Below are 144,179 nucleotides of genomic sequence, written 5' to 3' on the forward strand. Positions count from 1 at the left end.
TTTGATCTCCTGGTACTGCGTTAAGTATTGTAGGAAGAGAATCAATATACCACCTTCTCCTCTACTTTGGGATCAGGTGGGGGTAATTTTATTCCACTTTCTGCAAAATTTCCTGGGGCCTTGGTAGGGGCTGGAGAATATGAAGGTCTACCAGCCCGCAGAAAGACTTTCCTTTCCTGTTTACCCTCGGAGGCCATCACCGGGTACAGCGCCCGGCACAGAGCCGAGCGCGTCCGCTAGGAGCAGCCGGGACGCAGGTGACAGCAAAGCTCCAGCCGGGGGCTCCCAGGTCGCCTCGCCCCTCCCCGCGCATCACGTGCGCGAGGATGCTAACTTCCCCCCTCCTCCTCTTGCTTCCCCCGGCCTCCCGGCCTCCTCCTCCTGCTGGTGAGAGAGTGTGAGAGGCAGACGGCGAGAGGGAGCAGCTAGCGGGCACTGCCGGAGCCCGCAGCCCTGGCGCCCGCCGCCGACCGGATCCCCGCAATATGCCGCCGCAGCCCTCTGGCTCTCGGCCATGGCGAGGCTCAGCCGGCGCGTCCCTTGCACCCTGCTCCTTGGCCTGGCCGCGGTGCTGCTGAAGGCGCGGCTGGTCCCCGCGGCCGCCAGAGCAGAGCTCAGCCGCTCGGATCTCAGCCTCATCCAGCAGCAACAGCAGCAACAGCAGCAAAGGCAGCGGGAGGAGGCTGAGGAGCAGAAGCCAGAGGTGCCTGGGGCATCCTCCACCGTCACTGTTCCAGGTAGGTCACGACAGCCGGGCCCTGCATTTCCATCTCCGCTGGCGATCTCATCTGGAGTCGCTGGCTTCCTCGCCCCTTCCCTAGCCAAATTGCTTCCCATGGCCTATCCCACCCATCCCCATCTTCCCAATCTCTCAGTCCAGGACTCGGGCTCTGTTTTGATTTCGGGGTATCTGCCCTATGGGTGGGAAGGTTTCTGAGAAGCACAGAGCACTGCAGTAGGATGGGGAGGGGGCGGGAGGGTTAGGGGTGAGTGACTGCCTCGACTGATATTTTTCTTGTTCCTTCTTCCTGAATTCTTCTTCCCTCTGCCCGACCACACACACACACACACACACACACACACACACACACACTTCTCAAATCCCTCTAGTATTCTGTTTTTTATCCTTTTCTAAAGACTGAAAAATCTTGCAATATACACCCACACACCCTTTTCACCATCTCACCCCGCCTGCCTGCTATATTTAAAATTAGATGTGGAGAAAGAAATCTTGATTTGTTATTTATTTTTACCTCTTCTTATCCCGGGAAAGGTTTAAGGCAGTTTGCAAGAATGCCTTCAGTATAATAAGATGTAACAATACAAAATGAAAAAGGAGTTTGTAATTGAAGGAAAAGGAGAGGGATAAAGATGAAGTCAGAGCAGTGATGTTAGTACAGCAAAGCCTGCCCCCCAGAGACGGGAATCTCCCTACTTGTTAGTGGAACTTAATGAGGCAGATTCTTGACACTGTTCTGTGAGGGTGAGGAAGTACGCTATAGTATATGTGGCTGTTATGGTCGCTCAATCCATGCCACATTCTACCCCCATTAAAAGCTCACGAGTAAGCAAAAAGCAAAAAAGCCAGATTATCCATTTTAATAGCCTCTTCCCACCCCTCATCCCAGTTCCCTTCCCTAATGTCTACGCTGGCCTGCTATTGGGGAGGGAGGGTGGGGAGGTAGAAGCCATCAATTTGCTGGCGAATGGGCTTAGGTTTCTGCAAAACCAACGTGAATTATAACATTTGTTTTCGTTCTGAAATCCCGCCTAGAGGATTTTACAAGATGCTGAAAATGAGATTTTAAAGAGTGGAATCAGCATCTTATTTTGTATTGCTTGCTCATCATCAAAGAGCAATACTCAGGCATGCCAGCTGCGATTCATGACACAGCCAGGATGATTTAATTTATCAGAGTGCTCTGAGCAAAGAATGAAGTCACTAAAGTGTGCAGGAAAGCATGTGTTTCTGCCGCTCTTTTAAAATAATTAACAACACTCATGTATGGATACAAATCCTAAAAGGTACGTGGTATGTGGTGGTTTTCCTACCTTGGTTTTTATAACCGAAAGTGCTAACAATGTGGTTTAGGCAAGGCTGCTTTTAGACATATGCTGCTGCTGCTAAACTTAAGGAAATTAGAGATGGCAGAGTGATTGAGAACCTGTCTTCGTTATGGCAGGGATTTCATAAATTAACTAAAAAACAGAAGTTGGTGTTGATGGATTTTATGGTTTGCAATATATTTTTATTTTGATTTATCGTCTTTCAAGAATATTAGTTAAATGGTTTTCACTACACTATAGACAACATTGTAATGAGGGTTGTGAATAACTGCAATAATATGAAATCTTGTATATAGTGTGCACATATAGTGTGCAAAAATATTTGCTGATATTTGTCAGGGGATATTTTTTAAAGGGATGGTTTTTGGGAAACTAAGGTTTTTTTCTTATTTACCTATTAGATTAATTGAGATAAAGGAACCACTATCTAATAGATCAGCTTAACAGCCTGAAAAGAAACATATAATGACTCTTTCTCTCAAAATCTCTAGCTCCTCAAGCCAGTGGCAATTAAAAGAATAATCAGTTGATTGCTGTTTAAGTTATTGGAAAATCTTGTTTAGATATTGGAAAATCTAATTGTATAATGAAACATAACCTATAAACAAATGAAGTTAAAATAATCCTTTGACTGCATTGTGATTTCTAGATTGAACTAGTCTTCCTGCTTTAACCTTGTTCCTCTATTGTCTATTCTCCTTATATAGCAAGTGATCTATTCAAAAACATTAAATAGAATCATTTCTGCTCACAGTCCTCCAATGGCTTCCCATCCTTCTCACACTAGATGCCCAGATCCTGAAAATGGCTTGTCTGCCCCTCCCTTTCCCATCTCTCACAGCTCTGATCCTCATTCTATGGTAGCCACACTGGCTCTCTGTTTCCTCAGTTTGCAAGTAGGCTCTAGTATGGAGCCTTTGCACTTGTCATTTTCTCTGCCTAGAATTCTAGAACTTCACATCCTTTAGGTTTACTCACTAGAACTGGGAAGCCTTTCCTGACCAGCTACATGAAATTAGTCATTTGCAATGCCCTTCCATAGTGATTCTTCTCCATGGCACTTAGTATTCTCAGCCCTTCCTATAAGCCTGTCTCCCCTTACTAGAATGTAAGCTCTATGAGGGCATAAATTTTGTTTTGTCCACTATTATATTAAATTATATAGTTCTAATATCTAGAAGATCACCTGTTATGCATAGGCACCCATAGGTTTGTTGAAGGAATGAATGAACAAAAATGCTAGCATCAAGGATCACTTTCGCTTTCTGAGTATTTGTTCTATAACATCTTGTGAAATTCTTTATTGAAATTTAGCAGGGGAACAATACAAAATAAAAAAAATTGTTAGGTAGAACTATTTGTAAGTAGAGGTTATAAAGTATATAAATTTTGGATCTTTAATATTAGCTAATTTCAGTGTTTATTTTATACTGACTATGGAGAACTGATTGATACCAACACCAGAGTCCAACTATTAGGTTCTGTCAAGAAGATTCTCTACCCAAGTGTACTTGTAATCCTCTTACGACCTAGGAAGGTATTAACATATCTTTAAATAGCTGTGATTGAGCCTGAGTTCATTCTTTGCCTCTGTATAGTGTTCTGATTCTTTGGACATATTATATGAAAAACTATAGGACTTTTCTCAGGCAAAATCTAGAAAACTAATAAATGCATTTAGTGACTAGTATGTGCAAAGAATATCAGTACACAGTAGAGAAATTGACCATTGACTTTTGTTAATATTCTCTGCCTTTTATGCTGAACATTTATGTCTCTTTGTATTACTGAGATATAACACGAGGGTAAAGTTGAATATGAGATTTTAAAAATCAGGATTTATAAACAGTAAATTTACATTTTCTTATTAACTTATAAAACACCATCTTCAGAGAGTAATGAGAATAAAGACTAAGGTTCAGATCTGTCAAATCAGTTGTTTTTCTCCAGTGTATGCAGCAGCTCTGATTTCTCCATCTGTCCCAGTGTTTGTTAGAAATAAATATTTGAGGGGCCAGGGAAGAATTAATTTGGGGGCTGGTGGTAGCTGAGACAAGCATATCAATATTCATTCGGATGGGGCATTAGATGGGAGGCATGCTGGGGGTGGGGAGCTGGAGAAAATAATGAGCTCCATTTCAAATTCTCCACATGAAGGGTAGACACAGGGGATCTCCATGGATTTTAATAAATGTCTCCTGCACACAGAAAAAGCTTTTTAGAGGCATATTGTCATGGTATAAAATTTTTGATAGTATATTTCACCGATATATATTTTTAAACTTTTTATTTTGGAAAATGTCAAATATGTAGAAAGTAAATAGAGTAGTATTTGAAAAGTCCATACCCATCACCCAGCTTTAACAATGATCAAATTCTGCTGTAATTGTTTCATCCACACCTCTACCCATTTCCACTATGCAGGCTTTTATTTCTTTGATGTAAACTGTACGTACATTGAAATGTGCATGCCTTAACTGTACTGTTTTGACAAATGGATATGCCCATGTAAACATCATCCCTATCAAGATATAGAACATTTATATCACCCTAGAAAGTGCCCTCATGCCTCTTTCCCAAGCAATTCCTGCCCCTTACCCAGACAACTACTATTCTGATTGTTTTCATCATAGATTAATTTTGAATTTTCTAGATCTTCATGAAATCATATAGCATGTACTCTCTTTGTCTAGCTTCTTTAGCTTAGTCTAATTTCCATAGGGTTTCTTCTATGTTGTTACATGTTCAGTAGTTTACTCCTTTTTACTGCTGAGTAGTGTTTTATTGTATGAATTCCCACTGTCTGGTTTATCACTTCTGTTGATGAATATTTGGATTGCTTCCAGTTTTAGGTATTGTATATGGAGCAGCTATATTTTCGTACAAATTTTTGTGTGGACATGTCTTCATATCTCTTGAGTGGAACTAGAGTTTCTTTTTGGAGGAGTGGAATTGCTGGGTCAAGTGGTATACTTTTGAAGTTAAAAAAAATATTTTTTCATATTCTATGTAACTGGAACCTACCTCACTTAATAAAATTTAACCTAATGAACTTTGATATATATTATTACTGCATGCTTTTTATTAAATTCAAATAACTTGATTTAAACAAACCTGATTGAAATCTTCCATCTATGAAAGCATTTTTTATTTGCTTTTTTGGTTCAAGAAATTTGAAAATCAATAAGAGAAGTGGGATTGGAAATCTCATCTATCTAAAGTACTCATGCTTAAAAGGCCATATTCCCAGATGGGATAATTATGATTTCTTTCCAAAGATTTTAATAACTAAAGGGAGCTGTTTCTTGGTGTTGATTACAGGTTGAAAAACACATGCTATTGTGTTGAATTTGAGTCCAGTTTGTTTTAGTTGTAATTTTTCAGTGTTCTTAATGTGACTGAACAGAACCTACCAAATATTTTTCTGAAACAAAACTCTTTCCCCAAAGTATATAAATATTGAATTTGATTATCTTTCAACATTCTGTCTAAGTTAACTGCAGCATTGTTGTCATTCATTCACTTGGCTTAGTGTAATGTGTCTTAAAACTTCCTTTCGTCCAAATTGCCTTAGCTAGGAAATGGATATAACATTTTCCATCTGTTATTGGTAAAAAGTGTGCTTTGGAGTATTTACCTGGAAAATTCTACAACTATGAAAACTATGCATTGTAGTGAAATATATCATAAACTTAAGAAAACAGCTTCTGTTTGCTTTGAAAATAATCTTTTTGGAGATATCTCTTTAATTGGCCTTTTGTGTAAGCACAATCCATATGTCTAAGACTTATCAGATTTTGTGCCTAAGTTCTTTTATGACAGTCTGTGTCATCGGGACTAGGCAGTATTCTTAAATACTTGTCGATGATGTCTGTGAGTATAAAGGCCAGTTCATTTAGGCCTGAAATAAGTGAGTGATTCTGAGTGTCATTCCATGTAGTATGGAGGGTGTTAAGAAAATCTTTTTTTTTTTTTTTTTTTTGAAATGGTAATCTTTACTAACATGTCAAATCTGCCTCAGTGACCTAGTGAACCAAGACTCTAAAATGCCTGAGAAATGTATTACACATTTCTGAACCTTTGAATTGATGCCTGTTAAGCTCTCTGTATTAAGGTTCTATATTCCTCACAGAATTAAGATTTAAAGTTAATTTCATGGGTGAGATTTCAGTTTCTATTTAATATGCTTCTGCTTTCAAATATGGTTCTATATCATAACAATTTAGAAAATAATTTAAGATTTAAACATTCATCAGTATTATTAGTTATTGTACTTAGTTTATTTTTGTTCCTATTCAGTAAAGAAATATTATTTATAAACTATATAGTTTTAATTCACTTGTTAGCTTTGCTGAAATTTAAAACATTTAAATAGCTAAGCCAATAGCAGTTCATTTCTGTGGACCTATGTGCTGGTTGGGCTTTAGGTGACCAGTTAATTGGAAGGACGGAGAGATGCCCAGCCTCAACCTTGGTCTTATGCTGTGCGCCCCCTGGCTTATTTCTGGGGTAAGTACTCCAGGGAGGTTATAGAATTCCATATCCTTTGGCCTTCCTAAAATAAAACTAGTGCCCATGGTTTTATTCTTACCTATTTATTCCTTTGCTTTTTTGGTAATAAGAATGAGACAAATAGAAACAGGATGGGTAGATGGATGATTTGTTTTTCTTAATTGGGTTAACTGTAACGAGGAATTAAATTTCAGCTTCAAACATCCTGGATTTTGTGACTTACTGGATTTTACTACCCATTCTGCCATTGTTTGCTCCCTGTGTATAGAAATTAAGCTGCAAAATGTGGCTCTATGTAATTAAGTGGATTATGTTTTTTAAAAACTTTAAGCATGTCATTCATGTTCTTTCATATTTTCATGAGTAGTGTTTGTTTATAAATATTTGGATTACCAAAAGAATGGACAAGATTCTTTTGACAAAAGAGACAAGATTACCAAAAGATTACCCATTTACTATAAAATCCAAGTGAGACCACACTTTTTGTCAAGGGAGAAAATGTTACCAAGAACAATGATATAGTAGTAGGATTTATTTAACAATTTTACTAAGTAAAATGAACCATGCATGGATCAATGAGTGTGTCATGAAATATGGATTATGATTAATTCAGCTAGTGTACACGAAGTTACAAAATATATCTACTCATTTATATTTAAATTGGTGTATTCTAGATATTTGCATTTAAAACAACCTATCTTCATAAAATAAGAATTTCCCAAAGTGTATTTTACAGTATAGTTGTGCTATTAGATTCCGGACTTTTAGCAGAAAAATTATTACCTAATACTTGTCCAAAATTTCAATGTTTCTTTATATTAATCAGAGTTTAACTCTCATTCATAATCATATGCAAGAAAAATATTTTATAGTAATGTATGAAACAACATATCCAATCTTCTAATACTATTTATAATGAAGCAATGTCTAATATCAATTAAAATACGTAATAATTAAAAAGTTTTCACTTCACAGAGTATAATAATAAGCCTTTTTGAATCATAGGTTTATGAAAAATTAGGTAGAAATGACCTCCTAAGTGCTTTGCTCTGGCAGTGTTTAAAAAGTATACGACATAAGCTAGAACACATCGACATCATAAAAATAAGTAGTACCACCTCGCAGTTACAACATCTGATGAAACTGTTATTTAAGTATTATTTGATGATTTCCTTCATAGCACAGTTAACTATAATGAGAGACCTTTTTTATAGTCTAAATTTTCTGTACAAAGTGATTCAAGTTTGTCAATCAGGAGAGTTAAAAGAAGGTGTATTTTAAAATTGCTTCCGTATCATAGTATTTCTAATAGGGAAGGAGTCTTATGAAGCAATAAAGCTTAATAAATGTAGGATGTAAAGATGTAGGAGGTGAAAATTTTGGAGGCTCACAAAAAAAGAAGAGAGAGTTATAATAACTTGCTATGACAAGTATCAGAGAGGGTCAAATAGGTTCATGGAGGAGCAAAGAACTCACAGGTAATAAATCTTTTTCTCTACCTGGACGTGTAAGGAACTCATCATCCCTTCCTTATACAGCCGAGGTTCTAGAGAGCCAATGGAAGGATGTACAGGGTTCATGGGCATCCTGAAATTAATTATACAATCTCCAATTATCTAGTGTTCAGAGCATTTGTAAGATTCTCAAAGGAAGCCTTGCCCCCCAAATGGTTAATAAAACCTACTTTGGTTAATTAGGACTTTGTAAGTGGACTCAATAAGAAAAGAACAAAGGGAACATTCAGACTCAAATAACATTTTTGTATTTTCTTAACATGTGAAGTTTTTCTGTTATTGTGCACATGTGATGGGGAAGAATGATAGTAGCATAAGCAATCCTGCTAGCAGGCAACCCTTCAAAGAATTCATTGCTTAGTGTGCCCCTTGGTCAATTCTTTCATTCTTTGGCTTTTTTATTCTGTTTATAAAATGGCAATCAATACACAACCAATATCTTTTGATAAATTTCATGACTTCAAATTGTTTTATATCCAGGTTTCATTATATAATAAACTGGAGAGATACCTTATACCTGAAAAAACTCTCTGTTCAGAAATCTTTGGCAGTCAACTCAGAAACTCTGCATCTTGGCTCTTAGCTATTTCATTGAAGGATAGTGTCACTGAGATTAAGTTAATAATCTTAGTAAAGGCTCTGATGACTTTGTGAGTCATCTAATCCCTCCAGGTCTGATTAGAAACCTCAGTCAATCTTAGCGGATAAGGGCCTACCCTGGTTGTTATTAATTCTCAAAGAAGGCATATATGAAAACCTAAGCCTTCACCCACCTGCTGAAACAAGTCTTAATCTTTGGTCTTTAAACAGTTTTGGGAGCAAAATAGTAATTTCAGCCTACAGCAACTTAAATCTACCTTTGAACTTACTATTTTCATCGCCAGTGCTGTTCCAGACTTTCAGAATTAATATCTCCAAACTCAGTGAAACCCATTTTTTCCTTTTTGAGTCACACCTCTCCTGGTTCACTAATAACTGATTACACTGAAAAAGCAAATAGCAAAGTGAAGAATTCCTTCATTTTGAGAAATAGCTTTATCTTGCATAATTTTTCTCTTGTTTGAAAATCCTAATGGAGAAATTTGTATTTCAACACAACTGATGTTCCAAAGATAAATAATAGCATGCGTTGAGACTTGGAAAGCTGCAGCTTCAGAGAACAGCATGGGGCACAGACATGGAGGTTAAAAAATGTAGGCACGCTTGACAAATCCAAGTCTTACTGTGACCTTTGTGCTTCCTATATATAAGGACTGGCTCACAGACTGAAACTCTGTGAGCCAGTAACTGTATGTGGGGCCCATCATGGATACAGCAGCTTAAGATAAAGATGACAAAGGCAGATGAAAATATGGCAACCCAATTTACTGCCCTTTCTTTCCTATCAATATTTCTTATCAGCAATACAGTATCAAGTCTATAATTTTGAACAATTTGCTTTTCAATAATTATATTTAAAACTTGTTACAACCATGAAATGTTTGATAGTGTAATATATAGGCCATTAAAATCTCAATATTATAAAACTTAAAAGTAGGAAAAGTAGTTTATTTTTCTGTTTAATGTAACATTCTCTGGCTCTTCTCACTCTCACCTCTTGCGAGGTGAACTCATCTATTCTGATGGCTTTAAATATCATCTGTATGCTAAGATTCCCCAGAGCTCACTCCTGAGTAAGTTAACCAATTATTTTGACATCTTTATGATGGCTATATCACAGGTACCTCAGTTTAAGCATGTCTGAAACTGGATTCTTGATTTCTCAGCATCCTTTCCAGCATAAAAACTCCTTCCTTATTGCTAATAAAAACCAGTAAAGTTCCCCACTTGCCAACAAAGGAGAGTAGAAAGTGCTGTCTTTGCCACTTGTTCTACCTTCCTCACCATCTGTTTAATCACCAAACCACATCAAGTCTATCTCATAAGTTGTCCTCATCTGTTATTTTTTCTCCATCTTCAGTGCCCTTGCTCACGTTACTCTTATGCTCTAGTTCAGGTTATCAATATTAACTCTAAAATCCATACTCCCCAGAGCAACTATGGGGATTATCCACCTCCCCTAACAGTGATTATTTGTCAGCACAAATCTAATCAGGCTTCCCATGACATTGAGAACCAAGTTGAAGGTCTTAACATGAGCTATGTATGATTGTATGATTCATCACTCCAGTCTCAGCTCCAGTTTCTGTCTGTCTTCATGTCTGTCTTTATGCTTTAAGTTCTCTTACTTTGAATGTGACAGGTTTTGTACCTCAGGGTCTTTACATAGATTTCTCTGCTTGCAACACTTCCATGATCCAACACACACACACACCATCCACCTGGTTAATTGCATTCAAACTTCAGATATTAGCTTACGTGAAACTTCTTTTATAAAGGTGTCTTTGACTTTCTAGTATGAGCTAGGTTCCTCTATTACGTATTCTCATAAGTACCTCCTGCTTGCTCAAAGTATGTAATTGATCTATAGGTAGGCACCTCTTCCATATTTCCATATTTATCTTCTGTAGATAGAAAGCCAATAAGCCAGGTACAATAATCGTTTTTGCTTGAGGCTGAATTTCTATATAAAAAATTACTGAACATATAAATGAATGGCTTCATATAGATAAATATTTGTGCAATTGAATATTTTCTGCTGGCTTCTCTAGAGAGTATACAAATAAAAAGGATATTATGTAGGGAAAATGCTGTAGGACTTTTTGAGTGAAATGGCTAAAGTATACAGGTTTGGGATCAAGAATAATGCCTGCTTTAGGCAGGAAAGAGAAACTGGTATTCAAATTCAACACAACATATGGTGGGTTATATATGGGACTGGAGATAACACATAAAAGTCCCACAGTGACTGATTTCATTCATTTTTTTTTCTTTTTTTAAACAAAATTAATTGAGTATCTATAATTTGCCAGGCACTTCAACACCACTCATTGCAGAGAATGCCACTGTAGACGTAGATAAAGAGATTGCAGATGATAACAGTGTGATAAGTACTATATTAGAGGTGTGTACAAGATACTGCGGAAACACGGGTTTAGAGGAAAGTAATCTGGCCCGTTTTCTGGAAGAAAGCACATTTAAAATGAGTTTCAAAGTGATGTAGAAAAGTAGAAGGAAATAATTTTTTTTTATTTAGATCTATTTTTTTCATTTCTTTCTGTGATAACAATATAATATTCTTTTCCCCTTTAGCTTAAGTATTCTCTACAGTTCTTTGTATTTTTTACTTCTATGGCTCATTGTTCCATATTGTTAGAAAAGAAAAAAATGTAGCCTCTTCCAAAATGCCCACATTTCTTGGAGACACCAAACTGATGATACACCCTCCTTTCTTAAATAAAGGAATTGAAGTCAGTATGCAAATGTAAGCCCCATTTTTTATCAGTTTAGAAATACTCTGAGCTAGCAATTGGTACTTTTTACCTTTACATCGAATGTAGCAGAAATATTTTCCTTTTCCTGTGCCATTAAAATAGTGTGATACACCACCTTGACCAAATTGTGCTGTTTCCTTAACATATTAGTCCTCGACACGAAGACAACATAGACCAGGGGTGTCTTGATGTCTCTTGTAACCTTCCTCCTCCGCCCCTCATCCGTGCCAGCCTGCTGGGTATTTTCCCAGTCTATCATAGAAACAACCTGGCTTCTCTTCTTTCTCCTTCAGTGACCCCAGATTTCATTTCCACATCCCAACACATGACAGCGAGTGATTTAAAATATATTTTGTTAATGACTGTGGTTGCACCATCTGAATTGAGACTTCTAAAATATGTAATTACAGTGGTTGCCTGGTCTGCTAAATCAGAAAGTTTGTGAAAACGAATAGAAATGTTATATATTTTATGAAGTTTTTCTCCATTAAGGTTAATCTCGAGATGTACTCATAGCAAGTGGCCAGTTAGCTGAAAATTATCAGAGCATGAGAAAAGTGTATTACCTTTACTTTAAGCTGTATACATTGATGTAGTTTTGTGAATAGAGTTGAAGTTTGCTCTTTCCACTTAAAGTACCCTGTCATGTAGTTTTTGCACTTTTCTAAAAAATCTCTGAAATTCTGTAAATCTTCCAGGCTAGAGGAACTGAGACACTGAAACAGGTGGCTTAACCGGGGAAGCATATGGGCTGACTGGCTTTTCTCCCTCGGGCTCTAGCCCCAGTGTGTTTGCCTCTCAGGGTACTTGTGTGCTATGTCATCTTTTGGGCTCTCAGAGACTAAGGAGATTAAACTGCATACACCACCACTGAGAATGTGAACTGTGTTTGCATGGCAGAGGCAATATGTAAATCTATTTAATGAAAGGTATTGTCTTAACCCAACAGGTCTGTTTCCATTTTAGACTTTATTTCTATCCTTTCTCTAATCATCTGACCTGGAGAACCTGCAATCATCATTGATTCTGTCTTCTCCCTCTCCCACATTCACCTGTCACTCACTGGGTTCTTTTAAGTATCCATCACAGTGTCGTTAGTGTTCATTCCTTCTGTTTTATTTTCACAGCCCCTTTCTCTATCCAGGCCCCCACTCCATCTGTTTGGATTGTTACACTAATCTATTAGATCTCCCTGTTCTTTCCTTCCTCTAACTCAAACCACACCCTTACTGCATTCATCTTCCTGAAACACTGCTTTTCTTAAGCTTTCATTATTGTCATTAAAATTTGAAATCTTCTGTCAGGCTTATACTTCTTTCCAACATTTTATAATAAATACTTTGAAATATATTGAAAAATTATAGTATAATGAGTATTCATATATTCTTCACCGAGATGCAACAGTATTAAAATTTTGTCACATTTGCTTTATCTCTATCATTATCTTTCTGTACATATGCATGCTCTCGTGCACACACACACACACACACACACACACACACACACAGTATTGCAGAACAGTTTAAATGTAGTTCTTTGCATCTTGACTTTTCATCCCTACAAGCTTCCGCATACCTCTCTTATGATCTAGGTAACTTTCAGTGGGCAAGTAATTTTTTTGAAATAGTGAACAATTACAACTTATTAATGAACTATATAAAAATGAAGAAAGAGTATAGAACTTCAAGTAATGAATGAGTAAATGAATTTTATAGATTGTATGTGGCAAATTCTTAAGGTTTCTTTTTGACTGGCTTGTTATGTTTGTGCAAATCACATTTTATTTATGTACTTGTCCACCAGGTTGTGGTAGGACTGAGTTTTGTATAAAGGTAGCATTTTAGGTACAATGCTCTCCATAATGGGAGGTTTTTCCAGGCTTTCAATTTATTTTGTTCTTTGGTCATTTCCTACCAATCTTGAGTCATTTCCCATTGGTTATCTCTTAACATGTAACGTTTATGGTAAATGTGTATAGAATGATCTGTCTGGTACCTCCTTTGTCCTTTCTTTTGCTTATGCCACCCTCATCCATCCATAGCTGATGGTGGAAATGGTAAGGTATAAAACACGAGGGTTGTCTTCGACCTTGTTCCCCACCATATGGGAAGAGCCAGTAGCCTTTGAGCAGAAAGGATGAAGCCAGTACAGAGATGGAGTTCCTGATTCCAGTCATTCCCAAGACCCATTGTCATCCCTGTGGTTTGCTTGTACAACCTTCCCTTGTATTTCATGAGTTGATAAATTTCCATTTTTGCCTCAGAAAATTCTGGATGGATTTCTGTTAAAAGCTTTAACTTGCTCGGTATGTTATTTACCAAACTAAGTCCTAACTCCAAGCACATTTTAAATCTGTAGACACTTTTCTCTCCCCATTAGAACTGTCCTACCTCTGTCTGTCCCTAAGTCCAGCAGACACCAGCTTAGCTCTACTTTCTCCATGAAGCTTTTCCAGTCCACAATTATTTTTTTCTTACTAGATCACTTATAATCTCTATTTCAGTACTTGATAGTGTTATTTTAAATTAGTCTCTAATTGTTTTGGTGCATTTATTTTGTGTGTCTCATGAGTGTCTGAATTCTTTCAGAGCATGGGCATATTCATTCACCATTTTACATTCCAGAATGCCTAACTCTCAGGAAGCCCTCAGTAAAAGTATGTTGATTCATTATACTTTATAATTGTATGTATTGAGAGAAATATCTAAGGAACTAAGTATCTTGTGTTATTTATATATTTAATCCTCATGCTTATCACTGTACTGGGCACATAGTAGATACTCCACAATTCATAGTAATTAAAAATTGTTCTTAAATTTATGAATTTAGGGGCAAAAGCTGACAGCATTAAAATGAATTAGAAGATATTGAATTGAATAATGCCATAAAATGCTTTAAAATTGAGAACTGTTAGTCAGTCATGATATTAATATACCAAAGGGTAATTCTTAAACCTGGAGCACTTTTTAGAGTCATTTTCTTTCCCTTTTCTATTTTTTTGTTTCTTTCCATTTCTCTCTTTTTTTTCTTTTTTGTCTCTTATTAGCACTTAGTTTTATCACTTTTTGGTCCATGATGATAATCTCATGCCTCTCACTCGTGCTTCCCTCCTTTTCTCACCTTTAATATTCCTTTCACTTCACAGTACTAATTTAGATGTCCTCAAGATTTCAAACAGGAATCTTTTTTCTGCTCAAAATACTGCCTTAGGGCTTCTGACTAATAAAAATAAATTTCTAAATCTGCATTGCAAACCATTAATCAGTCCTCAATAATTATCAAATAAAAGTTCCCTGCCACAAAATTCATAATAAATGAAGGTAGTCATTAATCTATTTTCCTGGCACTTTAAAAAAACTGAGTGACTAGCTGAATATTAGTTCATGATTATAATATTGGAGAGGACAGGACTTGGTGACTTAGACATGTAAGAAGGCCATCGTAGTGGTCCCAGAGTGTGGTGAGGAGACCGTGGGATGGGGTTGTAAAGGGAAGGGGAGCTCAGGTATGGTTGGTCAGGTCAGAAGCCAGGCTTCGGTTTTTGTGCATTCACATGTGCTTCTGTGGTTGATGTCTTTTCCAGGGAGGAATCATTCTAGGGCAGCAAGATTGGTGGCTCAAGCACGGGGCTTTGCAGTTTGGACAACTGGAGTTCAAATTCTGCTCTGCCTCTTTTTAGGAGTGTTCTTGGGCACACTAATTACACTTACTCTGAGATACAGAAAATGAGACTTGTAGAATTGTTAAGTTGATGTATGTGAAATACTAGAACTTAATCAATTACTGTTATTGTTAGAGGTGCTTTTTGGTAAATTAAATATTTCAGAAGTATGAATATTTTGTCTTGATTGATAGTCTTGATTTATATTCTATTAGATTAGCAAAGGTCGAATAGGTAGACAGAAAAGGTAACACACCAGATTAACAATTTTCTAGTAAATTAGGATGGATTTGTTTTCATTGTTTTGTTGTATTTTCTGTAAATGGACTCTAAGAGTACATAAAAGTTTCTGTCGTAAGAAGTGTTAAGGCATCTTTTGGAATAAAATTACTGTTTTTCTTTTAAAACAACCTAGAAACAACATTGTCTTTGGAACATTATCTAAAACAAGCAAGCAAAATATAGTTGAAAGCCAAAAATCAGAGCATGGTATTCATCTGTGAGCTCCAACTTTTCCCTATTATATTGATTCCTTTTGTTTTGCTGAGAAGACAAATTGGCTCTTAAGAAAGGTTGAATTCAAACATTAGTTTTTACTATTTTTTTTTTTTTGGTCCAGAAATTCTTAACATGAGCTAGAATATCCTCAGCATACAAATAAGCCAACAAACATTGGCTGTGGTCCTTTTGGAAAATTTTGTATTGAAAAGATAGTGTTTCTTCTTAATGGAAAAAACAAGAATGTTTTGCAGCTCTCCTTTCTCTTTGGTAGTTTTGGCCTTGTTATTGTGCTGTTGAGTATTATTTGTCCATTAAAATGCTTTGTCTTGAAACTCTTTAGGAATGATTCTGCTACAAAGCAGATGAAATTCTTTTTTTTAATATATACCTCAGAAGAGTGGTAAATTATGTTTCTCTCTAGTATTGCGGTTACTACTCTACAGCAGAAAAAGGCATTCACATTTTAATGGAGGAAGCTGATTGCTTAACATATTGATTGGATCTAGGAGATTGTGTTCTGTGAAATTCGAGGCCATTTTAATTCTCAAATTGTTATGGCGGTTGCATCTAACCACTTTAAAAATTTCTAATGTTAACAATATTTACAAGTAAAACAGCATGTTAGGAGTTTTCATTAAAAGATGGGATAAAAAATGGAAAAGAATTATAAACTACACATTAAGAAAGTTCGGAAATTATTTGCCACTCTTATTACTTTAAGTAGGAAGCAGGAGAAAGTTATGAATTAGGTCAAAGAATTTATCAGGAGTTTACTAAAATTACTAGTCATGTTATAGATTGTTTCCAAATTAAAGTAAAAAAAAAAGAAACAGATGAAAGTGTAGAAAGTTGGTAGGACAAAAGTAAATAAGAACAAGTAGTTTAGGAATTATTTTTATTCCACTTTGAATGTAACTGAAAACAAAGGATTCAGCCATGTCAAACTGATCCTTTTTGCTCTCTGTACTTCTAGAGCCTGACAAATGGCAGGAAGGCAGTCTCAACCCTGGACTTAGGTTGAGTTCACAGTAATAGCTTACTGAATGGTTGGATTGATGGATAAATGTTTGCTTCTCGATTGGTTAGGCAGAATTGATTGACAGGTGTGGCAAAGGCTAATAAGACAGCTGTGTCTAAATTGAAGGCCAACTGAATATAAGATTTGACCTCTATCACTCAGTGCTTAATCTAAAGCAGCTTATGCTATTATCTTAGTTTTTGCCATACGAGAAAGAATTAGAAAAATTTACTTTTGAGGTGGTAATTTCTTAGTCTACAACATCTCATAATTAAAAATTAAATATGATATAGTGAAATTCAAAGATGGAAAATTATTCAAACAGTCTGGAGAGATAGGCGTATAGTATAACAGTCAAATTCAGTACAGCAAGTATAGGTGAACATTGACCATGCGGAGCCTCTGACTTTTTGAATGGACTTTGAAGAGCAAGTTTTTTGCTCTTAAGATACCCAGCATTTATGGGAGGAGAGAGCATAAACATATAAATATAATATAAGGCAAGATATCATAATATGCCCATTAGAGTTTCAAAGTGCTGTGAGAACACAAGAGAAGGAAAGAGAAACCTTCAATTATTAAGGTGCCGATTTCCTGACTGCTTATGACTTAATTACCTGCTTTTTGATCACCACCGTGTAGGTTTTAGAACCTACATAAAAGAAGGTGGCAGGAAAGAAATAAGGAGAATGTTTTTTCCAATGTCTTTAAATGGAAGGCTAGCTGGTAGAACTTTAGGCGGGAAATAGAAACTAAGATTTTGGTTTGTATTTTTATATTTACTCACATATTCACTGTAGGAATAAAGTCCTCCACTTCTATTCTGTTTTTATTTTTAAAATTTAATTTTGAAAATTTCCGAACATATAGAAATACAGTCTAAATGTAATGGATACCCATGTACTCATCACTGAAATTAATCAAATATTAGCTTTTTGCTTTATTTGCTTCAGATTTCTCTCCCTCTTTTTTAAGAAATAAAAATTAAAGGTAGAATCAAGCCCTACTCTCATCCCTTTCCCTCATAATTAATCACTATTGTGAAATTGGTGTCAATCTTTCTGTTTAAAAAACTGTAACAGATGTACATACATATTATACATGCCCTTTTGCAGTTTGATTTTTTTTTTTTTCATTCAACATCATGTTTGGGGGACTTCTCTTGATTTTCTCTTATTAGTCTGCCTTTCCTAATTTTATTAGTCCATCCATAAGGACTTTATATTAAAAAATTTATTTTTCAATTACAGTTGATATTCAGTATTATATTAGTTTCACGTGTACAACATAGTGATTAGACATCTATATAACATCTATATAACCTATGACGGAATCACCCCACTATGTCTAGTACCTGCCTGGCACCATACATAGCTACTATAATATTATTACTATATTCTCTATCCTGTATACTATAACCCTGTGACTGTTTTTATAACTGGCAATTTGTACATCTTAATCCCTTCCCCTTTTAAAAATTTTTTTTATTTTATATTAGTTTCAGGTATAATGGTTAGACATTTAGATTGAGGAAGGATTCCGACCGACCGACTGAGACCTATCTGTTTTATATGGAGGAAGAGAGACCGAGCCCCCCGAGAAAGATCGAGATACCTAGGATTAGCGGATATGACTAGGGAGCGACGAATTAGGTTCCCTGACCCCTTTCTCTCGATCTGGTAATCCATTACCTTTTTCTAGTCGAGAAAGCGGATGATTATGATGAGTGAGATTCCATATTGGATTATATTGGCTATCTTTCCTTATCTTGATCGATGACCTTAGTCGGACATTTCGAGTCCATATTGTTAGAATGCTCTTCCTTCCTTTCCCTTCCTTCCCTTCCTCCCTCCCTTCCTTTCCTTCCTTCCTTCTTCTCCTTCCTTCCTTCCTTCCTTCCTTCTTTCCTTCCCAGCTGAGTAATATATCATGCATTATATGTACCACATCTTCTTTCTTCATGGGCACCTGTTGATGGGCACTTAGATGGCTTCTATATCTTGGCTATTGTAATAATGCTGCAGCGAACATAGGGATGCATATGTCTTTGAATTAGTGTTTTGGATTTATTTGGAAAAAGACCCAGAAGAACCTAGAAATACCCAGAAAAAAAATATCCAGAAAAGTAAAAAATTATTTTTTCTCCTCTACAGTGCCCAACATTTTTTCATATTTTTTTCTATTCTGCTTTCCTTTTCTGTGAATTGTCATTTTATATGCAATGTCTGTTTTTCTCTTGGGTGTTTTTTTTTTCTTATTAATGTTTCTAGTTTTTTATATTTTCTAAACAGTAATCTCTATAGTTTATATGTTTTGCAGATTCCTTTTTCCAGTGTCTGGCTTGTCCTTTAACATTGATTTTTGGAATCTTTTGTGGAAAAATATTTTATATTCGAATGTAGCAAGATTTATTAATCATCACATTTATAAATCTGGTTTAAGAATTCCTTCCCAGATCTGATGTAATTTGTAAAAACCTATTTAATTCTAAAGTTTTTCTATTCATACGTGTTTAATTGATATGGAATTTATTCTGGTGTAAGGTGTGAGAGATGAGAAATAAAATAACTTACATGTTGAAAAAAAATCCTTCAAAGCCTGTATATTTTCATCCTTTTTTTCATTCTCAATAAGCTTTAAGAAATATTAGAAAATGTAAAAAGCACCTATACTTTTTATTCAATATTTACCATTATTTGTATTTGGTACATCATAATTTTTATTTAAATATGTATTCTATTATGTTCTTAATGAAGTAATATTGCTTTCAAAGCATTCAAAATGAAAACCACCCATATGGAAAATGATGTCATGTCATACTTAGTATTGGTGTGAAGAATGCAGTAATAGGCTTGGAAGAATGTAGGGAAAATTATTAATGTAGAAAATATTGTGTTCAGTATCTGCTAAGGTTTGAAACACATGCTTTGTGTCATGGATGAGACCACCATTCGGTATCTGAAAAACCAAAATGCTGAATATATTGCTTACTTGACAGGGAGAGCTATGCTAGTAAGGCACAGTTTTCTCAGCAGAGCAAGAAACTGACCGTACAAAGAGTTTTGAGGAAGTGTTACGTTCAGGGATTAGAGGACTTTCAGAGGTGGTGGTGAGATGTAGCGGTAGAAGCTGGCTTCTTATGTGAGACTTGGCTGCTTGGTTGACACAGAAGCACCATTATTGGAGTGAGTCCATTTACGATTGGCTGATGCTTGAGAGTGTTGGTCACTGATTGGTTGCCTTACAGAGGAGAGTTCGCTGAGGCAAGTAGCCAATGATTGATTAGTTAAAGAAGTTTCAAATCAGTTCTGCAGTTCTAAGTCTATAGAACTGTCACATATTAATTAAGCATGTTTAAAGTCTGTTCCTGTGGCCACTTATTACTATGGTTACAGAACAGTCTGTCTTAGGAGTGTGAAAATTTATTTTATTCTTACATGTACAGTTTGTTTTCAGAGTTGACTACTTCAGAAATTGGGTTATTATATACCTTCTTCAGAGAAACTTGCATCCACATTTGTGGATGGAAAAAAGCAATGTTTCTGGTTCTGCAATAAATTTGCCTCAATGCATCTTTTGGCATTGTTTGATATAGGGAAAAGAATTACATATAAATCCATCTGATGTTCTAGAATCCTCCGTAATGGCTAATGTCACATCATTGGATGCCTCAGTTATTCTACTTGAAAAAGATTAATATTTTCAGTTGAGCAACACACTAACTTCACTATTTTCTAGCAGTGAGACCTTGAGGAAATTCATCTTTGAATCCTGTTCCTTCATTTTCAATTGGGAAGAGTAAAATGGGTTTATGAGACTTGAGATGAGTTAATATATACAAGACACTTAGAACACTGTAACTCAGTAGGCAAAAGTGTTGTTATCCATCCCAATGTGATTTTTTTGCTTAATATCTGTTGAACATAGAAAATTTCTTATTTGAACCAGACTTCCTTTTCTAGTCAGTTCATTTCAGATAAATTAAATGAAGGTTAAAATGTATGATTAATATCTTTGCCTAACAGAAACACTAAAACAAATCAAAATTTTTTTCTAATTGGTAACTCTCAAATGTGGATCACTTATCAAAATTTGCTCTAAGACTTTAGTAAATATTAATTATCGCATGTATATATATAACTTTTGTTTCATTCAAAAGTATTGTTGAGATTTAGTTTCATAGAAATACAGGCTTCTTATAAATTATTAGAGTGAAAAAAGTTTCAGAAAGTCCAAATTATATGAACTGTGTATAAAATATGTGCTCATTTTTCTGAAGGAGATCTTGGTAAATTAAAAAATATCAGAGGAAACTTGTTTAGAAGCTAAAGAAATATTTACAAATATGGAGTTATAAAACCAAACGCTACTAGTACTTGGGGCCAGGAGCTATTCTAAGCATTCTATTTATTATTACATTTAATCCCACAGTAACCTTTTGAGGTATTTCTATTAGATGCTATTATTGTTCTCATTTCACAGGTGAATTTCAGGCATAAATTGGCTGTGTAACTTGCCACAATCACCTAAGTAGTAAGAGATAGAACTAGGATTGTAACCCTGGCTGTTTGGCTCTTAAAATATGTGGTACAGCCTCTGGAAAAATGACCCGTTTTTACCCATAACGTTACAACACATTTTTGAAATTAGCAGTGATAAACAGTCATTTACATTAAAAACAAAAAAATGGAAAACAAAAACGTGAAGCAGCAAACATGCTGATGTCTTCAGCAATATTTAGAAACACTCATTTATGGAAATCTCTAACCTCAATGAAATTACGTGGAATATTTACGTGTATTTGTGGTTACATGCAATTTTGGAGGGGGGGAATGGAGGTGAAGAGAGATCATAGATTCATCAGATTCTCAAAGGGATTACAAATTAAAGAATTTCTGCCATAAAGAGAGGAGATCTTTTCACCTGAGTTACATCATACCAGGACGGACTAACTTTGACAGTTTGTTTCTCTCCAGAAGGAGGGTAGGTGAGTCTACTACAGTGGGTGCCTCTGTTCATATGCCACTGTTTTCTTCTCAGTCTCCTTTCTCCATTCCGTGCTCTTATCAGGCTCTCCTGTCTGCAGTTCCTGCTCTCTGCGGTCTTAGGCCTCTGCACTTTTGTTCACTCTGCCTAGAATTCTCTCCTGTCTAGTTAGCTTCTGCTTGTTAAGGTGAGAGGAGCTTGCTGGTGTCAGCTTAACTTTCACCTCTATCAGGAATTCTGGACCCTACAGGTCTGGCTTGGTGTTCCTGCTCTGGGTTTCTATAAACTTTATAACTGGATATACGAAAGCACTCTTGCTTTCAACTCTCAGTTGAAATAGCCTGTTGATTTGTCTGCGGCCTAGTCTTTGCAGTCCGCAGAGTAGGGATTATGCGATCTTGTTCTGTTTGGCTGACTGTTAGTGCCTATCATCTTGGTCAGGCGTTATCTGGTACTCGAAATAATGTTAAATGAAAGAACATTATTTCTGTTCTCCTAGTTGTTGAAGCTCAAATATCTCACATAATTTTAAATTTCGCTCAATGTCAGTATCATGTCAGTGGCCAGATCTTCAATGTTTCTGTTTCTGATCTTTCTTTGGCATTGCCTCTGTTCTAATTTTGACTTTCTTTCCTTGATCCTAAACTATTTCAATAGATGCCTCCAGTTTCTCACTATCCAAGTACACTTTACAAATTGCTCCCAGAGAGGTCTTTTTATACCTCTCTTAAAAGGTCTTGTCATGTGCCGTTCAACCTTTCATTACGCAGACAGTGGAGTCAAATTTAGTCATCTCCCATTGTTCCTAGATTCTTTTTCTTTCTTGCTACAATCGTCCTATGGCATTTATTTACTTTTCTTAAAAAAACCATGGTGCCCTTCCTCATGCACTTACTTCTTCCTGAAGTATCCTGCCTCAACTCTGTATTTTAAAATTTACCTATTCTTTCTACCTCAGCTTCAATTAATTCCTACTTGAAAATATCCTATAATATTACATTTATACCTATAATGCTTTGTTCATATTATTTTTGTATGCCTTTCCCACTAGATTTTGAACTACTTCAGACTTCAAACTGGGTAATATTAATATAATAACATACATAAGAATTTATCATCAGATAGTTTCCGATACAAAGAAGGTGTCAAATAAATAGAATTTATGTATATGCTTCCACTGGACCTGGTACTTTACCTAATGCCTGGTCAGTATTCGATAAACATTTACTCACATGAATTTAATGGATATCTGAATTTTTTTAAATAATGCAATATGAACCTTTCTATCATACAAAATGTGTACTGCATATACATTGTCATATCTGCTTTTGTCCTTTAAGCTCTTTCAATTTCATGTAATTTTTTCACTGAAAAAATAAATTAATGAATGATTCATTTTACTTAAAGCTCCCAGGCCGGGCAATATGTTAGCTACCTGCTAATACTAGACTGCATCCAATTCATGCTATGGTATTGACACTGTGCTAATTAATGCTTTAGGCATTTGATGTTCTCATAACACCTGAATTTTCTATTTACTGGTCAGTATTCCTTTCAAATGTCTAATTACAGGGAAAAATGCTACATTTTATTAAGGAGAAAATGCTGGGACTCATTCTGTTTAAATCTAATTACTCTCCAAGTGGGGTGGGTTTTATCTGCTTAAACAAAATGCTGACAGTAGGTTTCAAACCCTCTCTAAAAAACATGCTGAAGCATGTGTCTGACAGATTCTAAATAAATTCCATTTTCTCTTCATTGATTTAAACATTCTTTGCATGTAGAAAAAAACAAGGAGAGAAAGCCTTCTGTAAAAGGGAAAATGGATGTTTTGTAAGCTCTTTCCATTTTTTCTTTGAATAAAGTCTATGAATTTACCAGTGCAATCCCAAAACAACAAAATAGTATGTATTGTGCTCTTTGTCAGGATATTGTTTGTGTATTTAGTTTTCTTCAGAAGAGGCTCTCTCAACCAATCAAGAGAGTGAGAAAAAAAAACCCAAACACCTAACAAAGATGGGAATGAAAAGTAAAGTTAAAGGGAAATAGAATGATTTCAAAACTTTACTGAATATTCTTTTTCATAATAACTCCCTGGGGAGAGTTAATAACGTGTTGCTATATCGACTACAGTAAAATAAAATATGAATATTCTCCTGTTTATAGTATAAATCGGTGTCACATTGTGGAAAGCATTTTAATGTAATACATATCAAGAAGCTTTAAACAGTTTATACCTTTGACCTATTATTTGTCCTCCCATGTAAAATAGTAATTGAAAGTGCAGATGAAGATATATGTACATGGATTTTTAATTAAAGCATTGTTTGCAAATGTGAAAAATTGGAAAGGACTAAACATACACTAATAGAATAGTTAAATGAATAACAAACCATAGAATGTTTTTCAATAATAAAATATGGTAATTTTAAAAAATAATTAATACCATAGATATATGGTCACAATATAATCTTAACTGAAAAACACAGCATATAACATTTTTTATTGGCTTATTTTTTCCTTCCTACCTATAACACATGTTCACTCTACACATTATAGCAAGTCACATGATAGACCCCTCCCCCATGACCCAATCGATAGAGTCAATATTAACAATCTGGTGAGTTTCTTTCACACCTTACTTCATGTTTATATAAACATTTACACAGTTATACACATATACACAATATGATCTTAATTTTATAAATCTGTTTTTTTCAATATGCTTTTAAAAGTACTGGATGGAATTCAAATTACTTCTGAGAAATTGGATTAGGAAATATTTACTTTCCTCTGGTTTTTGCATTTTCCAAATTTTCTATATAGAAACTTAAAAAAACTGATGAAAAATGTTGAGTGAAGCCAAACCCTGAGTTAATTAGGTATTTTAAACCTGAGGAGGACACAGAAATAAATGACCAGAAAATGGCAGAGATCAGTGACTTAAAAAAAAATAAAAAAAGACTAACTGATAATAACTATCAATAGTGATAGCCCCCAAAGTCAACTTTCTTTCTTGTCAGTATCCTGTATCTTTGATTCTCTGGTGCTTGTGTCTCTGAGGAAGTGCAAAAGAGGAACCAGAGCAAGCCATGCAATAAATGTATGTGCCCATTTCAATCAAAGATAAGTATTTTAAATTCTTTTGTATCAAAAGGAACAGAACAATTAAACTGAAGAGGATGGCTTTAGGTCATATTCCTATTTCCTTTGGGATATATATATATATATAATTTTTTTTTTTTTTTAAATCATAGATCAGTGATTCTCAACCTTGGTTGTGCATTAGAACCACCTAGGACTTTTTAAAAATGCAATTCCCTGGACCCCATCTGTAGTGATTCTGACTTAATTGGGCTGGAGTGGGGCCTGGGAATATAACAAAAGTTTCCTAGGTGATTTTAATGTCTACACAAGGTTGAGAACTGTTGTTCTAGGTCAAGAGAGTTGAGCATACTGGAAAAGTTAACACATTAAGAAATCGATAATCTTGAGGTTTTGTATGATTTTCATTTAATATTTAAATTCTTTGTTCATTCATTTAATATTTAAATTATTTGGTCATACATTCAAAAACATTGTTGTTTATAATACTAAATATATATATTTTTTAAAGAAAAATTGTTTTCTGAAATATTCTTACAGGGACAATAAAGTGATTAGGCACTTTTTAGAAAGATGTACACTCAGAATTCAGATATTACTCATTTGTTGCTTAACATTGTTAACCAGAATAATTTAATTATATAGTTCCCTGAATCTCATATACTTTATATGCACTTTTCTTGGTACTGTCACTCTTTCTATTTGACTCTTCTATGTACGTATTTGAAGGCAACTAATTTCTTTGTGTATCTGAGTGACTAGTGCAGCTCTTGCATATAGAAGGTTCTTAATAAAAATGTGCAGCATAAATAACTGCCCAAATGCAGAGGTTCCTAAACTCTCTCAGTTCACAGTCCTTTAGTGTCTCAGTAATTTTTTTTGTGGCCAAAGAATTTAATAATTTCTAACAACTTACTAGTCACTAAAAGAATAATAATACATATTTGCTAATTACCTAATGGGATATATTTGTCTATTAGACACTGTGTAAGTTCTCAGACCTTGAAAGGAAAATGAATACTGCCATCCTCATTTCCTGTCCAACATTCATTTTTATGCAGTGTTTGCTTTTTATCAGAGCAATCACTGAACACCCAAGTTCAGAAGATGTAATGTCACTGATTTGAGTGTAGTACATTGAATTATGGACTCTCTCGAGTTTGTGTGGTATCCAACAGATGTCAGTAGTTGTGTGCCTGCATCAAAATTTAAAATATCTTCTGGCATCCCTGCTAGTTTGTTGTATCGTTTTTGATGGCTTCTAGCACAGTTTGAGAACTGTGACCCCAAATATTGGGCTTTTGATGTTTTTCTGTTTTAGGTATTTTAAAGGATTTGTTTATGTAGTGTTTGTTGATTATGTCATTGGTTTTAGATATTCAATTGCTAAGCCTATGCATACATTCTAACAGAAGACTAGTCACACTATTCTTGGCAGCATTAAGATGTAGAACCACTAAAAATAGTTGCTTAGAAAAGGCAGTTAACTAGATTCAAGGCAATATTACTAAAAGTACTTTATAGTACCATAATCTTCCATTCTGAGATGTTTTTGAAATTTGAATTCATTGTACAAACAATGTTGAAGAAAACTTCTCTGCTGCAGGATAGAGAGGACTAGGCTTAAAGATGACGATGGTCTTTGGGCAGTGCTGGGCAGGTCTCTTGGTGGGAGGTGGAGGCCGTTGGCCACCCCAGTTGGTAGAGTATTGACCCTACCTTAAAGCCCATTCTGGAGAACTGTGCTAACATGGACTCCAGCAATGAGTTCTCTCTTAGTCAGGTACCCTAAGTTAGAGTTGTGCAACTCAAAATATTCATCACACTTGCAATTATTTGGGGATATAGCCTTTCTAGAAACTTGGTGGAAAATGTTTTTGGGAGATAATTTTTGGGGGACATTTTTCAGTTTAGTATGCTAAATCCTTTTCAGGGTATTATATAAGAAGCAATAGCTTGATTCTCCTTTTGGCCTGGATGATAGTGTTCTCTAGACTCATCCACCAATTATGCTAAATTGGTAATACTTAAGGACAGTGTGTCATTAAGTTGCAAAGGAGTCTAGAGTGCTCTGTGTCCAATTCAAGTAATTTATACCCAAGGGGGTATTGTACCCTGACTAACACCTAAAGTAATTTTGATCATTACATTCATGAAAGGGAACATTCAGTGAGAACATTCAGTGACAGTTCTCCAAAGGTCGTCTTGCCTTATATACCATCATCGATACATTTGAACATCTAGGGGGAAAACACGTACGGCTCAAAGATTCCTAATGGATTGCTCCCTTTAAATAGCAATTTAATAAGAATTCTAAGTCTGTGTGCAATATATTTTGTAACAAGTTTGTATTTTAAAATTTATTTTCCAACATGGAGCTTTTTCTCTTACAGCAGTCTGTGTCATGTCATAGCCTGTATTACTTATTTCCATTTTTATTGGAACTGGAACTCCAATTTTGGTTCCTTGGTGATATATCCCAGAGTATTTTTCCAGTTATTTAAAGTTGAGTAATTTTTGGAAGAACTTAGTCTTCATAGATATAATTGCTTTTTTAAAGAAAAGCAACTGTGGTTGCCCTAATCTTGTTTTTGGAAGTTCTTTCTCAATATCACAAAAAATGTAGAAGAAACTGAAGGAAGAAGTGATAGTCAAAGAATTTGTACTTTTCTTAAAGTACATAAGTTATAAATATTCTCTGCACAGAAATGGTTGCTTACACATCTTTTCCTTGTCCCACTCTCCCCTTGAAGGCTTAACTACCTCATTCTTTATATTACTGATGAATAATATTTTATATGCCCTAACAATGGGGCATGCTGTTTCAGCTTGTCAAGAGTATTTTCACAAGTTCATGATTTATACCTTGGGTATCCTTGGTAGGGTTCTAGTTTATCTACGGTGGGGTTCTGTGCTTTGGCTACCATGGCTGGTAACCCAACAGGAATGTGTCTTTGTGACCAGTACCCTCATGCCAGCTTTAGACCGTAGGACTCCATTGGCTTTCCCTGAGAAGAGACACCTTACATGCATCTCTGCAGTTCACAACTAAGAGAGAATTTTCGTCCTATGTAGTTCCAGCAGAGAAAGGACTTGGAAGCCCATGCCTGACCTCTCTGGATTTGGCTGATGCATTTATTTTTCCTGTTGTTTTTACTCTTCATCCTTTGCCATAATAAATCTTAGTTGTGAGTGTGACCTGTTATTGAGTGGCGTGAGTCCTTCTGATGAGTCACTGAATTTAAAAGTGGTCTTGGGACCCCTGAAACAGGGTAAGCGGGAATGGTTGGGTCAGAGTTACCAGAAGTGTAATTTTGACAAAGACTTTAAGGAGGTGAGGGAGTAAGCTATGGATACCTGGGGGAAGAGAATTCTAGGCACAGGAAACAGCCTGTGCAAAGACCCTGGAGGTGGGAACATGCCTGGCATGCTCAAGAAAGTATAAGGGGCCAATGTGGATCAGAGGGAGTGAGGATAGAAGAGGGAGTGAGCTCAGAGATGCAGTGGGACACATCATCAGACAAGGACATTCTTGAGGGTACAAGGTGGTATCCATCAGCACATGCTCCCTGGACAGATTGCTAAATTCCCATGTCTCCTCCAAGGAGAAATATGTTGCTCACATTTTCTCAGATAACTTCTATTTTGGGCAGAGTCCTGGCATATTCTTCTTAACCTCATTCTTTTTCTTTCCTCAGTCTTTTAAAAAATTTTCAGAGTTCCCTCAGGGAAAATCTTTCAGATATTTTTTTGTCTGTGTTGCCAGACATGACCCTGATAACATAGAATTGAGTTGTGATGTATCAGTACAAAGGAAGAGGAAAACCAGTCCCTTTTATTCTCCAACATATCCCTGTGTCCTGGAACTAGATGTGGTGACCAGAGAAGGCCTCAATGTGGACGTGATATCTGAGCTGAATCTTAAAGATGAGTGTCAGTGATTGAATTCTTGGTATTAGGGGATGTATTATTCACCCTAGCCCCCCAGCCCTTTTTCAAAACCCAATTCTGGTTTTGCCTCCACAGAAGAGCCTCTTCTTCTAATTTAGTCTGAGTCAGGTGCCCAGTATGCCCATGGCAGCCAGGACCAATGCTATTTCAAACTCATAAGTAAAAAAGGGATCTCTAACTTTTCCTCACTGGGCTGTATGCTCTTATGTCTCCACATTTAATGCCTACACGTATAGAGTGCTCAGTACATGCATGTTGAATGAATTCGTGAGTGAGTGAATGAATAATTCTAAGTGATTCCAAGGCAGTATAAAAAAATTGGGAAGAAATGATAAAAGTCAGCACAATAAATGTCTGTGGAGTGAGCTTGAACAATATGTTTTAGGAGCTCAAGTCTCATTTATTCTCATTGAGGAAAAGGACCCTTCGGGTAGGCAAGAAGGAACTGAGCGCAAATACTAATGGCTCAGCTCTCTCATTTGTTCCCTATTCAGTCTGCAATGTGCTCATTCTTACGTTACAAGGACTCTTTGTGTTATTCATTTCATTAGTTTTGGTGAATCACACTCATTTAAGCCTTTAGTCCTAATGGAGAAAATGGGTATTATATTTGCCCCATAACATTTTTCACTTTTGGAGATCATGTCCTTATTTTATCTCTTTAATGTCTTCTTAGATTTGATGTTTTCTTTGTGATGAATATTAATGTACTACAAATTTGTTGTTGTTTCAAACAGGCACAGATATTTTTTTCTTTTAAACTCCAAAGCTTAAGCAATGAAAAGGAGGCTTTTCTACTTTACTAAGTTTTTTTTTTTTCTTTACTTCAGCACCCTTTTGTTCCTTTAAAAGAAGGAGCCTATGTGTCCATGTTTGAAATGCTGTAAAGATTAAACTATTGAAGCCCTTTCCATTCTGCTTTACAGAATGCAGAATAATATGTCCCTTTCTCTTTACAAGCTCCTTTGTTGTCCTCACCCTTTTCTAAACTTTCCACCTTCCTTCCAATTAAATTGGGAAATTGTGCTGCTACCCTGGGAGAAAGAATTGTAAAACGGCTTTGTTGGTATTGTTTTGTAATAGTAAAAGTAAATTTTTAAAATTTAACATTTGCTGTAATACAGTTGCATTACATTTATTTAGCAAGTTTTGCTATTTATGTATTTTCTAGTGAAAATTTCCAAGTTAAATATTCTTATGAAGAAGAAGGAAAAGTCATATTAATTTCCAAAAGGAAAAGAAATCTTAATACTTATTTGTTGTTGTGATTGTTGTAATAATATAAAAATATTTCTCACTGGCAACTGTGGGATTAAGCTCAAAATTTCATTGACTATTGGGGCTAGAAAGCTGGCTGCAATTTTCAGTAGCTTCTGTGTATATCCTATAGTTATCATTCTTTCCAGGAATCCTTAGCCACTTCTGATCTCTATCCTCCTTTCACTAACTTTCTTTATTTCTCTCTCCTATACTCATCTTTTTCTCCCCACTACTCTTTCATCTAGTATCCACATGCTAACCCTCTTATTAAGCTCTGACAAAACACAAGGCTGAGTTTGAAGCAATACTGGCTATCAAAAAGCTGACTCTTGTAGAGAGAGGAGACAAATACATAGAAGAGTAAAACACGCACCAGAATATATCATGTGCCATTAGACCAGTCAGTACAGAAGAGAAGATCCCATCTGACTGGGATAAGAGCATATTTATTTGAAGAGGAAGCTTTTGACTTAAGCTTTGAAGGATGGATTAGGATTTTGACAGGGATGAAAAAAGAGCTTTCTATACAGATGAAAGAAGTGAATACTATAGCAGGAAAGTGGGTTGGTTTTAGATCATGACCAGTGACCCATTTATGTGTGGTATAGAACAGAGGTCAGCAAACTTTTTCTTTGAATTGCCAGGTAGTAAATATTTGTCTTCGAAGGCCACATGGCCTCTAATGCAACTATCAACTCTGCCGTTACAGCAAAAGCAGCATGGGCAATACTTAAATGAATAATGTGGCAATGTTCCAATAAAACTTTATTTACAAAAATAGACAGTGGGTCAGAATTGGCCAGCAGGCTATAGTTTGCCAATCTCTGATAAAAGAGTATGATTAGATAAGGCTGGAAACGGAGGTGGTGGCCAGATCTCAGATTTTGAATCCTAGGCTAAAGAGTTGGGAATTAATTGATATTCTCTTTAGTGAAACCACGATTGTTATGACATTGATAAAGGTTTTAAATAGCCATTTAAATTTAGAACTAGTTGTTTTCTGTATACATCTTAAGATATTTATATAGTTAGCTTTACGATTTCTGTGACTGAATATCATATGAAAATGATGGGTAAAGGGCAAACTAGGCCTCTGAATGCCCATAGTAAAGCCTGATTTGGGTCATAGCTAGAAGTTTGACATCTTTGGAATTCTCACCATAAAGTCTCTATTATAATGGACCAAAAAGTCAGATCATGAAAAATAGGAGAAAATGAAAAATAGGAGAGAATGGGCAGGAACTTTGGAGATCTGAGCTCAGAACAATAATAATGTTTTCAAAAACCGATAGTGTGAACTGATTCCAATGTAGATATTAGATCCACATTTTCTATACTTATTTTTTAACAACTGACTTTATTGACATATGATTGACATGTAAAAAGCTGTACATACTTAATGTATATAACTTGATGAGTTTGGAAATAAGTATATACCTGTGACATCACCACCATCAAGGCCATAGATATATCCATCACCTCCCAAAGTTTCCTCCTGTCCCTATTATTTTTATTATTATTTTGTAGTAAGAACACTTAAAGATCTACCCTCTTAGGAAATTTTAAGTAGGTAGTACCGTGTCGTTAGCAATAGGCAGTATGCCACATAGATCGCCAGTACTTACTCATGTTGCATAACAAACTTTATTCTCTTTGACCATCGTCTCCCCATTTCCCTTATCCCAACTCTACTGTCTGCTTCCATGAGTTTGACTGTTTTAAATTTCACGTGTGAGTGAGATCATATATTATTTGTCTTTCTACGTATGGCTTATTGCACTTAGCATAATGTCCTCCAGGTACATCCATGTTGTTTCAAATGTCAGGATTTCCTTCTTTTTTAAGGCTGAAAAATAGTCCATTGTATGTATATATCGCATTTTCTTTATTCATCCACTGATGGACATTTAGGTTGTTTCCCTATCTTCTTGCAAAAAAAAAAAAAAATACTACAGTGAACATGGGAGTGCAGATATCTCTCTTTGAGATTGATACTTATAGAAATTATTATACATTTGATTCTGAATTTTTACATAATTTCATGGAAGACTATATTTGGTACTATAGAAAGTTCTCTTGTTTGTGTTTCCATATTGCTTTTTTAAAACTTCTTTTGTGGTAGTATCAGATAGTTCTGCAGTACTATTTTTTTTACATGTTTCCTCAGAATAAACTTTCTCAAGGCGAGAATGTGTCTTATTAATGTTTGTATCCCCAATATCTAGTTAGAGCAGATCTGGCCAAAAGTAAGCAGTCAATAAACATTTGTTAGGTGAATTAATGTAGGTGAACATTTCTAATTGTTCCCAACCAATTATTTCATTCCACTATATTTTTGTGCTCTTCATTTTTTTCTAGTTCTCATTAGAATGCATAAATTTCAGTAAAGTCTTTAAAAATTTATTTTATTTTTAAAATATTTTCTTTTTTAAAAATTGGATCTGTGACCTATTTATAAGAGCTTTGTTTAGTATATTTCTGTATTTTTTTGTTTTTGTTCTTTTTCCCTTTGTTTAGTTTTCGCCGAGTATATTTTTAACATTATATTCCTAGAGAAGAAAAAATTTATTGTATATAAAATGAAATAATTATAGGTGCTTGAAACACAATGGGAAAGAAGGCTAGTTTCTGTACTGGAGAACTCTTAAAATAAGGTGGTTTTTCCATGGCACCATTGAAACCTACATAATTGTAGCTACATAATAAGATGATGTCAAATTATCTTGAAAAGAAGTGAGATTGTAATTTATCAGCCCACCTAACTTTAAGCTCTAGATGTCACCCAAATAAATAGGTAGCAGTATTTTTTTTAACTCTTTCTGGACTTTGAGTTACCTATCCGGATCCTGTGGTAAAACCATAATATAGTGTTGGTTCTGATAAGCTTTTTCAAGAACATTTTTTATACCTATTTATTATTACCTTTTGATTTTAGTAATTCACACTGCTTAACAGCACTTCTAATTAGGCACTAAACAGTTAAATCTTTTTTCAGCAACCTTGCTCACTGATGTATATTTTATTTTTACTTATTTCTCTCAACATTTAGATTATATGTTTTCTAAAGGTGAAGTTGAAATCATTTGATACTGAACCATTTTTAAACCAATAGTGACATATTGAAAAGAAGATTATATGGGCAACATATAATGATTGTAATTATGTGACAGAGAAAATAATATGTGCATGGAAAGCTGAAAATACAATGGAGAACAGTAGGTAGACTAATGGAGACAAAGCACTTCTGGTTGAAAACTCATATATTTAATCATAGAATCCACTTAATCTAAATGCTAACATGTTTTTGTTGGAGGAGAAAACCAGTAAGGGGGACTGTTATGGATATATATTGCTTCTGGCTGCCAGACTTGTTTGCCTCTTCAAACTATTGCCATCACAGAAGTCAGAAACATCCTATTTTAACTCATGGACAAGTAATTATAACTTTTCCTCTTATTTGGAGGAAAAAGAGTTATTTGTCCTCTTTAATTATTTTGGTGAGGCTTTTAGCCAAGTTCTTTGCTTTTGTTTTGTTTTTAACGCTGTTTTTGCTGCTGCTTGTGCTAGGGATGAGGATGAGAAGCTCAGCAGGTCAGTGAAAAGCACTTCTCAGCACTGGTTGGAAGGAAATAAGTAAGCTAGTAAATAATGACAAAACCCAGATTCCTAAGGCTTTTCAATGAGAAATGTGTGGACTAAAATTCTTGGGTCTTGGAGTCAGATGACACCGTCTCTTAATCTTGCCGATATCCTTCTTAACTAAAATTTTAGCCTCTATTTCCCTGCCTTAAAATGGGAGAAATGTCTACAGGTTTGTATTAGGATGAAACTAGACAGCTTCATTGTTGTATTGTGTAAAGTTTCCAGCCCTAGACCTGGGTGTTGTGTCTGTTGGGGGTGGGGGCGTGTATCACACAAATATCAATAGTTTTTTCTAATTTGAGCTAGAGAGGACAGTCCTGGTCAGGCCTTCATTATGTCCTAAGTCTATAAGGCTATCTAGGGTCCTTAGATATAGGGGATCTCATCAGAAAGGGAGACTGATTTTGGCAGCCAAGATTTGACTTTTGCAAATCTTTTATTCTGAATTCGATATTCATTTCCTCATCAAATTTGTTATATTAACATTATTACATGTGAAAAAAATAAAATCATCCATTCTGGATTAGAAAATGTTTTAAAAAAACATTTTACGAATCAAATCCAGCTTTAGAATGTCAGGAGGTTTTAGTGTGTCTTATTTTGGCAACTGTGCTTTTACAAGGATGAAACAGATGGGATATGCAGAGTTTTTTAAAAAACGAATTTAGCTTAAGATCTTACTACACATTAGAATTCGTCCAGAAATCCAAAGGCCAGAGAAAATTTCTGAAATTAATCTTTGCAGCAAATGAATTAATAAAAATTCCCTATTGAGTCCCATATGCTTTTAAAGGAGCCATTTAAGTACACTTAGTTTGAATAAGACCAGTTACTAGATTTTAACAGGGAATCCTATTTTTCTTATCTTTTAGTTATGCATAGCCTTCATCTATATGGTTTATCATATTTCTGGTATATAACATTATCCTTCATTTGCCTTCTCTTATAAAAGAGCAGCTCTGGCTATAAGAAATAAAGGATCTTTAGAGGGATTATAATATAGGTCACACGGATCAGCAGGTGGGCTGCACAACCCAGCTTCTGGAAGGAGAGGGACCAGGGAAATGCTGGAAAGCCCAGTGAGTCGGTCTTCATGGACATTCTAAGGTGGTTCAGCTCCAGCAGCCATTAGCCTCTGTGTATCTGTATTATTATTATTTTTGTTGTGCTTTTTTGGTTTGTTTTCATTTTCTATTATTAGCCTCTGTGTATCTTTTTGAGGTCCTGGCAAAATTTATCTGTCCCACATTGATGCTTTATGCCAGTGACTCAGTGAATTTTATCTAGGAAATTAGGGGCAAGTAGCTGCAGAAACTATTTTGAATTAAGCAGCAGCTACTTATCCAATATACATAAATTATTTTCTGCCCTGAGTAGACCTACTCAAATACATTTGGTTTAGGAGCCCATCATTTCATATATATTACAACTTTTTATTTTTTTACTCAAGTTGTTATTTCCCATTTGAGTTTGAACCCATGGTTTGGCATCAGCATGTGTATATGGGAACATTTTTTTCATCCTTTTTAATTATTATGTAAGAATTTAAGTTCTCAGTGATGATTATAATCATATATTCCTTGAATTAATTTTAGTGGTATAACCACAAGACTCACTGTAACATGGTGTAAAAATGGCTTTGGGATCATTCACAGGGACACTTGAAGGCTGACACAGCCTCTTGATATCTGTGAGATTTGGGGCAGTTTGTGTCACGTGTCTGAATTCTCATTTCTTTACTGGTAAATGGACTTGATATTCCATATTATACAAAGGTGGATTGAAATTTTTTTGGTGATAATATACATACTAGGCTTGGCACCAGAAACATATATTTATTCCTAGTCCTTTTTCATTTTAAATGGTTACAAGCATGCTTTTATTTTAGAGTGAAATCTTAGGAATGAGCTGAACTGATGACCTGATGAGTAAATAGTTAAATAATGTGAGAAACAGTGGACTTAAGGCCAAAGCTTAGTTGACCTTTTAGTGTCTGATGCTCTGGAATTTATCTATTAAAAGTAATGATAGTAATGACTACTCACAGATAAATTAATCTTTCACAAGGCTGGCTGTTGTTAAAATGCTGAGAAAGCAGAGGTGGGGATAAACTTCAGTTATCTATATTTTGCCTTGTAATCTATTCTCCATATTTACATTTGAATATATATGAGATTGTCCTGGAAATTAACAGTTTCAGACAGACTAATAGAATCTCATTTTAAGATATGACTGTCCAGGATACAATCTTCCCCTTTCCTTCCTTTTCCCAGTTAATTCTTCCCACACTCTAAAATGGGACTAGAGTTGCTTTTAAGAGTATAAACAGAATCTTATAGTACAACAGTTTAAGAGCACAAGCTTTGTGGAGAGATAGTCCCAAGTTTGTGTCCTGTTTCCTCTATCTTTTGTGGGTTGGCCATGGCTGATTTATAAACCTCTCTAACCTGCACTTATTAATATATAAAATGAAGAAAGGAATAATATCTCCGTAATGATGGTTTTGAAGAGTAAATGGAATGACGCACTTAAAAATTAACAGAATGCTACAATACGTTTTAGTTCTTATTGTGGTTTTAATTGTTATCACATATAAAATACATTAAAAATATATTTGTGTCTGAATGTATAATGAATCATGTTTGGGTAACATTTAACCTCATTTTTAGATTCTTAAAAGGATCAGAGCTCTGTTCTAACTTGCTAAATTGTTCCTTCCCAGGGTTGGGCAATTATAACAGTGGTTCTATTTGTATTTAAAATATTTTTGTTACATTCCAAATGCAATTTAAAGCCTAGCTTAGTTTAACAAAGTTAAACTAGATAAGGCATAACAACAATTTGGAAGTTGGTATGTTCTGACATGTTCTGACTAAAAAAATTGAGTAAAATTGTTTTTATGCAAATGCATAGCACTATAATCTTTATGAGGCATTTCTTATTGTTGTACTCTAATGTTTATGAAGTTGTCTTTAATTGTGAAATAATTTTTCTTATTAATAATAAATGACAAGCAAATACTGTACTTAGCACATTATTTGCATTATTTCACTTACTTTGAAAGGGAGTCACTATGCTCTCAATTTTACAGATGAGCAAATGGACTTAGAGAAGTAACTTAACAGGGTCACACATCTAGAAGATGGCAAAGAAATGGACCTTGACTGACTGACTCCAAAGCCCATTTTTAGTGGAAGAGAAGTTATCTTTGGCAAAGGTTTTGTGAAACGGGTTTTGCAAAGGCATTTCCATGGTGATATAAGTTCTTTATTAAAGCTAGACATTATCATTGGTAAACCCATGAACACTCTGTCAAGATTTGTACTCAAAGAGTCAGGCTGGAGGTTTAAGTAGAAAGAAGCTTTAACTTCTCATTTTTCATAAATTAACATAAATTTATTATGTTAATATGTTTTCTCATATATTTAATGGATAATGCTTTTTAACATTTTTGTTTTATATTTTGTATATTTGGAACTGATAAGCACCCCATGCTTTCCAGACAACAGAACAAAATAAAGAAGCTAGCCATGCACTAATAGATTTGTTTGGATGACATTTTATTCTAAGTTCGACTGAATTCCGATTTAGTGTTAAATCTATGTAACTTGATAGCATTAGAATTATGAGACAAAATAACAATGTATTTTCCTGAAAGGAGAACCTGTCTTTCCATTTTCACTCCTTTCCTTTATTCTTTTAATTGGCAGGAACAAATGGAGTAGTAATACCACAGCTTATTAATAGACGCAATTGTATTCAGTTTTAGGAAGAATAATGAATGTGGAATGTTTTTACACCTCTTTCTATCAATCTATACATATGCGTTTCCTTATTTATCAACAAAATTTTATGCTTTTATTCAGGTGTCTGAATGGCATTATAAAGTATAGTGACATGTATTCTAGGATCTAACATACTGCCATTTCTGGCTTTTTTCTCTTCCAGTGTCTGTATTTATGCTGAAAGTCCAGGTGAATGACATCATCAGTCGTCAGTACCTGAGTCAAGCAGTTGTAGAAGTATTTGTAAACTACACAAAAACAAATTCCACAGTAACTAAAAACAATGGAGCAGTGTTGATAAAAGTACCGTATAAATTAGGACTCAGCCTAACCATTATTGCTTACAAAGATGGCTATGTGTTGACACCTCTGCCTTGGAGGACCGGAAGAATGCCAAGTAAGCACTTAAGTAATGATTCGCCTTCACTGAGTGTAAATGATTTTTTCCTCTACTTTGGGAATCTCTTATTCTGGTAAACCTGGAAATGAGAATATCTATGTGAAGTCAATATGAGGTTTCCTTCTACAGAGGCTTGAAAGAATCGAGTAAGAGCTCTGTTGTGGTAAAATCTTATCTGCAGGTGGCATTGAGGGGCTTGGCACACCCAAAGGTTTGAGAATGATGCAGGGTGGGCCAGGTAAAGTGGGGCCAGATGATGAAAGGATGTTCTCAAAAGGTGAGACAAACAGTTTAGGTTTATGTGCTGAATAATAAGGTGGTTACTATAGATTCTTGAGCACAATAAAAGTTGTTTGGAAACTGAATTTACTTAACAGCATATATAATGAATAGGCCAACAGCAGGGCTAAAATGGATTCGGGGAGCCTGGCTGTGAAGCTGTGGTTGTGCTCCTAGTGGACAGTAATAATGGAAATTCAAGTTACTGATTGTAAAAAATTAACATTGGTACAATAAATACATGTTCTAATATACCAGAAGTAATGACCAGTTAGGAAAATAATGAAAAGTGATCCCTCTCAGAACAACAAGAACAAAAACTATGCAAGGAAACCTAAAACAATATGTGAAATAACTATGTGGGAAAAATAGAACTACCAAACGTTACTGATAAACCTAAAAATAAATAAATGAATTAATGAAATAAAACCCTGGATAACTGGAAAAACATTATATTTCTTCTTAGCAAACCTGAATGTTGTAAAGATTTTGGTTCTTCCCAAATTAATTTATAGATTTAATGTATTAAAAAAAATAACTTGGCAAGATAATTTATGAATGTGAATAGGTCCAAATTAAAAAATGTTTTTGAAGAATAAATGTAAAAATACCTGGGAATCTTGTTTTAAAGAAAATTTACTAGAGGTAATTTGCCATTCCAGATAACTAAAATATTATATACCTACAAATTTAAAACTAAAATATAGCTACAACATTAAAACTATATGATATTGTACTGTGGTAAAAATCAGATACTAGTACATATAAAAAATATAATCTATAAAGTACCATTATAACTCATTGAGTAAAGGCTGAGTATTCAGTAGATAATATTAGGATATTTTGGATAACTATTTGAAGTAAATTAATTTTGGATTCATATTCTGAAATATATTGTTTAAAGTTTAAATGTAAAAAAACAAATCATAGTAAATATAAGAAAATAATAAATGATCTGATTTGTATTATGATGATCTGTTTTAACTTAAAAGCAATGAAAGATGTTATAAAAGGTAGATTTGACCATATTTAAAAAAAACACTGTACATCAAAAACATGAAAGAAAACAAGAAGACAGGAAAAATATGTGAAACAATAAGGAGTAATATCCTTAATATGCAAAGAACTCACACAAACCAGTAAGAAAACACCAAGGCTCTGCCTAAATAAGGAAATGGACAAAATCAGGACCTAGCAATTTTCAAAACAGGAAATACCAATGATTAGTAAATGTGACAGAATGCTTTGTCTCCTAATAGTCGAAGATTTATACACCAAAGAAATACACATTCCTTAGATTTTTCATCTTAGAAAAGTTTTTAAAAAGTGAATATATTCAATATTAACAGAATGAGGTATGATCAGAATTCTCAAACCCTTTTGGTAGGAGTACAAATCAGCAAAATTATCTGGATAACAATTTTGAAATATGTGTATCGATGTTTTCAAAATCTTTATAACCTCTGACCCAGTATTCCACTGTTAAGAATCTTTCCTAAAAACAGACATACAAATAAAGTTGAAGGATGATGATTCAAATATTATTTCTGTGGTAATAGTGAAAATGGAAACAATCTAAATATATGGTATTAGTGTAGTGGTTAAGTAAATCTTGATACTTCAAGAAATGAAATACGTGACTTGAAAATGTTATGAAAAGTTTCTATTGAGGGACAGAAATGCTTATATTTGGTGAAAAAGCAGGGTAAAAATATTCTGTATACAATATCATACTCTCATTTTGAAAAATCACAGGAAAATCTAGGAAGAGCTATGTTAAATTAATAGTGGTTGTCTTAGTCCTGGTATAATGACCATCATTTTCTTCTTACCCTTCTCTGTATTTCTCAGCCTTTCCACAGTGAATAGACATCCCCTTAATAATCAGAAACATCCCTTTTATAATCAGAAACATTTTCAGTAAAGAAATCTGAGTGTAAGTTATAGTACGGTTCAGAAAGATTCCCCTCAGGTTTAATAGCCTTAAAAAAGCTGTCCCTTTTAAGCTGCCTGTGACCAAGAAAGTATCAAATATGGGATAGTGCCCTAATGAGAATCATCTCCAGGTCCTAGCTACAACCTATTACCTCCTTTCCAATCTAATGAAATCGTTAATCAGTCTAAACGTTAATGTATTCTGAACTGAAATTACACTTTTATTTAGTTGGTAGTTCTCCTTTCCTATTGTAGAAGAAAAGTGTATTTCATTTTAAGTCCGCCCATACATCATCACTGTATACTTTTTGTATTTTATCCTGTCTTTTCCATTATAGCTCTTGGAAATATCTCAAATTATTAAAAATATTTCCATGCAATTAAGTGATTTAAGTGATCTCAAGTGATTTAGGGATATTATGTTATTTCTATTAATTTTAAATACTTAGTCTACGGGAGTGATATCAAATGAGAACTCATGCTTTAGGTAACTCCTCAGGACTTATTTTTCTTTTGCAGGATTGGTAAGCTTATTTGATTTGTTCTTGCTTATAAAACAATGGTCTATTGTTCCAGCTTCTTGCTTCTGTTCTTGAAATAATTATCTCCTGGTGCTCTGCACTTACTCTAGTTATTTCAGGCAGCTACTCTTGTAGGCTGATACAGCCCCATCCTGAGTTACTACTGATGGTCACCTATGAATCATTTTGTGTGTTAAACTGTTTCCTCATTTACCAACTCAGAGTCTGTGTGGCAGACTATATTGTGTGAAGAAGAGCACTGCAACTTTACATGGGAAGTTAAAAAAAGAAGAGTGGATGAATCTCTATTTTAGAGAACCTTAAATCATGAGCCAAGAAAAAAGTTTTAAAAAATTATAAGGAAGTAACAGTTATATGGAGAAAATAGCAGAAGGTTGTTCAAGTATTTAACTTGACCATATATATCTTGGGTTGTTAGAGAACATCATTAATCACCTTGGTACGAACTACTGTATGAAATAGAAAAGATTAGTAAAATAAAATGGGGATGCCCAATCTCTTCATTTTATTGTGATCCTTCTTTTTTTCTCCATCATATTTTACATTCATCCTTCCTTTGTTTTAAGTTGCTTTTTCCGTTAGCCTTTTCCCACTTTTTAGGGCCTACTGGCACAGAACTATATTTGTCTGTTTTTCCCCACGTTTAATAAAATATTTTAATTGTGCTATATTTCACAGTATATTCATCAGTTACACTTTCACTGTTTCCGCAAAGCCAAGCAAATATATGGCTATTTGAAGACACTGTTTTAATTACTGGAAAATTAGCTGGTAAGTACAACACTTTTTACTCAGCTGATAAGTAAACACTTAAAGTGGTTATTATGTAAGTGCACTTCTTCTAATGAATTAATGTTGATTATATGTGGGAAAAATCTAAATTGATCAAAGATGATTAGTACTAACTATAAGTTGATTTGAACTGATTCTTATTTCACTATCAAACTATAATATGGTTCTTTAGTGTCTGTGTAGTGGGAATTATTCTCTCTTTTACTATTTTAGCCTCCCAGATGAGAACATTGGACTTTTGGAAATACTGGAAAGAGCTTCTGAACTTCATTCCAAATCATATCTCTCACTGAACTTTAGTGGTTGGTTAAAGTGGAAAAAGGGCTCAGCCCTGTGGGGCTAATTTGTACGTCACTTCCATTCCTGCCTCTGGCATTAATCTTGCTGCCTGTGTGGGAAAGGCCTGCACTGGGTAGTTATCTACCCAGCAGACATGATTGGCCCACTCGCATATCCCAAGGGGAAGGACAGGAGAAGCCTGATTTGGGGTCTTTTTCAAGCTGTCATCCAGTTCGGCTTTACGAACCAGCTGGATGATGGTTCCATTCTTACCTCGCTTCCTCATCTCCTCTAACTAGTCCCTAGGGGAAACCCCAGCATTTTGTGATTCTTACTGTATATTATAAAAAACCTTTATAAATCACAATAATTTACTTTTCTATCTAATTCTTTCATATTAGGGAATTCATATTTAAGACTAAGGCATAATGGGAATTGGTAAAGGCAGAGAATTCTCAAAGTAAAATTTATGAGAGTCTTGGTAAAAAGAATTGTTTTTGAAAGTTCTCTTCATTCTCAGAAGCTATCTTATTTATTCCTAAAGAATTACAAAATCTAATACTATTATTGGGAAAAATTAAATGAGGGTTTGGTTAATCTTGGAGTAATTTACTGAATGAGGTGGAAGAATCTCTTACTTTAGAAATACTAAGGAATTTGGAGAATTTTGATTCACTGACTTTGCTGATATATGGCAGAATGGGTGGATGTGGAGTTTTGTATAGAAGGATGAAAAGTAAATAGGAACTAGATACATGCAGAAAGAAGCTACATTTTATGCTGCTGGGGCTTTTGTGAAAAACAGATTCTCCAGTTCTTCTTCAATGTTTTGGTTTTGTTTTGACACATTCCTGTTCCTTACTGGCCTCTTCAAACCCCATTACAATTTTAATTTCTGCTGGAACACGTGAAATGGATTTGCGTGAACACATCCATGTGCCACTCCTTTGCCACTATACCAAGCAGTGGTGAGCTCTCATTTGTCTGGATAGGACTGCTCATGCCTTGGAACACATCCATGAGAGCACCGTGAGCCCTTTCAAATTCTCAGAGCACTGCCTTTTACTTCCTTATTTCCCTGAGAGTTGACCCTTTCGGTGAGGCCAAACAGGAGAGGATGGATGTTTCTGACATATCCTCACTTGTTAACTTCTGTAAAATGTTTCTGTTTTTTCCTTCCAAGATTTGATCAGGAAGGTGTTCAGTGTGTATAGTGAAAGTGTGTGAATATATTTGCGGTAAAAGGAGCAGAAGATGTTGGAAACTTCAGGAATGTACAAAACCTTAGAGAAGCTCAGCTAGATACTTCCTTAGTATACATGTTTTCAATTGTACGTGGACTCTAAAGAAAGTTGTAGGTAGTATCTAAGTTATCAGAAGGTATCAGATTGTACCCTCGAACAACTTAACAAACAAGAATAATATATTATAAATGTGTTGTTTTTCTTTATATCCCTTAACTATTTACTTTCCAGATATTATTTTTCTACCTTCATATATAAAAAGTAAACTCTACAGTGATTTCGAGAATTATCTTACATTCTTTTATCATTTATTGTCATATAACTCTTTAAAACTGATACTTCTTTTTTTATCCAAATAATTTTAACTGATTGCCTCTGTCTTTATCAACGATCTTTAAAAACTCCAAAGCAAAAGCTAAAGTCTGATAATTTTTAGTTTTAATGACTTAAAAGTTGCCCCTTGAATTGTTAAATAAGATGTTGATTATAAAAATATCAATATTGCCACTGAGTTCTTACTCCACATATTATATTAGAGGATAGTCACTTCAAAGTGATTAATGTGAGATAATATTTATAAATTGAGTGCATGGCATTTGGAAGTCTTAATGCATGTTTCGTTATCTGATAGAGAACCTGCCCACTTAAATATATGGCTGAATATTAGCAAAGGCACTTTCTGTTGCAAGTTGCTGAAAACCCAAAGGAGACATTTATTTATTGCTCAAATAACTGATAAGTATAGGAGCTGACCCACTTAAACACGGCGTGATCGGGGCTTTTGTTGAGATAATTAACTGGTTTTTCTCTCTCCATTTCTCAATTCTCTACTTTTTAAATATTGTCTCAAATTTCAAACCAGCTCTCATTTTTGGTCACAAAATGGTGTTTACAACTCCTGGACATATACCCGACCATATAAAATCTAGTGAGGAAGAAGCAAGTCTTTTTTCCCTAGAAAGCCAAGCAAAATTCACATTGCATCTCGTTAACTGGTTATTATAGGCCATCATTGAACAAATCAATGTCACCAAGAGAATAATGAAATGCTTTTGATTGGTTTTAGCCCATCCTGGCACACACCATTAACTCCTGTTACAGAAATGAAATCCCAGGTGAACTGTATGGGCTAAAAATGGTCAGTATGTGGTTCCCTAGTGAGAAACTCAAAAAAGGGTGAAGAAATCCTGGGCAACAGAATCAAATAGTCTAGGATAAAGGTGCTGTGATCTAAAAAAAGGAAAATTTCTTATTCAGTTCCAAATTTAAAATAATTATATGAGGAAATGTTAGTAATGTTTAGAAATAATTACAACTGCTTCCTTTAAGTACAGTGTATTGTGCTTAATGTTACTGTGTTTAATATGGATTTATTTTGTCTGTTTGTAATGAGGTTTCCTTTTTCCAGATGCCAAATCTCAACCAAGTGTTCAGTTTTCAAAAGCCTTAATTAAACTACCCGACAACCATCACATTAGCAACGTTACAGGTTATCTTACAGTTCTGCAACAGTTTTTGAAAGTGGACAATTTTCTGTATACATCTGGAATTACTCTTGATAAGTCAGGTATTGTCTAATTTTTACATAATGTATATATAAGAAATAGTACATAAATCTAATCAAATACTGTTATTTAGATATTTGATATTCAAATTTTTGAGGATACATGTCACTGTTGAAGCAAACCTAGTTATTAAAATGTTTATAAGCAATTAATTCCCTTTTATCTAATGAAAGAAAGATTATAACAGAGTCCTCTACATACATTATTTCAAATTCATGGAAATTTCATTTGCAGGATACTTTTATCCAAAAGAATTAAAAAAGATATTGAAAATAGTAATGATTATTGTGTAACTTTGCAAATTAAATATATTTAAAAATGGAAATTTGATTTAAAGAAGTTTACACATAACTTTTTATAATTTAACCTTTTATTCATTCTTACAAAATTGATCAGAAGTGTCAATACTGATTATACATAAAATGGTTTAATATAAAACCAATATAAATATAAAATGGTTATATATAATGGTTAAATATAAAAAAGTTAATAGATTAGAGTAAGCAATTGTCAATTTTTCTTTTTGTATGTATTTAGTATTCTCTATAAGTAAAATATATCTATCCCAGATTCAACAGCACCAATCCATTTATATAAGGCTGTCATGATCTCAAGGTTAAGGGAATGATGGAATTTTACATTTAACAATACATCTATGAATAACCCCCATAAGAACTCTATATTCCTTCTGTACCACTACGGTTGTTCCACCATGACTACCACTTGTTGCAATGTAACTGAAACTCCACTGTTTAGTATCACCTCACACAATCTGTAATTTTGATGGTTTCAGTTGTATCAAATTTTTGGTTTGTTTCTTTTAGAAAACAGCCATAAATTAGAGTAATAAGGGTAATTGGATGTTTTGTTAGATGTTTATTGTTGTTTTTAACCTGTTGTAGCTTGTGCTATCAATGCCCTAGCCAGATGAGCCTCACTCTACTGTTACAGGCCTATGTTTCCTACTACACACAACTGTGACTGGCTAAGGGCATTCCCTGGTTCGGGAAGCAGGCTTGGCCTTCACGTGGGGCAAGCTCTCAACCAATGACAAATAAGAGTACATAAAAAAAAATTTCTTTGCCTTGGCTGGGACAACTCTGAGCCAGATTCTGTCCAGTGAGAATGAGCTGGAGTTGTCACAGGGATAACCTCATTAACACATCCTTTGCTGGCTTTCTGCTTTCTTTCTTCGTTATTCCTCTACTCCCTCAGCAGTGCTTATCTCAGGGTCTGCTTCTTGAAGAAACCTTCCAGGATTTTCCAGATGTCAATTATAGGATGCTCAAAACAAAAACATGGATCAGAATAGTGCAAATATACTTCCATCACCAATGAAGCTCATGTTGCACTAGAGGGTTTTTGTGGACAATACTCATTAGATTCAGTGGGAAGGGATCATAATGCTGTGCCCTCTAATATTCACTATCACCTGCTTTTGAGATTATTCAGTGTTTCAGGTATTCTGAGAATGCTAACATTTTTAAAGTTCTAGAGCAATGCTATCAAAAGGAATGTTCTTTTGCTCTAATATGGTAGTCACTAGCTACTTGTGGCTATTGAGCTCTTAAAATTTGACTAGTGCACTGAGGAACTACCCTGCTAATGTCACTTAAATTTAAATTGTGACACACTGTGGGTGGCTACTCTTTTGGACTGCACAATTCTAGAGTTCTGTGAGTATGAAAGTATTTTTTTAAATAAATTTGCTCCTCCTCATGTCTTTCAGTCTCTTTTTTCTCCCTTGTACCATTCTTCCTTCTTTTTGTTCTTTGAATTGGCCTTATCTCAAGTAGTGGCATATTGATCTCAGCAGTTTCAGCTGCCTTCAGTATCTGCAGCCACTGACTCTATAGAGCTGGAGGGGGGCGGGGCAGGGGTTAAGAGCCGTCACTTCAGAAAACCAGCTGGCTTTACTAAATAGTTGATAAAAGAGATTATACTTATTTACAAATTACATACTACTTTCCTTGTGCTTATATTGGAATACTTACCACTATACTAGTCTAACACCATTCATATGACATTACTTTACTCATCTATGATCTGTGTTTCAGGCAGTTTTTAAGAGGTAAATCTTTTATTTCACTGAAATTTTTCAGTAAACCAGTATTTGCCCTGTCTGATAACTGATAACACCAGATGATGTAGTAGCAATGATGAGAATTCCTTTCCATAGCCTCCAAGTTCCCACCTCTCTCTGCCCTCCAGCTTCATGGCCTGCTTTCTCTCTCTCTCCTGCCTGGAAAGCTCTTCTCTGAGGTGTTTGCATGGACGGCAACTTCTCATTTGGCCACAACTGCAACATCCCTTCTTCAGTGAAGTGTCTTTTCTAACTACCCAATTACATACACTGCCTTTCTAGATTTTCCTTAAAATACTGATAAGGTACCTTCTATTGTGCATGGAGAAAATATTGACAATAAGTAAAGAAAGGAAAAAAGGATTTTCGATAGTAATGAGGATTGTGGGAAAAAATATTGCAGGCAATGTAAGATATCGTGTACTCACTGTATCTTTGGGGCCTAGACAACTGCATGGTACCAGTAGGAGATGTAAATATTTGTTAAAATGTTTGTTAAATGAATGAACAAATCTTTAGCTTTTAAATCAAAGATTCAGGAGATGTAAATATTTGTTAAATGATCAAAACTCTAGCTTTTAACCAAAGATTTAAAAGTTAGCCACGAAGAGTAAATAATATGTAATAAGTATACTTTATTCACTATTTCTAATGTGTTGGTAAATTACTTGGAAAATCTAAAATTATCAAATTATTTGTAGAAAATTTACAATTTTAACATTATCTATATCCACATTATTTTATTCACTGTAAATATTCTGGTGAATATTATAACTTTGGCATTGGTGATATTTCAAAAACAAAACAAAGACCTTTTTTGCTTTTCCCACTGAGTAATAGAAAAATATAGGTAGCTCCTGATATTTAAGGTATAAGTTATATAATCAAATTTTTAAAACCGTAGGCAAAACAGCATAATGAATTCTTCTATTAAACTCCTTTCCCCTAGTTTTCAAGCTTTGAAGTCTAAATAATATTGTAATACTAATTTGAAGGCTAAGTTTATATTCTTTTAAATACAGTATTATTAATCAAATATATGTCAAGGCCTATTAATTCTATCAGCTAACAATATTACATCATGATTTTGTTTGCTGAAGCTATATATTAAAAATTGCATTTTGAATCAGAATGCTTTTTATATAAGGTAACTTTAAGGAGTACAGCTGAATCTATTGGTTCTAGTACTTGAAACAGATGGTCCTGGAAAAGGAGAAAGATGTTTTAGACCCATGTCTGCATTGATGATGTGGTATGGCAGAACCTTTACTTGGGTACAATACTGGTAAGATGTGTTTTTTTTGGTTGTTGGTTTTGTAGGTTTTTAAAGACACTGAATTGGATTCCAGTGACCTTAAATCAGATGACTCTGAGTGAATCGATTTGTCGATGTTACATATGTATAGCCTATACTGGTGTATAACATAAATTTTTAAATTATATTTTAAAAATCTTTAATGAAGATTCAGTATCTATTTGATATTAAAATGGATAGCCCTGGGTGAAGTAGAAGAACTAGTTATTTTAGGCCCATATTAATTTGCTATTAATATGTAACCACAACCTCTGTCTTATGTAAGATTTTAATAAACTATCTTCTCTTTTAGGTTTTGAAAGCATTGAATTGATTCCTCTTGCTGCAATATGTGTGAAAATATATTCTGGAGGAAAAGAATTAAAGGTGGATGGCTCTATTCAAGTTTCTCTCCCACTTCTACATACAAATGATATAAGTGCAGGGGATCACATACCTGCCTGGACATTTGATATGAACACAGGTATGTGAGTTATGTAAAAAATATTCTGAATATTTTTCTTTTGAATGTTTGTTTGTTTGTTTTAGGTTTATGGAGGGACAATTGACAACATTTCTATATTTTTAATAGAATAAAATTTAATATGCCTTATTTAAAACATTAAAATGTATCATTTATATTTGAATGTTTTATCTTTAGTAGAGCACTAAATCAATGTTATAGCTTTAAGCACTTTGTCAATCACCAAAATTGGACCCACTTTGATTAATATAATACAACTGTGGGGGAAAGCGATGCCAATACATTACATTAAAAATAGTATTATTTACTCATATTCCCATGGTTTAATATACCCTAACATTTTAAGCAGAAATATTTTTAAAGTATTCCTGCTTTTATGGGTTTTTGTTGTGATAGGAAATATGAACTTTTATCTAAAAGCTTGGTTTAAGCAATTGAGAAATGTAAAATGAAAATCAATAACTGTATTATTAAGGGATAGAGTGATTATTTTCTAAAAAGTATTGGGTATCAATTTTGTTCCCTGAGTTTAGCCTCCTAAATGGCTGCTGGAATTACTTTTTCCTCCTCTGCTTCCCTTGGTGGTTTTTGTGTTCCAACATAAATAAGGTGGGAGTCTTAAAGTGAACCCCCCGCCCTCGAGAAAAAAGGAAAAGGCCAGGGGTAGAATTATCTTGGGTGAGTCACGGTGCAGAGCTAGATAGTTACACGGGACTTGATTTCTGTCCTCTTCTTTTTCTAAAGTGTTACTTCTTTTCTGGGATAGAATTTCCTTTAGCAAGAAGGTTGTAGGTGATCTAATTTTATACCTGCCCAGGCTGAAATCCAGTGGAAAGAGATTCTTTTTCTAGTAGTTATTAACAAGTCCTAGGATTAACTGCAGTTATAGAACTGAGTTTGCATCCCCACCTCAGGAATCAGAGGTCTTTGCGGCCAGCAAGTGAAATGTATGGATTTATTAGGTTGTATGTTGGAGGAGGGGATGGAGCCCAAGGTTACTTGTGTAGATTGAGATTAGGAAGCAGTCAATCTTCAAAGGAGATTTGGAATGAGATTTCACTGTAATTGGAAAGGTAGGTAGTGTAGACGAAAAAGGAGTTCTATGGAAAGTAACCTCACAGGGTGATGTGATTATAAATCTCAAATTGGGCAGATCATGGTGAGTAGTCACTGCCCAGGCATTTTACCATAGTAAAGGTTTATCTTTGCCTTGAACAAGCCCTGTCCATTCTTTCTGTGCATCTAGGTTAACACATCTTCAAAATGCCCCCTTTTGGACACCCTTCGTAAAGCATGACCATCTTCAAGAGAGCACATAATTTTAACTATCTTTTATTGTGAGTCACTCCTTACTTTCTTCTACCTCCATGTAATCTTCCTTACATTCTCTCTTAATTTCAAATGCATAAAAGAAGTTGCAAAATTGTTATCTTCCAGACTATGATGCATGAAGGAATACAAAAACAACAAAAAAAGGGAGGGTGGTTTTGCCAAGGAGCAGGGAAAGAACTAAATGTCTGGCTTGGATTTCCCACAGCCCTGACTATTTAATTTACAACCATTGTTTACTTCTATGATACACCCTAAAAGGTTTTCTATCACTTATTTTACAATGTTCCCCATTCTATTTAAGATAAAAGATAAATCCTTTGAGATGTTTCAGGGGCCCTTCTGAAACAGCACAGAGTTATTTCTACACATGTTGAGATTTTAACCCTTACAACCTCAATTTCTAACAAAAACTAAGAAGTAAGCAATTAGCATTCTTTAGCTTGGCAGATTCATAGACATCAAAGTCAATTATTAACATGGACTTATCAAACTTAAACTAGGTTTATTTACTAAGGATTAGTCTCAGATCACGTGAACTTGAAAACATTTTGAGTTAGTTTCTATATTTCTGAGAATTTTAGACCACTCAATCCTTACAAGTGCTTGCCTTTAAATTAATTTTAATATTGTCCAGAGGTAGAATAATATAGACATACAGACATACACAGAGAACAGCTGGATCCAAATTTTGTTTTGGAGGCATTTACAATTTATGTCTGTCAAGTTCCAAATGGCTTACCTTCCCCTTTTAAAATGAGGACGGCCATTTTTAATACCTCAAAGAAGTGGGTTGACACCTAAACGACATCATAGGTTGATCTATTTATCTAAATCCTTTTTTGAAGCTTCAGGAGACTAATTGAATGTTTTCCATTCAGTCTGCCTAATTTTATAGCAGGACTTTCCTAATTGTGCACACAAAAGATTAATTTAGAAGTATCAAAGATTCATCATCTCGGCCCTCTCAGTTATAAATGGGAGACTGTCATGGGGCCTGGCGGCCTCAGAGACATGATTTCCCATGTTAACTTTTAGATCTGTAGAGTCTGGACAAACTTTAGAGAAAGGCAGCCTTCACGTGCACATGTGCACATCTCCAGATGTGCCAAATGCAGTGAATATACTCATAGGACTGCTTCACGCCTTAGAGGAAGTTCTCCTCAGCCAACCCCCTGCCTCAAATTCTTAGTCACCTAAGAATACCCAAGCAAGGCACAGCAAGAGCTTACCAGATGCCACCAGAACTATGATGCTTTCAAAGGCATGGGCCCCTCTCTTGGAGTGAATCCATTCCAAGGTGCCCTGCTCCTCATCCTGGGGCTCCCACCGGCTTCTTGGGGGTCAGCTATGTTACCGCACTGGACGCCTCATGTCGCCCATCTCCACTATCCCAGATCTGGGGAATTTGAAGAGATTTGGGAATCTGAACAACTATTGTCACCCCGTTGGCTATTTGGGTTAGGGAAACAAGTGTCCTTTCTCTTTCATTGCTAGAGAGAGTTCAGTCTCTTAATCAGCAAAGGTTTTGACTCAGACTCCTACTAAGCAATCCAATTAAAAGCAGCCACCCATTTTTATTCTTTCCCTATTTAGCTCAACCCTTGTCCACCTTGAGTATTTTCTAAGAACAGCTCACATAAAGTCATGGCCTGCTACTTAAAGCAAAGAGGCCCCGAATGCTGAGAAGACTCTCCAAAGTTCACCCGATGAGAAGCAGGAAGTGATGGTGCACAACGGGCTGTTGCTTGTACCAGGTCTCCAGGGTGGTCCTGATGTCTTTCTTTGGAATCCTGCACTAAGGAAGTGTCAAGGAGGGCAAATAAGGTTAAATGAGAGTGGGAGAAAGCAAAGTAGTGATTGGATTATAAGATTACATCCTTTCTTGAGGGTGGTTAGGCATTCCAGTGGTAACTGGCATTGCAAAGGCGTATTAATCTAGATGTACAAGAACAATGGACAGGGCTGACTTAAAAACTTTTCACTAAAGAAGTTGTAGACCTAAGGAGTGGTTACCCACCATGACGTGTCCAGTTACAAATTTATGATTTATTACAGCATCCCCTTTTCGTCTATAGGGAAAACCTTTTTTATTCTCAACATTCCATTCTGTGCTCAGTACTTCACTTCTGATCAGATGTGGGGGTGTCTGTCCCTGCTACACCAAGCAGTTTTCTTACAGCAGCTGGGTGCTCTACAATTCAGACACTATCTGGAGTTAGCATCAGATCCCACAGGTTAAGGGCTTAGTACCCCAAGACTACCCTTCCTCCCAAGAGTCCACTTTGTCACCTGTGCTTCTCACCAACTGGCTATAAATTGGAAGTTCCCATGACCCTTTCCTTAACTTTGATACTTTGCTAGGACAGCTTACAGAAAAAGAGTTTATTTGCCAGAATACTAGTTTATTATAAGAGGATATAACTTTTATAATAAATAAGGATATAAGGAACAGCCAGACAGAAAAGATGCATAGGGTAAGGTATGGGAGAAGGGGCCTGGAGCTTCCTTGCTCTCTCCTAAGTACTCTGCCTTCCAGCACCTCCATGTGTTCACCAGCTCTGTTCTCTGAACCCTGTACTTCAGGGATTTTTGTGAATTATGTAGGTATGATGGAGAACCTCTAGTCCTTATTCCCTCTCTGGAGGTATGTGGTAGGTGTGGCTGAAGGTGCCAATCTCTCTAATCATTTGGTTGGTTTTCCTGGAAATCAAACCCTTAGCCTTAAGGCCTTTTTACTATTTATGATTATGTATGCCGTAGGTGCCGTAGGTACCTGATCTTCCTAGGTGTCCTCCCATCAAAGTACTAACCAGGCCTGACCCTGCTTAGCTTCCGAGATCAGACATCGGGCTTGTTCAGGGTGGCATGGCTGTAGACCATGCACAGTGCCTCCACTGGGGTGCAAACCCAGGACCTTCTGCGTGTAAGGCAGAGTCCTAACCACTACACTATGGAACCACAGTTTAGGACCTTTTCAAAAACCACCTCATTAACATAAAAGCAAGTGGGGTTGAAAGCTGCTTATTTTGAATAACAAAAGGCACTCTTTTCATCTTTATGGATCTTATTACTTAGAGAATTCCAAAGGTTTTAGGAGATCTGTGTCAGGACTGAAATCAAATATATATTTCTTATAAATCACAATATCACAGTAATATGTTATTCTAAATCATTGGATTAAGAGCTCTGATCCCTGGATTCTAGTCCATTTACCAGTAGTACGATTTTAAACAAATCTCTTATTTCGGCCTGTTTCCTAATACATTGAATGAGTGAGCTGATTTAAAACACTTTAAAAAGGAATATCTACTTTAAGCCTTTATTTCTGATTGTTCCTTCTTGCAAAGGTCTTTGTCTCTAATGTACCTTCCAATGAATGACAAAATTACTGAATTGATTTATTGCATATGCAACACGTATACACTGTGTACACTATCATATGTTTAATTAGAATCCTAGAACAGGTGACAAATAACAACCTATTGATAAACTTAGATTTCACTACTCACATCCTTAAGGTATAGCTCAATATGCACAATTTAAACATTATTTAGAGACTCATGATTTCCTTAAATATACCTACATCTTTCTTTATAATGATTTTATCTCTTGTAGACATACCAAATCAAATTATTTATTTTACATATTATATGTACTCTATTACCATGTAATATATATCTGTATATATACATAATCCTATATATATTGCTACAGTTTTTGTGATCTTTGAAAAAGCTCTGCAAAATATACTATGCATGACTATCAGGAAATTCCTATCAGCTCTAAATAGAGATAAACTATAACCTTGGGTACTTTTTACTTACCTTCCTTCTTAGGTACTTGGATAAATCATGGTCGGGGACTGGTCAAGGAATATAATAATCATTTAATTTGGACATATGATGCACCACATTTGGGCTACTGGATAGCAGCTCCACTTCCAGGAACTAGAGGTTTGTAAAAATGACACAAAAAATTTTAAAAATACAAATAATCATACTAGAATTGATATAAAGAGATCTGTTTTATTCTGAGCATCGCCACTTAACTGCTGTATGACACTAGAAAAATCTTCTAGTCTCTTAATCTCACCTTATTTTTTTCATGTGTATAAGAAAAGCTTAAGCTCCATGAACTCTAAGGTCTATTATACCTATAATGAATGTCTGATGAATCTGTGAAATATGAAGTTTGCTCAAATGAAATATTTTCTTAGTTTACTTTTTGTGAATAAATTCTACCCAGATCAGTTAGAGCTTTTGGTTGCAAGCAGCAGAAACAGATTTTGGATAATTAAAATAATGTTAGAATATAGGGAGTTCACAGGATCCTAGGGGCGGCTGAAGAACCAGATTCTAAAAGGCAAATATCCCAGAGGGTCCACCAGGCCTACTTGAGAGTCTTAAGATTACTGCTGCGTGGTGGCTGACTCTAACTCTTTGCAGTCTTTTCCTCACACTGTTCCTCATCATTCTAAGGATGAAGAATTTGGTTGGCCTAGGCTTGGGTCATGAGCACACTCCTTGGTTGGGGTTGTGGATGGTGGTGTGGAGGAAGGGCTGTTGAATGATAGTACCTCCAGACTGTTCTGAAAAGAAGACAAGTGATACCCCAAATGAAGACTGGCCTTACTTATGAACAGAGTACACAAAACCAAGAACTGTCCACTAGGAATGATCTGTTTATATTCTAGGAAAAATGAATTTCATTTTTTTCTAGTTTTAACATGGTATCAAATTATATCATTTGTACCTAAGGAAATTCTATATTTATCTGGAATTGTGTAAATCTCTCAAAATACTCAAACATTGCATATTTTATCCATTTAATCTTAAAAGAAAAATCTTCTAACCTGCTGTAGTGTAGACTGGTTGCGCCATGGGCATGCTACCACTTTCTGGGCTTTTTGGGTGTTCGCTGGTATAAACTGAGTTGCTTCTTGGCTTTCCTTGCTGTCAGCCTTGCTAAGTTAACTTTCCATCCTTCAGCATCTTGTTGATCTTTTATCATCTGCCTTTAACCGTTGGGTTTGTATATTTATAAAAACAAAACGAAGCAAAATTTCTAGTGTAATTTTAGTGTAATTTTGGGAGAGTGTGAAAGTTGAATGCATATGTCATTCCTTCATCTTTAATCATGTGTCAGAGATAATTCTTTTGGTTTTTCGAGTGGTGTGGCTCCCAACTGAGAGGCTGTTTCAGGTTGGTCAGGAATAGTCCCAGTGCACATGCTGGTGAGGATGTGGATGACATCTAACACCCATTGCTCTATAGTATTCTATCATCTAATTTTATTATGGCTGTCTATCAATAATTTGAAGGGTCTCAGAATTTTTTCTGAAAATGTTTTTTTAAAATAGTTTTTACATGACAGCCTTTGAATTTTAAACCATGCAAAGTAACTTTTTTTTTTTTTTTCAATGAAGCCAAAATTTAGTATTCCAGTAAAGGAAATATGAGCCATTAACCATATGTGATCAAGAGGGATGTTCTCTTTGTTTCTATTTGAACTTAGTGCTTATGAGATTATTTATTCAGAACCAGAGGGTGGTTACTTTTGTTCTTCATGATGCAAAATATCATGCGGTCTTGCCAGCTGTCTGGCCTTATCCCATTCTAGATTTGCAACTATAATGAAATACTGATGAAAAAGAATAATCAATATTTAATACTTTAACTCAACTAAATCCAAGTTATTTCATTTCTAATAAAAATAGCTTAAAGAGCACCTTCCACTAAACACATAACTGAAACAATTAATTTATTAAAATGACTTTATGAATTATAAAAGCTCAATAATTTTCTAAAGTAGGTTAAAGATTTGGTTCAGCTTATATGTTGGAAAAGATTTTGTATGAATCAGAAAACTAAAATAGAAGTGTGGGATTCCCATTTAGTTTGAATTAGATACCTTCTAGTGATGTTTTTATTCTGCAAGCATATCATAATCTAAGGAACACTACTTGATTGTAGCCCTGGCTTTGCCAGTAATTGAGTTTGAAACAGATACTTACCCATCTGAGTATTAGTTTTCTTGTTTCTAAATTGTAGGAGTTGGATATGATGATCCCTAATGTCCCAAAACATTTTAGGATGTGGGTGTTATAAAATCAAAATTGATCCTATAACGGGCTACTTACTGCGCTAGAGCTACTTTAGTTGTAATTTGGTTAATATATCTTTTAAAAACTAAATCTTAAATAGAATTCTAGAGTTCCTTGAAAGCAATATTAAGTTCAGGAAGTTAGTTTTTCATAGATTGTTCTAGGTAAGTATACAGCTGAGTATAGGCTTTAATAAACAAGTGCTTATTAATGTTTTTAAACATGTGTTTCAATCAACTTCAACGAAAATGTATTGTAATTTTCTACCTTTTTAACTCCTTGTATGCATACACACACATATGCAGATGCGTAAGTTTTTGCTGTTGTCATACATACAGGATTTGGGGCAAACTTAACAGTATCAACTTCCTGTTTCCAAAAGTGAGTTTCATTGAAATCTTGTAGATTGAAAATTATTAGCATCACTCTATTGTGGAAACATATACTCTCACATTCTTAGAAGTTGAATTTCCTAGTTATAATCAAACTTTCTTGCAACTTTGAAACCTGATAAGAATCTGCAGATAAAATCGTTACTCTTATTTTGTGTGTGTGTGAAGAAATGTATTGCGTAATACTGTACTTAGTCACCTATTAGATATCATGAACACCTTATTATTTGTTACCATATATGAAAGTATGGCCAATACTAGAGTCCCTATTCTTATGTGACCTTGACATTTAACAACAGTATACTGTAGCTAGCACTTACGGAATGCTTTTGTGCTAAGCACTGTTCTAAATGTTTTGTAAGTATTACTTCATTTAATTCTTGTAAAAACCCACATGGGTTAAGTATGACAGATATGGACTGAGACACAAAGAGATGAAACTTGCCCAAGACCACACAGAACCAAACGGTGAGGCCAGGATTCTATTTCAGGTACTTACCCTGGCTTCAAAGTCTATCTGCATATCAACAATACTCCTCCAAATCCTTTAGTATTACTGTTACTTTAAATTTTGCATCATTTAATTGAATAAAAGTAAAGTATAAATCTAAAGACTTTGTGGCCCTCAGTCTATTCTAGTGTCCTTGGTGAAAGTGAGAGCTTCATTCTGAATGTTTTCTCTTGCTGGAGATCACCAGAAATCCAGTTGTCTCAGCACTCTCACCACCTTGTCACCCTGACTGCATATTATAATCTAGTTGATACTGATCAGTAGATGTTATATCCATTCTTGAACAAAATGAAATCTTAATGATACTGAAACATTACCTCAAGATTAGTTGCCCAATAACATTAATTTTCACACAGAGTCTTAATAGTTTGTACTTGTCATTTTAGTGTATTAATCAGCTTTTACTGCACAACAGCACTGTATCTATGTGCTCTCTCATAAGGGAAGATGGGTTATCTGTGCCTCTGCTGGGCTTAGCTATTGGGATCATAGCATCTCATTCCAGAGCCCAGGCTGAAGAAGTTGCAAGTTTTAACTCTTCCAGTCCCAGAATTTTTGGATTCTCTCTAGTCTTTTAATTCCTGCTTACTTTGGCAAATTCTTTTTAGAATTTATCTTTACAATTTTTTAAATTTTATGCAGCTAGTAATGGTCCACACTCACTATTGATACTCTATCTCAAAACCTCTTTGCACAAAGCTCAAATTAATTAGAAATATTTTGCTTCTATGTAACTTGGGTCACCAGTTTTACTGCCTACTGGAACAATTTTCTCACTGCTGCTGCTTGGCCTAGAAGCCAGTGACATATATTTTAGGGTTTGTTATAGCAGCATTTCAGAATCTTGGTACTAATGTCTATAATAGTCAGCCATTGCTACAGTAACAAATAAACCTGTCATCTCAGTGGCTAACAATAGCAAACATTTATTTGTTGCTTACATTTCATGACTGGTGGGCTTGGCTTGGTTCATTTCAGCATTTTTTTTTCATTCCAGAAGCTAGATGAAGGAATAGCAACTCTCTGGGCTATACTATTCACATAGTAGAGGACCTTAGCAAGAGAGCAGGGCCATTTCATGAAGCCTCATTTCAGTGGGCAGAGCAAGTCAGTCGATTAAGCTCAAAGGGTAGAGAAGGTATTCTCCATCCATAAGGAAGCCTGCAATGAGAGGGGAGCAAACAAATACAAATGTGTACATATATTCAATATGCCTCACCCAAGATAGGACAGAGTTGAATATTAGATCTAAAATTATATATTTTCTCAAGATATATGCACCCCTCTGTTCATTGCAGCATTCTTTACAGTAGCCAAGATATGGAAGCAAGCTAGGTGTCCTTTGATAGATAACTGGATAAAGATGTGGTATATACATATAATGGAATATATTATGCAGCAATTAAAAAATGAAATTTTGCCATTTGTGACAATACAGATGGGTCTAGTGGGTATTATGCTAAGTGACATAAGTCAGGCAAAAAAAGACAAATACAGTATGGTTCAATTATATGTGGAATCTAAAAACAAAACAAAATCAGACTCTTAGAAATAGAGATCTAAGGGATGGTTACCAGAACAAAGAGGGGTAATGGATGGAAAGGGGAATATAGTAAATATTGTGATAAGTTTGCATGGTGACAGATGATTACTAGAACTGGTGGAGTGATAACACTGTAAGGTTATAAGATATAAGAATATCAAATCACTATATGTACTCCTAAAACTAATATAACCAATATAAGATTATATACCAACTATACTTATCTAAATTCAAAAAGAAAAAAGTATTTTTTCTCTTTGTTTTGTTTATATTGAACTATTTAGGTTCAGGTATAAATGGAGACTCAAAGGACATAACCGCCTACCACACAGTGTTTCTTACAGCCATATTAGGAGGAACAATAGTCATTGTCATTGGATTTTTTACTGTGCTTCTTTGTTACTGCAGGTAAGATAATATTAATCAATGTGTGTAAACCCCGAAAACTGTCAAATTATAGTATCGTATCATTATGTTCTGTGTATTACAAATTTATTTGTAGAAACAACAGTTTGATCTTTAAAATATGTAGATTAAAATAAAAAGGGATATATTCCAACAGCGTTGCCTATATAATGCACATATTGTGGGATGATATTTTTAAATGAACCTTCTAGATTATGAGCTTTAAACATTTTTTTTTTTTTGCCTTCTCTTTTACTCTAGGGATAAGTGTGGTACTCCACAGAAAAGAGAAAGAAATATCACTAAACTTGAGGTCCTCAAAAGAGACCAGACAACTTCAACAACACACATAAATCACATTAGTTCAGTCAAAGTTGCATTAAAGGCTGAAGACAAGTCACAGTTATTCAATGCCAAAAACACTTCCTATAGCCCTCAAAAGAAGGAATTATCAAAGGCAGAAGCAGAAGAAAGAGTTTCCATGGTAAAAACTCGGGACAATTTTAAAATCTACAATGAAGAGATTTCATTTCTGTCAACCAATCAAAATAATTACTCAAGAAACCCACCACAGTCCTTGGAGTCCAATGTAGGGTCCAAGCAACCTAAACATATTAACAATCTATCTTCGTCTCTAGGTGATGCTCAAGAGGAAAAGAGGTATCTCACAGGTAATGAAGAGGTATATGGACATTCTCACATTCCTGAACAGCTTATGCATATCTACAGCCAGCCCATCGCCATCCTTCAAACATCTGACCTTTTCTCCACTCCAGAGCAGTTACACACTGCTAAGTCGGCTACTTTGCCAAGAAAGGGACAGTTAGTCTATGGCCAACTGATGGAACCAGTAAATAGAGAGAACTTCACACAGACATTGCCCAAAATGCCAATGCATTCTCACGCACAGCCCCCAGATGCCAGGGAAGAGAATATCCCACTCGAAGGTCAACAGAGCTTGCCGTCCCAAACTTCAGATTGGAGCCGGTATTCAAATAGCTTACTAGAATCTGTTTCTGTTCCTGGAACACTAAATGAAGCTGTTGTAATGACCCCCTTTTCATCAGAGCTTCAAGGAATTTCAGAACAGACCCTCCTGGAGCTGTCCAAGGGAAAGCCCTCCCCTCATCCCAGAGCTTGGTTTGTGTCTCTTGACGGAAAGCCAGTCGCACAAGTGAGGCATTCCTTTATAGACCTGAAAAAGGGCAAGAGAACCCAGAGCAATGACACGAGTCTGGACTCTGGGGTGGACATGAATGAGCATCACTCAAGTAGAAAACTCGAGAGGGAGAAAACTTTCATCAAAAGCATGCATCAGCCTAAGATTCTTTACTTAGAAGATTTAGACCTGAGCAGTAGTGAGAGTGGAACCACTGTTTGTTCCCCCGAGGACCCAGCTTTAAGGCACATTCTAGATGGCGGGAGTGGCGCTATCATGGAGCACCCTGGGGAAGAGTCCCCAGGAAGAAAAAGCACTGGTGAAGATTTTGAAGCCAATACGTCCCCTACCAAAAAAAGGGGCAGACCACCACTAGCCAAAAGAGATAGCAAAACTAATATCTGGAAGAAGCGAGAGGAACGCCCACTGATTCCTATAAATTAACAATAAGGATAGTTATGTCTTTGCTGTCTCTTGCAGTTTATTCTTGCTTCTTGTAAATTGTAGTACGGACTTCTTAAGAAGGTGAGACTGAGCAATCTCATGGCCCCTGGACATGTCTCAAGCAGAGTAAATAATAAAATGGTAATTCAGTAATGAGAAAGATACTAAGGAATGCTTTTTCTGACCTGTTGTTTATTTTTAGGTGATGAATTTGAAGTATCCAAAAGTTCAAAATGTAAAATAGCTTCAAGATGTTAGTTATCTGAAAATGTTGCTCAGTCAGCCAATTTGGCCTTCTCTTAAGAATCACATTGTTAAAACTGAACTCCTACATTTGCCTCCAAAAATATTGCCTCTGCTTTGATGAAACATTTAGAAATGAGGCATATTTTTGTGAAATGATACTATTATGTTCTCCACTGCCGATACTCGAAAATAACTTGATAAATGTCCTGGATTGATGTAATTCTAGAGTTTAAAGGCCAAACAACATTTTTTTTTTCTGTAATAAACAGCATGTGTATTGTATCAACCCCAAATTAAATCCCATACTCACATAAGATGGGCAAGAAGCTACTTTGTTGTTAGAGGGAAACTCCAGCAATTTGATTGTTTTGAGATATAACTTTATAGAGTAAATGGTAAGGTGTTAATCTGTTATTTAGGAATCTGAAAAATAAATGATACTGAATTTTTATTTTGATTTTTTTTCTCCTTCCTCAAAAGTGACATGAGCTTAGCGTCAAGGAAAATTCAAACTATCTGAAAAAACTCACCCATATCTCTTGTTAAGACCCACTGATACATATAAGCTAAAATCAATTTTAAGATATTTCTTCTATTAAAAAAATCTTGGCACTTAAATGCTATTAGACTTGATTTTAAAAAATCAGTGAGTTGAAACTTCTTATGAACAATAAAAAATTAACAAAATATATAGAGCTAAAGGAAATAAACATTTCAATTTTTTTCTGAAATGTCATTGAGCTAAAAAATAAATGTCAATTCCCTGAGACTCAAAAATACCTTCGGGATGTTAGTTATATCTACAAATTTTTTCCCCATAAAGTCTTTTAACAGTCGTAAAAGATATTTAAGAAAAACAGTTTCAATTTCATGGGAAAAGTAAGTTATTTTCTTAAATCACTTACAGGCTTTAGCCCCCACCCTCCCACCCCCCAAGTTTTGCAAGTAATGTAGTCATATCATTTTCATAGCAAAAAAATCAGTGTGAACACATTCAACAGTTGTTTTTAATTTTAAGTGTCTTCAACCCTGAGTTATCATTCATATGTCCTAAAAATAAAGCTCTTTGTTAATTGAAATCAATTCATCCCATTTTTCTTAAAATTTCCATGAAGGCAAATGTCTGAAGCAGCTTCCCCTTTTCCAAGGGAGAAAATTGAAACTAAATTGCTTTATTTCTCATCCCCTACTAATCAATATGGGAACACATAAACAAGTTGAAATAAACAATTAGCTATGTTAGCTTTAGTCAAATTATAGAGGGATGTATAAGAGACAACATTTTTCCCAAGATAGTAGACTTCAGCCATTTTTTTTTCCTGTAACCCCTTCCGAAGCATATAATATCAGATAACACTGCTACCTTTATGTATTAACCCAAAGAACTTAAAGACCAAGGCAAAAGTTTGTTATATTTTACTCCAGTCTATAGAAGAGATAAATGTTTTGGGTAATACCTAGGTTTACTTTCTTTGCAGGCGGAGGATAACTGATAAGGCCCAAAATTAGAGGAGGCTTCTTACTGGTCTTATACAGAAAGATGCATTAGAAGAGGCATAAATGAAAATGACTTGGAAAATGTTAAGGAGTTAGTGCTCTGCTGAAGTGCCTTTGATATAGACTTGCTTTGTTAGAAGGATATGACAACATCTTTCTTAAATGTGCATTTTCTTTCTGTTAGCCAAATTAAGCAGATGTGCAGTTTTTATTAAAAATATAGACTTAGTGTTTCATGTTGGAACAATGAATTTTGCATGCAAGTTACATTTATCTCTTTTTTGAATCCAGTGTATATTGATGTATTATGTTGGAATGAAGTTAGAAACTATACAGCAAAATGTACTTCTTCAATATTTCAAGTGTATATTTCTCTCACCTTTAAGTAAAAATGTGTCATCTCTGCTTAGTAATGGAATGCACATGTTGAAATAAGAGGATACCATTCAGGTATGCCTCTTACTCATTCTTCTGTAAAAGAAATGAGAGGCTGTATCCCAAGGGCTTTTCTAGAATACATTTTTGGGTTTCAGAATAACACCTTATTTTTTATACACTGCACATTCTGTTCTCAATTGGGAGGTATAGGCAATTTATCTTTTCTAATGATTAAAAATGTGTAACTTCTCATTTGTGAGTTCACAAATTTCCTGTTAAAAAGCTGAAGCCATCAACTTTTTCTTAAGTGATAATGAACCTACAATATTCACAGCTTTCTTAAATTTTTAAATTGAAAACCAGCCCAGTTTTTTGCAAATGTAAACCTAGAGAATTTTGGTCGCAAATTATTAACATTTGTGGATCCTTTGTATATACTTTGGATATATCTTAAAAGCAAAATTATCCCTCAATTAACTGCTGGATTCATTTACTAAAGCACAGCTATATGCATTTTTGAATACATATCAAGATCTTGATACTTTATAAAATCCATTTTTATGACATTTATGCAGGTGTATAGGGATTACACCCTTTTATAATGCACAGTATACCACAAAAGTCACAAAGGTTGAGGAATAAAAGCACTTCTTTGCTTTGGCAATCATTTTCAGATCACTTTCTCTGTGTTTGAATCCTCTGGTATTAATGCATATTAGAGAGTTTTAGGCATCTGTGAGTCAAATAATGTCCCTCAAAACTTCCCAGAATGGTGAAGCTCAAAGTTACATATTAATTTATAGAGAATGAGTTGCATTTCCTCATGTACTATCTTTGTAAAGAACTTGACCATGTTAATTTCCATTTCAGACCTAGAGTTGACATTTTGTCCTCTTGTTTCCAAGTGTTTCTGTCTTTTGTATTGTTTCATCAGAGGAATCTCAAATTTCAGTGTATATTTATTGTCATTACTACATTTACTGCTGAAACTGTAACAATCTGAAGATTTGTAAAATGTTAAACATAGTTCATTAAAGATAATAAAAATAAATCAAACTGTATTTGATGCATCGTTTAATTTTGGATAGTAGTCCTCTCTAAATTCTCATTTAATCCAGTAAATATTACTTTTTTCCTTACTATACTCTCTACAGTAAATTAAACATTATATGTTTGAATAGGCTTTGTTTTAATAATGAACTTGATCCCTCTTTGTGCATCATGTTCTCCAAAATTCACATTTTTACTATTTATTAATGCCGAGTATAGACAAATTATTTTTCTTCACATGAGAATACTCATAGACTGTGAAATAAATTGCAATTCTTAAAATACCTAAGTGAGAAAATGATACAATATCTCCTCACCTTTAAAAAATTCTTTGGACTTTGAACCTGAGACTAAATAATAACAAAACCTGTTTACATTTAAAATGATAGATCTTCAAGTACCCTTCTGCTCCATGAATTGGACAATACTTAAGTTCAGGCAATTTGTATTTTGAGCTTTAGAAAATCTTTAGAACTATAATCCTGGCTGCCAAGGTTTTAGATATTTTGTATAACAAATTTAAATGGTACTAGAAATACCTTTGGTCAGTTCTAAAGAGAATTGGGCTCTGCATCTACTCACAAATACAGTGGGAATTCTAATCCCCAATACTGACTAATTGAACTAGACACTTCCATTTGGATCTCTACTGAGTACAAATCAGGTTGTGGCTGCCTTTGTTTCAGGGCCTGATCTCCATATAGGAGAGTCTAGAGTCTTAACAGAAGTGATGCAGCCTCTGGAAGACTCATGCTGGACCCAAATTCACATGGAACTAGTAATAGAAAATATTTCATAAAGCACAATCAGAAACTTAGCTGCCAAACAGATGATATTCATGAGCTAGTCATCACATTCTCATCTCAGAATGGAAGTATGAGAAGACCGATATGTTAAGAACTATAAGGTAGTTGGATGGAGTTAGGAGATATTTTAATAAGTTTATCAACAGTGATTTACCTATCAGTACTTGATAATTGTGACAGCTAATCAGGAACCCTTCCCTTGAACTACATGTTAAAAAATTGTTAAACTATACCACAGTGTTTCTTTATCTAGACTTCATAAAATCACCTTTTGGCTTTTTTATATAAGTACACTGTATACAAATATACAGTAAGACAGCTTAATTCCATCAGTAAATTCTAAGTCAATTGTGGGATTAAGAAATCTGTCTTAATGTCTTAGATTTACATTTGCTTGCTCCATCAAAATAAATGTTATTTCCTTGACTTTTTAAATTTGAGCCTCTGTTTGAGACTATGGACTTATGTTCATTGAGTTAAATATTTTTTATAAAAATAGTTTCAGATTTTGACTAGAGAAAAATAATCTAGAAATCAAATGTAATTTATGTCAAATACCAAAATTAATAAACTCAATTACAAATGATGGGAAAACATTTTCATTAAATTTAAATAGCAAGTTTCTTAGGGAAAAATTGTGATAACTTTTCTTTCTAAAATAGCTAAGCTTAAAGATCACATCTACAAAACATTGTAGAAATACTTTTCTCCGCTTTGCTATAGTAAATGAATATCTTCCTATTTCTATTGGAAAAGCTCATATGTTGAAAAGTACATGTTTTTTTTTTTTTTCTTTTGTTAACAAAAACCTTCCTGGTTGAACCCTGTATTTCCTGGTTTTAAAACCTGTACTTGCTATTGTCAAATAATATTCCACAGTCCTATAGGGATATCCTAATTTTCCACATGATTTCGGTCTTTTTTTCCCCTTCAGATTGACTAGAAGTTTCATAATTCAAGTGTTGACTGGTTCTAATCCTTGTAGACCTTATTAAAACACTAGACTAACCACAGACAGTCCGATTCAAAACAAACCAGATAAATACATTCCCAGGAGTCTCGGGGCTTATTACACTTGAACGGCTTAGTTAAAAACCTTTCCTAAATACTATATTGAAAAGCATAATTGTGGCTATTAAGCAACATGGAGTAGATATCTTAAAATAATTTTTATTTTATATATCCCCATATTTCAGTCTAGAAAATTAGTTTTACAAAGAAAGTGTTTTTCGAAGTAAATTTAATCAGCTTAATAAATTTATCTCAGATATCTAGCTGTCTGTAATAAATACTATTTTGAAAATTTCATTTCTAATTTAGATAACTTTTGAAAGATTTTTGACTATTAAATACATAAATGTTTATTAATTTGCAGATATTTTATTAACATTTTAATTCAGTGTTTATTACTGATTATTGGAGTAACTGGGTGATCAGAGGAAGGTATGAGAGGAGACCTGTCATTTTCTTTTGGACATTTCAAATTATAAAGATTGATGGGACATCTTGAATCATTCTTAGGTTAGCTATTATGATAACCTCAGATGTTAGAGCTGATGCAGGCAGTAGAGATTTGGGGGAATTCCAAATTGTTGTTTGAAGCTACAGGTGAAGGTGAGATGTCCCGAAGAATATGTAGGGTGAGGAAAGATTTCCATTGATGTCATTAAATTATTTGTGTAATAAATAACTTAAAATATAAGTAAAATATCAATTCTATTTGAGTATCAAGTTTTACAAATAAGCTGATATACATATTTAAATTGAAAGAAGAAAAGGGTAACTTCAGTGTCTCCTTTTAAATTTTATAAATATGATTTTCTCTTACAACTCAGGTATAAATTCAATTTTTGTAAGTAGAATCTTATTCTAAAATAAATGGTAAATAATTTTTATATGAATTTCTTTCTCATTACTGAATTATTTTTCCTGTATTGCATTTTCACAACATAGATTTTCAATAACTATTTGACAAATGGGAGCAAAAGTCAGAAGACTTGAGTTTAAATTATGGCACTTCGCATTTCTAGTAAACTTTCATTTCCTCATGTTATATAGGTCTGATAATGGTCATAATACCTCCCTTACATGGCCAGTGTAAGACTTAAGGTGATATAAAGAAAAGCACAGGCTAGGTAAATATTATTGTTCTATGACACTACATTTGATGAAGTTAATTAAATCACAAGGGGTCATTTTTGTGAGTTAACTTTGTTAACCAATGGGATTATCTCCAATCAAGAGCTGATTATTAAATCACAAGGGGTCATTTTTGTGAGTTAACTTTGTTAACCAATGGGATTATCTCCAATTAAGAGCTGATTATTATCACTGCAAACTATATCACCGATAGTCAAGTATCAAAGTGTAGCCTCCAGATGTCAGTTATCCTCATAGCCACTATTGTTGTGCTTTTTCATTAGGACCATTAGGTACTGGTGAAAGAAGAGCATCTCTACAGTTGCTCAACTGCTCAACTGCTCTCAAGCATAGTTTGCTCCCATACTTTATATTAAGTCACATATAACTCAACAACTGCTCTCTAGAATGATTTAGCAACAATTTTTGAAGAGGCATGTAGAAGTTTTTTATGGGCCTGTTATCCAGTGATTTATGAAAGGAAAACTAGGTTATTTTAAACATCCTCCTAGTAGATTTTTTTTCTAAATTTTTATTAATCTAAGGTATAAGTTATACAATTTCCAAGTATTTAATTATACATTTTCCTTCAGGAAAAAAAAAAAAAAAAGCCCCATTTCTAGAAAACTTTAATGTTTTCTTGATCTCTTCGCTGATATTTTGAGCGTATTCTTAAACTTGTAAGAAGAACTTGACTTCAAAATTTGACTGGAGGTTCCATTGAAAACTCAGGTCCATGGACAAGAACAGAAGCATGTGTTTTAAGTCTGGAGAATCCTCAGTTATCAGGCCAATAGCCACTTGGAAGGGTTTGATGAGAGTAGAATTGGTATTGATCTCCAGTCCAAGCCCAACTCCATCTCATTAAAGTGAAGATGACTAGGAAACATAAAGTGCCCTACCTGGGAAAAGCGTTTATGAAGGGAACTATCCCTCACCTCACCTCCTGTGGTGGTGGTACATAGGGGAGCATTTTTACCAAGTACTCCTCCCAGAAGTTTGGGTTGGGGGATAAGGGTCACTGGTAAAATTTGGGGCATTTGTAATAATGGGACACAGACATCTCTTTCCATGGGACTGCATGTGGGCAGAAGGACTGGGGGAAATGGTGGTGAGATGCCACCAGGTGAGCTGGTATAAAAAGAAAATTACTCCTTTAGCAGTGAGGCCTAAATTTATAGGCTAAAAGAAACTGAGAAATCCCAAAAGGAAATGTGGATGAGAGTGTCAGTGGCTCACTCTAGACCACAAAGTAATTAAACTGAAATCTGAGCCCAGGAATCAGAAATTTCCTGAGTTCCAATCCCTAGTTTATTCTTTTTTTTTTTTTCTTTTTGCTCACTTATTTGAACTCTTTCTCTTTTGATCTTTTAATCCAGAGATTATGTAATCTTTGGTTGATTACAGCTAGAAAATATTTTCTAAAATCTATAACAGTAAAACATTGTTCTAAAAAAGGAGTGGCACTAGCTTATATTTATAGAGCTATGCTTATAAATAATTTCATGCTTATCATCTGTGAAAAGTTGGCCTAAGTGGAGCCATTTTAAAATGAAGTCAAGGCAACCATTCCAGAGGAATTGCACTTGCACTGCACATCTTACTCCCTGAACTTTTGGAATGCTGGAAGTGGGCAAAATAACCCTTGGACTTGGCTAGAACAGCATTGTCTTCTAAACAACTGTTTGTAAAGCTAACAGGAAAGCAGACCTTCTGACTACAGGAATGAAAATTAAAGACATTCTTTAGAATTAGCACCACCACATACAGCTAAAGAATAACTTTGCTTACTAGTACCTATACAAATTCCTTCCTTGGCTGATTAGCACCTATAATAATTCCTTCCTTCTATTCTGAATTATTTTCTTTCCCTTTCTCATAAAACCCCGTTGCCTTCACTCCATGATTAGAACACTATTTGAGTTTATGTCCGAATGGGTATTTTCCAAATAGCTATTCTTTAGTCTCAAATAAACGCTTGTTGCCTTTCACTTTGGCTTTTCATTTTAAAGCTAACACTTCATATTCCATTTCCTCTGCCTGTAGTGTTTTGTTGGTCTTTGGTAACTATGCCACTTAAAAAGGTTTTTTTTTTTTGTTTTTTGTTTTTTAATGTTCTTGGGTCCTATTTCCAGAAATTCTGAGTGAGTGGGCCTAAAAAGAACATATTTATCAGTTGATGATTTTGATGATGAGCTAGATTTGGAAACTTAATACCTAATATGTTTCTAATGTAAATGTGTTTCTACCACTGTTCCCCACACTGGAACAGTATATTCTAGGCTCACTGTATTTTTTTTCTTTTTTAATTCCTTCAAACTTCCAAGACATTTCTAGCCTTTGAATCTTATATTGCCCTTCCCTTTTTGGAATGCTTCTGTTTCTGATCATTGTTATTCAGGTTGCTTTTGAATTCTTGAGACCTCTTACCCCATCTAAGTTGCCTTCTGACCTCTGATCTCTAGGCGTTTCCTATCATATTATTCTGCCTTTATTTTTTCAATGCATTTTCATTATCTGAAATTATCTAGGTTGCCTACTTAACTTCCTTCCCTAGTAGATATTAAACTTGAGACAGAGGCCTCTGTCCTTTGGAATAGAGATTCAATAATATTGTGAATAGTTAATTGGTTTTCTGAACTATTGTATCAAATTTCAATTGTTTCTGTAGTCATTCACTTATTTCTTGAAACTAACGCTTTCTTGAAAGCCTGAAGTAAAGATTTTGAAATATATATATCTCGGAGTGATGTTAGCATCATGGTAAAGTGAGAAAAACCCTTTGTATCCCCCCGTAAATATACAATTAGTTGAACATTTATAACCCTCATGGGTTCCTCTGCACAACACATTAGGATGCCTGAGAGATCCACATATTGGTACATCTGAAGGTAGGCATATTGGACTGTATAGGGAAGGCAGAATGGTACAAAGGACAAGGACAATGCCTGCAGATGCAGTACCTACCCTAGCTGCCCTTTGCTCCAGCAAATGTAGTACTGATGAAGGGATCAGGGTGCAGCACCCACACCATGGCCAGGAGAAGGTAAGAGGAGCAGCAGCATCAGTGCCCAAGAATCTAACTTTCTTCCCCAATTGTGGTGGAGCCCAGTAGCAGCAGCAAAGATGCATCTATGGACTCCCACAAAGTCAACAGCTATAGAGAAACAGGTAGCAGTGTAGCAGGCTTGTGAGCTTGGCTCCTCTTCCTCAGGCTACATCCCTGCCCCATGGTGGTGGTGTCTGAGACACAGATGACTCAGATGCAGTGATGGCATTTACCATGTTGATCACCCAGGTAGTGACTTCCACCTACAGCGATGACCCCCTCCAACCCCCTCCAGGTTGCAAATAGCACCCTGGAGATGCAAATAGCACAGGTAAGAAAAAATAAAAGCTTGGGTATAGCACCACCTAATGGAAAATAAAATACCTAATTATTGGCCTGCTAAATTTTTTAAATAAAAGTGTTACCTAAAAGAAAGGTGTCCACTACTTCAAATGTGCCACCAGTGCTACAACCCATCAAACACCATGAACAACCAAGATAACACAGTAACACAGAAATAAAGTGACAATTCTCCAGAAATCAAACTCAAAGTCATGGAAGATTGTGATCTAAATGATAGAGAATTCAAAATAGCAATCATGAAGAAACTCAAGATTCAAGAAAACTCAGAAAGATAGTTAAATGTGCCCAGGAATAAAATTAATGACAAGAGTAGTACTTCATCAAAGAGACAACTATAAAAAAGAAACAAACAAAAATTATGGAGCTGAAGAACTCAATAGATGATATGAAGCCTCCATTAGAAAGCGGTAGAAATAGAACAGACCATATGGAAGAGAGAAAGTGAGCTTAAAGATAGAAATAAAAAAAATGATTCAATTGGAAGAGTAGAGACAGCTAAGATTTAAAAAATATGAAAGAACTATGAGAATTATCTGAATCTATTAGAAAGGGCAACATAAGTATAATGGGTGTCCTCTAAGGAGAAGAGAGGACAGAGAACCTTTTCAAATAAATAATCAATGAGAACTTCTCAAACCTAGGTAAGGAACTGGTCATTCAAGTTCAAGAAGCTAACATAACATCTTATTATCTCAATGCAGAAAGACTTTCTCTAAGATATATTATGTTAAAACTGTCAAAGTTAATAAAAAAGAATTCTCAAGGTAGCCAGGGAAAAAAGACAATAATCTACAAATGAAACCCTATAAGGTTATCATCAGTTTTCTCAGTAGAAATGTCACAGGCCAGGAGAGAGTAAAATGATATATTCAAAATATCAAAAGATGGAAATGACTAGCCAAGAATAATATATCCAGCAAAGTTATTCTTTATATCTGAAGGAGAAATAAAGGCTTTCACAGACAAAATCCAAGGGAATTTACATCCATAAGACCTGTATTACAAGAAATGTTGATGAAAAGAAATTTAACTTTGGGTGGTGAACACACAATGCCATATCCATATGATGTATTAATGAATTGTACACTTGAAATCTACGTGATTTTATTAACAAATGTCACCCCAATAATTTTCATAAAAAATGTTGAAAGGTAAATTCTATCTGAAAAAAAAAAAGACAAAAGCACACAAAACTTTGAGTAAAGTGATAGAAGCAGAAAATTTCAACTTCATTTCAGAATAGGGTGTTTAAAGACTTAATTACGACAAAGGTTTGAGAGAAAAAAAGCTTTAAAAATAAATATAGTTACTTCAATTTGACAACAAAAACATAAAAGGGTAGAAGTAAAAGGATGGAACTTGTAGAAACAAATGAAGATAATATGCTATAAGAAGGATTATTTTATCTATGAGACATTTTATACAAACCTAATAATATACTCACAAAACAAAAATCCAGAGCTGAGACACAAAACTTAAGGGAGAAAAACATGATAGAAAAACTTCAAACTATTATTATTTCTAGCTTGTACATGTTTTTCCTAAAGTCATAACTCATAGGTAGTATTTTTTGGAAAAGAGGAATTTTTATCAGTATACTTTGTCTCATTCAGATATCATTAAAATTTCACTGAAACATACCTCTATTCCATTATTGATGTTTTTCAAATAAAAGCGACTACTTAAAATATTTAATTTTCTTTGCTACCTTATAGGAATAATACACTAGCATATATAAGTACTATAAGTACTATATTAAAGTCATGTCTAAACATAATTTGATCTTTAATGTTACATCTTCCAGTACTTACTCTCAGGAGTTAAATATTTGAACAAGCATACATCTTGGAAACGTGTTTCAATTATGAAACAGATGGCCACAAAACAGTACAATTTATTTACAAACTGAAATCCAACTTTCAAACACTAGAGCCTATCCAATAATTTAAACCTTTGTGATACGCCAAATTGTCTTTTATTTGAATCAGTGTCTCCTATTCAAACTAGAAAAATGCTCGCTCTGCCCCAGGGAAATCAATTTTCCAATATAATGATATTTTAACTTAAAAAAGTCATATTTTCAAAAAACACATTAAGGTAAAACTTGTTTCACAGCAGTCGCCACTTAGAAAAAAAAACAGTTCCAACAGTTTTTAATCTTCTAATTGCTTTTGGAAATGTTTCTGCAAATATGTACCTCTAAATATTTTATTGTAATGGCTTCTTTGAATAAAATATTTATTACCATATGTACAAGTGACATACATTATATATGTAGAAATTAATCATGATAGTACTCATGATGGTATTTGCTCAGTATAATAGACTCTATAAATATTAACTACTTGCCACTCTTAAGAATAATATTCTGCCCTTGCAAACTCCAGAAAACATTATCTAGCCATAAGATTAGTTTAAAATGGGATAATATAATACTCCCCCAATAGAGAGACAGAGAGGGTTTGAGAAAGAGACAGACAGATGGAGGTAGATAGATGAGGCGGTGGGGCGGGGGGATAGGCAGGAGGGAGATTGAGATTGGGTGGGGGGAGAGAAAAAGAGCATCAGACTAGGAGTGATAAAAAGTGTATTATTTTCCCCTAATATTGGCTCCTTGCCTTGGATGGGACATTAAAATCCCTTATACTTTGTTTTTCTCATAAAGAAAACAGGATCTCCAAAAATTCTTTCATCTCTTAAACTGTCTGGCTCTGAGGAAGTGCTAAGGGAAATGAAGATAACATAAAACTTTATGCAATACAGCTGGGCCTCATAAATTTGCTACTGATAAATTGAAGGTAAAGCGCATAAAATGCTAAAGCTCACATCTATCCACCTGATGGGGTTCCACAATTGAGCAGGGACCAAAGCTCTGGAACAGTCACTGAAATGACTGTTTACCCTGCCTCAAACTTATATTTCTTGATCTCAAGTTAAGCCCTATCTTCTTTCCACTCATTCTTATCCTCATAATACTCAGTATTCCTAACAACTCACTCCTCTTCCCAAATTCTACCTTTTTTCTCTGGACTTCTGATTCCACTACCAAGATCTCCCTCCACCTGTGACCTTTCCATAAACTATTTTGCTGCCTCCCTTCTCGCCCTAACCTGTGCTCCTCCTCAGAGACTCCACTTCCCTGCATACTTGTTTTCTCATACTATCCTGCGGCGGGATTGAGAGTTGGGGTCAGTTTTCTCTCTACTTGTTGCCATTTTAACATCACAGCTGCCAACTATTTTATAAAAATGCCAGTTCCCTCGAAAAGTTTACCATTTCTTTATGCTTCCCCCCTTTATCTCCCCTTCTTGGTAGACCTTGTAAGCACTCCCTTCCTGAGGATTTCTGGCAACAGCTTTATCAACTTTCTTTCCTCATGAACTCCTGTCGTCAAGAGGGAAGTGAATGTCTATGAGGTTAAACCACCTCTGAAATCTCTTCTTTAACCATTATTTTTTCTGATCCAAACTTCTTGCCTGAATACTCTTGTTTGACTAATCTTTGTCCTCTAATTTATTTACTCATTTATTTTGCCTCTAGTCAGGCTTCTACATTCTCTTCTAATCTAGTTTAGATTTTAAGTCTATCTCTTTAAATCTCTCACTGTTGAGGCGCCAAACTTTCTTGTTCATTTTCTTTTAATTACAACTGCTTACCATAGGTGAATTCAAATCTCCAAGTTCTCTATGGTCGCACATAGATTACTTCGTGTAGCTAGAAATCATCCAATAACTCAGATTAATGACATATAAATTCAGAGCCAACAAACTTAAACAGTACTTCAAACTGCCTGAATTTCTGTTTCACTACTAAATTCACTTTCTATTTCTCTGAAGAAAATAAAAGTTAATTTAATCCATTTCCATGACCTTGAGGCTTGTAATTTTCTACCAGTCTGACTACAACTTCACCATCTCCTGCCAACAAAAATTCAAACCTGCCCACACCTATAATACTCCCCCTTTCTTCCTTGTTATAGTGGATATGTCCCTGCATCCTACTAACAGGATATTCACATGTGCTCTAGATCTTTCTGTTATTATCAATTATCACACACACCAGCTTTCAATTATATTTAAATATGTTCAAGTCTCAGTTTTTAAAAATCTCCGAAACAAACATCCTTTTCTACTTTTCTCTCTTTTCTTTTATAATATCCCTTCTGGAATTATGTATGCTCCTTGTTTCAATGTCCTCACCTGCATTCTCTCCTCAATGCAATCTGGGCTTTGCTCCCACCCCTCCACTAAAACTCTCTTAGCTAAGGTCATAAATGCTTTTCATATTGCTAAGGCAAAATTGCATTTTTCAGTCCTGATCTTATTTGACTAATCTCTATATGTTGATTACATTTTCTTTCTTTAGTTTTCTAATGCCACATTAAAAAAAAAAAATCTCCCCCCTCCTATCTGGCCACTTGTCTTTATAATTCAATAGTTCAACATATATGACAACCACATATGCCAAGCACTGTATGCTGAGCATTCAGCAATGACAAGACAACAAAGTCTGTGCCCCCAAGTACCTTACATTTTAAAAGATTAAATAATTTCATTTAGTCTTCAAAAAAGAGTTTTGAAGATAGAATAGTTAAATATTATTAAATCCCAAATTAGAACATTTCTCGTCCTTTTTTGGCCTCCTTCACTACCGTCTTCTCCCAAGTTTTAAATATTTGAGCTCTTCAAAGCTCTGTCCAAAATACCCCATTTACTCTGTACTTCCTCCTTGGTGGATATTATCTATTCACAGTATGATAATACTGTGATAGATATTATGACCTATTTATAATATCTATCAATATGCTATGACCCCTAAATTTATATTTTCACCTCAAATCTCTTCTGAGCTCAACGCTTAACATTTAAGTGCTTACCTCAAGGGTGCAGGCTGCTAGAGGTGCTACTCTCGCTGCCGTGCCACGTGGAATATGTGGCTTCCCAGGTCTCTGGCTGGGGAAGAGAGACTAGATGGTGCAGGGGCTTTTCGCTGTCTGGCAGCAGGTGACAAACTTTATTTTTTCTCACATTTACATTCGTATGAGCTAGTCACAGAGCTTTACCTGACTACAGTGGGGCTGGGAAGTGTAGTTTCCCAAATACTCAGAAAAAAACAAACAAACAAAAAAACGTATTGGTTCCTTCATCCAAGTAATATCTACTACAAAAATAATTATTTTAGACTTCTTTTTCCCTCCTTTCTCTTACCAATTACCTTCTTGGTGTTCCTTTAATTCCATAATTTTCTCCTTCTATACTTATAGTAAACAGGAAACGTGTGACCCATATCAGCCTTCATGGAAGAACTTGTGGCTGTGGCTGCTGGGAGTGTGATCAGTGGACAGCCTGCAGCTTCCAGCTTCTTCAGAGTCTGCCTCAGCTGCAGAGCACTACCGAGGCCGATGGCACACCCTCTCTGGAATGACCTACAACCCATGATTGATTGTGACAGGAGTATGACCAAGGCTTTACAGTTCTACTTCTTCTGCCAAATTTGGTTTTCTTCCCCCAGGGAAGGGAATCAGGTAAGGAGAAATGATGAACAAAATACCAAAATTTAAATAAGGACAGGATCAGGGGCTTCTTTTTCACAGGTGTTAATGCTTAATAAATACCTTGCACATCAAATCCTATTTAAACATTTGCTTTTGGAAGAAATAACCCATGCCTGTTGGTAATGGAGGGGTCTGAGAAAGTAGGTGACAAATTAGGGTTTGGAAGGTGGATCATTTTCAGCCCAGGGGTCAATGAGACCTTGTCATTGGTAAGTGAAACAGACACCCGTGGGTATAACGTGGATATCCAATTACTAAAATTCTCTTCATTGGTGAGTTATGATGGAATACCACTGGGTGAGGGGAGTATGCATCAGCTGGTGTAAAGTATCGGACCTTTGAGAAGTACTGGGGAAGATAACTATAAGGACAATGCCAATGGATGGATATTGTTAAGCCCATTACTACCCTAGAAAAAGATGATGAAAAGGTGTGAGCAACTGAATACTAAGCAGTAAAGCCAACAGATCTTCTTGATAGCTTGCAAAAACACTCTCCTGCAGCAGGAAGGCAGAGGAAGCTGAAGATCAGGAGATAATGGAGGGGTAGAGCTCCAGTTAAGGTTAAATGCCCAACCAAAGCAGGTTAGTTATGACGAGATCAGGCCTGTTTGGAAAAAAATGGGATCTTAATTTTTGGGACGAGAACATCTGGGTATATGACTGAACAGTTTGAATTCTCAGACATTTCTGAACTCTGAAAATGCAGAAGTGAGTCAACCCTTTCTCTTAAGGGCTAGTCTGCCCATCCCCCCTTGCTTTCAGGTACTGCAGAGTCCTCTCCCCACAAAATATCATGTGTCCTCATTGAGGGTCTGCCTTTACCTTCTGTTATGACCCCTAGGCATATAATTAGGTGAAGTCACAGCGTAAGTCAACCAAGGATAGGCTAGTGCAAATAAGGGCTAATATCCTAAAGAACAGTGGTCCCGAACCTTTATGGCACCATGGACCAGTGCTCCTATGAGAATCTAATGATATGAGGTGGAGCTGAGGTGGTGATGCTAGTGCTGGGGAGCTGCTGCAAATACAGATGAAGCTTCGCTCATTCGCCCTCCACTCACCTGTAACCCAGGGCTGACAGGAAGAGAGGATCCGATTACTAGTCTCAGTGATAGCCATGAGCATGATTGGATCCAAATAAAGGCCAGGTGTTAGCATTTAATTGCCAAAATCTAGGTAGATGAAATTATAGTAATAAGTGGCAGGGTCAGAGTAGCAGCCAGGAGGCCCAAACCAAGGGATGGAAATGGTTACTTAGAGTGCCTCTAGGGGCATAATAGATGGGAATCCAATAAAGATATTCTGTTCAGCTTGCATTATCATCATAAGAATGGAGAATGGATGACCAAAAGGCCAAGGCCAATCGTCCTAATTAAAAGTCACAATCCAGTGCTAAGTTTCTGGATCCGAGGTAGTCTTCCGACCCAGAATCCACTGACTGAAGAGGCGACCAAGTCCCTAATAGGAAGGAAATAGCAATAGCACAGCACACCCAGTAATGATTTTCCCACTCCTTCCCCCAAAGTCATTTACTTGGTAACTATTATAGCGGGCAATCATCCCAGTTTTCTCAGAACTCAGGGGCTTCTTGGAACATGGGACTTTTTTTTTTAATTGTAAAGTCCTGAGTTAACTAGAATGAGTTGGCCACCCCAGTACTATGGATTGGGGAAAGGGAAATACCCAAACATTTCAAGGACTTTTGGACACCGTCTGAATGTATAGCAATACCCAGAAACTTGAAGCACTATTATGGTCCCTCTATTAGAATTGGGGCATATGGAGGATAGATAATAAATAGAGTCCTGAGAAACATTTGGCCTGTGATGCTCCACATCCAGCAGTTATTTCTCCAGTCTCTGGAAGTATAATTGAGAATAACATACTGACTAATAAGTATCACCCTTAAGAATCTAGACTACGCAGGGGTGTGGGTCTTTATCAAATTTCCATTTAATTCACCATTATGGCCCTTGCAAAAACCAGAAGGATCTTGGAAATATGACAGCAGACTACTGCAACTACAAACTCAATGAAATAGTAATCTCAATTGCAGTGACTGTGTCAGATGTGATATTTTTGCTAGAGATCATTAACATGTCCTCAGGTACATGATATAAAGCCATTGATATGGTGAATGCAAGACCCTATGGTATTAGAGGTAGTGGTGATGGATAAAGGTGAAATGTGGATGTTGTGGCAAGCCCAAGTGGGGGAATTGCATGTATGTTCTTGAGGTTTTGGAACATGAAATTTACCTTTGGAAAAACAACTCATGGCCTGCCATGGTAGAAATGAAGCCCCTAACCACGGGACACAGATTAATTGATCATGTATCCGCAAATGTCTGTCAAGAGCTGGGGTCTGTCAGATACATCATGTCATAAAGTTGGTTAGGCCCAGCAGCAATTCATATGGAATTGGCATATACAACAGCATGAGTAGCATCAGAAGGTAAGGTTCATGAGCAGAGAGCCCAGACCTCTATGTTATCATTTGCCAAAGCTGGGTAATGTTAAAATATTGCACCTCCTTTGGCTTATACCTATGACAATCTGACAGAAAAAAACCTGAGTTTGGTTTTTGGATGTGTCAGATGTGTATATGTGTGTAAATTAAAAATGGATGGCTAACTCTCCTATAGCCTTACTAGGAATACCCTTAAAAGATGGTGGTGAGAAAAAATTCTCCCAGTGGGTGAAGCTTTCGGCAGTACCTTTCCATATGTCCATCCACACTTAACCTGTTTGCAATTTTTCAGTTTTTCTTCTTTTAGGCCCCTGACCAGCCTGCCAGGCCACTTACCACTGCCCTTGAATCTGTATTTTGCCAATCTCAGGCCATTTCTTCTTTCTTATAAACAGAATGGTCTATATTTTTAGAAATTATGTACTTTTTGTGATATGTGTCTAATAAATAACAAACTCAATAACTATTTAACTGCATCCACACTGAGTCACCTAATTCATATACTCAACTCTTTCTGGGCAAATCTTGTTCAGAAATTGTTATACTAGCAATTGATATCTGTTCTCCTTTTGTAATCATAGGTGGAATATTTTGTACATCGTATACTACTGCAATAGTGAAACTAAAATAACTACAGAATGGTCATTAATAAGTTTGACTAGTATAGAAATACTATCTAAACATCTTAAACTGAAAAATAAATTTTACAGCATTATTACTTTTCTCTACCAGTATCCCAATTTATTATTTTTCTTTTACAGCTCTTTCATGTTTTGCTTTTCAAAGCATTTTCTATACTTATTTTTTGAAGAATTCTTTTAAAAAGGAGAGCACAGTGTCTATTAGAAGATAAGTAACAATTGATTAATTGGAAAATTAATTTGCAGTTTTCTTCACTCCACCTTGCCTCCCCCAAAAAAGGCTGATACAATCTTGAATTGCTGACAAATATATTGGACCCTCCATTTATATATCGGAAACAAGCCAAACTTTCTATTCATTTTTAAAATGCAGCTCATGTTCTAATTAACTCTCAATTACTGTTTCAGAACTACATTTTAGTAATTACTTTCTTTTGTGATTAACCTCAATTTAATTAATCATTTCTTTAAATTCAAATGTTATTTTCAAAGAACTTTCTCTGCTTGATGTCTTCATGATTTGTTTCATAGAACAAATTATGTATTCTATTACAACCATGGCAAAAAAAAAATCGTGAGGTTTTTTCCTTTGTTATAGATAACAAAACCAATAAAGTCATCAATGTTTTTTTAAAAGATTAAAAAGCTACTGAGCCATAGAATTTAAAAATAAACAGAATCTAAGCATTATATTTTTCAAATGAACATTTTAGAAATAGAACTGATTTAAAAAACAGATCCATTTACTACTGATTGTATCAAGAAATTGGGTAGCACTTATACTCTTCTTAAAAATAAAACAGTACAACCGTTATAAACTTGGCATAGCTTATAGTATTAAAGATATATTTTATTTTCATTTTATGTATAAAAAACTACTTTAACGAAATAAGAAAATCACCTGGATTTTCTTGTAGGTTTGTGGTGATTACCATTATAAGTTAACGTAAAAAATACACAAGTACTTAGAAAGAATCCCTGCATGTTATCAAGTGGAATGTTTAAAAACAGTGATTCAATGCGAGGAAAATCTGTTTCCTTAATTAATAATTACTTTAATCAGAATGAAATCAGATATAAAAGTTCTAAAAATTATTCATAATTCATAACATCCTGAACATACTCATCAAGACATATAATGCTTTCAGTTTTCTAAGGAGTCAGGGTAATTTCCTTTAAGTGTAGTTAGTTATTCATAGACAAGTAGGCAAAATGAACAGAGAATTTGATACACATTTGTCAAGAGTATATAGTGTTTTTTTATGTTCTACAAATAAAACATTTTATGTTCAATATCCAAATATTAAAAAATGCCAATATTAGTCAAAAATATATTTTCATAACTGAACTCCTTTCAATATTAAAGATAGCTCAGTTTTTGTATTTAAAGGGTGAGATATAGGCCTTCTTGATAGATGACTATATTTTTGCCTAATTTTTCCCATACAATTATTATACCTTTTAGACAAACTAAGTTTAGTTGTACCCCAATTCACAATAAGATTTAAGTCTTCTGGAAGTAAAGTATTTGATCTACTGTTTTCCTCTCTTATTTTAGTACCAAGAATCTTCTTTTGATTGTGGTTAATAGGTTTACAGCCTTTGGTCATCTTCTGGCTTTGATCAGTGTGGTAATTTTCATTGATACATGGGCTTTCCATCCCAGTGGGACATATAATATTCTTGTGAGCAATAGAAGGAAGAAATGTTTGAGATGATATTTTTCCAAAGGATCCAGTGGGTAAATCTTGAAGATACCTGGGGAAATGTTGGCTAATTTTATATTCATAGATTAGTTTTCTTGAATTTGAATCATCTAATTTGATAGAGTATAGATCATCTGTTGTTTTATTTTGATAAGTATCTGTTGAACTTTGTGGTGTATTCAACTTATCAGAATTATGATGAGGTATGCTGGGTAACATTCCAGGTCTATTTTGTTTTAAGATTAATCCAGTACCAGGAATAAAAAGTCCTGGTTCTTCCTGTTTTGACAGATGAATGATGTCTGTGTTTGAAATAGAGTCATGTATATGTCCATTCGCTGCTGTATCTTTCCAGATTAATGGGTTATATATAACTTGTCCATCAACAGGGCATGAATTGCACTTGTGGAATAACCAACTGTCAATACATTTCCTATGAAACTTAAAAAAAAAAAAAGGTTATAAATTAATCAGAGATAAGATTATCTTGTATATAATGTATATTATCTACACAAAATTTTTCCAGTTTCATTATTACTATTAAAGCTAGCAAAAATGGAAGGTAATTATAATTTACCAAGTTTTATGAAAATATTTTGAAATATTTCTTAAAAATATAATTGATTATGGACTAATGTCCACTTTCAACATTAAAATGGAAAATCTTCTATGGATATCATTTTTGTAATTTCATTAAAAACTAATTGCTTATTCAAAGTATTAATTTTATTATTGCTAATGAATAAAATTAAATAATAAAAAAGTCATAACCAACTAGAACTGAAAATTGATCCGATGATGGTAGCATATAAAATAATAAATTACATTCTTCGGAAGAAAAACTATTAAACATTTTAATTTTAAGTAAGGGAGACTCTAAAACTATACATGTTTTTTATTGAGATAACTTGATTTCATTAAAAACCCTGTTACCAACTACACAGTGATCAAGTAATATTAGACTTTGATTTCAGTGAGTTCATTTGAAATAATAATTGACTATGTCAAATTAAGCATATGTCTCATCCAAAGAATCACAAAAATACATTAAAAAGTTAGTATTCTTAAGCTTTTTCTTTTTACAGATAACTAGATAAAGTCATCTAACTTAAAGGGCCATTTTATCTTTCCTAGATTGTATATACAGAAATGAGTTCTAAACAATTAGGAATCCACATTTAGGGAGCAAAGCTGCCTTTTCAATAGTTTCTGCTGCAGCTCCTCTGCATATACTGTTCAATTTGAACATTTCTGTACATAACAAAACTAAAAAGTGAAAGAAGAGATTTAAATTGTCATGTCATTTGTGAAAACTGGCCCTACAGAGAAAGTCAAACTAAAATAATATGACTTCTACCTTGTGAGAACATGGTAGCAATCTTGTGTATTGACCAAGACAAAATTCCTTCAAACAAAGGCGACACTGGTAGCCTGGAGCAAGCAGCTTACTATTCTTTGTGATCAGTAAGAGAGGCAGTGACTTTACCACGGGTTTTGGTGTGTGAACCTGGCTGAATGAGAGTAAGCAGAGACATGAATGTTCATATGAGATTACAGATCAGGAAGTAATCAATAGTGTAGGTAAAAACCTTGATATAAATAATGCAAAGGAACCCACTTTTTTCTTGAACTGAAGATAATAAATCTCATATATTATATTGTTTAAAAACTACTATGTTGATTCTGAACATTGATTTCATTAAAAAACAAATTTAGTCATTTAAAATAAAAATACTAACCTGAAATTTTTTTGATTTTCATTTTTTAATGTCAATGAAACCAGAACAAAATTTTGATATACTCAAGTTATTTCAGTGTGAGCTAACACTTAGGCTTGTTTTAGAAAAATATAACACAATTTACTCTGCCATCTTGTAGGAAGTAAGGTTCACAGTAAGCTACATTAAATATTTCAGGCTACTATGATAAATTGGTAGATCATTATACATGAAAAAACTCATATTCCCTTGCAGTATATACTTATGATGTCAGTATTGTTCGACCATGTTAATATAACTCTAAAAGCACCAATCGCCATAATTAAGATCATACAATGTAAATTAACTGCTATTTGATATCATTAGCAACTGATAAGACAGAAAAAAAAACATTTAAAAACAAAAGCTTGCCTGAAAGATTAGATGCATTCCTATTGTTCAAAAGTCATTCAGAAAAAGTTCATATATATTTTTCAGAAAAGCTCATTCTTCTCTTTATTCCACAGATATACTTCCATCATGCTATAGAAACTGCTTTTACCAAGGTCATCTAATTGTCCACTAAAAAAAAAACCCTGAGTATTTTTATTCTTTTAGGTTAACCACGTTTTTAAAATCTTGAAATTCCTTTTATTTGTTATACTTTCTCTGCCTAGAATGTCCTTCTACCCCTAATGTTCTCTTGCCTCCCAGCCAAATCTCCTAAACCCTTAGTTATACAATTTATCATTCTAATAGGTTGAAGTGTGATACCTAGCCAAGGCTAAGGCAAAAGGAGGTGAAGAGTCTTTGTATAGGCTCATTTTATACCTATAAGGCATAAAATTCTCCACAACAGCTCCACAGGGCATAGGCTAAATATCCACTGGGTTGGACAGAAACACACACACACACACACACACACACACACACACACGTATATGTATATATGTGTGTGTGCACGCGTGCACGTGTGTGTGTGTGTATATACGTATGAACGAGCACAATTTTTGTTTGGTTAATTCACTAAAAATATTTTTAAAAAATTATTTCAATTTTAGCCCATCCTTTAAAAATGATATTTTGTATATATTTTATAACATGCCTAATATGTTAATAATAAACAGCAACTTTAATTTTCTTTAATTTACAAGGAGTATGGCAAAAGGTCTGGAGGCCTGCCCACTAGTAAACAGTCCAATCTGTGTTCTGAAATGCAATCAATCCACTCAGCACTTTTCTTCCTTAGTGTGGAGGAGAGGGGGAATGCGGCAAGAGCCACTTCCTTCTTCCTTCTCAATTACTTCAAAGCAAATCTCAAATCACCCTGTATTTTTTAAATATAACTTATGCCGGTTTTAGTTTTACATTTATTTAGATGATCATTTACTTACTGAGTAAATTACTATAACCCTATTACCTAGTAGAATTGATAATAATTATAGATAACATTATTTGAATATTTACTGTGTGTATTTATTCATTTCATACTCACAAAATCCCTGTGAGGCTGGTGTTATAATTATTCCTATTTTAAATATGGATAAAATGAGGCAGAGAGAAGTGAACTTGCCCCAAAGTCATACAGCCAGCTCGTATTAGGACTGGATTTAGGCAGTCTGACTCAAGAGCCTTGCTCTTCACTTGCATAATATAATGTCACCTAGTATATAATAAGTCTTCAATATATATTTATTGAATAAAGGAATGAATAAAACTTATCTAACTGAAAAATTACGTTTCCCAAGTCATACAAGAAATGTAAATTTTACTGAGAATCTCACCCTTGCTTTTCTTGAAAATGTGGCATCTTTTCTTCTATCTCATTTTGAATATCTATGCATTTTACAGTTTCATCTGGTCTTTTTTCTAGTGATTTCCATCTTTGATTTCTCTTCTGTAATAGGTAAAAAGTAAATGTTACTTTGCAAATTATGGAAATTTTTATTTTGTGGATTAAAATTAATAGGCTATATATCAATAACATAATACTGTAGCAAGTCAATTTGTAATGTCTTTTTTAAAAATGAATTTTAAAGTTTGATGGCTGTCCTTATAATTTATGTAAAATGTTATCAGATGTTTGTTATTGTGTTGGATTTTATAAATTACCAATGTAAGAATGGATTGCCTTGTACGTCCCTGTGAAAAAGGGACGTTCTTCAAAAACTATGGTCTTTGGTTGTTATTAAAACTCAGTTAACTCTATTCCAGAATGTTATCTATTCTTATTATTCTCAGATTTATTTTACTTAAATTTACAATAGGACAAATACAAACACTATACAAAATTCAAGATGAATACTGTACCTCACGAAAAGTAAATGGGTGACAATGATGGCAGCAGGTATCAAAACATTCCTGGCATAAGTGAAATTCTATACATTGGGTGCACCTAAAAATGCAAAACATCAAAACATACAAGAAAAAAATCAAATTATTTTAATGTGTTTTGATGAAAATTTCTGGCCAAACTTCCCTGGGAACTATGCAGATATGACAAGGCCCATGTTAACTGTCATCCCGTATTAGTTTCCTCTATTGTCAAAAGGTACATCAAATTTAACATCTTAAACAATACTATTTATTATTTAATTGTTTTGTAAGACAGAAGTCTGACATGGGTCTCAATGGGCTAAAATGAAGAGGTTTGCAATGCTGCATTTCTTTTTGAATGGTCTTGAGAAGACCTCTTTCCTTGCCCTTTCCATTTTGTCCTCTCCTTCCTTAGCTTAGCTTGAGACCCTTTCCTCCGTTCTAAAAGCAAGCAATGCTGCATCTCTCTGTGCCTTTCTTACATGGTCACATTTCCCTCTGATTCTCTTTGTTTCCCTCTTCCACTTTTAAGAACCCTTGGGATTATACTGGGCCCAGATACAGTGATTCCAGGAATGAGGATGTGGACATATTTGTGAGGGTGTTATTTTGCCTACCACACATCCCTTCCATGATGTCTTCCTGGAATACCTTAGCTTTTATTTATCTTTTTCTAAATTCCTATAGAATATACAGCCTATATTAGATAGTCTATCATTTGATTATCCAGTATTTTCAAATTGTTTCATAAATGTTAGAGTTATACTTAGAAAAATACATCTTGAATACGGGAAGTGTATTTTATTCCCACTCTTTACTCACAAAATTGGAAAAGGTATATATATATCTATCTATCAATAAAATATCAATAAAATATAAATATATATCAATAAAAACTATCGACAAATTTAAAACAAACTTCATTTTTCATAAAAGCTTAATCTCAAACAATATCATTTATAAAAAATTTGCCACAAGCAAAAAATTTTAATTTTCTTGCAGCAATGCTCACCAATAAAATAATGTTCTGAGCAAATAAACTTATTTTATTAGTCAAGTTATCTAAGATTTAGAAGACTATTTCCATGATAAATCTGGGAAAATATGTCCTTCAGACATCTTAGAAGCAGCAAGTGCTAATTTATTCATTATTACTTTTTATACACACAGAGAAGATTCTTAATAATTAACATCAATCGATCGGAGCAGTGATGCAGTTAATTTGGTGCATCAAATTATGCTGGGCTAGCAAAAGTTAAGCATTTTTATATTTTAACATATCAATGTTATTTTTAGAGTTAACTTAAAAGATATGTAGCTATATTGTGAAACTCTAAGGAACTGAAAGCTTTCTAAGTTTATCTTGTTTTCTACTCAATCTATTCCAAAAACTACTGAAAATAGTTTTTTAAACTAATGACTGAAATGTTAGTATTTGAGAGAATGGAAGGTGGTAAAGTCACAAATGTTAGAAATTCATTTTTTAATTTATAAAAAAGGATGGATATAGACATGAGTAATTGTGAGCCAAACTCATAGAGAAGTTGTTCTTAAAGGAGAGTGCAGGGACCAGAACAGTGGGGAATGCCTATATTGAGGGGTAGAAGCAGCAGCATCCATGAGAACTGAAAGAGCAGTCAGAAAGCTCAGCATGACAGAGGAGTATATTGTCATCAACAAAATATTTAAAAGCAAGAATTGAGATAATCTACCAAAGCCACACATTAACCATGTGAGGAACCCATGAGTATAAGGACCGAGAATTTTACACTGTGGCTTTCATATACCTTTGTCTTCCATGGCTGTTCTTCCCAACCCCCCTTTTCATGTGTTACCTTAGCCCCTTGTTGTTCTTACCCAAACCTCTTGAAAAATTTAAATTGCCCAAACAATGGCTGCTAATGCCACATATCAAGATTTTCATTTTTTTAGAACCCTCTTTAACCAACATTCCTAAAACTAACTGAATACCTCCTGCTAAACCTCTGTAAAAATTCTGCCTTTCTTGATTAATAAGTACAAATTGGTAGTTACAAAATAGTCATGGGGACGTAAAGTAAAGCATAGGGAATATAGTCAATAATATGATAATTACTATGTATGGTGCCAGGTGAGTACTAATCAGGGGAATCACTTCATAAATTACATAAATTTCTAATCATTATGCTCTACACCCAAAATTAATATAAAATATTAAATGTCAATTGTAAATGAAAAACTTAAAAAAGGGAGAAAATGTGAAGAGGAATAAGAAGTTCAGATTTCTAGGTATAAAACAAATCAATGTAATGTACAGCATAGGGAATACAGTTAATAATAATGTGATAGCGTTGTACAGTGTCAGATGATTGCTGGACATATCATGGCGATCACTTTAGGTATATAAATGTTGAATAACTATGGTATGTACCTGAAACTAATACAATATTGTATGTTAGCTATATTTTAGTACAAATCTTAAAAAAAATTCTGTCCTTCTTCCACAAATGAAAATGCTCCTTTGTAGCCTTCTCAGGCTAGCTGTGTTCCAATAAGGACTTTTGCTAATGGTGATATAGTTGATTTTCTTCTATGTGTTACATAGAATAAAGAAAGAACTAAAAGAATTCAAAGGAGAAAGATATCATTCACTGTTGGGGTGATAAAAATAGTTTTATGGTTTGATAAGAGGGTTTTAAAAAATAATTGAACTCAGTGTAATTCTGGGAAGACTGAAATGTAAACTTATGCATTTTAGAAAAAAAATTAAGATTAAACAAAATATTTTCTTAACATATAGTCAATCTAAAATTTTAATTAAGAAAGCATAATTTCCTGAGCAGAGCTATTAATTGATGTTTTATGTTTGAAGATTAGTCACAAAAGTAGTGGACATTATTTTCTCTAATAAAATTCTTGTTGAGGTATAAGATAAAAAAGAAAACAAAACATGCACTTGCTGCAATTTGGGGAACTCAAACATTCAGTCAATCTAGTCCATATCCCTTTAGCTCAATCCTGGGTTTTTGGCAATGATTTCATTGATGGTTCAAAGAAAATTAGAGAGTGAGAAGTCCATCTAGCAGGGCTCTGAGCTTGGAAACTCATCTAGGACAAATCAACAAAGCCTATGTCCAGAGCTTCCAGGACAGGATGCTACTTCAGGCACAATCTAGACTGGAGTGCAAAGCCAATTCCTTTGTGTAAGTGAAGAAAATAAAACATTTGCAGTTCTGAGGTACTAGGCTGACATAGATCACCAGTCTGTAAATTCTAAATAAGCAGCCAACAACTAAGGCAAATACACTATATAAAGGAGGAAAGAAAGAACACAGTCTAGATGACTGGTACCATAATGCTCCAAGTTTCCTAACTTAAAAAAAAGTTAGAATACATATTCACAATTTTCCTGATAATACTTACTTGTAACACTTCCCCTCAATTGGAAATTGTTTACAGTTATTGCAGGGAATTCCAAGGTGTTTGTCCAGTCTCTCTTTCTCAGCTAAAGTCACAAGTTTGCTAGAGTTCTTGAATTCCTCTAAAATAAGTTTTAATGGTGCAAATTCTTTCCTACACAGAGGACATTTCAACATGGAAGTATTTGATATTGTATCCTGATAATTAGCTAAGATCTTCATGCATTTTATATGAATACTATTGCCACAGCCAAATCTGTTAGAAAGAAAATACAAGGTTACCATTTGAACATGCAGTTATATATACCTACATAAATAAAATTTTCTCTGCTACCATATTTATTTCCCATAAAAATAGATTCTGATTTTCTAGATATAGCTTGATTACATACATAAGTACATACCTTATCTTATCTTATTCATCTAATCTAGCATCTTTAATTTAGTACATCAGAATTCCAAACAAATTTCTCCGTGCCAATGAAATGGTGGTAAAGATTTTGCATCATTAAAGTATTTTTCATTTGTAGAGTGAGAATGCATATAGTCTTAATAAAAAGGAAAATTATAACAATAATTATTACTTTTTAAATTAAAAGCATCACTGAGAGCAGGGATGTAGCCTTATTTTTCTAGAAATCATACAATATGTGGTAGTACTCAACAAATGCCTGCTGAGAAAAATAATGTTTTGGGGAATAGTTAATAATTTTAAAATACTCAATAAAAACAGTGTTATGAAAAACTAAAATGCAGATTTTAGAAAAATTTGAGAAATAATCAGGAGAAAAAAAGAATGAAAAAGTTCAATAGCTAATGGTTTTCCATATTTTCCAAGTTCAACTTTATAGTGCCTTGAAAAATAGTTGAGTGACACTCTCAATAAACATTTGTGTTAAATTTTGAGTTATTTAGATTTAAAAATAGAAACAAAGAATTTTTATCATTTTAAAGTAAAATAATGTTTACTTTCAGAGAACTTTTTGTAGCTACTCTAAATCGTGGCATTTATTCATGTTAAAACAAAAATATGAAAATTATTCTATTTTAATAACAAAATGAAAAGGGGAATAAAGTGGAGTTATGTTTTAATTCTCATTCTTTAAAATGTAGCCTAGATATATTCAGAATAAGAACAGGACCTCTCACAACATATATGTTAGGAAATAAAAAAAGACCAGTTTAAATATAATTGTTTAAATAGATATTGTTTCTCCACCAACATGTCTCAACATAATCAGTTACAAACATATTAAATTAGAATTTTTTTCTAAGTTTCTAGATACCCTCTTCCCCGCCCCCCCCCCCAAAATCACCTGCAAAAGGTGACAGGAAGCTTTTTCTCTAAAAGTGCTTCTTGACAAATAGGGCAGATATCATCTGAATCAATTTCCTTCTGTTTAATGTACCCGTCTTCTTCAATATGTACATTGTCATCATCTGTTCCTTTTTGAGGAGTTTGAACTTGATATATTCCCCGAAGCAAGTCACTGATTTCTCCTTCCATGAGACCTAACTGCAAAGCAGCTAGTGAAAAATCCCAAAGTATTAAAATTCAGTGGCAAAATTAGAGAAACAAAAATGTAACAACTTGTGCTAAAAGATAGCACATTATTTCAAATGTCAGAAAGACAGTTTTGGCTGAATTATTACACTGACCTTAACTACTTTTTTTGTACCACTTTCAGAGAAAAATAGTCAGAAAAGAATCATTTATAAAAAGAATGGAAGTTATCTCTTTTTTCTTACTAAAAAGAATCAGTGCAACTAGTGCATTATGAGTTCTGGATTAATTTTATGATAGTGTTTATCCTTGGATTAGTGTTATAATAATGTGTCATATTTTGATCTGTTCACTTATAAGGCCAGCAGGATCAACATTCAGGAATATTAAAAAGGGGCATGAATACATAAAGATGAAGCAGGGATATTTGAGAAATGTAATTAACATTTGTTAAATGAATAAATAATAAGAAAGCAAGACTCAATTACTTGTGCCTGTTTTCCTGTCTGTTTCATGTTTCTATAAGAGTGTCTTGGTAGCCACATTGCTCACAGATTTGGTAAACATTTCTCAGGACAATTTGTTAGGAACTATATTGCCTGTACCCTTGGGATGTGCAGTCTTTGAATTCTGAATTTTCTCCATCCTGCTGTCTTTATAAGAAATTGTATTCTAAGTGCATATAGTTTTGACCAGGGCATCCTAGATTCCTTTATTCCCTGGCCCACCCCTATGCTTCTTTCTCTTTCCTTCTACTTAAACATGCAATAATATAAATACCAGATGTTATTTGTTCCCTTGAGTTCTGATATTCATTTTATATGTTCACTAATACATATAGATTAAACAATTATTTGCAAGAAATGAAAAGCTCAATTTCCTGGAAATTCAATTAAACACTAAAAATACTGAAAACGTCAGTTATGTTTCAATATAGGAATTTGTTCTTTGTCTGAGGTGGAGTGGCGAGTGAATGTAGGAGGGTATATTTTAATTAACCATTACTTTGGAGGATGAGGGCTATTTGACAAAGAGACATAGTAACATCTACTCCCTAAAAAAAAAAAAATGGGGAGGAAAATGAAGAACAAAAGATTGTGCTTTTGAGAACAAAGATTCTTGAAGGTGGAGTAAATACAGAAACATAAAAGTTCGTAATAGAAGCTGGCCATAAACTATTCTATATAGTATAACATGAATTAGATAATAAAAGGGAGAAGTAAACTCTTCTGAAATTAATTTGGAAAAATTAATGCGTGAGACTATGAAAGAATATTCTTTTATAGAGAAGAGCAAGGCAGCTCGTCTGATCAGATATCATGGTGTATTATAAAAAAATTAAATAACAGAACTCACTAAATAATAGCCATTATGAAATAAGAATGAAAAAAACCACTATTCAATAGTTGTTATTGAAAGAACTGGTAGCAATAAGGAGAAATTTTAATTACTTTAAACCAAATACCAATCTCCACCTTATACCAATGCAACTACACATGGATTCCACAATGAAGGATAAAAAGAAAATAGAAAAAACAATAGAAAAAAACCTCCCAAAGACTATTAATACTATAGAAGAAAGACAAGTATTGAAACGATACACATGAAAGGTAAAAATGGTCAGATTTAACAACTCAAAAAGTCTCTAATAAAATTTAATAAATAATAAAATTTAATAAAGCTATATAAAAAGAATTATGACATTAGGAAAACATTTGCAAAGAGAGGAAATCCCTATATTTAGGAAGAGTTTGTAGTTTTACCCCAATATATAAATAACCAAAGTTCACACAATTTACACACGAAGTACAAATAGTAAAAAAGGCAATGGAAGACATTCAATTTCATTAATATCAAAGAAAAGTGAGTTAAAATAAGAATGAGGTACAGACATAGAATAAAATCTAATAAATAAGCAATAATAAATAAATAGAATATGTTTTGTTTGGTTATGTTATTTCTTTTTGTATTTAAAAATGTTATTTCAAGGCACTCTAGATCTTTTAATGGTATGTTAGATGAATGGGAGAATGGAAACCATTTTCTTATTTTAGATATGAATAGATTACTAAAAACTTTGTATCTGGTATTTTTCCTACATTGTGAGACTTGGTCTTATTTTGTAGTATTATAGAAATATTATTACCATTTCAAAATATTTCTATGTATCTTTATTGTTTTTGGAGACTAAAATTATTGTTCATGTCTTTCATTATATACTTAAGTAACATATAGTTAAATGTACCTAAAACATGAATTCAAAAAACAAAAGTAGCCGAAAACTGATATATTGTTGAAATTGTAAATCAGTAAAAGTATTTTAAAGAACAAGTTGGAAATATATATGGGTGGCAGACATAAAAATATTAATACTTAAATTATAAAATAAATAAGTAATGGGGATGTAATTTACAGCATGGTGACTATAGTAAATAATATCATACTATATATTTGAAAGTTGCTAAAAGAGATATTAAAAATTCTAATCATAAGAAAAAAATTGTAACTGTGTCTAGTGATAGATGTTAACTAGACTTATTGCAGTAATTATTTTGTAATATATACAAATATCAAATCATTGTTGTACATCTGACATTAATATAATGCTATATATCAATATTAGTTATTGATGACTTTAATTGCAGAGATTACATAGCATTGAAAATATTTATAAAGTAACTATGATAAAAATGGAACACAAATTCCCACAGACTATTAGGTACACATAAATACAAAATCAAAAAGGAAAATAAAAAATAAAAAGCTTATTATATATTTGTGGTGAGAATTTTAAAATTTTTCCTTTAATATGGTTTTTATTTTATACATAAATATTTAATTTAAAAAAGGAACAGATGGCATTTACTAGACATTTAAAAGGAACTATTAGGTGATAAATCTAGGTTTTGCTGGAATATTGTTGGGTGATGGGAAAGACTATTCAGCATTCAAAAACTGATATAAAATTCCTGTGTAGGTCTTCAAAAATAAAAGAGAGTCCTAGGTTTCTAAGACTCAACACTAGGGTGCAAATAATTTTCCTAGATTCGTTTTAGAAAAGAATTTATAAAAGACATTCAAACACTTCTCTTTTATTACTAGTAACCACCTACTCCAAATTTATGTACATACTTTACATAATCCTAATGAATAATTGTTTATAGCTTTCTTTGAATTACTTTAATTTTCATGCACATTTGTTCTAGCTTTCATTTAAATGATAAATTTCAAAGTCATTAAGACTTCTACTTTCTCCAAATATTTGTTTTCTCAATTTTGACTAATTAAAACTTATTTTAAATATAGAAGACATGGAAAATCTTGTATTTTAGTAGGAAGTATAAATTTAAAAAATTCATATACTGGGTTAATTTTAAACATTTAAAAAATTCCCTACTGTACACTGGTATTTATAAAAAGAATAAGACATAGTTTCTGCCTTCAAGTATAAAGGATAATACAATATAATTGATTCATGTGAAATTGCTATTTTATACATGAAAAAATCCAGATATTAGCAATTCGTATGATTCAATTTATAAAAGGTACCTAGCAAAGCTAATTGACTAATATGCAGTATAGTAAATATTTGTTGAATAATGGAGTAGAGCTGCATTGTGCAATATGGTAGCCATTAAGCCATATGTGACTAGTGAGCACTTGAAATGAGGCTAGTGGGACTAAAAAACTGAATTTTTAATTTTGTTTCATTTAAATTTAAATGGAAAACCAATAATCTATAATTATTGGAAAATTTATAAGTTTGTAACATTTGGGCATTATGAGAATCTAATTTTTAACTAAATATTTTATAAAGTCTAAATGCAGATCAAGTATTTCCAATTAAAATATAATGTCTGAGTTGATATGCTGTCAGTGCAAAATACATACTACATTTTGAAGAGAGTATGAAAAAACACTAAAATATCTCAAAAGATTTAAACTGGATACATGTTGACATGATAATATTTTGATGTATTGTGTTAAATTCAAATATATTATTAAAATTATTTCTTGTTTCTTTTTACTTTTTGTAGTATGGTTACTAGAAAGTTACACATGTAGCTCATGTTATATTTTTCTTGGACAGCCCTAGTATACTTGAGAAAATGATATGGGGAATAGTGTAGAGAACAACTAAGACTTTGGAGAAGACATGAAAATTCACTTCGGGTGGATAAAATGAAGCAATAGATAAAACAAATATCTATGAAATTATACATTGTATATGAAGGGACTAGGAGAGAGGATGAAGTAGAGAGTAAGTGACATTTCAGAAGGAAACTTTTGTCTACAGTGTGAAGGAGGAAGCAACAAAGTGCAGGTGCTGGAAACAAGGGGGCCACAAAGAATAGTACTAAGGGCTGATGAAGGTTGAATAACAGTGAGAATGAGTATGGTGAGATAAGAACACTATTAAGAAGTAGGTAGGACATCAACATTAACAGGATTTGTTTATAAGAGAAGTAATAAATATATGAGAGAAGAAAATGGGAGAGGAAAACTCAAAGAGAATCCCAAGGTATCTAGCTTTGGAGACTAAAGAAGAAGGAAAGTCAATATTTGAGGTAAGGAATACAAAAGGGAACACATAAGGGGGATATTTAGTATTTAAAATTCCTGTAGGACCTCCAAAATTGAGCTTCCCAGAAGGTAGCTGGAAATACTGGTCTGTTGATAAGATGTGGAAATCACTGGTATAGAAATAACAGCTGGAGACATAAAAACTGGGAGACATTTCTGAGAGAATGTATAGAGTGAGAAAAGAGTAAAAAAGAAAAATCCCTGTGAAATACTAATAATAATTTATTATCTAGTATAACTTTTAAATGTCTACTATGAGTTCACTTATAAATAATAGTTGGGGGGAAATGAACTCACCTAAATAGAACCGATACTCTTTGAATTTTAAAAAACTTGAAAATTATCACTTTAATTCTTTATGATTATTATGAACATTTATTAATAAATTTTAAGATGCTGTTGCTGTTCTTCAGGGAACACTTCCATAATGACAGCATCTTTCTTACAAAATGTACAAATCTAAATGACCTGTAATAAATTATTTTTCTCTCTCTTTTATTTTTGAGGACTCTAGAACTTAAAGTTACACAACTGTACTCCCAGCTTTAAACTCAATTGTAGTAGTGACTTAAAAACTACTGTACTCTAAAAAATATACTTTTGCATAAAAATTTCAGCCACAAGCATTTTTGAATGAAATTATGTGTCATGTCAACGTTTATTTCTGGGACCTAAAAAATTACATTTGTTATTTTTCTCATAATAAAAATAATTTAGATGTAGAAAGTACTGTGAATCTTTGCTTAGAAAACGAGAGAACTTTTTTCTACTTCATAACTAGCCATTGTTTCACCTCTTTTTTTTATTAAGTGTCTCTGAATCTGAACATGGTATATAAAGTTACATTTGTTTTTTATTAAATAGGAAGAAACATGTTCTAATTGTCTTAAGTGTAAAAAACTGGGCTACAAATGGTTGTCAAATTGTCTAGAAAAATAACTGTCTACATTTAGAACATGTCTAAATAAAAAATTATTAAACTTGTTAACTTCATATTAGTAAAAAACAAAAAAACAAAACAAAACATATAACTTACATTCATGATTCCTTGGAAGCTTGAATTTTTTCAACAAGATCCTATTATTCACAAGTGAAAAAACAAAACATTTATTTTGACATAACTTCAAAAGATATATTATTTTAATTTTAGAATAGGAATAGCATTATAGAATTTATATTGCTGAATGTGTAGGGATGAACTTAAAACCTTTACCAGTTTTCTGTTAAAATAGTAGTTAAATTTATGTTTTACAATAAGCATATGTGAAAAAAATTATGATAAATGGAAATAACACATTTGCAGTAAAGAGATTTGCAAGAGAGTCCATGAATTTATGACATAAAGTCTTCATAGAGCGAAGTTAGTGAGGGAATTTAGGTATTCATGAACTTTAACTTTTCTATTAGTTTCCCACTCCTAGAAATGGAGTAATTTTCTGAATAGAAATGACTGTTTTCCTATATGTACCACTTTAATGAATGACAGAAAAAATATTTTCAAATATCATCAATTAAAATAGGATACGGCTATTTTTAGAGTGAGACATATATATTACTTTTACTAAATATATTAAGTATACTTTAGTATATTAAATACTTGGATTATATTTCCACATGATTATTGTACAGTAAAATAGAATTACATTACATAAAAATCAGAACATAATGCCCTTACCCTGAGGAAGCTGGCATAAATTAAAAATGGAAAAAAACTATTTTAAGTACAATAATAAAACCAAATTGCGAGTTTTGAGAGGACCATATTTTATATCTTTATATTAACTACAGCAAATAACATGTTAGTAGATGGTCAATAAAAACTGATCGAAACAACAAAAAATTTGGTAAATAAAAGCATTAGCAATAACAGATACAGTTTTTTAACCTGGAAAGAAAAGCATTAGAAATATGAGATACATACTCTTTTCTTAATTTCTTGTTTGATATTTTCCTCTCAAATATCGATTATGAATTTTCTATAATATAATTAATGATTTATTGGTATAAGTGTATAGTAGGTAAACAAAATGAATTGAAATAAACTAAATGCAATTTTTTTTTTCATTTCTGGGATTCCCTTACAAATAGAGTCTGACACCAGAGGAAAAATTTCATATTTGACGAAAGTAATCTTCAGTAAAGTCCTACTTCTATTTTGAAAGCCTCATTGTCATATGTTTATTGAAAAAGAAAACAATAAATTTATATATATATTTAAATTTATATATATTTATAAATTTATATATATATATAAAACTTCCTGATTCACATCATTGATAACTATGAACCTTATAGTTATCAATGATGTGAATCAGGAAGTTTTTTTTCCCCCCTGTGTTATAGTTTGATTTCACATTGTACATAATGAGAATCTAAAACTTGATTTTTTTCTTATTAAAAACATTAACATTCAGAACATGTAGAGGTGATAGTGTTTTCCAACTTAAATCTTAATTTTTGTAATGAAATAAAATACCTAAACGTATATGGATAAGCTATGACCATTTTATCTTAATATTTTTCCAAACCAAATTTCTTTAGTTTTGCAGTATTCAAACCACGAAAAGGCAAAATATGTAATATAACAAGATGTTCCTTTGTGAAGGATCTCCATTACAAAGTCACTTACCAGCATATATGCTTACAAAGTTCCCCTCCTTTCTGAAATGTGGAACAGTTACAAACATGAGGATTTCCTAGAAAAACCTTTAAAAGAAAAATGCATACTTAAAAAATACTCCAGTTAATTTTTAGAGTAAAACTAAATTGATAGGTAATTAGATTAAAAGAGATTTCAAGAGGTAATTTAGTTTAGATGATTCTAAAAGTTTGAATATAATTACTGGGACTTCTTATTTCTTGACACCAGTATGGTTTTTCACTTCCATATCTTTGCCTTAGCTAACAACTTGTATTGTCAATTATGATTGTTTCTAAGTGACCTATATTCAGACAAGTGAAAAGAAATCTAACTTTAAAAGCTTTAAAAAAATCCGTAAATTTTTTACTAAAAGGAAATTTTACCTTGTAATGAAGCTAAAGACCTTTGTAGGGTAGCTCATCTTGGAGTGATATTTGTTTTGTGCACTTGAATTGGTAAGTTTATTCAATGTTATTCAAGAAGACTAATTTTATCCATCAAGTGTAAACTATTTATTAAATACAGTAAGTGTTGTAAGCAACAAAGTAAAAAAGGGATGTCTTAAATAAGCACAGTTAGTAATCTGTATTCAGCATTTAAAATGCATGACACTGAATTAAAAATTTCCAAGTCAATTCAAGGGAGGTAGTGCGATGGCTGGTTTTCGAAGGGTGAAAGTAGAATATGCAAATATGAAATATCTGTGGTCTTTGAGCAAAAGTTTAAAAGAAATTGTTAAGACCTTTCCAAGTCATCACCATTTAAATGATACTTTATAAAAGAGTCTTGTTATAGTGTGACTAAAGAGTAAAGAAAAACCGATTTTATATATTAAGCAAATATATACAGTAAACAGTCTAGAATTTTCATTTCGTTTTAGTTACAATGGTAGTGACTGCTAACAACGGATCCAAGAACGCACGTAACGTAAACCACACATTCATATAAAACGTCTCATTTTTTTCAAGCCCAAAGATAAAGGGCCATCATCTTAGAACAGTTGGATGCAATTTTGAGTCCTAAACTCCAGTAGTGAAACTTTTATAACAAATACTATTTCTGTCTGCAATTTGCACACCCGTAGAGACCGGAACACTTGCAGGTAGGGTGCAGCAGGGAGTAGCCGCAGGGTTTGCGAGGGTGGCTAGACAAAGTGTGTGTGTGTGTGTGTTGGGGGTGGGGGGGACCCGAGGAGCTGCCGGCCCTGCGGGAGCCGAGGCGATAGTTACTCGGAAATCCTTGTTTTCCGGCTCCTCCTCCCTCAGCAGGAAGCCGGTAGGACCTATCTCTCTTAGGAGGTAGATGCTGCTGCTCAGCGCCTGGTCTTGTTGACAGCTGAGGCGGTCGCTCAAGTGTCTTCGCCTTTCAGAGGCCTTAGAGCCTCGGCGAAGCATCCTGTCTGGGTGTGGGCAATGGCGGCCCCTCAACGAGGCCCTCGGAGCCGCCCGCCGGTCTCCATGACAACCGCGTGCACGCCGGTTGCCATCGTGACGGTTATAGAGATCTGCGGTGTCCCGGCGTGCCTTGCGCAGTTAGAGCTGGCGACAAAGGTGCGATCGAGTGTCGGTTTCGCAACTGGCACCAGTCTCCAGTCCTTGTTGAAGCAGAGCCCCTGACTGAGGAGTGTTTCCAATAACCAACTGGCCGATTTAAAAACTGGCGGCCGAAGGCATAGCTGTCAAATCTCTCGCGTTCCTTCAGCTGGTTCTTCGCAGGCAGGGCGGCTGAATTCTGGTGTGTGAGGATAGTCGTACAACCTGGTTTCAGTTTGGGCTCTGGATGCTAAAATTATCCTGTTTCTTAATTTTTTTTTTTTTATCTTAAAGCCAAGAGTGATTGTTGACATTCAACAATATTTTACAAACATTTCCCAATTGCTTGCTATGTGCATATTCTGAGCGAGTCGCTGGGGAGAAGATCAAAGATGTAGAAGACAGGAATCTAACCTGGGAAGCAAGATTCTTAAGTCAGAATATGTGTGTGTGTGTGTGTGTGTGTGTGTGTGTGTGGGGAGTCTTAAAGTGAGGGGAGCATCTCTAAATTGCATGTTTCGGTAAGGATGGATGTTGAGGGGGAGCGTGGAATCCATTGACTCTATGCCTTCCAAATTTACAAATCCCTATTTAAGGAATAAGATTTTCAAGGTATGCAATACTGTCCCAATACTTCGAATTGTGTATGAGCTTTGTTATTACATTCTAGGGTGAGAGCTGTAATACATTATGAGTCAAGTAAAGAAGCTGGATTGGAATCTCTCTAAGAAACTGGAATCAGGAAATAGCCACCTGGTAACATAAAGTTGGAGGCTATTTGTCCTGTATTGTCATGGGTGGAAGCCACAGCTAGATTTTGTCAAGAGCAAGAGAGAAAATGGCCAAAAGGCCATGATATGAAAGAAGATAGATGATGGTGACGACAGCTTTCACATGTGAGATATCCAAATAAACACCATCCAGTCCTAGTCTTAAGGTTTTAATTTACTAAATTTTATTTCTACTCTCCTACTCTGACTAATAACTAACATGTATACTACCATACTCCCAATTTTACAAAGTAAGACCTTATACATTAGGAAAAACCTCATATTGAAACCAGAAGAAATTATACATTGAGTTCACTTAATATTTTTAATTAAAAACTCAAAATTAATGACAATCTACACTTTATAACAAGATGAGTAAGGTTTCAGAGTGAAGGCACTTTATTCACCACCATTCCCTCCCTCCCTCTCTCTTCATATATGTGTATATGTATATGTATATACATATGTGTATATAGAATATATATCTCATATATCTCCATATATAATATAGCTCCATATATATTATATAGAAAGTATATGGAATTCTTTAAGAATTACTTTGAAGAGAGCTTTAAAAAACAAAAGCAAATAATTGGTAAAACTGTTGTATTTTACTTATAATTAGATAATGATACTCCATGTGTAAGTGATAAACATCATTTTCAGAAAGGTCACATGTTTAAGACACAATAGCCGTATGTAAATTGAATATGGTTCATAAATTCCAGTTTGGAGGATGATAAAAGTAGTAATATTCATGCTTTCATGGAAATTAAAAAGAGAAAGCACAGATTGCTAGACAGAACTTCAGTCTAGCTGTAAGACATTTGTTTTTGTATCTGTCAATTAAGTCTTTAAAAACATTATTATAGCCAGGCGACTATCCCACATGTCTGCTTCATCTCTTAAGAGTGTGTAACAGGGGTAATAGTTTGCAAATATTAAATTAGGGAATTAAATTTCTCTCTTAAATTCACAATGTTCCTCTCCAAGTTATATTTTGAAGCATATTGCCCCAGGGAAGAGGAAAGTGGTTAGAGCTAGAATCAAGTCATTGATAAGCTTTGCATTTCATAAATTATCTCTTAGCCCCTTTAGCAATACAATTTAGTTGTGAAAGACAAGAATCAACAAATTACTATAGTTCCAGATTAAGATATAAAACCTGGGCCTAGACTATTGGACCTTGGAATTGTCTGGGAGAATGGCCTGAGGAGATGGGAAGAAGAGCAGCTGAAGTCAGTGAAAGAAGTAAACTGCCAATCTCATTTGAGTGTGTGTGTATTGGAGTGAGGGTGGGAGTTTGTGGAGGGATTGATTGAAACACAGAAATGGATTTGGGAAGACTGAGAACACCTGGGGTGTGTGTGTGTGTGTGTGTGGAGATTGCTTATATTTGGCTTGGTGCCCTGTCTAACGCATGGTAAGCGATGTGCAGAGGTCCAGTGGAAGAAAGACAGGTAAGTGAACTGCATATAATACCTCGATTCTCAAGGATCAAAGATATCCAATAAATATAGGAGTTTATGTTTACCTCTAGAGAATGGACAAGAAAGAAAGGCAATGTGTGTCTGACAAAGAGGATGCAGAACTCAATGACTTCAAGACTGGAGGAAACAGAACCAAAGACTCCAGTGGGAGGCACCAACATGACACCTTCTATTAAAAAAAAAAAAAAAATCAAATAGGGCCAGTTACAACTCAGTGGTCACCAACAGGGAGTACTTCAGACTGGCTACACTGCAGAAGTGACCAGCAAGAGTCCAGGGAGCATTGTGTAAATTCAAGGTCCTCATCTTTTGTCATCAGACATATGGTTATTTTAAGCTTTCATTTCCTCATGCACTCAAATACTTTTTTTGGAGAGAAATAGTGGATGGGTAGAAATATGAAATGCTAATAAATGACTTAATAAATGACTAAGGCAGCCTTAACATTCCTCTCAGCTGTCTAAATTTTAGACAAGTTTCTTCCAATTTTAAATTCCTGAACTCTCTTTTCTTAGAGCATTTACTTTAAAAAACTTTTGATTGTAAATTCTCTGCCCCTTTGAGATGTAAATCTTCTTCCAGTCTCTTGCCAGTTTTATAACCTAGTAATGTCTTTCTCAAGAATTTGAAATAGAGTCATCAAGAAAAATATTGCCCCTATCTTCCAGTCTTTGTGGCAGTGTGGAGCCTAATTTTCATAGTCACCAATTAGCAAACACAGATGGCCTAATCACATTGTCCTCTAGTATATTTCCACCGGCCCTCCTCAGGCTTCAAAATTCCCACCTTTTGTTTCAGTATAGTTGAGGTCAATCTTCCTACTGGAATCATCTTGAATGAAGTCTTTCTTGCCTGTTTAATTTGGTCCAGTGAAATTTTTCTTTGGCAATAGATACCATTTAAGTAAAAAGATTTTAATTATTAAATCAGACTAAACTTAGTTTACTAAGTTGTTCCCCCATCTTTCTCGTGATCAAGGGGAGTGGTGACTAGAAAAGGTGATTGGATCAAACATACTTCAATTTTTTGCACATCCAAGTATAACATAAATAAACTTGCAAACCACTGTGAGTGCGATTAGAACACCTTAGTGATTTATGAGTGTGATTTAGTTTAAGATGCCAGAGTAGATATGTCAGCTCCTCTTTCATCTGAAGAGCCTATGAAAATAATAATAAAAAATTAAAACTTCTGATATTGAAGAGAACTAGAGAGAGCTGAGAAAGGCAGAATTCTAAGAATGACCCCAATGACCTTTGCCCTTGTATAATTCCCTCTCCTGTGAATGTCATGTTACATGACCAAAACACTTTACAGATGCAATTTATGTTACTAATCAGTTAATTGAGTTAATTAAAAGGAGATAATTTGGGTCATCCTAATTTAATCATACAAGTCTTTTTAAAGAATCAACTAATAAATCAAGCAGAGAGTTTTCTTTGGTGACAGTAGGAGAGGTCAGAATTGAAGCATGAATCTCTTGTTAGCCTTTAAGATGGAGGGGGCCATTTGACTAGGAATTCTGGGAGCCTCTGGAAGAAGAGAGCAGCCTCTGGCTAACAGTTAGAAAGGAAATGAACACCTTAGACCTATAGCAACAGGAACTAGATTTGCCAGCATCTTGAATAAGGTTGAAATCAGATTCTTCCCCAGAGCTCCAGATGAGAGTACAAACTGCCTAATATCTTGATTTTAGCCTTATACCCTGATCAAAGAACCCATTCAGGCTTGCCTCAACTTTTGACCTGAGAGCTAATAAAAAGATTTTAAACCACTAAGTTTGTGGTAATTATTTACACAGTAATAGAAAATGAAGATGGGGCCATTGGCAAATTTTGACAAACTGCTAGCAGAACAAACATGGATGGAAAGTGCTGAAGAAAGGGAGAATAAGTGAAGGTATGAACACAGAGCAGTTTACTCCTTATTATCTGTCAGCATTGGATTGGACAAGAGAATCACTCTGGCTGGTTCTAAGAATAAAGGGATTTATTATAGGATATGTTAGCTCACAGAATGTCTAGAAAGGCCATAGTACCAAACTTTGACCCTAAAGTGAGGCACTCAGGAAAACTGCTCACTCATATCTGAGATTTTTCCAGAGGAAATCCCTGTAAGTCGCTCAAGAAGCTAGGGATTAGACATCAGTGCCTCCACTATTGTTGCTGCAGAAAAACCAAAAACTTTATAACTGTAATTACTAGTTGGGCTGTGTGGTCTCAAGAACTTTACTTCTGCCTTTCAAGTCGTGGCAAAAGCTAGCCATGTGTTTACAATCTAGAGATTAAAAAAAAAAAGAGAAGTACAGAAAGGTAGTAGTAAACTGGAGAACTACCAAAATGGGTAAGGGGAGAAATTAAAATAATTTGGCTAGCCAAAAGGAACAATCAGAGAATAAGAAAGAGCTTTTTGGTTTTAAAAATGATTGTCAAATTAAAAATTTCAGTAGAAGTTTTAAAAGATGAAGTCAATGATCCAGAATATAGAGCAAAAAATAAGCAAGATGCAAAATATTAAAAGGAAAGAGAAGATGGGCAATTCGGACTATTAAGATTTCCAAGGGACAGAATGAAGATGAGAAAATTATTTTAAAAGTAATAGAAAATAAAAACTTCCTATAACAAAGAGGAACACTTACTTTCAAGTGGAAAGAGCTTATCAAATGCTGAGTAGGATGAATGAATAATGATTCATACCATATCTAGATGTGTGATTAATACATTTTAGAGCATTGACGAGAACAAAAAAAACCTGTTTACAGAATGAAAAAAATAAGTACAAAGAGGCAAAAATTAGATAAGCACCAAAGTTTTCATTTGTGTCAGGGGATGCTAAAAGACTTGGAGAAGTTCTGAGAGAAAATGGCATTGACACTAGCATTTTATACCTTGCTGTTATCAAACAAATGTAAGGCCAGAGGTTTTAGAAAGCTTATCTCATGCAGTAAAGGCACTAGAGGATATATATCAGCAAAACCAGTTGTTTAATTTCATATTTATGTATTTTTTAATTGTTTATATTTAAATAGTTCCTATTAATCAACATCTGTCTTTTTATATTCTCTTTATTTAGTTGATTTATTTATTTGGTTTGAGTGGCTTCTCAAATACTTTTTGTAGGAAGAGAATGTGAATAGTATACTTTCTGTAGTTTCTAACCAAAATTGTTTTAAAATTGCTTTCACAAGTGAATGACAATTTGGCTGGTTACAAAATACTTGGATAAAAATTTTTCTCCGCCAACTCTAAAGATATTGTTATATATTCTGCAGGTGATCCATGATATAGAGGGTATAAGTCTAAGACCAACCTAACTTTTCATCTGTCATGTAATAGTAACATTTTTATTCCTGAAGCTTAAAAATTCTTAAAATGCAACACTTCAACAAGGATTGTTCCATGAGTTTTTTATTAAAATTTCCTGGCACTTGGTCAACTCAGTGTTTTAGTCAATGACATTAGGGATTATTGCTTCTGTTCTATTGCTTCAGATTCTGTTTAAGGAGCTAAAATATATACATTTTGTATCTGATTTTATTTGCTTGTTTTTGATCATTTTTATCTATTTACTCTTTTATCATTTTTTCTCAATCTTTCATTCTACCTCTGGGAAAGCTTTTCATATCTTCCCTCTTCATCATAAATATTTCATTTTTCAAACAGTTCTTTTATCTCAGCCACTTCTAAGATTGCACAGAGTTATCTTATCACCCTTAATTTTATTATTTTTTCATAAAACCATGAGACCATGTTTTAGTATTAATTTTACGAAGCATTAAAACAGATGCTATCTAATATTTACAATTTCCTTTTTAAAAAGCACATCCTTCCTCTACCTCTTGGGAGGTATACTTCTTTTGTTGATCTTTTCTAAGTTGCCTCATTCTCTTTATTCATCCTCGATGGTGGTAATATCTTCTAGACTTGGTATTGGCCCCTAATAGCACAAGTGGAATCTTCTTGTTTTGTCTCGATGTCAACTTGGAATTGTTAGACTCCTCGTATAACACTTTAGGCTAGTGGGGTGGCTTATAGTTCAGTGATTCAGTAAAAGGAAGAAGCTAGGACTTTGGTCAATATCATTACAGGAACTTGTCTCTGTGAGATTTCTTCTTATATTTTGTGAAACAATTTTTTTAGGGGCTTTACCCAGTGTGGTCCAAGCTCCTTTATGTCTGTTGCTCACAGCATCAAAGAACCCTGATGTTTAAGGGGAAAACTTCTTCCTAATGCCACTAATATTTTATTTTGTGTGATTTCTTTGTCTTTAGGTCTCCTGACACAGCTATGCAATCATTTTGAGATGAAATAATTTTGCTGTCTCTCCTGTTGCTGCAGCTCATGTAGTGAAGGTTAGAGTCATTGACTTTTATAGACTAGTTCCTTGATTATCAGCACAGTCTGCATGGTGTATCTCCCTGGCTCCTCTGGCATAGTTCTCTGCAAATAGTGCAGAGCAGTGTTCCAGATTTTCTCCAATTGTTTTGCTTTTATTTAATCTTTATGCCATAAACTAGTCAAGCAGAATAAGATGCCTTTGTTTTTGCTGTCAATTGCATTCAGATATCTCTGGACACTACATCTTATGAGGGTTTCTTATAACACTTAAGAAGCAATACTTTTTTAAAAGGCACACATGTGAAAGGGTAACATTTTGATCTATGTCATTCTAAACGACTAGATGTACTAGAGAGGCAGAGTGACTTATTATAGGAAGGAACTTTTGGACAATTTCAGCTGTCTAAAAACGAATGGGTTTTCTTATGGTGTTTTGATAATCCCATCACAGAAAACATTTAAAGGCATACTGAATTGGTATATTTCAGGTGTACTGTGGAAGGTTTTCTTGCAAAGGTAAGAAATTGTCCTAAATATCCTCGTTTATCATTTTAGCTTTAAGAGTCTATAATTATGTAGCTTTAAGTTGTTTTAAAATTTATTTAAACTAGTTGCCTTTCACTGTTCACTTGCCATAGAAGTCATATCTAATTTAAGATTTGTGATATAATTTTCAGTAGCATTCATGTATCTTTCCTATAAATATGATATATTAAAACATTACCTAAGTTACTATACTGAAAGAAAATCAATATGAAAACATTTTGAGAGATCTCTAAATATATACACAAATTCCAATATTCTGTGCATAAATATAAGTATCTTATTCATTGGAGAATCTTTTTTGTGGACCTCATGGGCCATAATATCAACAGCGTAAATATTTGACATTATGGTCTATGTAAATGAAAAAATAAATTAATATTAAAGTAGTATCTTGTTTTATCTTAATTGATTAGTCATTAACTTGGAAAATACATTAGTCTATTTCTTCTCTTCACTCTCCAGATGGTGATTTTTCTGTTATTTTAACACTATTCTTAACTGTATAACAGGAACTGAATATAATATATATATTCAATATTATATTAAATAATATATTCAATATAACTTGAATATATTATTGAACATTGTCTTTGTAACAAATATCAACACTTGAAATTCTCAGAGTAGAGCCAATAATATTATAAATAGAAAAATATTATATTCCCTAAGCAAAAGGGAACAGAAATGTGTGTGTGTATCTATGTGTGTATATGTGTTTTCAGATTCAGCAAGAAAATATGGTACTTTGACTTAACCGTTGTGGGAAATCTAAAAGTATGATGATGCCCTGGATCAAATATCTATGTGGATATCATCCCATATTTTTGATTTCTAAAAGTTGCTTTCTGAACTCCACTGGTGTAGTTCTAGATAGGTATAATCAATGTTAGCATATGTAAGCTAAAGGAAAAAAAAGGGGAGTCTACTGTACACCCATGTCTACTTCTCAGTGACTCTCCTTTCTGAAGAAAGGAAGAGTTTTCTCTAGGGAATCTGCCCAGCCCAAGATGAAAGACCTTTACGTTAACAATAGCGGCTCCCCAGTGAGGATGACATGTCTGGCTAGGTTACTTGCAGTGATGCTTTCAGTCAGCAAGTCCCACTTGCATACTCAGAGTTTCCAACTGGGGTTTTCCATTATCAACTCTTAAATATGAGCTAGTAACCAAAAATTAAAAAAACTTAAAAAAGACCTTTAACATAAAAAATAGAGATCAAATAACTAAAAGCAAAAAACTTTGAGGAAGAAACAAAGATTCAGCAGGGACAAGAAAACAAAAAATTTTGCATAATCTTCTCAGAGAGATAAGTTTACTGAAACCATAAAAAAGAACAGAATGCTATAATTAAGAAATATTAAGACAACAGATAAGAACCTTTAAAGTACAACACAAGAAAACTCAAGAAGATTCTAAGAGCTGAGGAAATCTTCCTTCCAAATAAAACAAACCTAACAAAACAACAACAAAGCTACCACCAAATAAGTACCACCACCAGCAACAAAAAACAAGGAGAATTTAAGTGAGAAAATAATATTGATAGTACAAGAGATCTAATAATTAATAGAAGTTCTAGAAAAAGGCCAAAGAAAAGAAAGAAAAAAACATTAATAAAATAATTCAAAATTTTTTCTGGAACTGAAAGGCATGAGTTGACCAATTGAAAAGGGCTCAACAAGTGTATCACTTCCGATGAGGTGGGTGTATATGTTAGGCACTGAACAACTCCAAGGGCAACCCGTGTGCATGACAGGAGTTGTGCAGTGCATACCTGTGTGCTGTATGTGGTGGCCCTGAGTGCCCAGTACCAAGGCCCATGATAGTAAAATGTCCTCAGAAAGCTACTGGAATATGTGCTCCCCCAAAACACAGATGTAAGCTAAGAAAAAGAGAGACACGGTACACAATTTAACAAGAGTTATGGGTGGAGGGAATCCCAGGACAATAACTGTACACAAAGACTACATGAAAAACAGTTCAGACTGGAGTAGTTCAGAAGACTACAGATTTGCTTTTTTAAGAAGATGGAATTGATAGAATGTGACGTGTCTAAAAGTTTCAAAAGGACTTTGGGGTATGTTTTTCAGAGTTTCTTCTTGAATCGGTGATAGAGATAGAAAATTCACCTGTTGCTGTTACGTATGAGATGTCTTTAGATGACCAATTGTCCTGGTTTTCCTGGGCCTGAGGGGGGCGCCCGGGAAGCAGGATTTTCAATACTAAACCCTGTAAAATCGTGGGCAAACCAGCACAACTGAGGATCAAAAATGCTGGAAATTTAACATCCTTGGAGAGATTAATGGGAGATGGTAACTGGTAGATAAGTTGTTTTCCTGCTTCCATTCCAAACTGTCCTGAAACAGACTCCAAAGATGGTCCTGCAAGATGCAGCAATCGGCTGTCTTTGATACCAAGCCAGGATCAGTTCAGTAACTCACTCCCTCATACTTGCCTGCACTATTTCCCTGCTTTCGTTTATTCCTGCATCCTGGGTTTTCACCCCCAAGTAAAATACTGGCCTATAAGTTTTACCTCGGGTTCTGTTTCCTAGGGAACCCAGGCTTAGAGGCAACCAAACACTGCCTCAACAATTATTAGTTCTAGGAGTAAAAATATTGTACAGAAATGTAAAACATAATCATAGTTTACTATATAGCTTTTTTTCTAATAAATGTTTATATATTTGTGATATTTTAACACATTGAATAGTGACCTAACTAAAAGTATGATGGAACGCTTTTGTGAGAATGAGAGAATGAGAGAATGTGTGGGGTTGGATAGGGTGAGAAAAAGTTAAACTCTTAACTTCCCTAGTGGAAAATAAATAGAAAAATAAGACATCTATTGAAGATACAGAAATAAAAATGAAAGGAATTGACTAGAATAATTTAAAGTATTTGCTTCTGGGGAAGGAGAAATGAGTATAGGGGGAGCAGAGACCAGTTTTTTTTGTCTTAATAAAGATTAATTCTTGAAACTAAATTTATTTAAAAGTTCCTTTAAAATTTTTATTAAATAAAATTTACAGCTACTTTTAAATATTCTAATTTTTATACAATTTGGTGAAGCATTATTATTTGAGATCCAATAGCAGCACCTACTATCAATTGCTTTCACGTAATTTCTTACTAACTTGGCCCCCAAACTATATTGTCTTTTGGAGTATATTTATGATATGTGTATCCTGTGTGTTGTGTGTGTGGGTGTGTGGTGCGTGTTGCGCATGTATTTAGTCTACAGGTTAATTTAAGCATGAGAAACTTAAAAATGTAGAAACAGCACTGGATCCTGTTTTATTCCACTAGATGTCAGCATTGCATCATAAATAATTGGGTGAACAATTATTAAATCATTGCTTATTCATAAACATGTTTTTGTTTATCTTTCCAAGGATAATGGCAGGAAATTTAGATTTAATAATGTAATCAGCTCATGTATTATAATGATTATTGTCTACCCAAGTATTCATTTCTATTTTACCTATTCAAATTAATATCTGCTGCTTAAATTAGTTAAGCTACATCAAGAGAATAGAAAAAGAAAGTCATACACAGGAATGACATTAATGGGGATGTTTCCTGCATCTGTATTTTGAGTTTTCAGTCAGTGGCTTATTTCTTCAATAGGTTATGAAAGACATTTGGCTAATAGAGATCAAAAGCACGACATTTTCCCCTCTGTTATCTGGTTTATAAATATGCTTTAAAGGATATGAGCAATAATTGACTAGCTTAGTGTCATACTAACTGACAAGCTTTCTTGTCAAAAAGATGTGTTGGGTAATTCATAAGTTAGATATTTTTAACTTATTTTTTCCCCTCTGCTACCCGATGTAGTATCACATGGGCTTTGACTTTGCATTGATTTGACCCTGACTCATCTGAATATCAGCTTCATCTTACATTAAACAGTGAAAATGTGTCTTAGGTCATATCTTTATAGGCCAAAAATAGCTAAATAGTTGTGAGTTATTTCACACTGAGTTCTGTTTTCCTTAGTATGCAAAAATTTTGTCATTTTGCACAATACAACTGTTACATTTTAAAGAAAAAAATGACATGATGAAGTATTTGTCATATAACGATACATAAAAATTTATTAAAGTGTGCTGTCTTGGGCACTTGTTTTTAATGTAGTCAACATTTTAATAAGTTTTCAGCTACAGGGGGTAGGGCAATGTATTCTGATTTTAAATGAAGTATTATAAATCTCTCATTAATTAGTTAATTCATGTTTATAATCTTGTAATTTTTCCTTGGAAAATTCCCTCAGAACTCACAGGAAATTCCACTCCTCCATGCTATTCTTCATATCAAAAGACTTATTTTCAGTGTTAATTCACTCATAATATTAATTACATAATGAAAAGCCAATATCAAATAATGTAAACTGTAGAAATTTAGTGATATTAACTTATTCCATACTATAGGGAAAGCATATAGACAAATGTTAGGTAAATTGATGTCCCTAAAAGGCTTTTTTTTTTTTTTTGCAAAACAATCTTTTAAAAATTTAGATTGAAGAAATTTTATGTTACAACTCTAAAATGGAGGATGAATATACACACATATCTGAAAATACAAGAAATAGTCTAGCTTTATCTTCTATTCATTATTATTAGAATGATATCTGGAACATAATAGATGTGCAATAACTATTTGTTAAAAGGATAAGTAAATAGAGAAGATATATATGTTAGAGGATTGCTTAATAAGACTTGGTCACTTATGAAAGCAGAAGGTCGACAAATTGAGAAATATTCTTGGAGTTTTCTGATTTAGAAGGCTTGATGGTGGCTTTCATTAACATTTGATACTACAGGAGGAGGCACAAGTTTCTCAGGAAAGATAAATTCAGATTTTGACATTTTAAGACAATGTAAGCAGACAGCAAAGTAAAGCTTTCTTACAAGCATTGGCTGTAAAGCACATGCATTAAGTGGAAATGTTTGAGCTGAAGATACAGAAGTTATCATGATGCAGAAAGAGTCAGAGAAGTGGATTACATTATCTGGCAGAGATGTTCAATAAGTAGAGAAAAAGGCCAATGGCAGAAACCTTGCAGAAGAACATTATAGGATTGGCAGTAAAAAAGGGTCTTGGAAAGCAAGGAAGGAGTAAAATGGTAGACATAGAGAGTAGTGAATATCAAGAAAAATGGAGCAGTGACCAGGGTCAAATGCTGTAAAAAGTCCAGCCATTTGAGCAATAAAAGAAGTTTATGGATTTGTAAATTAGGAAATAGTGACTCTTAAATGAGCTGGTTCAGTGGAATTATGAGAATGATACTGTTTACAGTATGATTGAGGAGTAAGTAGGAGGTGAGAAAGTGAAGAGTGATTATAGATTATAGACTATATTTTGGTGGAATACAGATATTCAAAGAAAGGGAGCAAGAGAATGTGGCACTCAATATTTGTTGAAACCACTGACCCAAAGTGGAATTTTATGGGACTGTGGATCAACAGTCTTCAAACTGAAGTATTTGTACTTCTTGAAGCACACAAAGATGTTACAAAGTACAGGAGCTTGGAACAATTTTAAAAAGAGTCGATGTCCAGATCCTCAACTGCAATATTTACTTTTCCTAACATTAATTGGCCTGAGAACTTTGGTTAAAACATCATGCTTCTCTTCTTTCCCCACTTTCCTTTTGCAACCATACTTCTCTCACTTTAGAAAACAAAATCATATCTCACATCCAATCTGGTGTTCATCACCCCAGAGTGTGAGAAATCACTGGGATACCAAATAAAAAACAATTTTGTAATGATGACAAGAAAGTGACTGTCTCTAATGGCTCAGAAACAAATCCTTCTGAAGGCATTTGAGAAACAAAGGCATTTGAAACCCCTTTACGTTTCTAATTCTTTGCTTTCAAAATAATTGAAAGAGCTGATACATCAGTAAAATATATTTTTTCATAATAGAGCAATATATGATTTTTGGCATATAACGAAAGCAGTTCAAATAGTTGAGTTATATTGCAAATATCAAAACTTCCATTCCTATCTGTTCGATCCCACATGGTTATGTGAACAATTTTGCTCAGTATTTATAAAAACAACAGCAAAGAAGGAATTAAGTCCATGCTTAACACTATCTTCTACCATAGGTAATATTTATTAATTGTTACATAAACTAATTTAAAAACAGAATAAAACAATGAAAAAGAATTCCCATGGGTTCAAAGGAATTTGTTGAGAAAGAAAAGAGCATTCACAGTTTAGCGGTGAAACAGTGTTGAGCACTATGGGAATGAGAGCATATGAAAGGAGAGATCGCTAAGGGGCTCGAATTTTTTGCTGGACTGAATAAACAGAAACAGATGGGATTAATGCCTCCAGGTTTGAAGGTTCTAAGTAGAGGCAGGCAGAGGCCTCAGGTGATATCTGCTGTTCATGAAGCCAAATCTCTGTGACTAGTTTTTCCTCCGCATTTGAGATTTTGAGGAAGGTATCAGAGACAATGACTGTGATTAGATAAACCCTGAAAACCCACCCATCATGTGGTGTGAGGAGATTCAATACATCTAAGAAGACTCACTTCTTATAGAATAAGAGCTTGACTTTTTTTCTTCAATGCAGTATTCTCAATGCTTAGAATCCTGCCCGGCATAATGTGCTCAAATACTTACTCCTGAATGAATTGACAGTGGTTGGGGATAGCTAAGACTCCCGAGTCCTCACTTAGTGGAACTAATTTGAGTTGTCAATTTTAATGAGGGCTATTTAAATTTATATATAATTTATTCATTCCATATAGAGTGGAACAAAAATAGGTTCCAATTACATATTTATTTTTATAAAATTCAGTTTAAAGTTCTCTTCCAAATAAATCTCATATCTTTTTTATTAGCTAAAAGAAAGGATAAAAGTGCTACATATTACCAAAAAACATATAATTCAAATTATAGTGTTATTAAATTACATCTATATACCATAATTAAATTATTTATTTATTGCAGTATGTATTAAAGTAGAGTATTTGGGTGTTTAGATGATAGTAGAGAATGGGCTAAAACTATTCCGACATGGAGTCATAGAGTTGAAAATGTCACAGATTTAGCTTTTATTAAGTTAGAATGTCATGTAAAATAAGAAGACTAGCAATAATTTCCAAATGACATTCTTGGGAACATGGGATGACTTTGAAGTTGAGAAATATTTTTAGGTGAAAAGTCTTGATGATATTTCTGTCAATTAAAATGACTACAATTAACAGTTTTAGTCCAGAGTTATTTAACAGAAACTCGACTTTAATTAGTTTTACAGACTTTACAGACTTTAAACAGTTTTAGTCCAGAGTTATTTAACAGAAACTCAACTTTAATTAGGATTACAGAAACTCACCTCTAATTAGTTTTAACCAGAAGTCGGAATTTATTGGCCTATAAAAGTGGGAAGCCCCAGATACATGTAGCTTTAGCATAGCTGGATGCAGGAGCTTAAATAATATCATCAATATCCCCTCCTCCCCCATCCTTTCTCTCCTCTCTTGGAATTGTTTCCTTATGTGTTGCATTTATTTTTAGGCAGATTTTCCCCATTTGGTGGCTAAGGGAGACTCAAGAATCCAAGCTTGGTTGGTACTTAGTGCCTTTAATCTCTGAAGAAGATGGATCTTTATACTGATAGTTTTATCAAAAATGTTGGGAGGGCTTTTATGGTCCTTCCATGGGTCATGTATCCAGCCATGAAACATTCATGATGGTCAGCACAGTGCAATATTCTGAGGGATCAGATCTGGATTCTTTGTATCCCTGTCGAAAAACCTTCCCTACCTGAATCACATGGATTGGAAATTCCCCTACATAGATTTTTGGCAGATAAAATAACATGACCTCTAAACATTTTGACATATTATAATCAGACTGATTAACTATATTATAAAAATTGATGCATCAAATAGGATAAGCACCTGTAACAAAGAACATTAAATATATGGTGGCTCAGACAAGACTGTCTAAGAACATTCCAGAGGTAAGCAGTTCAAAGAATGTAAGTGGTTTATCTTTTTAAAGTCAATCAAAATTTGAGGTTCTGTCTATTTTGCTGTTTCCTGTTCCCTAGTGCCAAAGCTAGCTCCTTGGCTGCAGCCTATAGGACATAGAGGAAGAAGGAAAAAGATAAGAAGCAATTACTGTTTAAAGAAGTGATCCAGAACTGGTACACATTACTTCTGTTCATATTCCATTGGCCAGAACATAGTCATGTGATCATTCAGGATGGCAAGGGAGGCTGGGAAATACGGCATCTAGCTGGGCCATCATTTGTTGAGCTTAAATTCAGGGGGATTCTATTACTAAAAGAATGCAGGTGAGACTATAATAGGGAAATTAGTTGCCACTGCAACACTTCTTTTAACTTTTAGATGTACTGAATTAAATAAGAGTAAATTTTAAAAATTACCTTTACTATACCATATGATTTCACTTATATGAGGAATCTAAAGAACAAAAAGAACAAACTAATCAAAAACAGACTCACAAACATAGAGGACAATCTGGTGATGGTCAGAGGGAAGTGGGGTTTGGAGGCTAGGAGAAAGAGGTGAAGGGTTAAAGAAGTGCAAATTAGTACCTGATAGATGGTCATGGTGGTGGGGAGTATGGTAAGGAATGCAGTCAGCAGTAATGTAATGACTATGTGTAGAGCCAGAGGACACATAGAGTAATCAGGGGAATCATTTCATAAATGTCTAACCAATGTACTGTATACTTGAAACTAATAATAAAATAAAATAAAAAATAAAATAAAAATTATCTTTACTATGGGAAACATTGCTAAAATGTGTCTTTATTTATATGGGAAAATGAGAAAGAGGATTTCTGCTTCTGTGTTAAAAGAAAAAGTAGCAGTATAAGTGTTTAGTTTATTTTAAAGTCCTTCACAAATAGTGGTACTATTGAAGGATGCTTCAATTTTTGATATTACTATGCAAATATTAGAAATATTAATGCATTTTTTCATTTTTAAAAGAATGGATATGGATGCTCTCAAAAGGATTATAAATATTTTAGTTTTTAACTTTATATTTGTGTGTTTGGTCAGTACATCTATATTTTTGAAAACATGGAATTTACTATCTAAATTTGTAGAGAATCAAATTGTAGTCATATCTACTGTAAAAGAGTAGATTAAAAATTCAAGTCAAATAAAATTGCAAGATTGCATATCTTTCTAATACTAAAAACTCACTGAGCTAGAAAGTATAAATTAGTACAACACCCACATGCCAAAAAAAAAAGATGCCTGGCTTGGATTTCATCCAGGAAGACATCTGTTTGCCTGGAACTAATAATAGTACAATCCTAATGATGTGCCAAACACGTTATTTTAATAGAAATGCTTTGTTTTGAGAGGTTAAGTTTGGTTACTCAGCAGAACTGCTGTGTTTATAAGGGTATTATGTTTGATTCTTCAACCAGGAAACAATATCCCACTGAAGACAAGCCTGGGAAACTTGGTGGGAGCTGCTGCACATTTTAAAACTAAACTAAGAGTACACTTGATCTCTAAATGACCTCTGAAGATTAACCACATTAAGAGAATGGATACAAGGTAGTAGCAGATCACAATTCAAATTTTAGAATACACACCAGAGATCATCCGTTGTTTCATAGAGCGCAAATATTCATTCAAATGCCTATCAACTGTTTCTCAAAATTCACTCAAAATAAAAATTCTGTTTGGTTCATTTTTGTCCCACTATTTCTAACTCCTATTTTTCTTCTAAAAAAATCAAAACATTTGGATAAAATGAAGAAGAAATATTTAAATATTTAAATATTGGTCTATGAAACTTTAAACATCTGGATTTTTAAAATCAGAAATGATTAAATTTATTAGATTTTATTCAAACTCCCTATTGTGTATATTTAACATGTTAGTAACAGTGTAAATACACCACAGCCAGTGAACTAAACCAATGATGCAGGGGATGTCATTTATGAGCCTTTTAGGCCTGTTGCCTGGTTTTAGTGACTGCTCTGTTCATTTCTCATTGTGTTAACACTGTTTTTATTTAAGCATTAGACTAATGGTTAATACTCATTTAGAAATATGTCTAGAATTTTATCCAATATAATTTTGGTTGTTAGTTCAGAAGCATTGTCTGCATCAAAAATGAGAAACTATAGTGTCTCTTTTAACAAGATTAAGTTCTGGGGCTTAACTAGTGTAAGAAAATATTTAGTATTTTATATTTTACTTTCTTGAACTAGGGTATTAAAGATATAATCGAAGAAGTATAAAGAGACTAACATCTTAAAATTGAAATAAAGTTTTCCATGTAAGAAATTTCTATATAAAGAAATTTTATATGATTAACATGTTCTATATGTTTTTATTCTGAAATGTGACTGCTATTAGGTGTAATCGATCACATTTTTATATTGATTAGGCATCTTTGATTCCGAATGCTGTGTACAGAGTGTACAGATGAGCATTTTCTGGCCAAAGCTGGCTCCAGATTTTGTTGCTCACCATGGGCAACATATTTTGGCCAAAACAAATACTATGATTATACCAGGAACTTTCTGGTACACCTGGATTTTTTCCCTTAATTAATTAGTCTCTATTGAAGTTATTTTCCAGGCCTAGGCTACTTTTGGGGTATAGTATTTAAAAAACTGGATTTTATTTTAGATGTTCATATAGAGTTTCAGAATATGCTAAGGGTCTTAAGAAGAAATACTAATAGAGGAAGTTATACATCGTTAACAGTCTGCACGAGAGAAATTTATTTTATTTGTTTATTCAAATATAATTTACATATAGTAAAAGTAACCCTTTTTAGGTATACAATTCCATGAATTTTGACAAATTTAGGCTGTAGTTTAACTATCACCACAATCAAAACAGAGAACATTTCTATTATCTGAAAGAGCTCTTTCATGCCTCTTTATAGTCAATCCCCTGCCCCTAACTCCAGTTTCTGAAAACCACTGATTTGAGTTCTGTCCCTATAATTTCACTGTTTTAAGACTGCCATAAATTGAATCATATAGCATGTAGCTTTTTGAATCTGGCTTTTTTCTGAGCATACTGCTTTTGAGATTCATTCATGTTGTTGCATGTCAGTAGTTTCTTCCTTTTTTTTTTTCTTTCTTGCTGACTCACCCCCTTTTAATGATAATGGAATTTCAAATTTATTTGTGTAGACTCAAAAGTGATCTGAGCCAAACATGGCAATCACATTTTCCTTAGCCAAATAGTCCTTTTCCCCTAATCCTTTGCACCCAAGAATGGCCATATAACTATTCAGACAAATAAGAAGTAAGGAGAAATCTGTTGGAGAACAAATAGAAATATTTTTCTCTCTCTTATAAATAGAAAGGAGGAACACAAGTTTATCATACTCTAGTCCCACTGGTTGTTCCCGCCCCCTTTCAAATTCTTGTCTTTAGACAAATGATATCGTAGCTATGGCACCCATCTTACAAACATGGAAGAAAGGCTAAGAGAACTGTAGATAGAGATAAAGTCTCAGAAACTTATCATTAGCTTGTCAATAAACCTTGAAAACTGTCCAACTTCAGAATACTTATTATATAAGATAATTGAATGTGTTTGCTATTTAAGTCATTTTATTACATTATTTGCAGTCCATGGCATTCCTTGCTGAGAAAGTATCATCTAGTTTAGAAATCGGTTCAAGTTCGAATTGGGGCTCACAGTTTTGGAATTCTGACTACAGTAGAAAATTCCACTATTATTTTCTACAGTAACTTCTTTTTGTACAAGTAATAAATTGGCACCTAAATATTTTCCTGAGGAATTCCAACCTATCAGTTCATGTCAATGATTAACATTCTACAGTTTCATGATTTGCCTTGGGATCCATTTACTAGGCTTGCTCCAATTCGTTCTGGACTAGTTTCAGAACTATAAAAGTAGTTCTGAAAAATGTGTTTTTAGTAAAAACTATACTGTCTACTGATTAGAGTATTGCAATTCTCTTCTAGAGTCAAATTTAAGCATAATTTTCAGGTTATTCTTTAAAAAGAAAGAAATAATTAACCAGACTATTTAATGAGTCTCAATAGGAATGTACTGCCCATATTATCCATTATTGTAGTCTCATAATGGTTAATATAGAGTTGCTCAACTAATATATTTTATTATTTTAGGCATATATAATCTCAAAATAAAGACTAGAATACATCGTTTACTTTGGAGAATTGAGAGAATGTAAATTAATGCCTTTAAAACAAAATAGAAAATAAATGAAAATTATTTCTCTAGGTAGACCCACATTTTAATTTAGAATCTGTCAGATATATGCTATTATTTCTTACTATTAAGTATTTGGCTCAAAATTATTTCAAACCAAGATCTTTGTAATTTTGTGGCCACTGAACAAGAAATCCTGTACTTAAAGAATTGTCTCTCAGCCATTAGTGTAGAGATGTGCCTACTGGAAATAGCATGAGAAGGCAAATGGTCCTACAGAAATATTGGAATAAGATAATATAAAACTATGGAATGTTTTTGTTAATAAAACATTTTTATACTAATAATTTAGAAGGAAGATAATTTTAGATTAAGTCTATTTTATAGCAAACTCTTTTGCAGAGAGAGCCAAAGTTTTTTGACTGAAGGAAGTGGCCATATGCAATTACAACCTCAAAATAAACTCGAAAGATGTTAGAAATGAATTATTCTTTTATATATAGGCTATTCCATGAATTTTAAATTAGTGTGGGTTTGGAATTAAATAATAAAAAATATATAGTTTAAATAATAAACTATATATGTCTTTGTCACTATTTCATAAAATCGTTGTATAAATGTTAATAGATAGTAGTTCTGTAAATATTTTATTAGTCCTTCAACCTGTCCATGGAACAACTACTTTCTTTCTTTCCAGTATGAAATGTTCATTTGTGAAAATACTTACCCAAATCTTTATCCATTTAATGTAATAAGGCTACTAGATTACTGGAGAAATGTAGCAAATTTATGTTATTTAGATTATCTAAAGGATTTTTTTTTGAATTTGCCTTGAACTTTCTTAGAGTTGTAACTCTTAGAACAAAAGAGGTGTCAGAAGTTGTTTATTTTGGTGTTTCAAATGCCCTGATTTATCCACTGCTATGCATATACTTTTTTGAGTTGGAGGAAAAGGCGTGACGTTACAGAGAAAGTACCAGGAATTGCTCATAATCTATTGTTCATCTCATCTGTGGCATAGTCCATAGAAGAGTGTTGTGCCTGTAAGCTGCCATCTGCCATGGTTGCATGGAGAAAGATTTTGAGAAACACCGATTTATATAAATTACATTATATAATTGAGAAAACCAGTGATCAGAGATGTGAAATAACTTGTTTGGCATAGAATAGCTATTTAGAAGCATAGGGTAGAGGAAAAAGATCTCAAATGGAAATCAGTACACTTTGGATCTAGCCATATATGTGTCACCAATTTGTTGAAAACAGCAGAAAAATGACTGTAACTGTGACCAGTAACAATGATTTAAACCATGGAGGACAGTTGACCCAATATTAGCCATATCACTGTTTGTGTAGCATGGCTCAAATTGGATGTACATAGTTTATAGAGTTTCCGAGACATTTCCATTGCTTGTGTAAATTTAGCATGCTCACATCTCCTAGACAGGGCTACCCTTTGTGTCTCAAAATCCCGGCTGTGGGCAACAATGATTTAAACCATGGAGGACAGTTGATCCAATATTAGCCATATCACTGTTTGTGTAGCATGGCTCAAAGTGGATGATGATGATGAGTCAGCTAGGGAGAAGGACCAGATGGTGGTGACTGTAGTGTTTGGCAGCAGCTATGTTGAGCCCAAGTGATTCAGTGTAGACAAAGAAAGATCAGAGATAAAAAGATGATAGCTTATACACATGGAGAATGTACTGCATAATACAAGTATTATTCTAAGAACTTTACATCTCAAATTGTCACCATAATTTTATTAGAAAGGTACTTTTCATTCCTACTTTTTTGATGGGGAAAATAAGAATGAGATATATTAAGTATTTTATCCAAAGTCGTATAGCTAGCAAATGGTGAAACAAGGGCCCACGTTGCTAAGCAATGAGAGAAGCAGAGATATGGAACACAACCTGACATTCAAGAACTTTCTAGGTCTGGTTTTCCATAATGGATGTTTCTCATGCTTTGGGATTCTGTGAGATTCACTGTATACCTTCATCTTCACCTTTTTACATGAGCTATGTTTGTTCCTCACATACGAGAGAGCCTTTACTAAATGTGTGGAAACCAGGACCTGAGAGTCGAGACTGCAGGGAGATTTACCAACAGGCTATTGAAGCGTGCAAAACTACAAGCCAAGGTAGCATTTTAACAAAGTTATCTCTATCTGAAGGTAAGAGATATGAATTACAGAAACAGTGCAAATATGGATAGAATAGGATAAATAAGTAATCTGATCATGTTGTAAATCTAGAAATTCTGAGAATAAACATATGCCAGATTTGGGGTCGGAATTTTAAACTCTTCTGGAATCCAAGAGCTGGGAGTGTAGTGATGTGTCATTTGTAGGGGGTTTCCAATAAAAAAGGGCTGTACTATCACTGGCACTAGAAGATGGTCAGAATATACTAAGCACTATACATTACATGACAAATAGAATTATATCTTATTTTGAGTAATTATTTTTAAGAAAAAAATGGACCAGTTGGTACAAATGCTATTCTAATGATTATTCTTTGATTGCAACCATATCACCAAGCAAAGTGATTTATGTGCTACACATTCTTTTTACCCTCAACAAATTTTTAAGTGTACAGTACAGTCTTGATCACTATAGTAAGCAGAACGTTGTACAGATCTCTAGAACTTTTTCTCTTGCATGACTGAAACTATACCCATTGAACAGCAACTCCACATTTCTCCAGCTCCCCAACCCCTGCCTGGCAACCACCATTCTACTTTCTGCTCTATCCATCTTATGTAAGTAGAACCATGCAGTATCTGTGATTGGCTTAATTAACTTAGACTAAGTCTCAAGATTCATCCATGTGGCAGCATATGATAGAATTTCTTCTTTTTATGGCTGAATAATATTTTATTGTATGTATATACCATATTTTCTTTACTGATTCATCTGCTGATAGACAGATTGTTTCCACCACTTAGCTATTGTGAACAATGCTGTATTGAAAATGAAAGTACAGATATCTCTTTGCAATCCTGATTTCAATTATTTTGCATAAATACTCAGAAGTAGGATTGCTGGACATAGGGTAGTTCTATTTTTAAACTTTTGAGGAACTTCCATATTGTCCTCCATAGTGGCTATACCATTTTACATTCCCACCAATAGTGCACAAGTGTTTTGATATCTCCACATCCTCGTTAACACTTATTCTTTTCTTCCTTTTCTTTTTTCTTTTCTTTTCTGTTCTTTTTTTTCTGATGATAGCCATTCCAGTGTGAAGTGATATCTCACTGTGGTTTTTTTTTGCGATTCCCTGGTGATCAGTGATGTTGAGCGCCTTTTTATACACCTGTTGGGCATTTGTATGTCTTCTTGGGAGAAATATCTGTTCAAGCCTTTTGTCCATTTAAAAAATTGAGTTATTTATTTAATTTTTTGCTATTGAGTTGTAGGATTTCCTTATATAGTTTGATAATTAACTCCTTATCAGATAGATGGTTTGCAAACATTTTCTTCAATTTCATGGGTTGCCATTTCACTTTGTTGATTGTTTCCTTTGCTGTGCAGAAGCTTTTAATTTTGGCATAATCCTACTTGTCTATTCTTGCTTTTGTTTCCTATGCTTTTGGTGTCATATTCAAGAAATCATTGCCAAGGTGTTCATGAAGGCATTCCCCTATGTTTTCTTCTAGGAATTGTACCAGTTAGGCCTTATGTTTAAGTCTTTAATTTATCTGGGGTTGGTGTGGCATAAGACAAGGGTCCAGTTTCATTCTTGTGCATATGAATATCCAGTTTTCTCAGCATCATTTGTGGAAGACTCTACCTTTTCATCATTGTGTACTCTTGGAAACTTACTGATGATCAGTTGACCGTATATGCATGAGTTTATTTGTATGCTTTCTATTTTTTTCCCACTTATCTTTTGTCTGTCTTTATGCTGATACCATGCTGTTTTGATGACTTTATCTTTGTAATATATTTCGAAATCAGTGAGCCTTCTGGCTTTGTTCTTCTTTCTCAAAATTATTTTGGTTCTTTGGGATCCTTTGTAGTTCCATATAAATTTAAGATTTTTTTCTACTTCTGTAAAAATGCCATTGGAATTTTGACAGGGATTGTATTGATTTCGCAGATTGTTTTGAGTAGTATGGACATTTTAACAATGTTCTGTCTTCCAATCCATAAACATGGGATGTCTTTTTATTTATTTATGTCTTCTTTAATTTCTTTCAGCAATGTTTTATAGTTGTCACTATATAAGTCTTTTACCTTCTTGGTTAGGTTTATTCCTCAGTTTTTATTCTTTTTGATAGTATCATATATAGAATTGTTTTCTTAACTTCCTTTCAGATTGCTTATGGTTAGTGTATAGAAACAAATGATTTTCTTATGTTAATTTTGTAGCTTGCCACTTTATTGAATTTGTTTATTAGGTTTAACAGTTTTCACGTGTTATGTGATACTGGAGGTGGAAAGGAGGCAAGGAGGTTTGAATGTATGACCATCAATATTCTGACTAATAAAGTCTCCTGAGACACTGAATAAATAGGAATAAACCTATTGCAACTTAAATGTAAGTAAAATTATATGTTTGTATTACGTAAACTAGTTTATAAAACTTTGCATTAGTTCTTACCTTTTAAAACACTTACTGGATTTTAGACTCAATTTCCAATAATCATAGTGAGTACATTTTTTTTGGCAAAGACCATTTGCCATAGTAATTTTAAGAAGATAATTTATTGCCTGTTATGCTTTTCTTGCTACTTTCTTTAGTTTATCTTGGTATGGTTTCATTGTCTCGAAGGATTGAAATTTGCAGAAGTGATTTTCTATTGCCATAACAAAAAAGATTAGCAGTGACAGTTTTCTAAAATATATGTTTCCTACCAAAGGCGGCCTTCTTAGCCCATTTCCTTTAATGATATCTGGGGAGGATCTGATAAGCTTTATTGTACTTTGCACAGGTTAAAGGGCATTGTCTTCCCTTTCACTCCAGTTGCCAACAACAAAGCCAGGCATATGTTATCACCATCACACAGGAAGCTGTGGCTTGCTTGTGTTAAACAGAGTACAAATACAGGAAAAGTGTCAGGCAGCTTAAAAGCTGGTAGAGCTGTGCTAAGTGAATATTATGCTAATAATATTACAGACAGATCTAGAGATATGTGATTAGATTTAAGCATAAAGTACTCAGAATCCTTAAACATTTAAAAAACTGTATAAAAAGCAGTCATTTCATCTTTATCTTTTTAGAATGATGACCCCATTTTTTATAAATGGGCAGATAACAGGTTAAAAAGTTATGTCAAGAAAAACATAGTTTCTCAAAACATACAATTAAAAATTTTCTTAACTTAAAAATTGTTCCCCTCTGTTTTATTTGATAAAAATTCCACTGCATTCTCTTATTTTAAAAGAAAAGAGGATTTCTATTTTGTGGCTAAAGTTTTGTCATGAATAAAAGATTTGTGCCTTTTGGAAACTAAAGAACTCATTTCATTCAGGGATTTTATTTTGTATATTTTAATTGGGGTATGTATCTGGTTTTAAAGAGTTACCTGAGTAATGGTAGATATAATATAGAGATATCTACCAGTGTAGTTTTATGTGTCAATGTAGTTTTATGGTGAATTTATTTAAAAAGTGATTTGAAGAGCTTTACACAATGATTTCTAAGTCTCTCTTTTAAAAAAGATTAAAAACAAAATGAATTATGAAAACATCTGAAGAAGAGAAACAAAAATTGTAGTACATAGTCTTCTACTTTGACACAGCCTCTGTGAACATTTTGATTTATTTTCTCTCCATGTATATTTTTCAATATATTTTCAGATCACAGTCAAATGTGTAAACACACAGATATACAAATCCATATATATTTACATTGTTGAATATCATTTTTTAACCTTAATATTATATCACAGATATTTTCATGGTTTTTTGTATTCTTCATAATCTTCATTTTTAATTGCAGCCTACAGTTTCATTGATTAAACAATCCATAATTTATTTATTCAGTGAATGACTGTATGGGGTGTACAAATAACTTTCTTTATAGAATTCTTTCAAATCTTCTGGATACCTTAGGAACAGAGTCTCCCTATATCTTGTATCTTTTTATGGTCTTGATCAGACCGACGTCATGTGGATCAACTATTGGATTTAGTGGACCTGTTGCAATGTGCCTGTCCTGAGCATAAAGTAACTAAATATTAAATTATTAAGTTAACTGTTTCCAGGAGATAGTTAATAGTATTGCCTAGGAAGTGTCATAATTTTGTATAAATACAAGAGCCATTTCCAGTTTGGATTCAGGCAGGAAGAGGTTGTAGACTGTTACAGAGGCTTAAAATATCTATCATGCAGGCATTAGTTAGAGCAGAATAATGCTGGTCCGCAGCCAAAATGCAGACAAAAAAAGGCCTCATATTTGAGACAATACCAGGGTTAATAAGTAAAAATAGTACCAAAAAACCAGTGTCTTAAAGTGCATTTTCCTGTCTTGTTGTGTTACAAACCATACTAGGGCCATATGTGATAGCTATGTACCTATTTGTGTTGGTAAAACAATACCGGTTGTGCATTTTTCCTCTTAAGACCCCAGGACAATTCTAATAGTCACATATTGATTAAGTGTCTTCTCTGACAATTGCTTATGAAATCCCAAACACAAAAGTCTTAATGCATACCATGCTTTAACAGAGAGTGCTTGTTATCACACCATCTGACACTAAAGAAAGGGAATTTTATTATTGCTTTACACTTTTCTTCCTAATTATTATTATTTTTTTCTCTCCTCATTCCCCCAACTCTTTCTGTTTAAAGAAGATTTGACAACTGGATTTAAAAAAAATAAATATACTGAAGCTATTCAATATCTTTTTCCATAGAGTATATGATATGGAATAAAGGATTATTTTTATCTTCATGAGAAAAATGTTCTATTTATAAAAAATTCTATTTATATTTCTTTCTGTTGATTTTATCAGGTTTTTATTATTAAAGAATTCCATTTTCATTATTTATGGCCATGTTTTCAAATAGTTTACTATTGAATAAATATATTTAATGTTTTCCTCACAAGAATTTTTTTGTGAAAAACCATAATATCAAGAAAAGAGAAGTCTACTGCCACAGCTTGAAAATCACATGGAAATATCAAAAGAAAGACAGAATATTATTTAACTAGTTTAGTTTGGTGTTGGGCTGATGCTGGACACAACAAAGAGAAGAAAAGTCTTTCTCTGCTGTAGTCCAGATGTTACAAGGCTGTTGATCTTGGGTCTAACTGACCCAGGAGAGTCAGCTGGCTGCTAGTGTAGCCCTGCTTCTGGCTTTGTGGAGATCAAGGAAAGCCCTTTAAGCTTGTCTGAGAGCCAGATCCAGGGTGTCTCAGGCAAGCTGGGGAGCACTTTGGCAAAAATCTCCTGAATTGTGCAATCTCTGGCTCTGTTTTTTTCCTCTCAAGATCACATGCTTAAATTGGGCCATGCAGCTGTGTGTGGGTGGAGTGCCTTTACTCAGAGTTCACAGGTTTGATGGGTGCCGGTCAATGGTACACTATTTCTCCCCTGCCCCCCACCTTGAGAAACTTTAGAAGTAATTCCTTGAAGTTAGTTGGTAACCTGATCTGTTCACTCTAAATATTAAAACGGGTCCTTCTCCTCCTCCTCCTCCCTCCACCTTCTCCCTCTTCTCCACCTCCTCCTCCTGCTCCTCCTCCTCCTCCTTCTTTTTTTTTTTTGGCATTTTCCTTCTGTAGTTTGTAGCTGTCAGATAGTTTGAAAAATATTTTACTTGTTTTTAAATGTAATGACAAATGTTATATCAATAGTTTTAGATCAAATAAGAATCTCAAACTTAACTGTCAGTTTAAAGAACTCTATATTTATGCAACGTTAATTTTTAAAGTTAAAGTTTTACAGATTCTTTATTAGAGCATTGATTATTATAATTGTAAAAAATCTCATTCTTTATTTAACAATACATTTGAAACACTCCTAATTATACTTGCCACTGACTTTCTTTGAATTATAAAGCACATATTTCAGCATACTTCAAGAAGGACTTGATCCTTAGGACAAAGTTCATTTCACAAGTTCAAAGAATAATTTGCTACAGTAGTTATCATGGTTCCCAAGAACACTGTTCATTATTCTATGCCCTCTTGGATCCAAAGACATTATATTTTATTATTGCTAAGTCTACTAACCAACCCGTCCTGGTCCTCCTTTGTCATGCTCTTCATCTCCTTTTCCTCTCCCTCCAACCTTGTCCTCCTCCCAGTTAAGGAAGAGAGTTGTCAATTAGATATAAAATTCACATGCGATGATGCTATTGAATTCTCAAGGTCTTTCATCAGTAAGAGTAGAATACAGCAATAAGAATAATAATAAAACACTTAACGGGAACATCAATGACATTTATGAAACTACTGGGATATGATTTAATCTAACAGAATTCTAATTTTATAACTATAAGCCAAGTTTTACATATTCAAGCAATTCATGTTATATTAATATATTTTTGTCACTGATAAATGGAAAAAGTCACTGTTATAATTGTATTTTCAGAGTGGTATTTAAAATTTACTTTGTTAGTGATAATATATACTCATTTAAAACTGCAGTTTAAGGTAACTTTTCATTTTTTCATGGATTTATTCATGTCAAACCAAAAGGGAAACAGATGAGTCAAAAAGATTCATCCAAACCAGTTTACTTCTTGACTTTTTAAAAACATAATGACTACTTTTGTGTAATACAATTAACCAAGCACATTCACTTTCATTTATTCATTAAGCTTTTTATGAGCATTCATTAAACAAATATTTATTGAACACTTCGTAAATGCTAGGCAGAGATGCTTCAAAGACTAATGGTATTTTGGAGGTACTCTCCTCATTTTCTCAGCTCTTTGAGATACATAAATCCCCTCTGTAACAAAGACTGATATTAGAGTTTTAAGTGATGAAAATTGATGAAATAATAGCAAAAATTGTGCCTTTAATTTGAAATGAGTTTTCCTTAAATTGACCATTTTCTTCATATTTAAAAAGTAGCAATAAAGTAGGTAAGGCAGTTAGTATTTTTCTTATTGAAAAGAAAGAAAATAAGCAACCTAACTTTACGCTTCAAAAAACCCGAAAAAGAACAAACTAAGCCCAATGTTAATACAAGGAAGGAGATAAAGATCAGAGAAGAAATAAATGAGACCCTAAAAAGACAATAAAGAAGAACATTGAAATAAAGAGCCATTTTATTTTTTTTTTTAAGATAAACAAACCTTTAGCTAGATTGATCAAGAAAAGAGAGAACTCAAATAAAATCAGAAATGAAAGCAGAGGCGTTACAAATAATAGCACAGAAATATAAAATGTCATGAGATTATTATAAACAATTATACACAAACAATTTGGACAACTAGGAGAAATGGATAAAGTCCTAGAATCATGACTGAATCATGAAGAATCATGAAGAAACAGAAAATCTGAACAGACCAATTACAAGTAAGGAGATTGAATTAGTAATCAAAAACCTCCTAACAAACAAAAGTCCAGGACAGGATGGCTTCAATGGTGAATTTTATCAAACACTTACCAATCCTTCTCAAACTCTTCCAAAAAGTAAAGAGGAGGAAACACTTCCAAACTCATGTTATGAGGCCAGTATTACCCAGCTACAAAAACTAGACAAAGGAAAATTATAGGCCAATATTTCTGAGAGACATTGATGCAAAAATCTCCAACAAAATATTAGCAAATAGAATCCAACAATACATTAAAAGAAGTATACACCATGATCAAGTGTGATTCATTCTATAGATGCAAGTATGGTTCAATACTTGAAAATCAATCAATGTGATAGATCACATTAAAAAACAAGGATAAATATCATATGATCATCTCAATAGATACAGAAAAAGCATTTGACAAAATTTGACATTTATATATGATAAAAACTCTTAATAAGGAAGGTATAATGAGAATGTATCTCAACATCATAAAGGCCATATATGACAAGCCCACAGCCAACATTATGCTAAATTGTTTAAAGTTGAAAGCTTTTTTTCTAAGATCAAGACAAGATAAAGATGCCCATGCTTGCCACTTTTATTCAACGTAGTACTAGAAGTCCTAGCCAGAACAATTAGGCAAGAAAGAAAAAAAAAGAAAGAAAGAAAAGTCATCTAAATCAAAAAGAAAGAAGTAAAACTGTCACTATTTGCAGATGACATGATATTATATATAGAAAACCTTAAAGACTCCAAAAAAAAAAAAACCTGATAGAACCAATAAATGAATTCGGTAAGTTGAAGGACAAAAAATCAATGTCACAAATCTGTTGCATTTCTATTCACTAATAACGAATTATCAGAAAGAGAAATTAAAAAAATCAATATCACAAACCTATAAAGACACTGTTGAGTGAAACTGAAAACAATACAAATAAATGAAATGATATCCATGATTATGAATTAGAAAAATTAATATTGTGAAAATTTTCATACTACCCATACTATTCAATGCAATTTTGATCAAAATTCCAATGACATTTTTCATAGAAATAGAAAAACAATTCTAAAATGTGTATGAAACCTCAGAATACCCTAAATACTCAAAGAAACTATGAGTAAGAATAACAAAGCTGGAGACATAACACTTCCTGATTTTATGAGGCCAGTATTACCCTGTAAATTGGTACAGCAACTCACTATGGAAAACAGTATGGAGGTTTCTCAAAAAATTAGAAGTAGAACTACCGTATTATCCAGCAATTCCGCTTCAGGGTATATATCCAAAGGAAATGAAAATAGGATAATGAAGAAATATATGCACTTCCTCATTTATTGTAGCATTTTTCACAACAGTTAGGATATAGAATCAGCCTAAGTATCTTTGAAGATTTGAATGGTTAAAGAAGATGTGATATATATATATATATATATATATATATATATATATATATATATATATATATATATAAAAAGAAGATGTGATATATATATATATATATATATATATATATATATATACCCACACACAATGGAATATTATTCAGGCATGAGAAAGAAGGAAATCCTGCTATTTGTGACAAAATAGATAGAACTTGAGGGCATAATGCTAAGTGAAATAAGTCAGACATAGGATGACAAACATATGATATCACTTATATATGGAATTTAAACAAGCCAAACTCATAAAAACAGAGTAGAATGGTGGTTACCAGGGGCTGAGGGTGGGGAAATTGGGGATATGTTCTTTAAGGGTACAAATTAAGAACGAGTAGATAAACAAGTCCTGGGGATCACAGCATAGTGATTATAGACAACAATACTGTATTATAATCTCAAAGTTGCTAAGAGATTGGATCTTAATTACTTTCACCACAAAAAAGAAATGATATCTATGTGACATAATAGAGGTGTTAGCTAATGCTACTATGGTAATCATATTGCAATATATAAATGTATCAAATCAATATATTGTACTCCTTAACTTATACAATATTTTTTTTTGTGAATTATATTTCAGTAAAAATAAATTTAAATAAAGAAGAGGTAGGTAAAATTTAACTGTGACTTATGGTTTATTCAAGTTTAATTACATAGTGACCTTCTGCACTATCTTAAAAACAAGCTATTAAGGACATACCTTACTAAGAGCATATTGAATTTCACCATTTACTGTCTACCAAGAGCCTCTGGCAGAACAATTTTTCATTTCACAATTCCATGATGAAATAATATGATGCTATGCAAACTTTGGCATGACTAAATCCCAGGAGATGGTGATGTTGAATAAAATTAATTTTTAGAAAATGAAAAAGGCTTGTATATATTTCTCTGACATGGGAATAAATGATCTAGTGACCAAGATTAAGAATATTTATCCAAATGAGTATACATTTAGTATGTCTAGATTGATCTCAAACAAATGTTCTCAGAAACTCATAGATATTGATAGAAAGAAATGTATGTGAGAGAACAATTCAGTCTTTAGATAATTGAAAATGAAATTCATATTAGTTTGAATGATTTTGGTAGTAAGTCATATAAATAAAATTATTCTTAAGTGAAATATTTTAAAGATATTTTTAGTATAGATGAAAATGCTAAATAAATGATTATTCAACATAAAGGGATCTGGCTCTTCATCGTTTATGTAAACTCTCTTTTAAACAAAGTAGGTGTGGTCTACACAAAAATTTCCCATAATATTCAATAATAGCAGCCATCATTTATTGAGTGTTTGCTCTGTACCAGTCACTATTTTTAGTCATCTGTTTAATTTTCAAAATATCCCTAATAGAAATTACTATTCACATTTCACAAATTAAAAGTTGAGGATCATGCAGAAACCATAAAACTAATTAGCTAGCTATGAACTGATAATGTCCTCAGGTTTATCTGATACCAAAGCCTTAGGGGAATTTTCATCTTAACCATTTGTGCCATTCGCTCTAAACCACCTAGCATCTTTGATTGCTTTTCACTCCCACACCCTGTTTGGACACAGTTATGTGTGGGAGGGTTCCTGTTCCATATAAGGCGCTGGTCCAGACTCTGCTCTTTCCTGTTTCTCACTTTGTAAAGTTATATAGTAATTGCACCCAAGGTCACTCCTCCTTCCTCAACTTTCTTTATCCATACAGTTGTCCAGATCCTAAACTTTATATTCATGTTTACATGAGTGGAGGGAGTAGAGGATGAAGATGAAGGTAGAGAAATGTACATTGTCCATGGTTTCTCATAGGTCTTATTCTTGACCTTATGACTAGACTGCAGTTTTAAGTGACTCTGTGCTTATACTAATATTAATAAAGTATCATTTGATTCTCATTCTCCTCTTGGTCCTTGTGTTGATTTCCCTGTTTTCTTTCTGCCTCCTAACCAAGGGAAGAAAAATGCTGTGCAGTGCAGGGTTTGTCCATTCCTGAATATATGCCACAATACCATTAAAATATCTTAAAAACTTTGTTTCAAATACACTATATTCTCTCCCCTTTTCATCACTATTTAAATGCTTTTGTTTTTTAGAAAACATAATATTTGTTTATTGTAAAAGCATTACTACAATAAAAAATCAATCTACAATTAAGATAGTTTCTTCTTATATAAGAAGAAACTATCTTAATATTTTCTATATAAATAAATCATGGGAGGAGAAAATCTTGATGTAAATGTTTGGTTATAATATTCATATGTCAATCACATTGAGACAGACACCTTGATTGAAGGAACCTATCTATTAACTGTGTTATATCTAATCTCTTCTTATAAAAAAAAAATAACTGTTTTATGGAAGTTTGGAAGTATTAAGGTTGGGGAAGCTAGCTTGTTAAATTTCAAAAGGCCAACAGGCCACACAAAGTAGAATTACAACAGTGGTGATTTCACCCTGGTGTACTTGACAGATTCAGAGACTCACTCTTGTCAATGTCTACAATAAGTCAGATGTGTTGGATGACTCACACTGACTAAACTCACAAGAGATTGAAGTATATAAATCAGAAAGCAGCGTGTTAATTGATGATAAGAAATAGAAAAGCCAATATAGCCCAACACTCCTGTCCTCCAGCCAAAGTGTTCTTTTCCACAAATAACCAGAAATGTACTTGGTACACAAGGAATCAGAAAAAGTGACATATTTGATCTGATGGTTTAGCAGAATTTCTACAATAGAAATAAGTTCTACCCAACACTGCTTAGATGGGCTAGTGTCAACATTTATCTTTCTAGTTCTATTGCTGATATACTCTTCACGATTTATAGATTTTTTCTTTGTATTTTTAAAAATACATTGACTCTAGTTAAATAATTCCAACTTGCAGTGAATATCATAATAAAAGTTGCATTTGACCACTGCAGGGGAAGATTTGTATTGATTTAGTTCTTAACAACTATATTTACACAGTGAAAATATACTTGGTGAATTAGATGCTCCAATTATTGCAAATGATATGATATTGCAAATGATATGATATCGCAAATGATATTGCAAATGATTTGCAACTACCAAAAAATTTTGTAGAGAGGGAAAAAATTTTCACATTATGTCAGCAAACAAATGTAACATGTAGTTTAGGGAAAAAAAGCTGACATCATCTATATACTATAATTCCAAAGAGTATATCACTTTAAAATTTAAAGAGAAAAAGCTCACCCAAATTATGTCAACTACATAAATATTTTGGTGCAAGATAAATCAATCTTGAACCTTAACCAAAGGAATTTACCTTCAGAAATGTCTACAAATGTCATAGTGATAGTCTTGCTGAATGGAATGGTCCTGTAAATGTTATATTCTAATCTAACTATGAGCAGTTGTTATTATAACACTCAAATAATATATAGTGTTATATATATTTTTCTCCTTTGGACCAACTGGTGGTAACTAGGAGACTATTTTGGAACCAAGTAAAAATCGCTAAAAATTTTCTGCCTTCCTGATGCTAACCTTGACTAGCGGCTTGAGGTAGGTAAACATCAGAGAAGAGGAATAGTCAATTAACTTATAGATGATACAATAATGTGTTTCCCTCTCCTGGAAAAGTTGATAAAGTCATCTGAATTTATTTTATTAATACCACAGATTTAGTGTTACAGATTACTTTATTTTATATTTTATACCTAAAAATTTGAACTATATAAGTATTTTATAAATACATATAAAATCCTTTCAGATTTATTTTCAGGTTTATTATTTATGTTGTATAATTTGTAAGGCGAATTGTTACTACCTGGTTGATACTTATATTTTAAATCTAAGATTAATTTAAATTAAGCATTTGACTTAAAACTTTCTCCACTCTAAGTTTTGCCGTCTTCTTAGGTAACTTGATATCTATGTGGATGACCCATCCAGTGCTCTGCTCAGCTTCTTGATTTACACATCTTTGTGACCTTTACTTCCACAGTACTTCAGCCAGCCATTTCCTTAGCCAAATCCTGGACCTCTTTATCCCTCATTACTTCTTACTTCTTCCCCTTTTAAATGTTAAAGTGAAACAGCCAGTTCTCACTCTCATATTCTTACAACTCTATGGTTCTCAGCACTGGCTGCACATTAGAGGTACCTAGAGAAATTTTAAAAATCCTGATGCCCAGGTTAGGCCACATCCCATATTAATTAAATCAGAATTTCTGGAATCTCTAGAGATGCGACCCAAGAATCAGTAGATCTTAAAGCCCCTCAGATGATGCCAGTATGCCACCAAGTCTGAAAACCACGGTTTTAACCTTCCCATTCAGTTACTCCATTACAGCTGTTTTTGAAAGAGTGCACTCTCAGCCGTCCCCAACCCACATTTCCCCTCTTCCTTGCCCCACTGACTTTTATTTCATCCCCCAGCATAGTATCAATCTTGGATCAACCCAATGGTCCCCTCCGTGCCTCAGTAGATGCGTAGCTGAGCCCTGATGGTAAATTACATCATAGGTCAAGATATTGCCAGCACTGTTTCTTCCTTTTCAATAGTACCTAAGTTTTCAGTGATGCTGGACAAGCTTTTCTTATTCTGCTATCATTTTATGCTCTCATTCTCCACAATGTTTATTTAAAATATGCTTTACTTTTCTCAAACTACAAACTACCTGAATTTAAGAATTCGAACTAACTTCATTTCTCTTGAATAGCAAATGTTCTTATTTTATCTTCCTCTGGCTAAACTTTCTTCTTTATTGTTGTTGTTGTTGTTGTTGTTATTATTATTATTATCATTTTATTCAATTGGCAGAAATAGGAACATCACCCCTGAATCCTTCTTTCTCTCCCTTCTTAAATCAAATATGTCAAAAATTCTATGGCTTATATATTTAAAAAAATGGTTCACTTCTCAATATAGCTACAGCTATAACCTTAGATCAAGCAACGAGTTACTCTCTTCTTGATTGCTGAAACAGTCTCCAATAGGTCTCCTTGCCTCCATTCTGGCCTCTTTCAAGCAGTTCTCCAGAAGATATGTCTAAATGCCTTTCAGAATGTGTCTCTCCTTTGCTTATCAGCTTATCAGCTTTACCCTTAGTGAAAATTTCTGAACTTAAAGGCCCTCCACAATTTGTCCTCTATCTTTCTCTGCTACCTCATCTCACATCTCACAAAATCTCATTGCTTACAAATCTTAAATATTTTTCCACTTTTCAGTGCTGTTCCCTCTGTCTAGAACATTCTCTCCTCCTGTTGTTCATTGGCTCAATTTGGCATCATTTTCCCTGGAAGCCATCTCTAACTTTGTGACTAGTGGCTTTCTACTTTCTTTCATTCTACCTTGCTCTGCTACCTCTATCAAAGCATGTATCCTATTGCTTTGGAAGTTTTTTTAAAAAATATATATTCCACACTAAATCATAAGGGCAGGGAACATGACAATCATGTTCACTATTATAAAAGGTTATAATGTAATATAAAATAATATATGATATGATATGTGATATAATATAAAACATGTTTTGATGATAGATTAAAACATGGATAAATTCAAGTGAATGTTCAAATGCTTTTAATGATGTATAACAAAGTTTGGGTTGAATGCCACGGAATTTCATAATATAATCAAATACTCAATAGAGGACCATGAAAATCTTGGAACTCAAGTGGAAATCAGTTTAGTGATCTTATATTTATATGTTTAGCGTTGAGAGTTTTTCATATTTGATGAGCTGAGCATGAGTTACAATTCACCAGGAAGATCATTAGGCATGGACAGAGAAGACAACAATCTTTTATGATATTTGAAAATCACCTGAAAAATCTCCTGGGCCAAAAATATGTCTTTATTGGCTAAATGTAAGCAATGTAGACTTTGGAACTAGACAGATCTGGGCGTGAAACTTGGATCAACTATGAACCATGTACTTTGGGTGAGTTACTTCTTAAGTCTTAGTTTTTACATCTATGAATTGAAGATAATTAAGCTTGTATCATGGAGATATCATGAAGATTAAATAAGATAATGTATATAAAGTATCAAATATAGTACCTGCTAAATTAGGTGCTCAAAACTTTCACTTCTTTTATAATCGTGTCTAAAATACTATATTATTTTGGGTTAAAGGATTGTATCTCCAGGAATCCCTTATTAAATGTAACTATAGAACGCGAGAGGCAAACCTTTACATTTTAGCTTTAATTACTGTGTGTGTTTATATATATTCATCTCTGAGGTAATAGAATACTGAAAGTCAGTAATGAAAGAAATGGGTAGGGTGTTTTACAGGCTTTTGACATGTATGAAGGATGACATGATAGGTATAGAATATATGACATTAACTAAGGGGAGGTTCAAGCATACATTTTGGTCCTAGGCCCCTAGAAAACTTCGGATTCTTGAAAAAGGGAATGAAGGCTCAAATGTTAAGGCTTAGGAGTAGTGCTGTTGAACAGGGAAGAGTGCACTGAAAACAAGCTTCAACCTCCTTATATTTTAACTGAGGGCAGTTTTAACTGGTGTGTCTCAATAGGCCGCTGAGAAACTGAAAGAAAACTGTTACACTGAGGCTCCAGGTCCCTGCACACTGGAACATTTCTGTGAGTCTAGGCCCTTTGATGTTTTCAGGACAAAGATCCTTTACTCCTGCCATCTCTCTTTGGCCATATGAAAGTATAAATATCTGGGGAAACTATTCAATAAAAATGTGTGCCTTGTCTAAAAGTGATTTCTATCTAGTTAGCTCCATCTGAAGAATTTTGTTGCCTGCTTTTTATCTTGTACTCTAGTTTTATTTACTAAGAAATGTAGACATTTAAAAATATGCATCTTAAAATAAAAACCAAAAAAATTAAAATTTTGATATTGCCACATTTTGAGGTCACGATAAATTTTTCTTTTAGTGCATTCTCTTTAGATGTGTAAAGTATTTGATAAATGAATTCTAATGAACATTTATAATCTAACAAGGTTTGGGGAATTTCATTAAAATCGCTGTTGAAACTCTTATGGAGCATTTACATTTCATTTATCTGTCACAAGAGGGAGTAAGAACTCTGCTAAATATTACATATTTTCAAAATTTTCCCAAGATAAATTGTATGAAAAGAATCCCCCGAGTCCTAATGATAAAATAATTTTTCTTTTCCCTAATATAGGAATTCCTTGATCAGTTCTTCATTTTGAACTAACATGACATTACATTTAAACAGTAAAAGCTAACTTCACAAAAGTATTAGAATCTTTATGTTTAATAAAGGATCATTTTGCATTCTGAGAAGGTCTGAATGTAATTTTTATACTATTTGACTGATATGCCTGAGTTAGCCATTGTTTTCAACATTTAAGTGATTGCTGTTTTTTTTTTTTCAATAATGATGCAATACAATGATGAAATATGTTGCAAAAGTGGAAAATAATCATTTAGAGGAAAATCTGAAATTCCTTTCCTAGGATGTCTGTAACCTATGACAATTTACTGTTTTCTCTTCTGATTTTATTGTTTTCTTAAGAAGCTATGTGCTAATGTGCACTCAATCACTTCATGTACCTTGATATTCCACAGATAATGAGGTAGTTTTTGGAGTAAAAGTTTAAAATATTTCCTGTGGAAAGTGCAACACTGCTGACCTTTGAAAAAGTTCTTAAGAAATAAAAATTTATATAATCTCTTTGTCTTCAAAAGATCCCATGGTTTTATATCCTTTGATAGAAGGAATATAATTTACCCTGCAAATTGCTTCTTCCTGCTTAGATATAAAAGCACCCAGGTATGCATTGCTTTATGAATATAGGACAGACATTGTGATAAATTGATGCTACAACACATTTTTTAAGATTAATATAAGCTATAGATTTTTTTCTCAATCTGAAATTCTCACAAGGAAAACATGTGGAGGGCAAGATATTTACTAATATAAATTATATAGCTCAATATGTTAATTCTTTCTTATTTTTAGTTAAATATACAGATATTAAATGGCCTAGAAATTTTGTTCTTTGGAATATTGATGAAAACTATTCAATAAAAATTTAGGCTTTGGCTATATATTATATAGCCAAAGAATTTTGCTGCCTACTTTTCATATTTAAAATTTAATTTTACAGTAGAAACTATGAACTGCAAAAGAAATACTTGTTATTGTTTTTGACACCTTAGCTATTATACGTGTCAACCAATTCCAAGCAAACTTCTGGGAATCCTGAAGAAACACAGTACTTTGCCACTCCACCCACTACTCTTAAAGTTTCCCACGGTTTTTTTTCTCTTCTCTCTCTCTCTTATGTGGCTTAAACTTATGAAAGTATGAATACTAAATAAAAATTTTAAAGAAATGACTTGAAATATATAAGCTCAGAGCTGTTAGACCACAGATATTTTACATGGAAGAATACAAGTTACACTTTTATTTTAATAGTACAATTCTAAAAATTCATATTATTTAGTGAATTGCTAAATTACTAGAATTATCCTCTGGAAAAAGTTTAATTATACAAACTATACTATAGGTAGAATAGAACAGCAATACAGAGTAGTTTTAGCACTTAGTCTTCTTTATATCTAAAACTTACATTATTGAATTTGTATTAATGATCGAAGGTTAAAGTATACACAAGAATTTACCTAATGTAAGGCAAAAAAATTTTAAAGGAAAATATATGTGTAAATTTAATATATAATTTTTAATTTAATAATATATTCTGTTCTTCAATTACTGAAAAGATATTTGTTGAACATCTGCCATTTGCTTAATCATTTTAATATTTGGTTTAAAAATAAATTCAAGATGATTTACATAAATGTAAATAATTAGAGAAGAGAAAATAATTTGAAATTAGTAGAAGAGATGAAGCAAATAGAAATAAGACCAAAAATAAGATGGAAATAGCAATCAAGTAATTTATATAAAATAAATACCTTGGCATTCTATACACTTGTTCTTGATGAGTATAAATTTATTTTTCATTTTATAACAGCCAATGAGAAAGAAGAAAATGCAAACAAAATTTTTTATCTTTTATAAGATAAAAATAATCCAATTTTTCTAGAAAAGCACTATGTATGATATTGAGAGCAAACAGTTTTTCTCCTTTGGGTTCTCATAGAGATGATACTGTAAATTAATAAATAATACCTTCAACAACATTTTTACAGTGAGTTACTATTTCCTTACAGTCACATGTTAAGCACTGGGGATTCAAAGATAATTTCGATGCAGTTCATGATCTCAAGAGAGCTGTGATTTAGCTAAGCATATAGACATATAAATATATAATTAAAATAATACACTAAGTTTTATGATACAGGTAAAGTCAGATTATTGTGAGTACAAAAAATTCTGCCAGAGAAAATGTCTTTCCTGAGGTATTAAAATATTTTTGGTCATATTCAATAATGCACAATGGTAAAAAAGATTTTATAAGTCATAATCTTCCCATGTTTAATATCTAATTCCTTAGCCACAGGTCCTTATTGCTTCATTCTTGAACTAGACAATCTCCTGATTGGTCTTGTCTCCTTCAAAATAGTCTATGTATTGCTCTGATATTTGCTAGACTATGATTTAAATCACAGATGATCTATGATTTAAAGTTTGTACAAAAAATAAAATAAAATTTAAAATCCTTATTCTCTATTTAATTTTTATATGATCAGACCACAAATAACATTCCTATAAATTATAAACAGTTTTGAGAACATAAATAATTTTAAAAGATAATCTTTATAGTTTTCCTATTTCCAGTGTCTTCTCCAGTGCCTTGTATGTAATATGTGCTCAAAAATAGTTAGGAAGCATTGGATAAATGAATTCAGCTGGTTAAACGATGCACTGTTTCTTTAACCTTGTCAGTAGGCATGTTGAAAAAAATATCAAGATGCATTTATGTTCTTTAACTTTCTATTGATAAAAATATGTCTATTAAGTATATAGTAAAGTTCCCTTACTAATACGTTTGGTGACTACTTAGGAAAGAAATTTCTATTAAATTTAGGCTTACTAGAAAAATCATATATTTTTTCATACATATGAAAACACACTATACAATCTGTCTTTTTTTTTCATATCACTACAACATGTTTATTTGTATGTATATAGAGAATTCAAACATTATTAGCTTACTATAAAATTAAGAGACTTCAGTATGAATCCAAACAGATCAATTTAGTAGTATTCTGTGTATATCTTAATCTGTTTCTAGGTTAATTAGTGGTTAGTAACTGGAATAATTTTAGCAGAGTAGCTAAATAAAGATCACATCCAAATATTTGTTACATATTAAATATCTAATAGCAACAATAACGTAAGGTATTGCCTTTATTTTCTAGCACTTTAAAAATGATCTCTTTTTAAATGATATAATTACCTCATAGATAGATTGTTCAGAGAATATTGACCAAAACGGACATGATACACCTTTGATTCACATTTGATTGTGGGAAGTTAAAGCCTAGACACCTATTTTTAAAGATGTTAAATTAGAATTTATGTGGTTAAATAGAATGCTGCGATTTTATGAAGAAATAGATTTTGGGAATTTAAGCCGATTTCTAACCTTAAGTGATAAATGACATTTGAATTAGAATTACTCATTCATTTATTAATTACTGACAGCTATTGGATAACGTCTGTGTGCTGGGAATAGGGATATGATTAATAATTTCAAGTCATCTTTGGTTCAATTCTAAAGACTTTTCAGAGGGTATTTTGGAAGTCCAGATGAATGGACGAGGATTTGGGAAAAGCTTCTAGGAGAAGTCAGTGTTCCAGCTAGTTATTAAAGGAGGTGTAGGAGATAACCAGACAAAGAAGGGGAAGGAACCGCAGGGTGGAACAGCTTGGATTGTGTGGAGAATTAGATGCCCTTTGATCTTGCTGGACAGCACATTGCTAAATGGGGAGTGGCAGCAATGAGACCAACGGTTATTCATTTATATATCTACTTAGTCAACAGTGTATTAACTGATATTTATTATTTAGTTTACTATTAAGCGGTGCTTATTATTCATCGGAAACTTTTCTGGCCTTCAAAACAAGCACCTACTATCACATTGTAATTGGTTTACTGAATTAGAATTTTGCATTAAAATCATAGGATAATATTTAGTTCATTTTCAGTGGCAAAAAGTAAAGAGAAAAATATGCTCTGTAGCTTAGGATGAGATGTGGACTTTTAAATGACGATTGCGATTAGAATCCAAGTGTCTTCTGCTCCGCTGATTTTTCCAATCAAAATTTTCTGCCTTACTATCTTACAAACTGCATATCTCCACTTGCTTTATGTAATTTTTATTAAGACCGTATAACCAACCTGGCATTTGTAATCCTTACATTTTGATAAGTGACATGGAACTATTTAAAAGTTCAACCCTGTTTTTAAAGACTTTAGCTTAAGACAACTGTATAGCTCTTCTAGTAGCTTATTCTTTTTATCTACAATTAACTTGTTTCCATATGAAGATTTATTTATATATTGCTCATACGATAACTGATTACTCTGTGTTTTATATAAAATAGTTTGAAATGTTTTGCTTTCAGTCTCTGAAGTTATACTGATAATCTGGTTGCAGTTACTTAATACAGTCAGGAGTTTAAATTTGAGATTTAAACTTCCATCCTCCATGTCTTCCTTCCTACCATAGAAATTTTTGTGAAAGGGATTCCTGGTGCTATTTCTGCCATTTGCTTACATATATTCTGTTCCAAGAGGGCACACCCTGCGAGTGTGGGAATAAAACTCTTCTGGGCAGAGACTCCAGTGCAGCAATTATCTTAGATGAGGCTATTGGATCGCTTGATTTCTCCAGGGAGTTTGGTAATGGAGCCCAAGAACGCACCCTCTCCTGTTGCACTTCCAGCCCCACTTGTTTTTCAATGCACTATCCTAGTATAATTATCTCACCTCTTACCTCGAATAACATGAATCTTCTAATTTTGACCCATCAGTGAAATCAACTCTGGAAGGACTTTATAATAATTTTAGAGGGGAAGTTATACTTTTCAACACTGCTTGTCCGTTGAAAACTTTTAAAACTTCTAAAACTCAAAATTCAACTTGTTATTATGAGACTACTTTTTGACATTGCTACATTATAGAAAAGGGAAAAAGTTTGCTAACACAGGATGAATCTGTGCTTTAACTTATGTTTTTAATTTAAATTTTTAAAATTGAACTGAATTAACTGGACACAGTTTTAATGCTGTGCAAGTATGAATACTAAATTTTATATGGACAAATGTATCATAAGCAATTTCCAATTTGTTACTTTTAGCATTAAACAAAAATGCAGAATTATCAGTATCTTGTATTGGAGCTAAGAAGAAAGATTGAATTATTAATATGACAATAAGCATAATTTCCATCTTCAGAAGGCTTTCTATGTGCTAAGTAAGCTATGTATCTGCATTATTTTCTTTAATCCTCAAAAATGGCAGCATTATGGTAGAGAGGCAGTATAAGGTCATATTTAAGTGATGAGCTCTGAAGCCAGGCTGCTTCGAGTTTGAATTCTGGTTCTATCACTTATGAGCTGTGTGACCTTGATTTACTTAACCTCTTTGTGCTTTTGTTTCCTCATCTGTAAAGGAGGAGTTGTTGGGAGGATTAAATGAGTTATTGTATGAACAATGCCTGGGACCTAGTAAATGCTCAATAAATGTTAGCTATTATTATTTGCCTATTTTACTGATTAAATAGTTTAGTTACCTTACTATATCCGTATTCCTCTCAATTTCTATACTTTTCTTTACATCGAAATATCTCAAAAGAATTGAATGCTCTATGTACACTTCTCACCCCATACATACTGTTCAATTCTATAATCTAGCTGCTCTCCACCTCACTATTCTGTTGAAACTATACTTGTCAAGGTCAGCAGCAACCAACAACTCTTCTTTGTCTTCATCGGGCAGAAGCAGCATTCAGTGCACAGCACTGGACACAAATCACCATTCCCTCTCTTTTGAAGCACTCTCCTTTTGCAAATTTCATCATATCACACTTGCTTGGCTTCTTCTCCTGTGTCACTGGCTGTTCCTTTTCAGTCTCCTTCTTGGTTCGTCATCTACTGTTGGACCTTTAGAAAGTGATATGGCTCATAGCTCAGGCTTGTGCTCTTTGTCTGTTCTCTTTCCCTAGAGGCCGTTGTCCTTTCTCATTGCTTTAACTACTTTCTACATGCTGATGACTATCAAAAATTTATCTCTACTCCAGAACATTTCCTGAGCTCTAAACATGTGTCTAACTGACTTCTTTACTTGGTTATCTGTTAGACATCTCCAATTAACTTGTCCAGAACTGAAATACTTTTGAAATTTACTGCATTTTTGAGCTTCATCTTCTTTCATGTGATTTTGAATTTCTTTTGAGATGTCTAATTTCTGTATTTTAATTTCCTCATTTACGTTTTTCAATCCTTTAGCAACATTCTGAATTGTATTTATTTATTATTATTATCTAGTAATTCTCATCTTAAAATTTTTGCTAGATGTTATACTAGACATAGGTCATTTTCTGTCAATAAGGAAAAATAAAATTGTCATTTTTCTGATAAATGGATGAATTATCCTATTAGTACCTGTGACAACTAGTGAATTTCCACCATTTATCCTCAAAAATATATTTGGGTTTTATTTAAAATGAGAAAACTCTTTAAAAGTTGTTTTGATTCAGGTTCTTTTCTTTTAGAAATTTATTAAATGAAATCATATGTTTATCCTATATCTAATGATAAAAGAGGTTGCTTTTAGAGTATTATTATTGTTTGTATACAAATGGGATATATTGTTCACACCCACAAATACCAATTTGTAGCTTTTAAGATTTATTGCTTGGATAAGTGTTATGAATTTCTAGGAAGAAAGTGGAAGCTAAGTAGACAATAGATTTCTACTTCTCAGTTTAGAAATGATTTTCTTGCTTAAATAATATTATTTTGTGACTTTTTTTAAGTTCTAGTTTTGGGGTTAAGGCACAATTTGAATGGATTTCATGTTCCAGATCTATATTCTTACCAGATTTTATTTTAATAATGAAAAAATCTGAAAGAAGTCTTTATAATTTATTAGTATTGCTGTTTTTAATGAGAAAATATTTTTAAAATAGTAAAACTTTTTTAAAATTAAGTTTATTGGGGTAACATCGATTAATATAATTATATAATTTTCAGGTGTACATTAAAATTTGACATCTGTATATTCTATTGTGTGTTTACCACCTAAAGTCCAGTGTTCTTCAGCTACCATATATTTGATCCTCTCTACCCACTTCATCCTCACCCTATCCCCTATATTTAACGCTCTTTACCCCATCTACCACCCTTCTCCTCCCCATTCCCCTACCTTCTGGTAACCACTAGTCTACAGTCCATATCCATGAGTCTCTGTTTGTCCTGTTCCTTTGTTGCTTTTAGGTTTATATCCCACATATAAGTGATATCATGTGATTTCCAGACTTTTCTGTCTGGCTTATTTTGCTTAGTATGATTATTTCAAGGTCCATCCATGTTGTCACAAATGGCAGTATTTCATCTCTTCTTATGGCTGAGTAATATTCCATTATATATATGTACCATAGCTTCTTTAGCCAATCATCTATCTATCTATCATAGGACACTTCGGTTGCTTCCATGTCCTGGCCACTGTGAATAATGCTGCTATGAACATCTTTTTGGATATGGGTTTTAAAGTCTTTGGGGTAAATACCCAGTAGAGGTGTTGCTGGATCATATGGTAGATCAATTCTTAGTTATCTGAGGACCCTCCATACTGTTTTCCTATAGAGGCATACCATTTTGCAGTCCCATCAGCAGTGTATGAGGGTTCTTTTATCTCTGCATCTTCTCAACATTTGTTATTATTTGTTCTGTTGATTATAGCTATTCTAACAGATGTGAGATGGTATCTCATTATGGTTTTGATTTGCATTTCCCTAATAGCTAGCAATGTTGAGCATCTTTTCATATATTTGTTGGCCATTTGTATGTCCTCTAGAGAGAAGTGTCTGATCAGGTCTTCTGCCCATTTTTTGAATGGATTGTTTGTTTTTTTGTTGTTATTGAGTTGTATGAGTTCTTTGTATATTTTGAATATTAGACTCTTATCGGATGCATTGTTTGCAAATATATTTTCACATTTGGATGGTTGTCTCTTTACGTTGTTGATGATTTCTTTTGCTGAGCAGAAGCTTTTTAGTTTGATGTAGTCCCATTCATTTATTTTTGCTTTTACTTCCCTTGCCTTTGAGGTCAAATTCGTAAAATCCTCTTTAAGTCCAAGGCCTTGAGTTTAGTTCCTATGTTTTCTTCTATGTATTTTATTGTTTCAGGTCTTATATTCAGGTCCTTAATCCATTTCGAGTTAATTTTGGTGTGTGGTGATAGTCAACAGTCTAATTTCATTCTTTTGCAGGCGGCACCATATATTGAATAGGCTTTCCTTTCTCCACTGTATGTTTTGGCTTTTTTGTCGAAAATTATTTGCCCATATAAATATATGTTTACTTCTGGACTCTTGATTCTGTTCCACTGGTCCATGTGTCTGTTTTGCTGCCAATACCATGCTGTTTTGATTACTGTCACTTTGTAGTATAATATGAATCTGGGAGAGTGATGCCTCCAGCCTCATTCTTTTTTCTTAGATGGCTTTGGCAATTCAGGGTCTTTTGTGCTTCCACGCAAATCTGATGATTTTTTGTTCTATTTTTTTACAAAATGCCGATGTGATTTTGATGGGGATTGCATTAAATCTGTATAATGCTTAGATAATATGGTCATTTTAATTATGTTGATTCTTCCAATCCAAGAACATGGAATCTCTTTCCATTTCTTTGTATCTTCTATGATTTCTTTTGATAGGGTCCTGTAGTTTTCATTATATGGGTCTTTCATATGTTTCATTAAATTTATTCCTAGGTATTTTATTCTTTTTGTTCCATTTACAAAAGGAATTATTTTTTCCACTTCTTTTTCTGACATTTCATTATTAGAGTATAAGAACACTATGGATTTTTGAGAATTGATTTTGTATCCAGAGACTATATTGTATTTGCTTATTGTTTCTAATAGTGTTCTTGTGGAGTCTTTAGGGTTTTCTATAATAGAGAATCATGTCATTAGTAAATAGTGACAGTTTAACTTCTTTATTTCCTATTTGGATACCTTGTACATCTTTCTCTTGTCTGATTGTACTTGCTAAGATCTCTAATGTTATATTGAATAACAG

At 33.7% G+C, this 144,179-nt stretch overlaps 2 protein-coding genes across 3 annotated transcripts; one reads left to right on the forward strand and one right to left on the reverse strand.

Annotated features, from left to right (window-relative positions):
• The first annotated feature begins 367 nt into the window (after positions 1–367).
• FAM171B (family with sequence similarity 171 member B) lies at positions 368–63,344 on the forward strand. Of its 2 annotated transcripts, none has more exons than XM_039839940.1 (8): positions 368–737; positions 37,540–37,773; positions 41,211–41,303; positions 44,256–44,414; positions 48,103–48,273; positions 53,442–53,558; positions 58,439–58,562; positions 58,821–63,344. In XM_039839940.1, exons 1-8 carry the CDS (start codon positions 515–517, stop codon positions 60,160–60,162), a joined length of 2,463 nt encoding a protein of 820 aa, XP_039695874.1. In that variant the 5' UTR covers positions 368–514; the 3' UTR covers positions 60,163–63,344. The 2 variants fall into 2 exon arrangements, with proteins under 2 accessions (XP_039695874.1, XP_039695875.1); XM_039839941.1 differs by lacking the exon at positions 368–737 and adding an exon at positions 1,836–2,025.
• A 16,186-nt stretch (positions 63,345–79,530) lies between these two features.
• On the reverse strand, positions 79,531–97,596 carry ZSWIM2 (zinc finger SWIM-type containing 2). The gene is made up of 9 exons (XM_039839926.1): positions 97,432–97,596; positions 96,191–96,267; positions 94,598–94,638; positions 88,790–89,000; positions 87,478–87,729; positions 84,070–84,154; positions 83,544–83,656; positions 81,420–81,573; positions 79,531–80,503 (listed from the first exon to the last, which is right to left on the reverse strand). The coding sequence occupies exons 1-9, from the start codon at positions 97,594–97,596 to the stop codon at positions 79,694–79,696; spliced, it is 1,908 nt and encodes a 635-aa protein (XP_039695860.1). The 3' UTR covers positions 79,531–79,693.
• Positions 97,597–144,179: the final 46,583 nt, after the last annotated feature.

Source organism: Pteropus medius, unplaced genomic scaffold (genome assembly GCF_902729225.1).
Source record: "Pteropus medius unplaced genomic scaffold, Ma_sr-lr_union100, whole genome shotgun sequence".
Lineage (NCBI taxonomy): Eukaryota > Metazoa > Chordata > Mammalia > Chiroptera > Pteropodidae > Pteropus > Pteropus medius.

What these genes read in the sequence shown, in the direction of transcription:
- FAM171B (XM_039839940.1), top strand. Translation starts at nt 515, where the DNA reads ATGGCGAGGCTCAGCCGGCGCGTCCCTTGCACCCTGCTCCTTGGCCTG. An exon ending in AATTACTCTTGATAAGTCAG is followed by an intron (nt 44,415 to 48,102) that starts GTATTGTCTAAT and finishes CTTCTCTTTTAG; the next exon opens with GTTTTGAAAGCATTGAATTG. An exon ending in TCCACTTCCAGGAACTAGAG is followed by an intron (nt 53,559 to 58,438) that starts GTTTGTAAAAAT and finishes TGAACTATTTAG; the next exon opens with GTTCAGGTATAAATGGAGAC.
- ZSWIM2 (XM_039839926.1), bottom strand. Translation starts at nt 97,596, where the DNA reads ATGCTTCGCCGAGGCTCTAAGGCCTCTGAAAGGCGAAGACACTTGAGC. An exon ending in CGGAAAACAAGGATTTCCGA is followed by an intron (nt 96,268 to 97,431) that starts GTAACTATCGCC and finishes TTTCTTTTAAAG; the next exon opens with GTTTTTCTAGGAAATCCTCA. An exon ending in CTTCCTGTCACCTTTTGCAG is followed by an intron (nt 87,730 to 88,789) that starts GTGATTTTGGGG and finishes TCTTTCTAACAG; the next exon opens with ATTTGGCTGTGGCAATAGTA.